Genomic DNA, 121,896 nt, shown 5'->3' with positions numbered 1-121,896 from the left:
TCAAGCTATAAAATTATCCTTAACCTAGCCCTATTATATGGTATCTTTGGTGTCCATGGATGTTTACGAGCTTGCAAATAATTGAATTGAAGTCTGGCAATTGATGGCGTTGTGACATGAACTTGCCAGGGTTAACTTGAATCCAACATTTTTATTCAGATTTCAATCTCACATAGTCTGAGCTAGTTCAGTGACTAGCAACTAGATTGCATTCAGTTCATCGTTCTAGAAAACATAGCGTGTTCTCCTGGCTAACTATTAGCTAACTATGTGTTGCACTAAGGTTTGCAACCTTTTAGAAGACACAAAGAGGACCGGATCCGGGCCAGGGGGGTTCTGCTTGGATCCCGCCACAATTTTGATCATTATTGTTAGATTTGGTGTTGATGTGTCTGTGACAGACATGTGTATTGAACATTTATGGAAATACGGAACAAATCGTCATTTAATTGCCAAATAAAGGACGATTCGCATTTTACGGGACGGGTGGCAATCCTACTAGCACTCTATATAGCAAATTACATTTGGTCTAAAAAGATGTTGTTATATATATCTATCCTATGAAATTGCATACAGTGCGCATAAACATTACCAAAAAAACACAACTACAAATGGCAACAACTCTACAGCATAATTTGCTTGCTTTTGATGAGGGCATGCTGTTTAATTATTTAAGCAGAATAGCAGGCAATTCTTACGTGGGATGTCGAAAAACGCAATGGTCCTAAGGAGCGTCTCATACAATGATGTATCACTGTTGAAGTAGTTGATTGGCCAAAGTGATGGACCATGCTCGATAAATGATTGCCTGAAGGAAAATATGTCTTCGTATTTATTTATTTGTTTGTTTTGTAATCCAACTCCACTTAAATTCGCCATTGCTCAGCTAAGTGTTGTAGTAAGCTAGCTTGGTCAAGCTATCAAGACCAATACAAAATTATACACGACAGACGGCCAGTATTTGGATAGCGTGTGCTTTGGTGTTGACATCTCATCATCGATTATCAGTGACTTTAAAATGCTGAGCTGACACAAAAAGCATTATAATAAACATTCACGTCGAGCTGAACCCAACTAATACCTTTTAAAGTGGACCAAAGCAAAAAGCACTCCATTCTTTTTGTGCACACATTATGAGTTCATCTCAAAGAGGAGGACTCAGATCTCTTCCTAGTACACCTAAGCTCTGATGGGGCCTCAGTTATCTAGTGCTTTGTGGGCTGTGTAGTTGCTCTGCGTTGATTGTATCATCAACCTCCTTATATGCATGTTATGAACTCTCTGGTATTAGGCCATCATTCATTATCATCTTAATTATAATAATGACATTATATCATGTTTAGTATTATTTTTCCTTGTTTCACAAACACACAAATAAGTATAGTATTAATGTCTGGGTGTTTTCACATATTTTCCCCTTAAACTGAACCAAACCTAGTCCTTTTAAAGTGAACCAAGCAGTGGACCAAAGCAAAAAGAACGTCACATTATGAGTTCTCTGAAAGAGGACTCGGATCTCTTTCTGGTCTACTTCAGCTCTAATGGATCTCATCCTATGCCTATTCACACTCACCTGCAGCTGGGGCTGATCGTGCCTTTCCTGGGAGCGTGGCTGGGGCTGAGGGTGCAAGGGGAAAAGTTAACCAATGACATTTCAGATTCTTACGGGAGGTGCTGATCTTGGAAACCAAAACTGAGCTGGAGTGGCACTGCTATTGATAGTTAAAATAACAGTTTTCCCAAAGGTTTGAGTGAATAGAGATCATCCTTGATCTGAGGGTCCACGGGACAAAGATCAAGGATGACATATTCTTGGGGTAGAGGCTGGTCTTCGGGGAGGTGATGGTCTTCAGGGTTGGGCTGGTCTTCAGGGTCTGGCTGGAGTTCAGGGAGGTGGTGGTCTTCGGGGTGGGGCTGGCCTTCGGGGAGGTGGTGGTCTTTAGGGTGGGGCTGGTCTTTGGGGAGGTGATGGTCTTCAGGGTGGGGCTGGCCTTCGGGGAGGTGGTGGTCTTCAGGGTGGGGCTGGTCTTTGGGGAGGTGATGGTCTTCAGGGTGGGGCTGGTCTTCGGGGAGATGATGGTCTTCAGGGTGGGGCTGGTCTTCAGGGTCTGGCTGGAGTTCAGGGAGGTGGTGGTCTTCGGGGTGGGGCTGGCCTTCGGGGAGGTGGTGGTCTTCAGGGTGGGGCTGGTCTTTGGGGAGGTGGTGGTCTTCAGGGTGGGGCTGGTCTTCGGGGAGGTGATGGTCTTCAGGGTGGGGCTGGTCTTCGGGGAGGTGACGGTCTTCAGGGTGGGGCTGGTCTTCAGGGTCTGGCTGGAGTTCAGGGAGGTGGTGGTCTTCGGGGTGGGGCTGGCCTTCGGGGAGGTGGTGGTCTTCAGGGTGGGGCTGGTCTTTGGGGAGGTGATGGTCTTCAGGGTGGGGCTGGTCTTCGGGGAGGTGATGGTCTTCAGGGTGGGGCTGGTCTTCAGGGTCTGGCTGGAGTTCAGGGAGGTGGTGGTCTTCGGGGTGGGGCTGGCCTTCGGGGAGGTGGTGGTCTTCAGGGTGGGGCTGGTCTTTGGGGAGGTGGTCGTCTTCCAGATAGGGCTGGTCTTGTGGGAGGTGGTCGTCTTCCAGGTGGGGCTGGCCTTCAAGGAGGTGATGGTCTTTGGGGAGGTGATGGTCTTCAGGGTGGGGCTGGTCTTCGGGGAGGTGATGGTCTTCAGGGTGGGGCTGGTCTTCAGGGTCTGGCTGGAGTTCAGGGAGGTGGTGGTCTTCGGGGTGGGGCTGGCCTTCGGGGAGGTGGTGGTCTTCAGGGTGGGGCTGGTCTTTGGGGAGGTGGTCGTCTTCCAGATAGGGCTGGTCTTGTGGGAGGTGGTCGTCTTCCAGGTGGGGCTGGCCTTCAAGGAGGTGATGGTCTTTGGGGTGGAGCTGGTCTTGTTGGAGCTGGGGCTGGGACTGGGGCTGGGGATCTGTTGTGGAGAACAAAGTAAGCAAAAATTTCAATTCTGTACATATGGTCAGAAGAATCTTCAGAAAACAATAATGAACTCTGCATGAAACTAATCTTACCTTTTATTTTGAGTATAAACTCATAAGCCGTCTTCATGTTAATCAGGAAGTCGCTTAGTCGTTTATCATTTGGCAGATTGGTCACCACATCTGCCACCCACTTGCCCTTGCTGTTCCTGTGGCTGGTGAACAGGATTGGCATATAGCCCCAGGCATAAAGTTTTTGAACCTGAAATTAAACAAGCACATTAGCAGTACACAATTAAACTACATTGCTACATAAATCTACTATCTATAGACCCAATCTGGCAAAAAATAGTTTTGATCACATTCGTGATAATTAAATAGTGTTTTCCATTTGATTAGAGACATACTGTGAAATTGATACACAGAACTATTCTTTCATGAGGATTTTTTAATTGCAACTGCCGGTGCTCAATTTCAGTTGAAAATAACTGATCAGATGTTGTGACAGTACTAAATATGGGTTCCACTCCACACTGGAATGGGTTATTATATTACTGCGTACACAACTGACATAATCAACTTCCTTTACAAATAATTTCCTTTTTTCATCTTACACATATTACTTTGTACAACCAACATTCACATAGTGTAATGCGCTAGGTGATGGTGGTGTAGTGAATAGAGGTCTGGGTTTCTAAACACTGTGAGGCTAGTTTCTCATCGCAAGACTCCTACCCCAGTGTGGACTTAGGACAGTTCTTGAACTGATATCTTAACTCTTTAGCAGACTGAGTGTTACCAGTTTATGTGTGGGCTATGCAGTGGTTTACTAGTTGGCCTGTGTTGTTGGCCATTTACTCTGTGAAAATCTTGAGTAACTAAGAAAAACACTGACATAGTTGATGGTTCAAGTGAAAACATTAGGAAATATCTTTGGTAGATTATGTTATATTTTAGAAACTGGTGTTGTGTACCAGGATATTGTTAAAATTGCCCACGAAGCCATTTAGAATACATGCTGCATTCATTTAGGACCTCTGCCACAGAAAAAAAAGTCCACAGCCTATAAGGCCAACTTAAATCATCAAAGTGTTAAAAATCCTGTATCTTAACCTCAACTTCTGTTAACTTCAAAAAAGCATGTATATTCCAGATATTTATTTCAAGTTTGTATTTAACAGATTCTTATTCTTATTTTTTTTCTTCTGATCTATGCATCCACAGACGGGGTCCTTGCCCCATCACACATTATCAATGAAAAGTGACAGAAATCATGTTGGGGGGGGGACTGACTTTCTTGAGGGAGAGAGATTCTATTTTCTGGACTGATGGAAATGATCCCCTTAAGACGGACAGATGGATGTGCATGTTAAGGTAAATACTGTGCGTAGTTTGAGTTTCACATTGATTACCGCTCAATTCATGAAGTATGAGCATTTTTACTTACAGCAATATTGGCGGAGGCCACCACCCGCGCTGCATTCCGCTGGTTTATGACTCCCTGCCCCCACTCACTTGTGTGCTGATCTTTCGATTTTGCAGCTTCGGGTTTCTGCAAAGGCTTTTGAAACAACCGCTGCACGATCTACTATTGGCCTCATTTGGCACCTTGCAGTGAGGGCAGGGTCTGAACTTTGGCTTTGTCATTCTGAAATGTACAACAGACAAACACACACAAAATATCAAACATTGATGCAAACACACGTATGCTCAAAAAAGACATTCATGCGCATTCAGGTGGGCAAGTCGGAGCAGTGGTTAGCATCCCCAATTGTCATCCAGGAGACCATGTCGCTTTGGAAAAAAGCATATACTACATACCTGCCACGTTTAGCTTTACCTGACAAAGATCCCTCACAACTTGGACTCAATTTGTAGTGATTATATTGTAAATCCTGATTGCTCTGCATGATATATTGAAAAAAAATCTACTTTTGACACCTGACTAAAATGGCTGTTTGTTAGCCAACTGTTTTGTAAAACTGAGTAGGTATACAGCTTAAGGATGGGTAAATAGCATGTTGAATTTTCAAACTAACATCCACCTCAATATCCTGGCAATAAGTCCCCTTAAGTTTTAGATAATAGCTTACTTTAACATCTACACCCAGCAAACAAGAGTAAACAAATGTCAAAGTTACACTCTTTGTCATTGTACAGAGTAGACAGTATGATTTGCTTGTACAGCACCTTAAAAAACTTACATTATATTCATAGGCACACCCAGCCTCGCTTTCAATATAACACACTCGCATTCTGTAATCACAGTCAGTAAATAATAATATATTCTGTAATCACCGTCAGTACCTAAATAATAATATGAAAACAATATAAAATATCTTTCAACAAGAAAAGAAGATTTGTTTACTGTAAATGGAGAAAGGTTAACAGATGCGCAATTTTCAGCTGTCAGAAATTAAAAACTAGCTTCATCTCTTTTCATATTTGGTTGTTATGATTTTTACATTTAGACATTTAGGTCATTTAGCAGACGCTTTTGTCCAAAGCGACTTACAATAAGTACATTTGTCAAAAGAAGGAAACAAAGAAACCACAACGTATCATTGGCGATAAAGTAAGAGCTAAAAATAGAACAAGTGTTAGGTCCTCATCAGAGTAAAGTAGTACTTCAAGAGCAGCAGTGCTAAGATCAGAGTGATATAGGTAAGTTTGGGGGGGGGGGGGGGGTCGAGGGAGGGTGTTAGTGGGTCATGCTATGTAGAGTCGAGGTGAAGTATGAACAGGTGAGTCTTGAGCCTTTTTCGGAAGATGGCAAATGACTCTGCTGTCCTGACATTGGTCGGGAGTTCGTTCCACCACTGAGGACCAGAACAGAGAAGAGTCTGGACTTTGCTGAGCGACATTTGTTTGATTTCAGCGATGGTGGTACCAGCCGGCCAGCTGAAGTAGAGGAGCGAAGTGCTCGCTTTGGGGCATGAGGTTTGACCAGTGTTTGAAGGTAGACAGGTGCCGTTCCATTGATGGCCCTGAAGGCCAGTGTCAGTGCCTCTGCGATTAAAATGTGATCATTCCTATTCCTCGGCTCTCACAGCTCTCAGCAGCTGTGAACGCGCACAGAGCACAAAGCTCAGAGCCGGACAATGACCACCGTCGTGATACAGTTAACTCTGACCGGGACTTTAGGTTTTGTTGAGCCGGATTATGAACACAGAGCCTGGAGATGTTGAGCCTCCTTCGTAGTAAAGCCCGAGGTCTACTCTTCATGTTACAACTGCGCCACCTTGTGGCTACACATCAACTGCCCTGAAGTCATCATAACTTCATAAGTTCTCATTTTCAAATGATTATGAATAGTATTATTTTTATTTGAAGCCGGGTCAGTCTTGACTGTGGGTGTTAGGGACCTCTGTGTCTGCTAGTGTCTACAATACAGTAATATTTTTGTCGACATTATCAAACGGAAAAACTTTTATTTTGAAGAGTACAGGGCAAGGAAGCACACTAGTCAATCAGAGGACCCGCACCGACGGAAACAAAATAATGAGTGGTAAATTCGTTTTGTAAGTAGGAACCAAAAAACAAGAAAATGAGCTGAAATTCTGATTTTCGGTTTTTGCCCAAAAACGAAAAAACGAAAAAACGTTCTGGTTTCTGCCTGTGTCAATTACTCACAGAAAACACACTAATAAAACGTACCTCCGTCGGCTACACATGTGATTCTTCTATTAAAAACAATGTAATTGCATCTTTAAGTTACAAAATATATATATATTTTAATAAGTTCATGCAACACCGCTACTTTCAAACTCTAATCTTACAACTTACATATTTAAGTGTTTGTTTTTTAATTGGTTCCTCTGTTTTATGACGTTGTATCTGAGATGAGGAAAATAAAGTAGCTAAAATCTGCCTGGCTGTAAAAGCCTTTATAACTCCTAGAAATGATTTGTGTACCTGATTGCTACATGTACTTGGTTGCTGATCTTGTGTAAAAGTACACATATACTGGTACACTGACCTGGGGTCTGGAAATTCAGTGCGACCAGCTGGGAGCCACAGAGCCACATGGGCAGCGGGTCGTAGTTGGAAGAATCCAGCCTCTGTCCTCGGGGATAAACTCTGGAAAGCTGACGGCGGTTATACTGCAGGAAGCGTTTCCCTCGGCTGCGTGTTGCAAACTTCTCTGCCTTCGTCTCTGGGAAGGACGACATGTCCCGGTATAACATGCCCTCTCTGTCCCAATCTCTGGAAGTAGCAGCAAGAAAAATAAATATAAATATGGAAACTGTTCAAAAAGTGAGGAAGAGGAGAGCAACTTGATCCTTACTGTCCTCGTTGAAGGGCACAGGTCTGCAGTAGACCACAAGCTCAGACAGCTCCACTGCTATCTTCTTCCTCCTCTCCATTTGCTTCTCCTCCTGCATCTGTTACCATGGAGATAAGCCAAGCACACTGTCAAGTTGTCCTTTTATAAATGTGTATAAAAGTAAATTGAAGTTTAAAAAATGTAGACGGCTGCTGAAGGTGAATTATTCCCATGATTGCTTTGGTCGTACTGACCCGTGCATCAGCGTTCTGTGTGGCCTCTCTGATTTTGCTGACCCAGCTGGTCACGTCCTCCAGACTGTCGGCGGCCATGTCGAGGGCCTGAGCCGGGTGAGAGGACAGCTGCTGGGAGTGGATCGTGAACACGTAGGGACGCAAATTCAACCCGTCCTTATGCAACACTGGACCGATGTGTGGAGGAAGACCATCAGAGGAAGAGGTGAAGTGACAGGGAGAGTTTGAGACTTAATAATTAGATGTTTCTACTGTGTTTATCTGCTAATAGAGCTATAAAAAAACAGGAAAACTATACAACTATGAATCAGTCATTAATAAAACATAAAAAAATAAGAAAAGTGGAGTTTGCAACCTTTTGTATCAAGGAATAAATGATTGAGTCAGAGAGGAAAATGTGAATGCCGTAAGTCTGTTGAGCATGAAATGTATCAGCAAGCACATTTAAGGTTTGGTTGGCTTATCAATAAATTGTATGTGAAACTGCAGTGACTGGCTGACAAAATTAGTTTGAATGAGTTTGTTACATTTTCTCTAGATTTTTCTAGATACTAGAAAGATGTAATACACTGATATATAATCCCTGTTTGGCAGGATGTCCAGGTAAAATTTCATAATTCAAAGAGGTTTGTCTCACTTTGTTTCACAAACTCACCGACTTGGCAGGTCGGTACATCAATGAAGCCTTTGAGGAACGTTCCCAGAGGACTGTTCTCTGTAGACTGAGATGACAGAATGATATAAAAATAAGATTGATTATGAGAGGAAAAGCAAGCTGCTTATGTGACATTCTTACAGCTCTGGCAAAGAGTCCCAACTCACCGCTTCATCCACCTCTCTGGTGGGAGAACTGGGAACCTCTTCCACATAGTTTGCAGGAAACCACAGCTGTTTCTTTCCTCCGTAGTCGCCTCGCCACCTAAAGAGGAAACATTCCGGTTCATGAGGAGCTGCTCTCCGTGTGGAGGAGACGCCCTGGTGTGACAGACGCACAGGAGATCACATGTACGCTGAGATCCACTCACCAGCCGCCCTCCTGCTTCTCCACGCTGAGGATGAGCGCTTGTTTGGGGAAACAGAGCTCATCTTCCCTCTGAGCTCGGTAGTCGTAGAAATTTCATTTCTAGGAACAAGAGACATTAGATAGGGAGGAGACATTTTAAAAACATGCTAGAATGCACCACAATGCAGGAAATTGCATCGACTTAATTACATATCAAAAGCTGGCATGGCATAGTCTCTCACACAACATTGACATGTTATGGTTTGAACAACTGATTACACCTTATACCTCATTGGTATTCTGGGTGTCCCATGCTGACGCAATCATGCTTATAACAATTAACACTGCGTATAATATCACCCAAGAAGAGCATTCTAAGTTTATTTTTTAACAGATGTATTATTTGAGTTGAGATTTAAATGAAGTAAATAAATAAATCTTTATTCCTGTATATTAAACCAAGGTAGAAGAAGAAAAGGTATAATATGTGTATTATTGCGGTGCCATAGGGAGCTGTGACAGAGTTTGCGTGCACCTAAATGATGTGCTGGTGCACCAAAATGAAAATGTTAGTCTGGAGCCCTGATGTACCTGAATGCGTCGCCTTAATCATTATCTGAAAAATTCCCACTATGAGATTTTTTTTAGGAGCCGCCACTGGACAAGGAGGATCCTGATCCGATGCCTGAACTGATTACCACGATAAACCTGTGGGGAAGTGTAAACGCAACATATTGTGCTTTAACAGGTGGAAGTGAGATGGAAAAAGAACCTGATAATTATAAAAAAAAACTGATTTATAAAAGAACATCATGATCGGGGGTTAGTTACTATTGTTTCAGTTAATATATTCCAACATGCCATTGTAGTTTATCAGTTTTAGGATTTTGTTGCATGTGTGTGTGTGTGTAGATATAAACATATCCATACAGAATGTTCACATTATAAAGTGAATCACTGTTTCAACCATAGGCGCCGATCCCGTGGGTGCTTCGGTGCTCGAGCACCCACTGACAACGTTGAGCACCCACTGGCCAATCGGGATGGCCGATGAACAAAAAAAAACAAAAAAGTGAATAAATGAAACTTGTGGTGGAACTGTATCTTTAAAATGAACTGCCTTTACTTGAATCGTATTATCCAATTAAAATCATTAGGCCTACAGCTCTGTGCTTGTACACTATGGCGTAGTCACCTAACAGGTAACCAATCGGATGATTGGATTTGGCTGCGGCTAAACAACGTAGGCTACACACACACAGCAAAAATGTGAAGGTTCGTTGCTTATCGGCGGTTAAAAATGGACAAGTTTTTAATTAGAAAACTAAGTGGAACCACGTCTACAACCACCAATGCTCCCAGCAGCAGCAGCAGCAGCAGCAGCAGCGGCGGCGGTAGCAGCAGCGACAGGGACAGCAGCAAGTGTCAGCAGGGACGAAAGTACCAGGCCAGCTGGAAAACAAAATTCCCGTGGATTACCTATGATGCATTAAATAACAAAGTGCTCTGTGAAGTGTTCTCTGCTGCCGACAAAATGCATGCCCCGCTACCATGTACAGGAGGACGTGAGATGGATTCTTATAAGGCTTTTGTGAAAGATGGCTTTTGCAGCTGGGGCAAGGCTATAGAAAGATTTCGCTGTCATGAGAAGTCAAATGTCCATCGAGCTGCTGCTAGCATCACAAGTGCTGCTAATGCCGGAGTTAATGTCGCAAATGCTCTCTCTGCCGCCAAGCAGAAGCAAATGGCTGAAGCACGAACTGCGTTGTTAAGTATTTTTTCTTCCGTCCAATATTTGGCATATCAAGGACTAGCCCTTAGGGGTCATGTGGACTCAGAGTCAAACTTGAGACAGCTGCTCAACCTGCGTGCACAAGACATCCCAGAACTACAGTCCTGGCTCACTCGTAATGAGTCTAAGTGGCTTTCTCATGACATTCTCAATGAAATGACTGAACTATTTGCGCATGATGTTCTACGAACACTTATAGAGGAGATAAAGCGTGCAGAGTTTTTCTCCATCATCTTGGATGAGACCGCAGACATCACAGTCAAGGAACAGGTGTCTGTGTGCTTCCGTGTTGTTACTGAATGTCTGGAAATAGAGGAACTTTTCATAGGATTTTACCAGACAGCTAGCACAAACGGGGATGCACTTTTCGACCTATTTAAGGATGTACTGCTGAGACTCTCCCTCCCTCTCAAAAACTGTAGAGGTCAGTGTTACGACGGCGCATCGAATATGTCAGGGATCCGAAATGGTCTGCAGGCACGCGTAAAAGAACTGGAGCCTCGAGCACTTTACGTCCACTGTATGGGACATGTGATGAACTTGGTGGTGCAGGATGTTGCCCATAACATTCCCGAGTGTCGGAACTTCATGTCACTCATTCGTGACCTCATAACGCTGATAAATGACAAAATGACTGGCTTGGTTTCAGGATTTCCAAAGCGCAGACGGGCCGTCTCTGCGCCCTCTGTGCCCGACGCACTGGACAGTAAAAGCTGCTTCGCTGCAGTCAATTTCTTCAAATTACAGCGCACTACTGGAGTTTCTTGACAACCTGTCTTCAGAAGATAAAGGTGACGCAGGCGGCAAAGCAAATGGTTTACTTCAGCACCTGCAGAAGTTCAGTACATTTTTTTCACTGAAGCTGATGTTGATGTTTTTTATGCGCGCAGAGTCAGCCAATCGCGCACTGCAACACAGCCAACTGCATTCACAGAAAGCTCTCCAACTCATTGAAATGCTCCGACAGGACATCAAGCATCTTCGTGAAAACGGATATGAAGATTTTTGGCAAAACACAACTGCAGCTGCTGATATCCTTAACGTTGAAAGCCCAGCCCTGCCAAGGCCAAGAAAAACCCCACGTCGACTGGATGACGGAGGCGCACCATCACACAGTTTCCAGTCACCAGAGGCCATGTACAGACAGCAGTTTTACCAGGTAATGGACACTGCAACTTCATCTTTGGATTGCAGGTTCAGTCAAGCTGCATTCAAACACATGTGCAGTGTTGAGGATTTTGTGACGGGAAAAGGTGACTGTGGGAGCATCACAGAGTTTCATGGAGATGATCTGGATAAAGGCAGGCTGACACTTCACCGTGACGTGTTCATTGACATAGCTAAACAGAGGGGTGTTTGCCTAAAAACATTTCGAGATGCTGTGGATTTCCTGAAAGGAGAGCATGGCGAGCCGCTGCGGACCCTGCTGCCAGAACTCACCAAACTGATCAGACTTGGACTCACTGTTCCTGTGACCTCTTGCACATCAGAGAGGTCTTTCTCAGGCCTGCGGAGACTTAAAACGTATCTACGCGCCACGATGGGACAAGGAAGACTCAATCACCTTGCGGTGTTGAACTGTCACAAAAACATTACAAGAAGCCGCAATCTGGATGCTATAGCGGATGAGTTTATCACGTGCACAGCTGCCAGGAGGAACACGTTCCTCCTTGGGAAATAGACAATAGCAGACAGTGGTGAGTAACTGACTCAAATATTTTCTTTGCTTTCCTTAACAGTAAGCTGGAGATTTCATGTGTCAAACTTGTGTTTTGCGAATCAATGTAATGAACTAAGCTTCATTGTTTCCTTGGTTGTACTGAAAAATACACACTGTGCTATTGTAAATGTGCCGAGCGTAAATTAATACTGCGTAATGAGTATTTGTTAATGTGGTCAATTTGTATGTAAATATTACATGATGAATACCAAGTTGTGTATTCTTTTTTTTTGCTTATGTGTTGCTATAGGTTACTTGTACAATTATACATGCAAGCAACATGGTGTTATGTTGTGAAAAAAAGTGTTGTGCAGTGTGCATAATACTGCTGCCTTCAGACTGTATGGTGTCGTATTTAGTTGTGGTTATGCAGTAAAAGTCAGTTTGTGACAATCATTACCTTGGTGGTATTCATTTAATTTGAGCACCAAAAATAATAAAATAAATAAATAAATAAATTGAGCACCCACGGGCAAAAACATAAATCGGCGCCTATGGTTTCAACTATAAGTTATGTGGACAATTCCGTGAAGTTTACCCTGGCACGATAGCCATTGGCTGCTTTTCGGATCGCATGTATTTGCGCCTATGCATGCACGAGACTTGAGAAGATCTCGCCAGACAGGGGCCCTGGGGTTCCTCCGGGCTGGGTCACTCCTCTTCTTCCTCGTTTAGACATGGGGTCTTTTGAACCATTCTTAGTCTGGCCCCCTCGCCTGAGACCAATTTGCCATGGGAAACCCTAGCAGGAGCAAAAAGCTCCAGACAACACAGCCCTCAGGGTCATAGGGACACACAAACCTCTCCACCACGGTAAGGTGATGGTTCCTGGAGAGGTTTTTTTTGTTTGTTTTTTAATATTTCACATGGAGTGTTTTTTTTTTCTTTTTGTATTTTAGTTGTGGAAAATCGGAGCATATATATATATATATATATATATATAGGGCCAAATTGGTTTGTTTGAGTAGTTGTGGGAAACCGGAGCACCCGGTGGAAAACCCACATGGACAAGGGAAGAATATATCATATATACATTTGGGGCCAAATTGGTTTTTGTTTTTTTTTTATTTAGTATTTCACAGGGAGTGTTTTTTTTTTCTTTTCGTATTTTAGTTGTGGGAAACCGGAGCACCCGGTGAAAAACCCACATGAATATATCATATATACATTTGGGGCCAAATTGGTTTGTTTGAGTAGTTGTGGGAAACCGGAGCACCCGGTGGAAAACCCACATGGACAAGGGAAGAATATATCATATATACATTTGGGGCCAAATTGGTTTGTTTGAGTAGTTGTGGGAAACCGGAGCACCCGGTGGAAAACCCACATGGACAAGGGAAGAATATATCATATATACATTTGGGGCCAAATTGGTTTTTGGTTGTTTTTTTTAATATTTCACAGGGAGTGTTTTTTTTTTCTTTTCGTATTTTAGTTGTGGGAAACCGGAGCACCCGGTGAAAAACCCACATGGACAAGGGAAGAATATATCATATATACATTTGGGGCTGTAGAAGAAAATGTGTTACCTTACAATTTGTTTTGTTTTAATGTTACTTTCTCTCGGGAACATCAAATGTCTTGCTGAGCTGCATTCATTGTATGTAAGCCTTGTCATGTTGATGAAAAGACCCTTTGAATGTGTCCCCCTTCCTGGACCGTCTCCGAAAAACACCTTCATCTCTCATACATTGATCAAGGCCCGATGAGTGACCCCTGTAGTGACATCGTCAAGCTCTCCCGAGAACGGTCACACCTCAACAGATGTCTCTTCCTCTGCAGAGAGACATGTGTTGATTCAATGCAAATCCACTCATGACGCCTTCCCTTTTGTTTTCTCGACTGTTCTGTATAAATCCAACTCAGCCAGCCCATTCCACAGACTGGATCTTCATAGACGCACTGTGAATTTCTTTTCTCCACTGTCAGTGATTAAACCTCATTTGAACCAGCTACAGAATTGGACCTGAAGAGTTTTCTTCAACAGGGCCAAATTGGTTTGTTTGAGTAGTTGTGGGAAACCGGAGCACCCGGTGGAAAACCCACATGGATAAGGGAAGAATATATCATATATACATTTGGGGCCAAATTGGTTTTTGGTTGTTTTTTTTTTATATTTCACAGGGAGTGTTTTTTTTTCTTTTCGTATTTTAGTTATGGGAAACCGGAGCACCCGGTGAAAACCCACACGACACCCTTATTTTAAAATATTAATATATATCTGTATTATAATTCCTACAATATAGGAATTATGATACAGCATACATTATTTTCCAAATGATACATTTTGGGCCAATTTGGTGTGTGTGTGTGTGTTTGTGTGTGTGTGTGTGTTCTTTCATCAGTGTCTATGTCTCGTGAAGAGCTTTTTAAACCATGGCTTCTTCTTCTTCTTCGGGATCTGGCTCTGAGCGTCGTCCAGCTGGGACCTCAAGGAGCTTTCTGTGTTCTTTAACTCCTCTTCTTTTTCTTGGAGAGCCTGTCTGAGGCTCTCAGTGGCCTGAAGGAGAGATAACTTCTCCTCCTGGTCACTCTTGAGCTGAGCCTCATAGGAAGCTTTGTCTTTCAGGTTCTGCTCTACTAGGGAGTCTCTTTCTTGCCACCATACCAGGCGGTCACTTGTCAACTGTTCTTCAAACTTTTTCTGAAGAGCAGCCACGAGGTTGTTGTGATCTTCGTCCTGCATCTTTAGCTGGGCCAGATGGTTGTTCTGGGATTGTTCCAGCTGTTGGAGGAGCAATTACTTTTCCTGAAAGCGGAGACTCTGAGTTTCAAGCAGATCTTTGGATTCTTTCAGATGTGCTGTGATCCTGCTGGTCTCCACTTTCTGCTGCTCCAGCTGGGCTTGATGGATCTTTGTAGCCTCCTCCTGTTGTGTTCGAAGAGAGGCTACAAACTTCAGCTGGTCGAGGTACTTGACCCGGACTTCTTTCAGCATTACAGTGAGGGATGATCTCTCCTCCTCCATCTGGAAGCGTTCGATCTCCAGATCCTGCTGCGATTTCTTTTTCTCCATCTCAGAGTGGAGACGCTCAGTCTCCAGCAGCTCTTCTGACTTTTTCAGGGCTGCTGCAATCCTGCTGGTCTCCACTTTCTGCTGCTCCATCAGGGCTTGATGGATCTTTGTAGCCTCCTCCTGTTGTGTTTGGATAGAGGCTGCGATCTTCAGCTGGGCGTGGTACTTGTCCTGTGCTTCTTTCAGCATTGCAGCGAGGGATGACTTCTCCTGCTGATCACTCTTGTGCTGCTGCTCGGCCTTTGCTATAGAAGCCACAATGAGTTTCTTCCTCTGCTCCTGCTTGTGGAGCTGAGCCTGATAGGAAGCTTCGTCTTTCAGGTTCTGCTTCACCATGGAGGCTCTCTCCTGCCACCATGCCAGGCGGTCACTCGCCAACTGTTCTTCAAACTTTTTCTGAAGGGTTGACTTCTCCTCCTGACACTGCAGCTGCAGCTCTTCTGACTTTTTCAAGGCCGCTGCGATCCTGCTGGTCTCTGCTGCCTGTACATCAATCTGGACACGTTCGGTCTTCAGTTCCTGCTCTGCTTTCTGCAGATCAGCCATGAGCTTACTAATTGCCTCTGTGTGTTCATTGATTTTGGCCATATAGAAGTCTCTGACAGAGTCCATGTCCTCTTCACTGGGGCTTTTTTGTTGACTTTGTGCCTCTTTCAGGGCCTCTGCCAACCGGCTGGTCTCTGCCTGGCATCTCTCCAGTGTCTGCCTCACCTCAAACTCTTGTTTTTGCAGATAACCAATGACGCCGACGTGGAAATGATAGTATTGACCGGCCTTTCCCAGCTCGCCTGCGAGGAACGATGTCTCCTGCTGCCGCTGGACACGTTCAGAGTTCAGCTCCTGCTCTGCTTTCTGCAGAGCATCCGTGAGATTTTTGATGTTCTCCTTCTGGTCGCAGAGGATTCCCTCAGAGAAGTCTCTGACCAGCTTTGTCCTTGTGCTTTCCTCGTCAGTGCTGGTTGTGTGTGGACTTAGAAGGGAAGCCTGGGGTTTCTCTAGGGCCTTCTTAGTCTCCTCAACCTGATGTTGGAGAGCTCCCTCCACCTTGCTCAACTCTTGTTGTAACTTCTCCACGTTGGTTTTAGCAACTGCAAGGAGCTGCCGTTCAGCACTGAGCTGCAGACTGCTGGCCTCCCTTTCACGTAGAAGGGCCTCTTTCTCTGCCTTCATCATCTGCATCTCAGCATGCTGGTCCTTGTTGATGGAGATCTGCTTCTGCAGATCTCTCTGAGCTTTTTCCAAACAAGCCTGGGGTTTCTCCAGGGCCTTCTTAGTGTCCTCAACCTGATAGTAGAGAGCTCCCTTCACCTCCCTCAACTCTTGTTGTACCTTGTCCATGTTGGTTTTAGCAACTGCAAGGAGCTGCCTTTCATCACGTAGCTGCAGACTGCTGGCCTCCTTTTCACGTAGAAGGGCCATTTTCTCTGCCTTCATCTTCTGCATCTCAGCATGCTGGTCCTTGTTGATGGAGATCTCCTTCTGCAGATCTCTCTGAGCTTTTTTCAAACATACAGATGGAGGAGGGCCCTTTTGAGCCAGAGCTGTATTCAGCTGGGCTTTCAAGTCACTTATCTCCATTTGCATCTGTTTGTTATTGTTGCATTCTTGAGTCTGATCAATGAAACGCTCCATCAGGTCTTCATCGACTTCAAGAAGAACTCTCCCTTTTATTTTGCTGGAGATGAGTCTCGCTTTGTTGCCCAAAGATTGTACGTCTGCCTCCAATACATTGTGATACCAGTTCAATGGGGTGTCACTTTCAATATCCATCAATTCCATCTCTATGTCGCGCTGAACCAAGGTGTTCTTGTTCTGGTAGTTGCTCTGTGCACTTTCAATCACCACAACTTTGTCTCTGAAGTAAATAGTAAGTTGTATAAAGAACAACATTGGGCATTTCTACTTATAGACTTCCACTTGCTTTGATCTGTGATGTCATCAGGACATCAAAGATTCCATGGTCTTTGATCTCATGGTCTGATGACATCACACATTCTGTGCTTTTAAACCTGTTCTAGGTGACATGTTCTGTGGTTGCTATTGGATACTGGTTTCATTTGTTGTTTTTTAAATTACCTTATTTGAAGTGTTGATGCACCTACAATGTTAGCCTAGCCTAGCACCCAGCTACAATATTAGCCTAGCCTTACACCCAGCTACAATGTTAGCCGAGCCTTACACCCAGCTACAATGTTAGCCTAGCCTAGCACCCAGCTACAATGTTAGCCTAGCCTAGCACCCAGCTACAATGTTAGCCTAGCGTAGCACCCAGCTACAATGTTAGCCTAGCCTCGCACTAGCAATCAAGGTTTTCAGTGATTTTAAAGGAATCAATAGAACTGATGTGTGATGTGGTCCCTTCATCCAGAGGTATGTGAAGAGTTTTCTGCAGCAACTGTAGATGGCCTGCTGCGTCGTTTAGGTATATACCTTCATAAGTATATTTGTCTAGTATATAACAACAGTAAATGCACAGCAAAATACCCATGTCTATAAGGCTGCATCTTACAGGAGTGAACCATGACTGTGAGAAAGTCCTGTCATGGTTCATTATTCAGTGACTGGAGGTTATTTTCTTTACATTTGTGCTGAGAAAACATTGGTCGAGACTGTTTCTTTGGATTCACAGTTTAGTTGATTTCAAGCTGATTAAAGCAGTTTTTAGCAGGTTAGAGTACCTGTTCTCATTTTGGAAATGAGTTTCAGCAGTTTACTTATCTCTCTTCTCTCTGGCCACCGAATAGAGCCTCAACCATCCATCCATCCATCGTCTACCACTTTATCCTGTATTCAGGGTCACGGGGGGGCTGGAGCCGATTCCAGCTGACATTGGGCGAAGGCAGGGTTCATTCACCCTGGACAGGTCGCCAGTCAATCGCAGGGCCAACTAGAGCCTCAACCAACCTTTGAAAATGTACAATATACAAGGTGTTCAGCACAACAATTATCATATCCTGCCGTTATCAATAGTTTGTCATTCTGTTGCACTGGATTACCCTTTAGTTGTGAGGTGTTCTATATTTACAGAGTGTGTCCAGAAGATAAACGAGCAGACATTACAGAACCTGCGTTTCCCTATTACTCTGGAGGAAAGGTCCAGTAACTAATAATCTACCACCAGCAGAACATTGTGTCTCTTGTTAATGGAAAGCAGCCATTCTTGTTCTTTTTTTTTGGGGGGGGGGGGGGGGGGGGTTTGACAATAATCATCCATTATGCGTTCTCCACCTGCTCAAAGTCTTGTTAATTTTTATCTTTGTGCGACCCACCACAGACTTTACAGCATCAGGTTCTATAACCCATGGAGGTGATTATGTTGATGCTGGTTTGATCATTTAACTGTTTGTACTTCCCTTATGCCATTTTTTTTAAATATTGCTTGAATTTCTGTACTTTATAGAGAGAAATATAAACATCTGGCAAGTTGTTCAGATCTGTCTGTGGCTCTGCTACATACTGTGTATGTAGGTGTCTTTAGCACCATATTTTGCCAGTGACTCACAAGGTGAAAACAATACAAAAAATGTCATAACACACAGTTTAGTATGTCATCAAAATCTATGTCATAAAAACTCATATAAAAATATAAAAACTCGAATAAAAGATTTGCAAAATATTATGCCATTTAAAAAGGTCATACATCATGTAAAATTCTACAAAGAATATATCAAAAATGTAATTGAAAAAGGTCATGGTATAATATGTGTAGTATGTCATTAGTCATAGTATGTCAAATGTCATAAAAAAAACTTCCAAACTAAATGCGCCAATGTCCACGTGGATGTATCGCTATGGCTCGCCTATGTGTCTCAGGTGAAGTTGCTGGATCCCGTATGGTTGGGACAGATCCTTTTATGAGGGTGTGTGTAACAGTGGTGTTTCACAATGTCGTCGCTCAGACCGAGACACGCAAATTGCTCTATCTCACCACAGGACACACCGAACTTCACCTCGGTGATTATTGCCCTCTCTCAGGTATCTCCTATCATCGCGCAGAGGAGTTCGGCCTGTGCAAATGACTCCCTCCATTATGACAGGAGATTAATCTGAACAGCCTGTAGAAGCGTCGTTGTACCAGACGGTGGACTGCAGAGACACCATGCAGGAGTCGCTTATTTTCCTCACCCTGGGAGTTGGCAGGCTCAGGGAGGACCAGTTTATAGGTGTAGAGACCAGAGAAAACCTGTTTTTCATAATATGGGACTTTAAAGTCATAGTATAGTGTAATAACTGTTTTTTATATAGTGTAGAAGGCTATGTCATAAAAAGTCATAGTATTACATAAATAGTCATAGTTTTACATAAAAAGTAGTGCTACTTTTTATGTAAAACTATAATGACTTTTTATGTATACTATAGGATGTCGTAAAAACTCATAGGGTAGTATGTCATATAAAAGGTCATAGTATAATATGAATAAGTAATTGTATAAGATTCAGAACCGTTAAAAAGTAAATTATGTCATAAAGTCATGGTGTAGGATGTTGGGAAAATGTCATGGTTTATAGTATGTACTATGGTTTAGTGGCTTAAAATGTCATTTTATAATATATTGTTTCATACAAATCAATAAAGTGTATTTCATAAAATATGAAAAAGTTATAGTTTGTCATTGTAAGTCATAGTATAGCATTGAATTATTTCTCTACAGACGGAGACATCTTAATTTCTAAGGCCTTTACAAACAGTCTGTCCCAGTAACTCTGGCTTTAACCCTTTCCACTGTACTTTCCTGCTTACTTGCTGCTGCTGGTTTTAAGTCACATTTCAAACAGACGGTGCAGACAAGCGTACATGAAAAAGCTTTATTAAATGAAAAATATACGGAGAGAAAACAACTCGAGTCAAATCACCTCAAACACAACGGTTGTAGGCCAAGGAGACGACCTTTGCATAGAAGTCTCCACCCAGTGCTACTGCAGGAGGGGACAGAGAGGTCCGATGTCTTTGGGGACATTTAAAGGGACGCAATGCTAATTTAGACAAACAGCGTCTTCAATCTGATGAGCATTCTCATAGGATGTTCTTCTCTATCTATTAAAACAGAATCTGCATCGGTTTCATAAAGTTGTACACAATGAGTTTGGGGCTCCAATTGAGCCACATCTGTTGGTTCGAGCCAGATGAGAAGTAAGAGTGCTTTGCTAGTTTTCTGTGCTAGCCCTTGTTTGTCGTTTTCATGCAGGTCCTCTACAGGGGGCACTGTGAGGATGGTCTCCCTCCCCCCACCTGCCGTGATTGTGCCTCTCGAGGATAGGTCGTACATTTAGAGCCCTTTGAGGATGTATTTAAAGACTTTTTTATTTTAAGACCACAGCTCATCCAGTTTGTGCTCCCCCAGGTAGAACACCCCCCCCCCCCCCCCCCCCCTTCGAAAAAAAAAAAAAGACATCATCATCTGGAGGAACAGGCTTCAGTTTAACAAATCCTTTAAACCCATATCATGAGAAGTGGTCTGAGCCAAACAAGTGGCTTCCTCTAGTGTGTTAGTAGTTTTCCCTTAAAGGGCCAATATTCCAGTTGTAGAGAAAGTTTTCTTTTACTTTATTTTTAGTAGCGTAACAAACTCTACAAAGCGCAAGATCAAAGGCACATGATACATTTTTTTGCAGTTTGCCCACTGCTCACTTTTTTCATCCACATAGTTTAATTCCATCCTGTTATATTACCCGAGTTTTCTTCTCCCTTAATATCCATTTTCTTCTTCCTAAAGACCAAAACACAGTAAGAGCCAACTTGATGAGCTTTGAACTCCGGTTCGTTTTTGTGTAAAGAAGCACCGATGGGGGCTGTCACGATTCAACTTCACTTTTATATTTTGAAGTCACAATTCAATTCGCTGGGCCTAATCAACTGAGCTGAATAAAACCTAATCATGAAGACTGATTTTTGTTTGTAATTGAGAGAATTTTCTCAAAGTATACATTTTTATATTAATTTTTGTTGAGGCAGCAGTTGGCCTGGTGTACATTTGGATAATTAGCTCATATTACATTAAGCTTCTAAAATGTTATCAGATCTACCCATCACCATTAGAACTGCAACTAACTATTATAAAATAATAACGAGAATAATGGACTAAATGATTTGTTCCATGAAATGTGAGAAAGTAGTGAAATGCCTGTTAATATATCCTAAAGCTTAAGGAGGCATCTTCAAAAAGCTTGTTCTTTCTTTCCAACAGTCCAAACTCAAAATGATCAAATGTTGATATTCTTGCATGAAAATCACTTGAACATTTAAAACCTATCAACTAGATGTTCCAGCTCTAATCATCATCGTGAAATTCAGAAAGCTGACAGTCCATCTCTTTTTGTCTGTATTATTTCCACGTAAGCAGCAGAAAAAACCCATCTGACTCTTAATGTGTTTCAGTCCATAACTGATTGTTTTCATAGCTTAGTTTTGTGATTCATTTTAGAACATTGATAAACTTCTCTTTGTGTTTTTTGTTCTGCTGCTAGTCCAGCACGGTCCTATAAAGTCTCACATGTTATTGTGAAAGAACCTTATTCCAGTTATACCGTAAATGGATTGTCTGGTGGCGGCGAGTTTCAGGCAGCGGTTGTATATCGCCATCTGGTGGACAGGAGGATTAGCTGCGCTTTGCTGTCACCTGCTGCCTCAGCTTCTCTCTCCTCTTCTTCTCTGTCAGCCTGGAAAAGCAGAAAGAAAATATGAGTGTGTCTGCTGTCATCCCAAGCCTGCGTTTGTGAACATTTGTTGATCTTCAGATGTCAAAATTCTTCTTCTTCTTCTGTCTAATTTCATACGACTCACTTTAAAACTGAACAGGCCTCTAGAAGACAGCATGACCGTTGACAGGTTAAAGAAAGTTGATTTAATTAAATTAATTATTTATTTAATCAGGCCCTGTGATAGACTGGCGACCTGTCCAGGGTGAACCCTGCCTTCGCCCAATGACAGCTGGGATCGGCTCCAGCCCCCCCGCAACCCTGAATACAGGATAAGCGGTAGACGATGGATAGATGGATTATTTAATCAGACCAATCATAATTTTCATATTTTTTTTATTTTTTTTATTACGTTCTTGAATACAGGCTTCTTGTCTGAATCTTTATGGTCAGTGTGTGTGTGTGTGTGTGTGTGTGTGTGGTGTGATGGTTACCTGCGGTTTCGAGCCTCCACCAACTCAGTTGATCCTGAGCTGCCCGGAGCTCCTCCACACTCCGCTGGTAGCCGAGGTCCCCGGAGCCCGACCTCTCCTGGAGAGAAACCTGGTTGGACAGCTCGCTGGTGCGATCACGCAGCCGCTGGATGGACATGTACAGGTTCTCATCGTCTTCCTCCTGCAGCCACAGCGAGGAACAGAGCAACACAAATGATTTTCATTTATTAACTTTCAGTAGATTGAATATATCTCTCCGTCTCTCTTCATAGACATAAAACACTGCATGAAAAGTCGGATTTTCGTCCCTGTAAACGCCCGGAAATCTCCCTAATTTTCGGGAGTTGACGACAGTTTACAGGCTGCGAACGCCGCGTTCGTCTGTGCCGAAAATTGTCGAAAACGAACCACAGCGAAGGCTCTAATTAGCATATGAATAGCAGCGAAACCGCGCCTGGCCAGAGATGGCTTGAATATCCTCACTCAGGATTGGATGAAACCACTAGTTTTAAACAAGTATAATCGCTCGTGATTGGTTGGCAGATCTGGTCATTATAAATGTAAAGCCAACCCACGTTGGCAGATCTGTCACTATTGGTCAACCTGATGAGTCATTATAAATGTAAACCCCACCCCCGTTGGCAGATGTGTTACTATTGATCACACTGGGTCTTTTAAACAAGAATAATCACTAGTGATTGGTTAGCAGATCTATCACTATATATATATACATATATATATATATACACACACACATATATGTTTATATATATATATATATATATATATATATATATATATATATATATATATATATATATATATATATATATGTATGTATATTTATACATATATATACACACACATATATATTTTTTTATTTTATATATTTATAAATATAAATATGAATGAATTTATTGAGGAAAGGAAAAATTGCCAGGAGGAAGTATTCAAAGAAAGAGCTTTATTGACAACACAACACACAACTGTACAAATTTTCCCACACAACAAACAAATGAACTGGCGACATTCTGTCCGAATTTGGTCAATTTTACAGCCGCCTGCGGTGTGTGGCCCTGTACTTAGGAGTCTTCTCTAATCGCGACTGTAGAGTCGCACAGAGCTCGGTGAGCTCCTGGCTACGAGAGGATGGAGGTCGCACAATCCATCCAGACACCCCGCCAACGACGCCGTCCTCCTCATCAGACATCATGTCTGTGGTGGCGCACTTCCAACGGTCCACCTCATCGCCAGCAAGCACACTCCGTCTCGCTTCCAGCAGCTGTAAAACAATCAATAAAGACAATCAGTACTGCGCGATGCACTGCGCATGGACACAACACATCTATTAATGCACCTGAAAAATAGGTTTAGGTAGGTTTGGTCACATTGACCAAAAACGGATCTAATAAATCTAATAAGTCTTACCCTCTTTCTCCTGGAACGACTCCGAGCTGACCTCTCCGATGCGAGATCAGGCTGTGTGTGTCTGAAGCTCCTGCGTACCGTTTCATAGTATGTCTTACAGGCAGCTGGAAAACAATTAAATGAGTGGTATGAATAAGAAAACTTAAGTCACAGTAAAATTAAAACAAGGAAGAAGAAAACAGTAAAAGTTACTTACACACAATTGCGTCACTATCAGCGTCATAGAAATCCGGACTTGCGGACAAAGCTCCGAGCAAGTAAGAGGTCACAGCTTCGTTATGAGGCGAGGTTCGTCTGTGAAAACAAAATGAACAGTTAAGATCGGTATCTACTGTTAACGCATCTTTTTCCTTATACAGCAGAATGAAAGCATATTCTTTAAATCTCACCCTTGCTCCGGTTCGTAGCGCCTACAATTCGTCTCCGAGTTGTGAAGACGGTGTACTGCTTCCTGTAAAAGACCAACAACATACACTTAACAAAGCAACTTAACGTTACACTGGTTCCTCTCTCTTGTTCTTTTACAAGGGTACTATGCTACTTTTAGCTTGGACTATTAGCTTTTAAGCTACTTGTAGCTTGGGCTTGCTTTGCTAATTTTAGCTTAGCTAGCAGTCACCGAACATATTCTTACCGCAATCTTGGGATTGTTCACCCGTCTTCTCTTCTTCGAGTTAACATTAGTCTCTTTAAGGAAGGACTTCTGTCTTTCAAGGCGTTCCACGGAGAACCTCGTCCACTGCTTACTAACAGAACAGATGGGTTCCATGTCTATAGTTCCACGGTGGTGATGGGGGTGACAGCGACGAAGCCCAGCCACTCCAGCAGTCCTGGGACATCCTCAGAGTCTCCAGCAGTCCTGGATATAAGAATTATAACATTTAAACCACATTTTCTTAAGTGAAGCCTCTCAGAGCAGCATTCCTCCTGCCAGATAACTTCTCCTCATCGTTCCCCCCGCTGAATGAGGCGCCCGGTGTCTGCATCCATCCCTTTAACGGACAACGGTGCACGGCGTTATTAATCACCGTTAGTAAATATATAACCACGGTTTAACATAAGCACTATATTATTAGTTATCGTCGGTAAAAACGGCACATTTGCCGCTTCGCCTGTGCTCGCTAACCCCTATGGTAAATTACCGTCAGTAGGCTAGCCGGCTGGCAGGACCTTCGATTCGTAACGTTAACGTACAATGCCAACAACAATAAAGTAACGTTCATTATCAATACGATTTAAAAGTCAGCTGGAAACATAAAAGTCATGTTACAGTATACTTACATGTGTACGCGGTTTGTGTCGGGCTGTCGCCAGAATCACCGCAGTCGTCCGCCATTATCCAAAACTTTTCAGAAGTCAGACGAGCCGCAATGCATTTTGGGAAGTTGAGTAGATTTAGCAAGATCCGCTGTATACTCAGAAATTCTTGCCAATGCAGTATACATCCGGGCATTTCTCGCGTACACAAATTCACATACTATTGTATGTGAACGCACTACGTACTCAAATTTACGTCACAATTAAGTACGAGTAGGACGTTAGTATGGCATTTCGAACACAGCCGAGATCTATGATCTATGAACCCATCCTTGACCCTCTAGCAGAACTACGACCAGCCATTATAAAGCAGTTTATAGTTGTTAATGTTGTGTCAAAAGGTACTGCATTTAAACATGTTATTGCGCAAGTTTCCTGGCTTCATCCCCATCCGGACAGACATTTTTATGGAAAGCCAATAGAAGTTTGGAGCTTGCAGGGAACTAGGGTTGCACGGTATACCGGTACTAATTTGGTACCGGGGTACTGAGGCATTTAAAACGGTACTATATTGCATTTGGACGGGACCGGTACTTGCAGCGCCGCCGGCAGCGCCCGCAACAGCGCGGCGAACTCGCCGCGTGACGTCACCGCGTTGTAACTACAGCTGAGAGGACGAGGAGCGAGCCGCAGCTTGGGGAGATAAAAAGAAAAAGCAAGCAAGCCGGAGGAAACGGCTAGCAAGTTAGCAAGCAGCGTGGACTGGAACAACAAACGGAGCAGGAGGAAAGCTTGGAGAGAGAAAGAGAGAGAGAGAGAGAGAAAGAGAGCGCGCGCGCGCGCGAGAGAGAGAAAGAGAGAGAGCGAGAGAGAGAGCGAGCGCGAGAGAGAGAGCGAGAGAGCGCGCGAGAGAGAGAGAGAGAGAGAGCGCGAGCGAAGCACGGAGAGAACGGCTGCTGCAACCGTCATCACGCCGCAACTTGCGGACAAACCAGCGCCGCGACGTGCGATATGGCCGTACTTTAGCTAAAAACAAATGCGCAAAGCGAGGCAGTTAACGCCGATGCACCACTGTGTAAACGGTGTTTAAAACATGCTAACGGCGGAAACACCTCCGACTTAGCCAAACACTGAGGACAGGCCCTCAGACCTGCACACTGAGCTCAGGGAACGACAGGTCATTTACTCAGGAAAAAAAGCCACATTCAGTGCTAAAAGCAAGCGCCACCGCCCTTCACTCTTAACAAAAGTAGCTCTGGAAGAAGAAAAAAAAGAGCTGGTTTATTTATATTATTATATTTTATATTATATTATTGTTTTTATATTTTAACATTTTTAAAATTGTGTGCATTAGAAAAGCTTGTCTTTGTGGTATTTTATTTTGTTTGCTGATTAATATGTTATTGTTCTAAGATTTTCTATTAAAATAAAGTCAGTAATGACATTTTTTGGATTCACTTTTTATTTGAAAAAGTATCGAAAAGTATCAAAGTACCGAAACACATGTTGGTACCGGTACCAACATGTTGGTATCGTGACAACACTACAGGGAACAGACACGTCATACCCAGCATCATTTCTGCCTGTTGAGCGCATTGCTGGGAGATGTGTGGTTAACACATCCACTGTGCATTTAAGCAAGACCAAAGAAAGGGTCACTGTAGTCATGCCACTATGCACAGTGGTTGAGCTCTAGGAGACTTTGATGTTGTTTGCATGAATGTACATTTTACCTTTGTGGCAAAGCCTGATTAAAAGTAATTGTTGAAGCAAATTGTTTTGTGTATCTTTGAATGAAGATGAAATGAAGTTATATCTTTGAATGAAGATGAAATGAAGTTAACACCTTTCAGAAAAATGTCACCTGGGGGAAAACTCCCCCTGCTACCCTGATTTGCATTTGTATAGCTCACAGCATTTTCATTTACATGTTAAAGCCTCCCCTAGGATTACGGGGAGGGGGGTCATGGGGGGACAACTGCCAAGCAAGGCCCACGTCAATTCCCGGCAATTTACGTCAGTTTTCGGTGTTTCCTGCAAATTGCCGTTTGCAGTCGTAAACCTGAACTTCCACGGCAATTTACAGGGCCGCTAACTGATGAAAATCCCACTTTTCATGCAGTGAAATACTGGTTTACCTTTGCATTGACAATCTCTATGTGGACCAGTAGTGACACCAACTCCAGCTCCTCACTGTAGCTGTTCTTCAGAGGGATACTCCTGTAGCCTGACAACACACCACACAACCAAGTCAACACCTTGAATTCACACAAATATTTCAACTGAAATATCCAGGATGTGAAACGGATTCAGCAGGAGAAACAGGTTATAAAGACAGAAGATATAGTCCAACCTTACAAATCAGTGTAAGTGAACCAATAAATCACTTGGTACACCGGTACTTTAAAACCTGGGCCCTATGGGTAAATTACTAATGGGTACAAAACGTCGGGTGTTGGTCTAGTAGGAATTTGGTCCATGTTGTCTCAGCCACAACATGAGCTGCACTGTCGGCTTATTTTTCGGGCAACTTTGACCGGCAATGTAGGTCAATTAAAAGTGCTCTGATCGTTGACCTGCCTCTCGCACCTTCATACCTAACAGGGTGAATTAAGGACCAGCGTTGGTGGTTGTTGAATAAGTTGAAAGGGGGTGCTGGTATGGCTCAGCGGTAGAGTTGGCGCCCTGCGTACCGAGGACGAGTCCTCACCGCAGCAGCCCCGGGTTCGAATCCGACGGGCGGCTCATTCTTCAGTCATCCCCATCTCTCTCTCTCTCTCTATAAAAAAAAGGGAAAAATGGCCCCAAAAAATATGAAAAAAAAAAAAAAAAGATTAACCAAGGAGGCTTTTGTGAGTTATAATTGGTTTGTGTCAAGTTCAAATTAAGTGTGTTTTACAAACTGTAAAGATACTTGTTTTGTATTTGGTGATAGCAATATAATTATTTTGTTTATGGTGGAACAAAAGTGTCTCTCTGCAGGCATCCTTTACTCACTGTCACCATCATTAAAAAGCAAAAGCAGGATGTGTGCACCTTCAGTAGAGAGCCGGGGGTTACATTCACCTGTTCGTAGCAGACGGACTGGGTACGTGGCCTGTGCCAGGAAGTTAGGATCACTGAACATGTCCTCCTCGTACACGGTGAAACACAGAAAGGAGAAGCTGGGGTTGTGGATGTCAAACACAAACTGCTTCTGCACCCACACTGGATTCAGACCGTTATCAGCTGGCAGGGTCAGGAGGAAATGGTCAGTGCACATATTACTACATGAACGTACGTCACTTGTGGCCACGTCTTACCTACGACGTCAGTCTTGCATTTGCAGCCGTCATAATCAGATCACATTTTTGTAGCTGATACTGATGTAGAACACATTGACCATGATATCTTAAAGGACATGCAAGCCACAACACCAGACACTGAGAGAACACTGTGGCGAGACAAAGGAGCAAAACAAACAGACGATGCCATCTGGAGATGACCTGAGGTTAAGCCCATCCTTTCTAAAACCCTCTATCGATTTGCAGCTATTTTGAGCCATGGAATTACCCATGTCTCAACAGGAGGGATCTATGGATCTATGGATCTATGGTGGCAATGATAAGTAAATGTTTTACAACATATGGATTTCAGTGTTTCCCCTAGAATTTTTTTCAGGCCCGGTGGTACCCACCGAAAAAACCCTAAACAGACGAGACATGTGGGATGGTGTATTGGTGCAGTTGGATTAAGTCAGGTGGCACAGCAAGCAGTCTGCAATTCTGCAATTATTATATTTGCATTCAACATTTTTGTTCAACCTGAGTGTATTCAAGGTTTTCAAGGATTAAAGGAGAGAGTGACTTATTAAGGTGCCGGTTGATGGAAATGATCCAAAATTAGGGGCCGGAAAAATATGGCTGGAAAATGAGGAGCATCACATTAATAGCTACAGATACTTTTATACGTTATAAAACATTATAACGACATATGAGTGCATATATTGTCTTATTTTATCAAGTAAAATATAAGTTATAGGTTTACTCAACAGCCTAATAGTTCATAGAAATTCAGGTAGAAATAGGTTAACTCAGAGTTCCACAGCTTATCAAAAAACAATCCTTATTTTATTAGGCTGCCTATGGCTTGATGTTGTTTTTAAGGAGCGCCGTCTCTGCATATATTTCTCAACAACACTCGACCTGCATCAGCGAATGTGCGCACGAGCGGATCTGTGCGAGCAGGCAGCGCGAGGAAAGCGGATTTTGGACGGAGACACAGCGGCATTTTTCTTATAAATGCACCGGTCCGGTTCCGGTACCGGTCCGGTTCCGCTCACACCACGAGTCTGAAGAGTGCAACAGCTTTGAAAATACAGTGTCAACTTTCCGTGTTTTCAAAGTAGAAAGCGGCATCGTGGTGGTTTAACGAGGCAGGGCGGCATCAGAACAACATCAAGCGCATAAAGTACGCGAAGAAGAACGTAGCAGGAGCGCGCGGCGAGGATTGTTGTGGCCGCGCGTCTTGCGGAGCAAGTCTACTGTGCTGCACGGAGGCGCTCCTCATGTAAATGATTATTGATTTATGAATGAATTGATAGGTGGCTTATTTTTGGCGTATTGATTTGTTTTTTTTGGCCTGGCGGCAGGTCTCGCCAGGCCTGTACAATGGTAGGGGAAACACTGGATTTCAAAATTACTCTAAAAATGTTTGTGCATCCTGTTTGATTTGATCCAAGCACAACTCGCAAGGAAGAATGAGACCTAAAAGAGGAGCGTTCCCGAAAGCTGAATATCCATTCCAAACAATATGCATGGACTTCATCGAACTAAACAAATCAGAGGGGAAGAAATACTGTCTGGTAAAGAGAGTTTCAAAATGGGTTGAAATCACACCAACAGCAACAAACAACGCTATAGTGGTCGCAAAAATCTTTGCTACCACAGGCTCCCAGCACCTGATCCAGGACCAGTGGAAGAATATGAAAAGTAGGTACAAGACTATCTAATCACACTACTAGTTCATTAGTACTACTATGATCAGTCTGACCTGTAACTGGATGGTAATGGGCTCCACATGTAAGGTGTCCTTGTAAAAAGGGTCAAAGCCGTCGTCCCTCATGACATCAGGCTGCAGGACGAAGCCACTGGCACCTCCCAGCATGAACAAGGCCTGGTTCAGCTGCATGGGCTTATCTACACACACAGTCACCTTCATATTTATTCACTTGTTTGTCTCACAGCTGACATCCTCAGTGTTAAGAGCCTGTTGCTGCAACATGTGACAGATGTTGTCCAGGATGAGTCCATCAGAGGATGCAAAGGCTGAACCTGGCTACCCTTCCCAAGTCCAAACCCACTAATGGGGCTTTTCCATAGTCACGGCACGGCGCGTTTTTTTTACATTTCCACTAGGGTTGGGCTTAGGGTTAGGGTACTTGTTTTGTAACCCCTCGGCCCTGGTTCCATGCAGGCCGAAGCTCCACTTGAACGTGACGCCAGCTGACTGCCTTACACGGATTGGCCAACGAGTGTCGTCACTGCAAGCATCATAAGTGCGACGTCCGACCAGACTGTAAAGACAACTCAACCCCGGCATTTTTAAAACTGGCTGCTCTGTGACAACACGTAACCCGTCATACTCGAGAAAAATGGAATCGCAGATGTTGTGATGGTGTTATTGTTTTCTTCCCGGTTTTGTGCGTGCGTCGCGCGTAAGTGACGTCACGGCAGTTTCGCAGCCGTGGTATGACGACCCCACCCACGTCGAGGAGATACTATGGAGGTACTAGTTGTAATGGAAAAACACCCAAAACCGGCTGTGCCGTGCCGTGACTGTGTAACGGAAAAACACCATAAGATCCAAAGGGGCACACTGGATCCAGTAAGGTAAAACATTTGAACAGTCATCAGGAGGACATTGAAAAAAGATTGTTTGATTTCCTACCCTTTTATCCATATCTTGATTATTATGATACAATATATTTTATTGATCCATTTCCCTTCATTATAGGCAAATGTGATGATTAGTGTTGATTTGTTAATCATGTGTAACCCAGATCTCTAGTTTGAGGATAATAAACTATTTACTAAAATAAGACTGGGCTTGAGTTTGTACCGAAACAGGGAAAGATTATTATTAGGATCTCAGGAAAATATCTTAAATTAATCTAAATTTTCTCAAGGTTTACTAATTAAATTTCAAGGACCACCACAACTGTGTTTTAGAGACAAAACCTTCACAGGTGTTTATTTACAAGGGATAAATAAATAAAATTGGTGTTAGCTCTTCTCTCAGGAAGTGAAATATAAAAATAAAATAAATGCACAACATGTATGTAAATGATGAATGATGAAATGTGAATTTTTTAAATGCAAAAATAAAATACAGGGTCCCTTTAATTGCTTTAAACCTGTACCATATGTACTCTCAATGTTCCCTTTAATTTACTTTAGTAATTAAATAAAATCTCTACCTTTCACAGGTTTCTGAAACACAAAACAAAAAAACAATCCCTACAAACTTAAACACATTCACATTTATCACATGTGGGCCCACACCAAAAAAGATCAACTCAAAACTCTGTTGCAGGCCTGTGATGACAATCGGGTGCGGTGAGGCCTTAAAACTGTTATGGCCGCTTCACTCGGTCAAGAGCAGAAAATAAAAGCACGTGCATTGTCATGTTGGTTCGATACTCACGGATCCAAATGAGGGTCAAAGGGGATAGCCGGGGTAAATAAAGGCAAGGCAGTCACAAATGGGGATGGCAGTCACTAGTCCAATCACACAGCAGCTCACAACGAAAATCCCGGGAAGAATAAAACAGCAGGGTCCATCCACCAGCAACCGTCTCAATCTCTCTCTCTCTTCATAGCTTCCGTCTCCTTTAATTACATGAACTCCGTTGAGCCATAATATCATCACTCTATATCATATTGATTTAACGTTAGCCCAGTTTAGCATTTAGAAATCAGCAACACGCTGAAGTTTATGCTACGCTAGTTAGCGGGTGGCTAAATGCATTACACTCCGGTCTTTTCCACTACAACATTAAGTTACAGCTCAATACATCATGGCATATACATTATATTCACCTTCAGCGAGTCACATAGAAAAGCAATAACAGGACCACGGGTAGTCAACCTCGATAACTCCTCAATGTTTCCCACTCTGAACTCCGGACGATAGCTTTCTGTTCGATAGTGTCTCTCCTGCCGCATGCTCCTACGCATCGCAATAACATGCACCAATTAGCCCCACCCCTTACACAGCGAATACATTCTGATTGGCTCTTGAGCTCGATAACAACCAAAGACAAAACAGAAATTAAATTGACACGACAGGTAACAGGTTAGGTTACGCACGTAAACACTGCTTTCATCATCTCAGATCAGTTATGTTATCAATTCAAATGAACTTAAAGACCTTCATATTTTATTTACCCTTTTGAACTGTAAATAATCTATTTTATTAAACTGTAGATTAGAGCTATACTTTTATACAGCACTAATTTTCAACATTTTAAATACCTCAAACTATATTTATCATGAACTTTTTCCTCTTTATATTATGAATTATTTAAAAAACAACTCATATTTTTTACAAAATTTTTATGCACTGTAACCTATATGAATTTTATACAGGGCTACATTTGTATTACCAACTTTGTGTAACTTTTGAAATTGTTTTGTAGATTGATGATGATCTTGAATTTATTTGTCAATGTGTGAATGATTCGTAATGCGCTGTGATTTCATAGCGCTGTCCATGGTGATGAAATGAGCCTCGGTGTCTGTGTCTGCAGCGTCACGGGGTGACATTCTGGGTGACATTCTGGGTGACCTAATTTTATATTTCCAGATTTTGGCTTTAGAGTATGTTTGTTTAATTTCAACTATGTAGCGTGAATGGCTTTCCGAAGTTACTGTTGAGAATATTTCTTGTTGCGGAGATTGTTATTGACGTTATGGTCTATTTGTTTACATCCTTGTCATCGTTCATTAAAATTGCACTTGTTAATCCCTTTCAATTCATTGTACTGTTGCTTTTTTCCCAACGATTTCTTTTCTCTGCGGTGAGGTGAAGGCCCAGCTGTAGTGCTCATGGTTCGCCACTGGTTTTTATAAATATAATGACATGATCATCTCAAATGAGGTTTCTTGTTTCCATTCATCTCATATTGACTTCCAACATGTGAAGTTTGTACATCCATTGTAGACTAAACTCTAGTTGGATTTATGATCTTTGCCAAATGTGTTATTGTTTTTTAAAAATGTGAAGTAGAATTTGAGCTGCTGGTCTCTCAGTTCCATACTACTGTACTTTAAAGCAGATTTTAGAATGGAGTTCATTCAGAAAAGTGCTTAATTTGATTTCATTGTTAATTATTGTGTACGTAAACTAAAAGACACTTAGGTAAAGGTGAAATGGACAATTTTTTATTTTTTCAAAAACCTGACTTTGTTCCATTATCCAGAGCGACAGTCATGTTTGTTCTCCAACATTAGCCGTTCGTTAGTGTTCAACCACTGTGGAGCTAAAATGTACAGGGATTATAAAATGCTGCCATGTTTATATTGACCTTTGAACTCATCACTCTCATTGAAAAAGAAAAAAATGTAAACCTTGGTGGCTTTTTAAATCTCAAAATGCCAAATACCATAGAAGCATATCACACTCTTAGATATGCTGGAATACACATTTAGCAGATAACAGCCAACAGTTTCATTTTTTAGTTTGACTACCTTAGTTTGTATGTGTTTAACTGCAGCTTCTATCAGTCACACAGGAGGTGAAGGTTCATTAAAGTGGCAGAACTCACACTGTATCATTTGTTTCAACTCTTGGGCCACTTTATTAACCATGACAACGGATGTTGCATTTATTTTTTGAGTTTTTCTCTACTTTTCAGAGGCCACTTTAGTGAACCTTCACCTCCTGTCTGACTGATAGAAGCTGCAGTTAAACACATACAAACTACATTTGAACAATCACATTCTGCATCAATCACCAAACACAGTGATGTGATGAGCATCTATTCTAGAAGTGTAATCTGTGAAGGTGTCCAGTCTCTCTCTTGATCTCCACATAAACCAATAACTAGAGACAACAACAAGTCTATCATCAGCAAATCAAGATGGCCAATCAACGCCACTCTTCTTTCTTGTTTCCTGCCTCAGGGTTCAATAATTTACGTCTGGAGGGAACGTTTTGCGACGCAGTCATCACTGTTGAAGACGTGGAATTTAAAATCCACAAGATCTTCCTCTGTCGATGCAGCCTCTACTTCGAGTCATTATCTGATATTAGGGGGGAAACTTGTGAATTTATATCCTTCAAATGAGCAGAAAGTAACAGCAAATTGATTGATTAGCGATGTGAAGTCTGAGAGAACAGCCACAACACGTAACAAGCTCATAGAGCATTTGTGATTTAAAACAAAACAAGAGGACATTAAACCCCTGATAGACGGCTACGAGAATATTTGTAACATATTTGAAAGGATCATTCAGAATTCAACCAGTGGTGTATTTTCCCTGTCTGTCTATAGTTTTTATAAATATAATGACTTGACTGGATATCATCTCAAATGAGGTTGATATCACAACCACAGAGCTCTCTTCCTACGCTGGTCTTCTCCAGAGAGGAAGGTCTACAACATCCCCGGCCTGACTCCTGACATGATGCAGCTCCTCATCGACTTTGCATACACCGGCTCCGTTTCAGTGACCGAGGACAATGTTCAGGAGCTGCTTCTAGCAGCCGATCAGTTCAATGTGATGGGAGTTGTGAAAAAGTGCTGCGACTTCCTGGAGAGCCAGCTCTGCCCAGAGAACTGCTTCGGCATATTCCAGTTCACCACCGTCTGCTTCTGCCCCAAACTGCACCGCCAGGCCTACTGCTTCATCGTCGACCACTTTGAGGAGCTCGTTTTCACTGAAGAGTTCCCGCAGCTCTCTGTGCAGCAACTCAGCGCCATCCTGAACAGAGACGACCTCAGAGTGAGAGACGAGAGGACTGTGTATGAGGCCGTCCTCCGCTGGATCGCCCACTCACTGGAGGAAAGGAGAGACCACATGGCTGTGCTCTTGTCTAAGGTAGGATGAATGTCAAAGTGAAGAAATTCAATGAAAGCGGGTAAACGGCGGGAGTAACTATGACTCTCTTAAGGTAGCCAAATGCCTCGTCATCTAATTAGTGATGCGCATGAATGGATGAACGAGATTCCCACTGTCCCTACCTACTATCTAGCGAAACCACAGCCAATGGAACGGGGGAAGACTTCCTGTCACATGATTTCTTCTCCGTGGTTTCATCCTGACTGAACAGTAGTCTGTAGGGACACCTCTAGAGTCAAGGACCAGCCTAAAGTACTGCCGTCCATGAACTTCTATTCAAACATTCTTTCCTGTTTTCTCTGTAGGTGCGGCTGGCCTCCATGGGTACAGAGTACATGAGGATCAGTGTGATGTCTAATAAGCTGGTGAATAACAACACAGAGTGCCAGCGCATGGTCAGGGAAGCCATAGAAGTCATGCAAAATCAGCCTGATGTCTACCACCATCTCGCCCGTCCTCGCCTTCCAAACGCCGTCCTGCTGACCATCGGAGGCTGGAGTGGCGGCAATCCGACTGACTGGCATCGAGGCCTACAACGTCCATACCAACGACTGAATCCACGTGACCCAGCATCTGGAGCGTCCTCGTGCCTACCATGGCACTGCGTTGGGGGCTTCGACATGTTGGAGTGTTTCAACAGCGTGTGCAGGTTCGACCTCGGCTCAAAAACCTGGCATGAGGTGTCGCCCATGTTTTTCCACCGCTGCTATGTGAGCGTCACTACACTCAACGGGTGCATCTATACCATGGGAGGGAACGACGGGCATCAACAACTCTCCACTGCAGAGCGCTATAACCCTGAGACAAACCAGTGGAGTCTCATTTCATCCATGCAGGAGGTTAGAAGTAGCGCCAGCTCCACGACGCTCCACAACAAGGTGGGTCTCATAATTCTCACATCATCTCACAATTGTGTAGTGATATTTCTGATGATTTATTACCAGTAGATGACAAGAAAAGTGTTTAATCGTTAAATCCTATTAAAGTCCTTTCCTGTTGTTCCCAGGTTTACGTTTGCGGTGGTTTCAATGGGAACGACTGCCTGCAGACGGCTGAGTGTTACAACCCAGAGACCGACCAGTGGACAACCATCGGCCTCATGACCTGCGCCCGCAGTGGGATTGGCATCATTACTTATGCAGACCGCCTCTATGCTGTAAGTCCAGGAAACACTGCTGACCCTCACATAGATTCAGAGAAACTGGTTCAATCTCCGTTTGACCTTTTCATTTCCTCTTCCTCCCAAAGGTCGGCGGCTTTGATGGCGTCAGCTGTCTCCGCAGCGCGGAGGTCTCCGACCCTCAGAGCAACACCTGGAACCAAGTATCCCACATGTTGACCCCTCGCAGCAACTTCGGCATCGAAGTCATCGATGACCGGATCTTTGTTGCCGGGGGCTACAACGGCCTCATCACCTCCACCAACGTGGAGTGCTAAAACGTGACCACTGGTGGGTGGTCCGAGGTCTCCGACATGGGGATCAGCCGCAGTGTTTTGAGCTGCTGTGTGGTGTCTGGAGTCCACAACATGGCCCAGTATCTGGTCCCACGTGATGTTCTGCCTCTTTTAGATTTGGATAGTGTTCCTGTGGAGTCTGAGGAGGCAGGACGTTCTGCCTAACACCATCCACCCGGTTTATAAATATGTTTTTAAAAATGTAAATAATAAATGATAAACTTCTTTCTGATGATAAACTGCTACTGACAGATTGTGTGAACTTTAAGTTTTATACCATGTGAAGGGGAATTTTATAAGGTAGTCAAACTAAAAAATGAAACTGTTGGCTGTTATCTGCTAAATGTGTATTCCAGTATATCTTATTCTTACTTATTGTAAGTCGCTTTGGACAAAAGCGTCTACTAAATGACCTAAATGTAAATGTAATATCTAAGAGTGTGATATGCGTCTATGGTATTTGGCATTTTGATATTTATTCCACGGATATCGCTGATCATTTTCGGTCTTGAAATGCCTTTCCACTTTCTTAACCTTTTCTTTTAATTCCAGTTCTGGAGTTGGTCTTCCGTTTTCTATTATTTGAAGTTTTTCTGTGAAAGGCCGCCTTGAAAAAGGCGATGCTATCAAGCTAGCCACAACGTCACTCTCATCTTCTGCCATTTAACTCTGTCTCTCAACCGCTCTCACCACTTTGCAGAGATTCGATGTTTGGACTTCATGAAGGCCTACGACAGGGTTCCCCAATTAGTTTTCACTGAGGGCCAAATTATGTCCAGGTTGCCATGTCGGTGGAAAAAATTGTCTGTTATTTTTTTCATTGGACCACTAAACATTGTTTTATGTGCAAATGTTATTATTGTTGCTGCTATTATTTGAAGTATTATGATTGTAATGATTAGTACTACCAGTGGTAGTTGGTTGTAGTAGCAGATAGTAGTAGTAGTCATAGCCTGTGTTGAGGGACAGATAAAAAAGAAAGAAAGAAAATAAGTCCAATATCAACGATTTATTTATTTGAATGCCCCTGGAGAATATTTTGATCAACAACAAAAAACACCAGCACTACAGCAAGTGGTGCACAAGAGGAAAACAATATTGTATAATAGTGGAGTTAATGATTTTTGTTTGCAGCGTCTTGCTGTTGTCTTGTAATTTGCAGACGGCCCCTGCGCACTTGACCAGCTGCACATAGAGATCAATGTTCTCCGTCCAGACCGGAGGACAGCTTATTTCTGTAAAAAATCTGGGTTTTGGTCCTTTTAACTTGTAGTCTATGATATTACTCGTTATTTCACCTTATGGCAGATTATTAGTTAGTCACTGGGTCCGCACGGGCCGGACACTTTGCTCTTGCGGGCCGGATTTGGCCCGCGGGCCGCTAATTGGAGATGGCTGTCATATATGAACGTAATTGTCAACACATACATACGGACATTTCTTAATTTTTCAACTTTTAAATATTTCTCAGTTTATTCACTTTAACTGTTGGATAGCATTGTTGACTTTTTCTTTGTTTTTTTCTATAGACTAGAACCATGTGGACTAGAGCGGTGCGGAGAGAGGAGACCATGGAGATGGAGGAAGTGATGTCATCATGTTGGATTGAGAATGGTGGTGTATTGTGGCTTACACAAGGAGGTGCGAAGATTCAGTCAGGTATGTATTTCGTAAGGCAATGACTTATGTCATATATGAACGTAATTGTCAACACATAAATACAGACATTTCTTAATTTTTCAACTTTTAAATATCTCTCTGTCTCTTATGTATGTTTGGTCATTTCTAGCCTGCTATATTATCAGTTTTGCTTGTGTGTGTATTTTGGAGAGACTGTTTTATTATTTAGTTTTCATCGCAAACAACAACAAATAACCATAAAATTTAAAGTAACTTAATGTCAGAAGCACAACACAAATAAACAGTCACAGCCGGAAAAAAACAAAATATATTCGAGAGGGAACAGGAGGAAGCAAAAAGCTTATTTAGTCCCGCCCCTTCCTCACAAAATCATATCATATGCAATAAAAATTAAAATATTGTCATTCAATAGCCTCAGTTTATTGTTGACTGTTGGCATCCAAGATGATGTCCGCTAATATAAAACATGTGTAGCACCTTTAACCCTGATTAATGGATACTCACATCCCTAGGTTCGGTAGGAGTTAGGTGAATGACTCAAAAAGAGGAGTGGTTTGAACAGGTGATATTTTCAGGGCTTGAAGCAGGAAAAAATCCTGTGCCTGAAATTTTTTTATGCATTGGGGAGAAGAAAATTCTGAACATTTGCAATCTAAATGAATTAATCTGGTGCACTTTGAGAGTAAACCCACATTATAGTTTGAAACAACATTCAAAACACACACAGCCAGTATCACTAAGCATAAAGTCCGCTAGCTTAATGCTAACGTATAATACCTCAGAAATTAGCATCACCAAGGGCGTAACTTTGAGTTGAACATTGGGGTGGTTGAGATTTCCACCTGTGAAGCAGGTGTGTGTATATATATATATATATATATTCTTTGGCCACCAGCCACTGCGGCAGGTTTGGGTTTACCAGCCCAGATATATAGTTTGTGCCTAAAATAAAGTTGACCGACTCAGAAAATGCATAAAAATGGGTCTTGAACGTGTACAAAATACACATTAAAGTGTGTGCAAGTGTTCTTGTTGGACTCATGGTCCTTAATTGTCTCTAACTTTAAGTATTTTGTCCCGATTACAAATGGGTTTGTAGTGTTTCCCACAGGATCTTTGGAGACTATGGTGGGGGGATTGCGATCCTCTAGGGGGGTCCGGGGGCATGCCCCCCCGGGAGAAAATTTTGAATAATTTCATTTTAATGCATCAATTTGGTGAATTCTGAGAAACAAAATATGACATATCAATTACTGACCAATTTCTTACAAACTGCTGGTACTGATACAAATGTTGACATACTAAATGGGGTTGAGGAGTTTAAGCATTCAAGAAAAGATGAGAACAAAAATGACTAAAACACAATTCGTTTATTATTATTATTATTATTATTAATAATGATAATAATAATAATAATAATAATAATAATAATAATAATAATAAAAGTGGGTGACTATTCCTCAGCCTTCCTTGGTGTTTTGGTTTTGACTGAAGCCTCGTTCACATACGTCGTCACTCGCCCATCTCTGAGAGACAACTGTCAATGAATGTGAATGTGTTCTAGCGGAATGTGTCCAGGACAGGCGATGTGATGTGGTCGATCGGAGATAAAATAATTTTAACTTTCTGCGATGCGAGTGAAGCGAGTACCAATCACAATGTAGAATAGAGATGATCGACAGTTGCCGTCAACAGAGAGTTCCACAGAGAGTTGTCGCTTGAAGTCGCCGCCGGCGGCAGTGAGTTTTTTTTGCCAGCGAGTAGAATTCAGCGAGAAAGCGAGTGACGGGCGAGTAGCGACGTATGTGAACGGGGCTATACGCGCACGCACTGTCGAACTCGCCGGCTGGGGGGGGGGGCAACCGTGAGTGGTGGCACTGGAGCCCTAGCAGTAGCTACCTCCTGTTGGGAAGATACTTTTATTCTTTTGCTTTTTTTCGCGTGCTTTCTTCATACCACCGCTGATGCGGGGAGAGACCGGGAGAGACCGGGAGAGACAGTAGAGAAGCGCAGGTCCGGCAAGGTGGGCGAAACCAAATCTCAGAGCGGGAGGGGGCACAGACAAACGTCACTATTTTTTACTGGTAAATTGAGAAAATCTACCACACTGTTGTGATTATAATGCTGAACATTCAATATCAATAATTGTGATATCATATTGGGTGGGTTGTGGTGGCTGGTTTGGATTCCCCCCCATAAATTACGCCTATGAGCATCGACAGCGATAGCAGTAAAGCTGCTAAAAGCTGTTTTAATTCTGGCTTTAGCGCTGTTAACACGTCACAGTTTTAATATTTTTCATGCGAGAAAGTCACAGTTTAATCCAGTGCAGAGTCTGTGGGAGCCGCGACCGGTGACCAGGGCAACGGCTGTCACAGCGGCGGCAGCGCCGGTCTACTGATCTGATCGCCCAGGGCCAACCTCTGTCGTCATCCCGGGGGAGAAAAACGAGCCAAGTAACTTATCCGCACGCTTTTAGAGGTTTGCCGCTGGCTGGTTAAATTCTTTTTATTAGATTAATGTTGGTCTCATTGATGAAATCTAACAACTGTGGCAGTCGCATTAGTTTGTCTGAATGAAAAGTGTGCAGGGCTGCCTTTGGGCTGATGTTATCAATCGCTCTGGCTACGTTGTCCCGGTCCGAGGTGCCTGGAAACTTAAGGCCCGCCCTACTCTGCTCTGATTGGCTAGAACTCCTTGGTTACCTTGAGTACCATTGGTAGTTGGAACTATCACTTTAAACGACTGGTTACAGTTAAAAAAAAAAAAAAAAAACACTTCACCAAAATATTGCTACAACATAAACAACTTGGTTGTTCCCTTTTTCAAAATAATAAGCGCCAGTAAAGAAAAAAAGAAAAGAAAAGAAAAGAGTCCTGGGACACTGAGCACTCCTGCTCAGCGTTCTTGTGTGTTCCTCTGAGGGGGATCCAATGTGTGTTCTGAGTGTCAATGTCAATTGAGTTTCCTTGTCTTCAGTTTCTTTTATTACTACTACCCGGGTAGGTGAGAAGTGTGTGTGTGTATATCTTATCTGCTCTCAATGTGTGAGATTCAGATGATCCGGAGTCGTTGAGGTAGGTAGGTTCTGCAGCTGGCCACACTGCTTCTCCAACTTTCTCTCTCGCTCTCAGAATCGCTGGGCTGGGCTCGCCATCTCGTTCGTCTCGTCCTCAGAAGCGTTGGGCTGGGCTCGCCATCTTGTTTGTCTCGTTCTCTCTGTTTCTCAGTTCAGACTAGCAAAGAAAAAAAAACAACCTACACAGAAAGTGCATAGGTATAAGAAACGTCATCTGTCTGATCCTGTCTCTATTTCTTATGAGATCTCATAGTTTTCTCGGTTCACCAAAATTTAGGAAATACATTAGAACACATTAAATTAATTATTTTGACTTAAAACAATTAGTGTTGACCATAAATTAAATCAATTATTCATGAATTATCATGTTAATGATATTTTTAACAGACACAGTTTATGCATCTTTTTAAACCTCTATTTATCCTTTATCATCAGTTTTTAACTATTTTAATTCACCTTTTTAATATTTAACTCTTGAACATTTTTTATACACAAAGGTGCATTTTCTTCATTAATAAATGAAATATACCACACCAGAATGGTGCTGTTACCATTTGCAGTGGCTAATAACACAAATAAACAGTTCGAATGGCATAAAAAATGATTAAACTGCATCTTCTCAATGTAAACCGCATGGAAAAATTGGCCTTAGCTTAGCGATTAGCATGGCGACTAGCATTACTAAGCATAAAACAATGGACAAAATAGCATCCCAACCTAGCAGTTAGCATGTCGCGGTTGCTAGTAGCTTTAGCATTCCAAGCTAGCGATCATTTTACAAACGATAAACTACGGTAGAAATTGCACAAAGGTAACAGAAAAACATTGGAAGGCGTCATGTGGTATATTTTAAGCAACATAGACCATCATAATCCAAGTTAATAGCACAATAAATACAATTTTTTCCGTCTGAACGGCTACCGAAATAGAAGCTAACTGTGTGCTAACTCACTGGAGTCTCATGCATTTTAATTCACAAAGGGTTTTTCTCGTCGGCTCACGGCTTATCGGGTCTGCCTGCGGACGTCTCTGCCGTTATCCGCAGCTTTCTGCTACTCTTTGCGTCGTGTTTTCTTTGTTTTAGCTACCGACTCCCTCGGTCTGGCTTATGCCTTGAGAGAAATGGCGTCTGCTCTCAGGTGCAGACTTAACGCGATACCTGACCTTGGTTCACGCCGGATACAAACACTAGCAGGGGAATACTGCCATCTACTGGGGGTTTAGTAGAACTGTCTAAATGACAAATATAGGTTTAATAACCTGATTTTTCATGCTGGTTACACATGTATTATATAATAGCCAAACCTGTTGTATATTAAGACTTACTCATTTGTATGCATTTTACTTTTGCTTTATGTACTTTCAGATGACAAGAATGAATGCGAGAAGTATGATTTTACTACAACTGCTGAATTGAGTGGCTCAGAAGAGGAGTTAAGGTACTGCCATGTTTATTTTGACCTTTGAACTCATGACTCTATTGGTCTTTGAAAAAGCCAAAATATTAAACCTTGGTGGCTTTTTAAATATCAAAATGCCATGCCTCCACAGACTCCACAGGAACACTATCCAAGTCTAAAAGAGGCAGAACATCACGTGGGACCAGAGGCAGAACATCACGTGGGACCAGATACTGGGCCATGTTGGGGAGTCCGGACACCACACAGCAGCTCAGAGCACAGCGGCCGATCCCCATGTCAGAGACCTCGGACCACTCACCAGTGGTCACGTTGTAGCACTCCACGTTGGTGGAGGTGGTGACGCCGTTGTAGCCCCCGGCAACGAAGATCCGGTCATCGATGACTTCGATGCCGAAGTTGCTGTGAGGGGTCAACATGTGGGACACTTGGTTCCAGGTGTTGCTCTGAGGGTCGTAGACCTCCGCGCTGCTGAGATGGCTGGCGCCATCAAAGCCGCCGACCTTTGGGAGGAAGAGGAAATGAAAAGGTCAAACGGAGATTGAACTAGTTTCTCTGAATCTACAAAAAACAACTGCTGATCAAATCTCTCTCTCTGTTATGTGAGGGTCAGCAGTGTTTCCTGGACTTACAGCATAGAGGCGGTCTGCATAAGTAATGATGCCAATCCCACTGCGGGCGCAGGTCATGAGGCCGATGGTCGTCCACTGGTCGGTCTCTGGGTTGTAACACTCAGCCGTCTGCAGGCACTCGTTCCCATTGAAACCACCGCAAACGTAAACCTGGGAACAACAGGAAAGGACTTTAATAGGATTTAACAATGAAATGATTTAAGAATTAACACTTTTCTTGGCTTCTACTGGTTATAAATCATCTGAAATATCACTACACAACTGTGAGATAATGTGAGAATTATGAGACCCACCTTGTTGTGGAGCGTCGTGGAGCTGGCGTCACTTCTAACCTCCTGCATGGATGAAATGAGACTCCACTGGTTTGTCTCGGGGTTATAGCGCTCTGCAGTGGAGAGTCGTTGATTCCCGTCGTACCCTCCCATGGCATAGATGCACCCGTTGAGTGCAGTGACGCCTACAAAGCAGCGGTGGAAAAACATGGGCGACACCTCATGCCAGGTTTTTGAGCTGAGGTCGAACCTGCACACGCTGTTTAAACACTCCAACATGTCGCAGCCCCCAACGCAGTAGACGCTCCCGTTGAGGAAGGCGGTGCCATGGTGGGCATGAGGACGCTCCAGATCCTGGGTCAAGCTGATCCAGTCGTTGGTGTGGACGTTGTAGGCCTCAATGCCGGCAGTCGTATTGCCGCCACTCCGGCCTCCGATGGCCAGCAGGACGGCGTTTGGAAGGCGAGGACGGGCGAGATGGTGGTAGACATCAGGCTGGTTTTGCATGACTTCTATGGCTTCCCTGACCATGCGCTGGCAGTCTGCGTTGTTATTCACCAGCTTATTAGACATCACACTGATCCTCATGTACTCTGTACCCATGGAGGCCAGCCGCACCTACAGAGAAAACAGGACAGAATGTTTGAATAGAAGTTCATGGACGGCAGTACTTTAGGCTGGTCCTTGACTCTAGAGGTGTCCCTACAGACTACTGTTCAATCAGGATGAAACCATGGAGAAGAAATCATGTGACAGGAAGTCATCCTACCTTAGATAAGAGCACAGCGATGTGGTCTCTCCTTTCCTCCAGTGAGTGGGCGATCCAGCGGCGGACGGCCTCATACACAGTCCTCTCGTCTCTCACTCTGAGGTCGTCTCTGTTCAGGATGGCGCTGAGTTGCTGCACAGAGAGCTGCAGGAACTCTTCAGAGGAAACGAGCTCCTCAAAGTGGTCGACGATGAAGCTGTAGGCCTGGCGGTGCAGTTCAGGGCAGAAGCAGACGGCGGTGAACTGGAAGATGCCGATGCAGTTCTCTGGGCAGAGCTGGCTCTCCAGGAAGTCGCAGCACTTTTTCACAACTCCCATCACATTGAACTGATCGGCTGCTAGAAGCAGCTCCCGAACGTTGTCCTCCGTCACTGAAACGGAGCCGGTGTATGCAAAGTCGATGAGGAGCTGCATCATGTCAGGAGTCAGGCCGGGGATGTTGTAGATCTTCCTCTCTGGAGTCGACCAGCGTTGGAAGAGAGCTCTGTGGGTCAGGATGAAAACACAAAGAAGAGGATGAGAAACTGACGTCAGCTGTTCCTTCTTTGCTTCACACTAATAACTAGGATAAGAATATAGTGGGGCGCTTTTCAAAACAGCAGCAGAGTGAAATATGACTGATATCAAGGCTCCTCCCAGTTTACTTTAGCTTTAAACCACAACACTGACAAACCCAACACACTGAATGACACACATGAAACCTATTGAATAAATGACATCTGGAATGGAAATAGTGAATTATATGCATTTTGTAACAGATGTGTAACTTTTCTGAATGAACTCCATTCTAAAATCTGCTTTAAAGTACAGTAGTATGGAACTGAGAGACCAGCAGCTCAAATTCTACTTCACATTTTTAAAAAACAACAAAACAATAACACATTTGGCAAACATCATGAATCCATAGGGGTGTAACGGTACATGTATTTGTATTGAACCGTTTCGGTACGGGGTGCTCGGTTCAGAACGGAGGCTTACCGAACGAGTTTCCATACGGACATATTAAGTAGAGGACCGCATGTGTGGAGGATGCTGCAGCCGCACATGCAGCTACTTTATGCTAATCAGAGGCGCCGGGCTGGACTCGCTGCCTCGGGAACGCTCGCAAAAATGTGTTGTTTGAAGGAGAGCGCCTGTCAATCATCCTCTAGTGGCAGCCCACCAAGCGTGCAATACTGGGAAGCGGCGCGTCCACTCGCGTTTAAAATCGCGCGTGGACACGTAACTTAATGACGCTAGCGTTGGCAACAAGCCAGAGTTGGAGGACCCTCCCGCGACATTAAGGTCTCCTGTTTGGGAACACTTTGGCTTCCCGGTGAGATACAAACAGGGACAAAGTGAGGTTGATAAAACCAAAGCGGTTTGCCGACATTGTTCATGTGAGGTCGGGTATATTTCTGGCAACACGTCAAACCTGTTGACGCATTTGAAACGGCACCACCCCCACGTGAACATCGCTACAACGAGGAGAAAGACGAGCGTAACGTTAATGCAAACATAGCTCCCCATCGCGTTTAAACCGCCTCTCCCTGCCCTGTTCAATTTTGCACATCAGATGGAGAAAATATATTTTTTAAAGAAACAGTCTGTTATTTTTATTTATTTTTTAAATAATTATTTTAAATACTTGTATTTATATTTTTGAGCAGCATTCTAGCTCCAGTGCATGTTCCTACTGTTAAAAGCACAAAAGTAATAAACAACTAGCACATTTATATTTTGCATTTTTTTTTTCTTTCTGTACCGAAAATGAACCGAACCGTGACCTCAAAACCGATGTACGTACCGAACCGAGATTTTTGTGTACCATTACACCCCTATAAATCCAACTTGAGTTGAGTCTACAATCGATGTACAAACTTCACATGTTGGAAGTCAATATGAGATGAATGGAAACAAGAAACCTCATTTGAGATGATCAAGTCATTATATTTATAAAATTGGCAGGAAACAAATATCAATACTATTTACAGGGGATTCGAGTCTAAATACAAAGTACAAAATAAGGAGGCTAAGCTAGAAAAGGGTATCGAGGAGGAAACACAACAAGGCTGACTTAAAGTAACAAACAAGCAAAAGGATCTAGAAACAAAGTAGCAACAGAACAAACCGTCAGCAGGAGTCGTGAACGAGATAACAAGGGAACAAGAACACTGGTTGATATGACGGGACATAACGAACTGGCACAGGACAAGGGGAGACGCTGACAACATATACACACGAGGTAATGGGAAACAGGTGAAACAATCAGGGAGAGGGCGGGACATCACAGACAGCGGAAACAGGGGCAGGAAGTGCCTGAAACGAGAGGGAACACAGTTACTTCAAAATAAAAGACGAGACGACAATGAAGACAGGATAAAAAATGGTAACTTAACCGACAGACGCGGATCATGACAGATTGCAGCAAAATCTTCGTTCTAGTTGTACTGGACCGTAGTGCTGCATTTGATACAGTAGAACACGGCATACTAGGCATTCTGGAAACATGGGTGGGGCTATCTGGCACTGTCCTAAACTGGTTTGAATCGTACTTGACAGAGACTACATTGTATCTGTTGTTAACCATATATCTGAGTGAACAAAAATGACATGTGGAGCTCCCCAGGGGTCAATCCTTGGGCCTTGTTCAATCACTACATGCTGCCAATAGATCAAATTATGCAGAAGCACAATATTACGCTGACGATACACAGACCTCTATAGCTTTATTAGCTGATAATTATGACCCATTAGACTCACTTTTTACCTGCACTTAACACATTAATGACTGGATGTGTCACACCTTGAATCTCTAACTGGAGACTAAAGACCAAGTCAGAAATCTTGGTATAGTTACATTCTGACCTTGACTTCAACAAACATCAAGAATGTTCAAATAACGACAACAGGGATTCATCCCTACGGCTTCATGTTGGACATTAACGTCTGAGCTATTTACAATGTGAATAAAATGTTAGCATTGAAGCTAAAGTTATCTATGAAGAAAAGCTCAAAGATTAACACAAGGACTAAATGCGTATTTGAGTCAGTTGAAATATTTTAACTGGAGCGGTAACTTTGTGTGTTGCTGTGTCCTGAAAGCCTTTGAGATTCTCCTGCTGTCCTCTGGACGCTGTACAACTCAAACGGGACCAAAACATTATTGGTCTCACCATTAACTAGCGTTCATAGTTTTCAAGAAATGAGGTACCATTGGAGACACAGGAAGGGGCGGGACTTTGTCTTTTCTAATGTGAGTATTGTTGCCGTAGTGACAGTGTACGTCTCTGCCAGCAGGTGGAGACTCTGCTATGAATCAGTGTGAGGGCCGAGAGGATGGAGTCCTTCCCTCTAAAACCACCCGGAATGGGGGACATGACAGCCAGACCAAAGCTCAGAGGTGAGACGAGGATCTCGAAGTGTCCAGGACTCAGATCACTCCACCATCATGATTCTCACTCAACAACATAAATATACATAATATTAACTAGATCGCTTATTGAGTTTAAAACTGAACCTTGTTATTATCTGACTGTCCTGAGGTGAAGAATCAGGTCTTGGTCCAGACCTTTGTAGTCCATGTAGGGGATGATCTGAATCTAGTGTCGACTGTTGAATCCATTTGTTTTCACTTTGGTGAACAATCACTGAGACCAGAAGCTTTAATTGCCTTCAATACTGTTAGTTGTCTGAGAAGAAGAAGCAGTAAAGTTTGATGAGTCAAATAAATATTCAGATTAAATATTAACCTGACACACACCTGGACCTGACGCTGTAACCTGCTGACACTTCAGCTGATCAGCTTCAAATATTGATATGATAGGAATGAAAGTTTAACTGGGAAATTCAGATCTTTTCTCTGTTGGTTTGTTGGACCACAAAAACACAGTGTCGATCAACAATAACTCACAACAGCTGATGGAATCTTCCACCTGAGTGGTTTGTAATTTACACACATGAAACATTTGCTGAATGAATAATGTGATGGTCTGAACTGCCAAACATCTCCCACAATGCAACTTGCCCCTCACACTACTTAGTTTGACAGCAGGATCGTTTTATGTTTATTTGCACCACTCATGACATTGCAGATAGGGGGGGGGGGGGGGGTTTCCTCCATATCGTGACCTATGTATCATGATAATATTGTATTGGGATAATATCATAGTCAAATTATTTCTTAAATTGCATTTATTGCATCAGGATGCAGCAGCACAGACCAGACTCCCCTGGACCTGGACCAAGACCTGGACCCAGCTGTGTATCCACAAAGAGTGACTGGTCTATGCCTAACATTATTAACTTTAAAGGTGACCAAGCTGCTGATGGAAGGTAAGAACTGAACCTGAACTCTCATTAGAGGATGAATCAGGTCTAGACCAGCACCTTAATCAATAACTCAGAGTCCACCAGCCCTGAATCCTGCAACCCGTTCTGTCTTCTGAGCCACGATGAGTGACAGACAGTCTCTTGTTTCACTGAAGCTCGAACAGAAAGGACCAATTAAATCCTTTTTAACTGGGATTAAACTAGAGAATATGAAATAAACAATCTGTTGGGTAACGTAGCAGGAGCAGATTTGGTTATCAACAGCTAATTATTAATGTCAATATGATTATCGATATTAATAACTATATTTAATATATTATCATGATATAATCATGAATAAACGGGGCACCACCCTGGGATCAGGGAAAAGATAACCTAAAACTGTATTCAGTCTCAATATCAAGGTTTTATACTCACATGCCAAGGATCGTGATCATTGAATATCTCATGTTGGGTTCTTTAGAGTTCATGTTCAGTTTATCCTTCTGTTCCAGCTGCTGGAGGAGAACATCGGCACTTTTGTGAAGAACGAGCTGAAGAAGATCCAGAAGGTCCTGAGTCCAGATTACCCAGAATGCTTGGAGAATGAGGACGAGGAGTTGTTGGGCGGTGAGGATGAAGAGCAGAGGAGGAACAGAGAGGCATTTCAGAAGATCACAGTGCACTTCCTGAGGAGAATGAAGCAGGAGGAACTGGCTGACTGTCTACAGATCGGTAAGAGGATTTTAACAGTTTTAACATGGTGGAAAGAAGAGAAGGATTCAACATGAAGAACTTCATATTTCTTCTAATAGGCTGCACACAACTTCAATGTTTAGGTTCTCTGGTTGTCTACAGACCCGATTACAGCCGATGTCATCATAAATATATGTACGCATGATGTCAATGTTTATGTTGTTTTGCTTTAACCATCCAGACGAGTTAGAAGCTTTAAACAGTGAATTTAAACTGTTAGTAGCATCTTGATGTCTGCTTGTTACGTGTTCGGTTGTCAGAATCGATATTCCAACAGACTCAAGTTCTACTGAGTTCAGACAGGATCACGACCGTTTAAGAGGAACAGGTGTTTCACTGCACCCAGTGACCTTGTTAACTGGTGACTTTCAGCTAGGAACTAAATAGTTGGTAGATGAAAACAAAAACGTATTTAAAACAGGCTTCTACGAGGACACCTCCATGTTTTCAATGGTGGCGTGTCAGCGTGGAGGATAACAGTATACCAGGATATTTAAATATCCAAACGGTACTATTTTCAACACCGTCATCTAGGGTTGGGCGGTATGACGGTATTATACCGTGTGACGGTATTAAAGTGTCCACCGGTAGAGATTTTGCAATACCGTTTATACCGGAGAAAGCGCAGATGTCTGCGGCATCGCTCTGAGTCACTGTAATTACACCGCCTCGACACACGGGGCAATGCGGGCATTGCAGCAGACTGCTTGCGTGGTTGCATGAGCACGACGAAGAAGAAACAGCTTTACCTGAGTAATAACAATCATGGCGGAGGCGGAGAGTGAACGTCACGAGGAAACGGAGGCAGCGCGACCCACCCAACTCTTTACGAAAAAGAGCGCTACGTCTGTTGGAACTTTTTTGGATTTAGAAAATCCGACAACGAACAAAAAGCGATACTCTGCAGAGTGTCGCGCGACTGTTGCTGCTGCAGGTGGAAACACCGGTAACCTCTTCCACCACTTAAAGATAAAACATGCGAAGCAGTATTATGAGTCTTTCGCCGATGGCACCCCGTATGACAATAAATCACATCGATGGAGGGAGATAACGGAGGCCATCACGAAGCATACTTTTTCTCATTTGTTATTTTTATTTCTTATTTAGATGGAGCTCTGTGTTTACATTTGCACACACACGCTTAAGTTAAAGCTGGAGTTCAAATGTTTACCAGACATTTGCACATTCTTTGTGGCTTATTGTTATTGTGAAAATTAAAATAAAAGAGGAAAATGATCAAATGCGACAGTATGGTTATTTTTAAGCCATTAATTGAATTTACAGGGGGGGAAACCATACCGTGATATATACCGTTACCGTGATTTGAAATTATTCATACCGTGATATAAGATTTTGCTCATACCGCCCAAATGACCTACCGTCATCAATACCGTCTCTTTCTATGATGATGTATTGTGATGTGTTGTAGTGACCAGCAGACGCCACCAGAGGTCAGTGTTTCTGTTTTGTTGCCTTAAAAATCTCATTCTGGTGAATTTTCCTTTCAAAACCAAAACGGCGAATTGAGGCGATACAAGAGGCTCTTTATTTCTAGACTGACTCACTGAGCTTAACAGCTGCAGTTCAAAGGGTTATATATCCTTCCAGTTCTGTTTGTCTTGTAAATGTCTTTTATTTTACTTCTGTTGGCTTTGTAGCACCTTTAACCCTGATTAATGGATACTCACATCCCTAGGTTCGGTAGGAGTTGGGTGAATGACTCAAAAAGAGGAGTGGTTTGAACAGGTGATATTTTAATATCAATGAGAATTGATTAGAAGCGTTGGGCTGGGCTCGCCATCTTGTTTGTCTCGTTCTCTCTGTTTCTCAGTTGAGACTAGCAAAGAAAAAAAAACAACCTACACAGAAAGTGCATAGGTATAAGAAACTTCATCTGATTCTGTCTCTATTTCTTATGAGATCTCATCGTTTTCTAGGTTCACCAACATTTAGGAAATTCATTAGAACACATTAAACTAATTATTATGACTTAAAGCAATTAGTTTTGACCATAAATGATATCAATTATTCATGAATTATCATGTTAACAATTATATTTTTAACAGACACAGTTTATGCATCTTTTAAAACCTCTATTTATCCTTTATCATCAGTTTTTAACTATTTTAATTCACCTTTTTAATATTTAACTCTTGAACATGAAATTAATCACAGTTTTTATACACAAAAGTGCATTTTTCTTCAATAAATCAATAAATGAAACATACCACACCAGAATGGTGCTGTTACCATTTGCAGTGGCTAATAACACAAATAAACAGTTCGCATGGCATAAAAAATGATTAAACTGCATCTTCTCAATGTAAACGGCATGGAAAATTAGCCTTAGCTTAGCGATTAGCATGGCGACTAGCATTACTAAGCATAAAACAATGGACAAAATAGCATCCCAACCTAGCAGTTAGCATGTCGCGGTTGCTAGTAGGTTTAGCATTTGAAGCTAGCGATCATTTTACAAACGATAAACTACGGTAGAAATTGCACAAAAGTAACAGAACAACATTGGAAGGCGTCATATGGCATATTTTAAGCAACATAGACCATCATAACCCAAGTTAATAGCACAATAAATGTATTTTTTTTCCGTCTGAACGGCTACCGAACTAGAAGCTAACTGTGTGCTAACTCACCGGAGTCTCATGCATTTTACTTAACAAAGGGTTTTCCTCGTCGGCTCACGGCTTATCGGGTCTGCCTGCGGACGTCTCTGCCGTTATCCGCAGCTTTCTGCTACTCTTTGCGTCGTGTTTTCTTTGTTTTAGCTACTGACTCCCTCGGTCTGGCTTATGCCTTGAGAGAAATGGCGTCTGCTCTCAGGTGCAGACTTAACGCGATACCTGACCTTGGTTCACGCCGGATACAAACACTAGCAGGGGAATACTGCCATCTACTGGGGGTTTAGTAGAACTGTCTAAATGACAAATATAGGTTTAGTAACCTGATTTTTCATGCTGGTTACACATGTATTATATAATAGCCAAACCTGTTGTATATTAAGACTTACTCATTTGTATGCATTTTACTTTTGCTTTATGTACTTTCAGATGACAAGAATGAATGCGAGAAGTATGATTTTACTACAATTGCTGAATTGAGTGGCTCAGAAGAGGACTTAAGGTACTGCCATGTTTATTTTGACCTTTGAACTCATGACTCTCTTGGTCTTTGAAAAAGCCAAAATATTAAACCTTGGTGGCTTTTTAAATATCAAAATGCCAAATACCATAGAAGCATATCACACTCTTAGATATTACATTGAGGTCATTTAGTAGACGCTTTTGTCCAAAGCGACTTACAATAAGTAAGATAATAAGTAAGAATAAGATATGCTGGAATACACATTTAGCAGATAACAGCCAACAGTTTCATTTTTTAGTTTGACTACCTTATAAAATTCCCCTTCACATGGTATAAAACTAAAAGTTCACACAATCTGTCAGTAGCAGTTTGATACAGAAAGAAGTTTATTTATTATTATTTACATTTTTAAAAAAACATATTAATAAACATGGTGGATGGTGTTAGTCAGAACGTCCTGCCTCCACAGGAACACTATCCAAGTCTAAAAGAGGCAGAACATCACGTGGGACCAGATACTGGGCCATGTTGGGGAGTCCGGACACAACACAGCAGCTCAGAGCACAGCGGCCGATCCCCATGTCAGAGACCTCGGACCACTCACCAGTGGTCACGTTGTAGCACTCCACGTTGGTGGAGATGGCGATGCCGTTGTAGCCCCCGGCAACGAAGATCCGGTCATCGATGACTCCGATGCCGAAGTTGCTGCGAGGGGTCAACATGTGGGACACTTGGTTCCAGGTGTTGCTCTGAGGGTCGTAGACCTCCGTGCTGCTGAGATGGCTGGCGCCATCAAAGCCGCCGACCTTTGGGAGGAAGAGGAAATGAAAAGGTCAAACGGAGATTGAACCAGTTTCTCTGAATCTCTATGTGAGGGTCAGCAGTGTTTCCTGGACTTACAGCATAGAGGCGGTCTGCATACGTAATGATGCCAATCCCACTGCGGGCGCAGGTCATGAGGCCGATGGTTGTCCACTGGTCGGTCTCTGGGTTGTAACACTCAGCCGTCTGCAGGCACTCGTTCCCATTGAAACCACCGCAAACGTAAACCTGGGAACAACATGAAAGGACTTTAATAGGATTTAACAATGAAATGATTTAAGAATTAACACTTTTCTTGGCTTCTACTGGTTATAAATCATCTGAAATATCACTACACAACTGTGAGATAATGTGAGAATTATGAGACCCACCTTGTTGTGGAGCGTCGTGGAGCTGGCGTCACATCTAACCTCCTGCATGGATGAAATGAGACTCCACTGGTTTGTCTCGGGGTTATAGCGCTCTGCAGTGGAGAGTCGTTGATTCCCGTCGTACCCTCCCATGGCATAGATGCACCCGTTGAGTGTAGTGACGCCTACAAAGCAGCGGTGGAAAAACATGGGCGACACCTCATGCCAGGTTTTTGAGCTGAGGTCGAACCTGCACACGCTGTTGAAACGCTCCAACCTCTCGAAGCCCCCAACGCAGTAGACGCTCCCGTTGAGGAAGGCGGTGCCATGGTGGGCACGAGGACGCTCCAGATCCTGGGTCAAGCTGATCCAGTCGTTGGTGTGGACGTTGTAGGCCTCAATGCCGGCAGTCATATTGCCGCCACTCCGGCCTCCGATGGCCAGCAGGACGGCGTTTGGAATGCGAGGATGGGCGAGATGGTGGTAGACATCAGGCTGGTTTTGCATGACTCCTATGGCTTCCCTGACCATGCGCTGGCAGTCTGCGTTGTTATTCACCAGCTCATTAGACATCACACTGATCCTCATGTACTCTGTACCCATGGAGGCCAGCCGCACCTACAGAGAAAACAGGACAGAATGTTTGAATAGAAGTTCATGGACGGCAGTACTTTAGGCTGGTCCTTGACTCTAGAGGTGTCCCTACAGACTACTGTTCAATCAGGATGAAACCATGGAGAAGAAATCATGTGACAGGAAGTCATCCTACCTTAGATAAGAGCACAGCGATGTGGTCTCTCCTTTCCTCCAGTGAGTGGGCGATCCAGCGGCGGACGGCCTCATACACAGTCCTCTCGTCTCTCACTCTGAGGTCGTCTCTGTTCAGGATGGCGCTGAGTTGCTGCACAGAGAGCTGCAGGAACTCTTCAGAGGAAACGAGCTCCTCAAAGTGGTCGACGATGAAGCTGTAGGCCTGGCGGTGCAGTTCAGGGCAGAAGCAGACGGCGGTGAACTGGAAGATGCCGATGCAGTTCTCTGGGCAGAGCTGGCTCTCCAGGAAGTCGCAGCACTTTTTCACAACTCCCATCACATTGAACTGATCGGCTGCTAGAAGCAGCTCCCGAACGTTGTCCTCCGTCACTGAAACGGAGCCGGTGTATGCAAAGTCGATGAGGAGCTGCATCATGTCAGGAGTCAAGCCGGGGATGTTGTAGATCTTCCTCTCTGGAGTCGACCAGCGTTGGAAGAGAGCTCTGTGGGTCAGGATGAAAACACAAAGAAGAGGATGAGAAACTGACGTCAGCTGTTCCTTCTTTGCTTCACACTAATAACTATGATAAGAATATAGTGGGGCGCTTTTCAAAACAGCAGCAGAGTGAAATATGACTGATATCAAGGCTCCTCCCAGTTTACTTTAGCTTTAAACCACAACACTGACAAACCCAACACGCTGAATGTCACACATGAAACCTATTGAATAAATGACATCTGGAATGGAAATAGTGAATTATGCATTTTGTAACAGATGTGTAACTTTTCTGAATGAACTCCATTCTAAAATCTGCTTTAAAGTACAGTAGTATGGAACTGAGAGACCAGCAGCTCAAATTCTACTTCACATTTTTAAAAAACAACAAAACAATAACACGTTTGGCAAACATCATGAATAATCCAACTTGAGTTGAGTCTACAATCGATGTACAAACTTCACATGTTGGAAGTCAATATGAGATGAATGCAAACAAGAAACCTCATTTGAGATGATCAAGTCATTATGACTATATATATATATTTATAAAATTGGCAGGAAACAAATATCAATACTATTTACAGGGGATTCGAGTCTAAATACAAAGTACAAAATAAGGAGGCTAAGCTAGAAAAGGGTATCGAGGAGGAAACACAACAAGGCTGACTTAAAGTAACAAACAAGCAAAAGGATCTAGAAACAAAGTAGCAACAGAACAAACCGTCAGCAGGAGTCGTGAACGAGATAACAAGGGAACAAGAACACTGGTTGATATGACGGGACATAACGAACTGGCACAGGACAAGGGGAGACGCTGACAACATATACACACGAGGTAATGGGAAACAGGTGAAACAATCAGGGAGAGGGCGGGACATCACAGACAGCGGAAACAGGGGCAGGAAGTGCCTGAAACGAGAGGGAACACAGTTACTTCAAAATAAAAGACGAGACGACAATGAAGACAGGACAAAAAATGGTAACTTAACCGACAGACGCGGATAATGACAGATTGCAGCAAAATCTTCGTTCTAGTTGTACTGGACCGTAGTGCTGCGTTTGATACAGTAGACCACGGCATACTAGGCATTCTGGAAACATGGGTGGGGCTATCTGGCACTGTCCTAAACTGGTTTGAATCGTACTTGACAGAGACTACATTGTATCTATTGTTAACCATATATCTGAGTGAACAAAAATGACATGTGGAGCTCCCCAGGGGTCAATCCTTGGGCCTTGTTCAATCACTACATGCTGCCAATAGATCAAATTATGCAGAAGCACAATATTACGCTGACGATACACAGACCTCTATAGCTTTATTAGCTGATAATTATGACCCATTAGACTCACTTTTTACCTGCACTTAACACATTAATGACTGGATGTGTCACACCTTGAATCTCTAACTGGAGACTAAAGACCAAGTCAGAAATCTTGGTATAGTTCTACATTCTGACCTTGACTTCAACAAACATCAAGAATGTTCAAATAACGACAACAGGGATTCATCCCTACGGCTTCATGTTGGACATTTACGTCTGAGCTATTTACAATGTGAATAAAATGTTAGCATTGAAGCTAAAGTTATCTATGAAGAAAAGCTCAAAGATTAACACAAGGACTAAATGCGTATTTGAGTCAGTTGAAATATTTTAACTGGAGCGGTAACTTTGTGTGTTGCTGTGTCCTGAAAGTCTTTGAGATTCTCCTGCTGTCCTCTGGACGCTGTACAACTGAAACGGGACCACAACATTATTGGTCTCACCGTTAACTAGCGCTCATAGTTTTCAAGAAATTAGGTACCATTGGAGACACAGGAAGGGGCGGGACTTTGTCTTTTCTAATGTGAGTATTGTTGCCGTAGTGACAGTGTACGTCTCTGCCAGCAGGTGGAGACTCTGCTATGAATCAGTGTGAGGGCCGAGAGGATGGAGTCCTTCCCTCTAAAACCACCCGGAATGGGGGACATGACAGCCAGACCAAAGCTCAGAGGTGAGACGAGGATCTCGAAGTGTCCAGGACTCAGATCACTCCACCATCATGATTCTCACTCAACAACATAAATATACATAATATTAACTAGATCGCTTTATTGAGTTTAACACTGAACCTTGTTATTATCTGACTGTCCTGAGGTGAAGAATCAGGTCTTGGTCCAGACCTTTGTAGTCCATGTAGGGGATGATCTGAATCTAGTGTCGACTGTTGAATCCATTTGTTTTCACTTTGGTGAACAATCACTGAGACCAGAAGCTTTAATTGCCTTCAATACTGTTAGTTGTCTGAGAAGAAGAAGCAGTAAAGTTTGATGAGTCAAATAAATATTCAGATTAAATATTAACCTGACACACACCTGGACCTGACGCTGTAACCTGCTGACACTTCAGCTGATCAGCTTCAAATATTGATATGATAGGAATGAAAGTTTAACTGGGAAATTCAGATCTTTTCTCTGTTGGTTTGTTTGACCACAAAAACACAGTGTCGATCAACAATAACTCACAACAGCTGATGGAATCTTCCACCTGAGTGGTTTGTAATTTACACACATGAAACATTTGCTGAATGAATGATGTGATGGTCTGAACTGCCAAACATCTCCCACAATGCAACTTGCCCCTCACACTACTTAGTTTGACAGCAGGATCGTTTTATGTTTATTTGCACCACTCATGACTTTGCAGATAGGGGGGGGGGGGGGGGGGGGGGTTTCCTCCATATCGTAACCTATGTATCATGATAATATTGTATTGGGATAATATCATAGTAAAATTATTTCTTAAATTGCATTTATTGCATCAGGATGCAGCAGCACAGACCAGAATCCCCTGGACCTGGACCAAGACCTGGACCCAGCTGTGTATCCACAAAGAGTGACTGGTCTATGCCTAACATTATTAACTTTAAAGGTGACCAAGCTGCTGATGGAAGGTAAGAACTGAACCTGAACTCTCATTAGAGGATGAATCAGGTCTAGACCAGCACCTTAATCAATAACTCAGAGTCCACCAGCCCTGAATCCTGCAACCCGTTCCGTCTTCTGAGCCACGATGAGTGACAGACAGTCTCTTGTTTCACTGAAGCTCGAACAGAAAGGACCAATTAAATCCTTTTTAACTGGGATGAAACTACAGAATATGAAATAACCAATCTGTTGGGTAACGTAGCAGGAGCAGATTTGGTTATCAACAGCTAATTATTAATGTCAATATGATTATCGATATTAATAACTATATTTAATATATTATCATGATATAATCATGAATAAACGGGGCACCACCCTGGGATCAGGGAAAAGATAACCTAAAACTGTATTCAGTCTCAATATCAAGGTTTTATACTCACATGCCAAGGATCATGATCATTGAATATCTCATGTTGGGTTCTTTAGAGTTCATGTTCAGTTTATCCTTCTGTTCCAACTGCTGGAGGAGAACATTGGCACTTTTGTGAAGAATGAGCTGAAGTAGATCCAGAAGGTCCTGAGTCCAGATTACCCAGAATGCTTGGAGAATGAGGACGAGGAGTTGTTGGGCGGTGAGGATGAAGAGCAGAGGAGGAACAGAGAGGCATTTCAGAAGATCACAGTGCACTTCCTGAGGAGAATGAAGCAGGAGGAGCTGGCTGACCGTCTGCAGATCAGTAAGAGGATTTTAACAGTTTTAACATGGTGGAAAGAAGAGAAGGATTCAACATGAAGAACTTCATATTTCTCCTAATAGGCTGCACACAACTTCAATGTTTAGGTTCTCTGGTTGTCTACAGACCCGATTACAGCCAATGTCATCATAAATATATGTACGCATGATGTCAATGTTTATGTTGTTTTGCTTCAACCATCCAGACGAGTTAGAAGCTTTAAACAGTGAATTTAAACTGTTAGTAGCATCTTGATGTCTGCTTGTTACGTGTTCGGTTGTCAGAATCGATATTCCAACAGACTCAAGTTCTACAGAGTTCAGACAGGATCACGACCGTTTAAGAGGAACAGGTGTTTCACTGCACCCAGTGACCTTGTTAACTGGTGACTTTCAGCTAGGAACTAAATAGTTGGTAGATGAAAACAAAAATGTATTAACAGGCTTCTACGAAGACACCTGCATGTTTTCAATGGTGGCGTCTCAGCGTGGAGGATTACAGTATACCAGGATATTTAAATATCCAAACGGTACTATTTTCAACACCGTCATCTAGGGTTGGGCGGTATGACGGTATTATACCGTGTGACGGTATTAAAGTGTCCACCGGTAGAGATTTTGCAATACCGTTTTGAGGCGATACAAGAGGCTCTTTATTTCTAGACTGACTCACTGAGCTTTACAGCTGCAGTTCAAAGGGTTATATATCCTTCCAGTTCTGTTTGTCTTGTAAATGTCTTTTAGTTGACTTCTGTTGGCTTCATCAGGTGCACCTGATTGATTTTGTCTCCACTAGTTTGATTTAATCATGAAAGAAGCTCATGATGTCACTACTACTGAGGACTATAGGAATACATGGCTCTAACACCTGGCTTGTTCATAGAATGTAAAAGGGTCTGTAGGATCCACTAACTGGGTTCCTTTGTTGTTTATTCAGGAACCGCTGGTGCAGTGAACCAACGTAAACTCAAGTCTAGCCTCAAGAAGAAGTTCCAGTGTTTGTTTGAGGGCATCACTAGAGCAGGAAACCCAACCCTCCTGAATCAGGTCTACACGGAGCTCCACGTCACAGAGGGAGGGACTGCAGAGGTCAATGACCAACATGAGGTCAGACAGATTGAAACGGCATCCAGGAAACCAGACAGACCAGAAACAACCATCAGACAAGAAGACATCTTTAAAGGCTCACCTGGAAGGGATGAACCAATCAGAACAGTGATGACAAAGGGAGTGGCTGGCATCGGAAAAACGGTGTTAACACAGAAGTTCACTCTGGACTGGGCTGAAGACAAAGCCAACCAGGACATACAGTTCACGTTTCCATTCACTTTCAGAGAGCTGAACCTGCTGAAAGAGAAGAAGTTCAGCTTGGAGGAACTCGTTCATCACTTCTTCACCGAAACCAAAGAAGCAGGAATCTGCAGGTTTGAAGAGTTCCAGGTTGTGTTCATCTTTGACGGACTGGACGAGTGTCGACTTCCTCTGGACTTCCTCAACAACGAGATACTGACTGATGTTACAGAGTCCACCTCGGTGGATGTGCTGCTGACAAACCTCATCAGGGGGAAACTGCTTCCCTCTGCTCGCCTCTGGATAACCACAAGACCTGCAGCAGCCAATCAGATCCCTCCTGGGTGTGTTGACATGGTGACCGAGGTCAGAGGGTTCACTGACCCACAGAAGGAGGACTACTTCAGGAAGAGGTTCAGAGATAAGAAGCAGGTTAACAGGATCATGGCCCACATCAAGACCTCACGGAGCCTCCACATCATGTGCCACATCCCAGTCTTCTGCTGGATCACTGCTACAGTTCTGGAGGACGTGTTGAAGACCAGGGAGAGAGGGGAGCTGCCCAAGACCCTGACCGACATGTACATCCACTTCCTGGTGGTTCAGTCCAAACTGAAGAACGTCAAGTATGATGGAGGAGCTGATACGGATCCACACTGGAGTCCACATAGCAGGAAGATGATTAAGTCTCTAGGAAAACTGGCTTTTGAGCAGCTGCAGAAAGGAAACCTGATCTTCTATGAACCAGACCTGAAAGAGTGTGGCATTGATATCAAAGCAGCCTCAGTGTACTCAGGAGTGTTCACACAGGTCTTCAGAGAGGAGAGAGGACTGTACCAGGACCAGGTGTTCTGCTTCGTCCATCTGAGTGTTCAGGAGTTTCTGGCTGCTCTTCATGTCCATCTGACCTTCATCAAGTCTGGTGTCAATCTAATGGCAGAAAAACAAACAGTCTCATCGTTGTTTAAAGTCTCCAGACAGAAACCTAAACCAAAACATCTGCACCAGAGAGCTGTGGACAAGGCTTTACAGAGTCCAAACGGACACCTGGACCTGTTCCTCCGCTTCCTTCTGGGTCTGTCACTAGAGACCAATCAGAAACACCTACGAGGTCTGTTGACACAGACAGGAAGTAGCTCACACACCAACGTAGTCCAGTACATCAAGAAGAAGCTTAATGAGGATCTGTCTCCAGAGAGAAGCATCAATCTGTTCCACTGTCTGAATGAACTGAATGATCGTTCTCTGGTGGAGGAGATCCAACAGTATCTGACTTCAGGACGTCTCTCCTCCAATAAACTGTCTCCTGCTCAGTGGTCAGCTCTGGTCTTCATCTTACTGTCTTCAGAAAAACATCTGGACGTGTTTGACCTGAAGGAATACTGTGCTTCAGAGGAGGCTCTTGTAAGGCTGCTGCCGGTGGTCCAAGCCTCCAGCAAAGCTCTGTAAATATAGTTTTTCATTCAGAAAACAATAAACCATCTTGGAATTACAAGGTTCTATCTGCATTCTGAACGATTTGATTGGTTTTCCCAACTGCAAAAGGTAAAGAAGTAAAAATTAGTTCTAAATAGTTACTTAACAGTAAAGGTAAGAAAGTATTTAGTGAAAAAACTACTGGAGTACTGAGTAACTTCTGAGTAAATTCTGATTATTGTGGCCCCGCACCTGGTGATCTGAGAGACTACCAGGAGGCATAGACGTTGGAAGGGCAGCTTACCCCCCCAGTTACATAAAAATCAATGCTTTCTCTAACATGAAGCGTTTGTCACCTCAGCTGAAAGAAAAGAAAAAACACAGCTCACCGCTTCATCCAGCGTCTCTCCTCTCTGTCTGTTTCACCGACACACACACACACACACACACACACACACACACACACACACACACACACAGTGATCGATAGTCATGTCGAAGACATTTATTCTAACTTTTCTCTGAGTTTTGTTGACATAAGAATGACTCGACCCACAAGAATCTGAGTGATGAGCAGCTACAAACAGAATCTCACATCAGAAACATTCAGAAATGAACTGATTCACAACTGAAAGTGAAACTTAAATAGGATCGACAGATTCACTGACGTTAGACGGTAAAAGTCGGGGGGATTTCAAAAAGTGGGCGGTATATTGTGACTCCTTGTTAAGTGTTAATATATGTGTCAAGTATTAATATATGATTACGCCCTTACTTTGAAGGGACAACGTGATGACGTCGCTACGTTCTTGTGAAGCAGCGCGCGAAACAACTGTCCCCGTTGTTCGTTGTTGTTGTTGGAACTGACTGGACAGTAGTCAGTCATGTATTCTAGAGAATAAATACGCCAAAGGCTAAAGAGAATCTATCGATCTGCTTATTCTTCACCACGCAAGAGAAGAGGAGTCACCGCTCCATCTAAGCTTAACAGGTTATGGGCCCAGGAAACGCTAGGACACAATGAAAGTATAACAAGCATCTCGGACGGATTACCGAAAGAAGAAGTTGCCGCGCAGTATAGACACGGAACTTGGACATGCTTAGGCTAACGTGAATGCTTTGTGTACCAGCTTGGAGATAAATGAGCGTTTAGATTCTCGGAAGAAGTGAAACGTGAGTAGCGTCGTATAACGTGAAAGCTAAAGAAGATAACAACCTAGCTTAGCAATGAACGTATAGCAAGCTAAGAGACTAGCAAAGAGGCTAATAGCCCCCGAGTGAAATTGGCGTGTAAGCAAAAATGGCAAGCACAACGGCAGGAATCATTGGAACAAAGCTCATATTCGATGGATCAGAAGACAAATATGAACTGTGGGAAACAAGATTCCTAGGCCACTTGCACATTCATAAGCTAAAAGGGACAATATTGAATGAGCCTGCCGGCGGCAACGCAGATCAGCTAGCCCAAGATGGCGCGAAGAATGCTGATTGTTATGCTGAACTGGTAAGACTGATAGACGATAAGAGCCTATCGCTGATCAGGCACGATGCAGCCGATGACGGCAGGAAAGCCCTGGGAATATTGAGGGAACATTATTCGGGAAAAAGCAAGCCTAGAATAATAAACTTGTACACGTCTTTGACCAAGTTAAGCATGACAGAGAACGAGAGTACTACTGACTATATGATAAGAGCGGAGAACGTCATTACTGCTTTGAGAGATGCAGGGGAGACCATGAGTGATGGACTGACCATAGCCATGGTATTAAACGGACTACCAGACTCCTTCAAGCCACTAGCCGTCCATGTAACACAGAATGAAGATAATGTTACATTCACAGACTTCAAGAGAAGGCTACGGATTTATGAAGAGTCAGAGAAAATAAACACAGTAGAATCCGCAGACAACGTGATGAAGACGAGTGTGAGGCCAAGCCGAGGCCCCGCCAAAACGCACGCCAGCAGCAGCAGAAAAAGTGAAGACACCGACGTAACATGCTACAGGTGTGGACTAAAAGGACACAAGTCAAGGGCATGCTCCATAAAAGTGTGGTGCGGTTACTGCAAGACGAACACACACCAAGAATCTATATGCAGGAAAAAGAGGACTCAAGATGGAGCCAGAAGAGTCGCAGAGGAACCGAATAGCAACCAGGATCAACTCTTCAAGGTCAACCACACCAAAAGAAAGAAACCACCGGACAATGTGAACATGAAGGACATCATGGTGGACGGGGGAGCGACATCCCACATTGTCAATGACATCGGAAAGTTCAAGAGCTTCAATGACTCATTCCGGCCCGAGTCCCATTCAGTGGAGTTGGCCGACGGAACCAAGTGCAGCGGAATAGCACAACGGAGGGGAACAGCGGTGATCTACCTACTAGACAACGCCGGACGCCAGCACAGAGCGCAACTTCGAGACGCGCTGTACATACCTTCATACCCACACGACATCTTTTCGGTTGCAAGAGCAGTAAACGGAGGAGCGACGATCACCTTTCAGAAAGAGGACAGTCGCATGGTTACCAACGATGGCAGCAGGTTTGATATCCATGAAAGTCGAAATTTGTTTTACTTGCCAACTGTTGAAATTAATGTTGATCAATGTAAACAATGTGTGTGTCATGATGTACAAACCTGGCACGAGATTTTGGGTCATTGTAACTACGAAGATGTACAGAAGTTAAAGGGTGTAGTGGAAGGCATGGAGATAGAGGGAGGTGCAGTAAGGCCAGCATTTTGTGAAGTGTGTACACAGGGAAAATTCACCCAAACAAGGAATAGGGAGCCAGACAGTAAGGCTAAGAAACCTTTGGAACTTGTGCACACTGACTTAACAGGTCCCATGCGAACACCGAGCATAGATGGACACAAATATACACAGTCTTTTACAGACGACTACTCAGGTACCATATTGGTGTATTTTCTAAGGTCCAAAAGTGATGCAGTACAGGCCACAGAATGGTTCTTGGCAGACATAGCACCTTATGGAGAAGTCGAGTGTATCCGTTCAGACAACGGCACTGAGTTTACATGTGGAGACTTCCAAACAATGTTAAGGAAGAATAAAATCAGGCACGAGACGTCTGCGCCCTATTCGCCCCACCAAAACGGCACAGCAGAGAGAGGGTGGCGAACACTGTATGATATGGCCAGATGTTTTCTGATAGAAAGTAAACTACCAGACAAGCTATGGAACTATGCTATCCAGACAGCAGCTTACGTGAGAAACAGGTGTTACAGCAGACGCACAAAGAAAACGTCATACGAGCTGTTAAATGGCAGGGTGCCAAATGTATCCAAACTGCAAAAATTTGGATCAGTGTGTTTTGCCTACAAGCAAGAAAAGGGCAAGCTAGACTCTAGGTGTGAGCAGGGTGTGTTCGTAGGCTATGACAAAAACAGCCCAGCTTACCTGGTATACTATCCTGACACAGAGAGGGTTCAGAAACACAGGTTGGTAAAATTCCCAACCAAGGCAGCCACAGAGAGAGAAACACAAACGCCTGAGTCACACATAGAATGTAGTGATAGAGAGGTACATCCCAAGGTCAATATGGAAGAAAATGTTGATGAATGTGTGAAAAATTTACCAGGTCAGGGTGTTCAAAGTGGTGCTTCAGAGGTTTTACCTGAACAGATTGTAAACAGAAGGAACCCACCGAGAAACAGGAGGAGACCATCTCACCTGCAGGAGTTTGAAACCGAGGACAAGGTTGACAAACTGCAAACAGCTGTGGACTACTGTTACAGAGCCGTATGCGACATTCCGCAAACCTACCAGGACGCCATAGCATCAACAAAGTCAAAGCAGTGGAAAAATGCAATGGATGAGGAGATGCGATCACTGGAGGAGAACAAGACTTACAGCCTCACTCAGTTGCCACCGGGTAAACAGGCAGTGGGGGGTAGGTGGGTCTATGCACTCAAGAGTGATATCGACGGATCAGACAAGTACAAGGCGAGGTTTGTAGCGAAAGGCTACAGTCAAAAAGAAGGGATTGACTATGAAGAGACATTCTCACCTACAGCAGATATGACAAGTGTGAGGGTGGTCATGCAAAAGGCAGCACAGGAGAATCTTATTTTGCACCAGATGGACGTTAAGACGGCCTATTTGCATGCACCGATTGACTGTGAAATATATATGGAGCAACCACAAGGTTTTGAGACAGAGTCTGAAACTGGTGGAAAAATGGTGTGTAAATTACAGAAGTCTTTATATGGTCTAAAACAGTCAGGGAGAAATTGGAATGTAATGTTACATACATATCTTACTGAGAATGGTTTTGAACAGAATCCTGCAGACAACTGTGTGTACACAAGAGAAAAACAGCACAAAAAGGTTATTTTGATCATATGGGTTGATGATCTAATTGTAGCCGCTAGTGATGACGATGTACTGAACAGTGTGAAGAGAATGCTCGCAGAGAGGTTCAAGATGAAGGATCTAGGGAGGTTGAACCATTTTCTGGGGATAGACTTTAACCAAACAGAGAGTCAGGTTACAATGTCACAGCAGAGATATGCAACCAAGATACTAGAGAGGTTTGAAATGCAGGATTGCAGGCCAAGAGAGACTCCATGTGAGCCAAAGCTTGAGTACTCAGAGGATGCTGACAAAATGAATGAGCCAAAGAAGTACAGGGAGGCAGTGGGAAGTTTAATATACTTGTCCACATGCACTCGACCAGATCTAAGCTTTGTGGTCAGTAAATTATCTCAGCATTTTGCTGAACCAACTGAAGAACATTGGAACACAGTAAAACATGTGTTCAGATACCTCAAAGGTACAAAAGAACAGAAGTTATGCTTCAAAGGAAGCGACACAAAGAGACTAGGTCTTAGAATATACTGTGCCTCAGACGTAACAGATAGGCATAGTATGACAGGATATTGTGCCAGTTTGAGTGAGGGAAGCTCTCTCATCTCATGGAAAAGCAGAAAACAACCAACAGTAGCACTATCTACATGCGAGGCCGAGTACATGTCTTTAGCATCAGCCTTACAGGAATGTATCTACTTAGAACAGCTACTAGAAGGCATGGACAAATACAAATATACACAAACAAAGGTGTACGAAGACAACCAGGGTACTATCGCACTAGCCAGAAACCCAGTAAGCAGGCAAAGGTGCAAGCACATAGATATTAAGTACCACTTCATCAGGGAAACTGTAAATAATGGAAGGGTAACTTTGGAATATTGCCCTACTGAGCAAATGATTGCCGATGTGTTGACAAAGCCGGCCACTAAGCTAAAGCTAAAGAAGTTTGCTCAGGATATGTTTGGCACTTAAAAGTGCAGAGTATATTTGTGTGTTAAGCCAAAGAGGGAAACCGTGTTATTGTTCTGTTTTTTAGGTAACCCAGTGAGCTAAGTGCGAGTGGGGGTGTTAAGTGTTAATATATGTGTCAAGTATTAATATATGATTACGCCCTTACTTTGAAGGGACAACGTGATGACGTCGCTACGTTCTTGTGAAGCAGCGCGCGAAACAACTGTCCCCGTTGTTCGTTGTTGTTGTTGGAACTGACTGGACAGTAGTCAGTCATGTATTCTAGAGAATAAATACGCCAAAGGCTAAAGAGAATCTATCGATCTGCTTATTCTTCACCACGCAAGAGAAGAGGAGTCACCGCTCCATCTAAGCTTAACACTCCTCCATAAATGATTGCACATACACTTGCATATTTATGCACATTTGTCTCTGAATGACAAGGATTTAGAATTAAAAAAACGTTAAAAGAGTTCTATCTATAACCGGGCGTGGAGAGTTTGTGTTCTGTCATGTGACTGCCTGGCTGCGTTTGATTGGTGAAACGGAGTCACGTGAGAGTCTTGAAAGAAGACTCGGACAGAAATAAACAGATGGCACAGTGTGACGTTAACCTCACCATGGAGCCTAATATACCACCCAGCTGCAACAATAACCTGATGAACAAACATGTTAAACATCATTTAACTTAATTATGATAATAATGTCAGTTAGAACCTGAGGTGATGAACAGTTGTTTGTAATTGTTTCATCACTAATTTCTGATTCCTCTTCAGACTCAGTGGCTGTAACCTCTCAGAGAGAAGCTGTGAAGGTCTGTCCTCAGTTCTCAGCTCCCAGTCCTCCAGTCTAAGAGACCTGGACCTGAGTAACAACGACCTGCAGGATTCAGGACTGGAGCTGCTGTCTGCTGGCCTGGAGAGTCCACACTGTCGACTGGAAACTCTCAGGTCAGATTCAACTACTTTGAGAAGTTTACCTATGAAGCTTTCAATGATGCGTTTACATGCACCAAATATTCAGTTATTTATATTCATGTATTCCTAAAAAGACACGTTTGCTACTAATCTGTTAACATGGCTGATGAAATACTGTTTCTGCTGCTAACGACTTGCCAGCAAAAGAACAAAACAAAACTTTTATCAAAACCAAACCTCTTGTTTATCTTTTCCCTGCCGTTCAATGTTTTAATAGTTTTATAAATCCACCTGGCGTTTATAAATGCTGTTGCAAACGTCAGTCTACGTTTGTGAACGTCACTCCATGAACATGTGAGCCTGAACTACAACACCAGACTGTCTCTGCTGTCAAGGTGGACCCAGTTTGAACCACTTTCTATACAGTTGAGTTTATTGAGTTTTATATGAAATGAACTAATATTGTTGTCACGGTGGCTGAAAGCAGCAGGGAGGACCCACATGCAGACTCAAAGGTATGCAGATGCAATGAAGACATATTATTCATGAAAACACCCCCTAGTGGCCAGCAGAGAGAATGCAGCTTTAAGGACCTTCAGGCTTGACTTCACTTTTCTGAACCAGAGGTTGAAGCCTGATTGGAATATCAACTCTGACAACTGAACATGAACCAACCAGACATTTTGATGCTGCTGACAGTTTTAATTCAAAGTTTAAAGCTTCTAACTCGTCTGCACGGCGGAGACAAAACACCATTTTAACACCAACATGTGCACACATATTTATGATGACAATGACTGTAAAAGGCTCTATAGCCAGTGTTGGGAGTAACGCGTTACAAAAGTAATGCATTACTGTAATGCATTACGTTTTGCTGTAACGCGGTAATGTAAGGCATTACAAAAAAACATTTTTTACTCGGTACAAATCTCAGTAACGCGCGTTACAATGCATTTTAAACCCGAAATCAATTGACTCTACATTCGCGATCGTGAGATGGGCATACGCTCCACTTTTGGAAAAGTGTGAAAGCCGGTCAGTGTGACTCTACACTATGTTAATTAAGGGCTGTTGTTAGCAGGCTCCATGAGCTGGACACCGACTCACGGAGCGGCTCCCGGTCGGTCAGAGTGCAGCCGACCCGGCACACCGAGGATCAACAGCTGAGGGGCGGCGGCGAAAAGGCGGAGGCTCCGATTCTCCCCGTCGGCTTTGAACCGCTTTTATGTCCGCGTCATAACGCTTTTGGTGCGAGTTTAAAACAGTAGGTTTGTTTCAAAACGCAAGCGTCAGACGCTGTCAGAGCGTTAATGAACAGTGTTTTAGAGCTCCCCTAAATGTCTCAGGTAGGCTTTCAGGTAATTTCGCAGCGCCTTCCGGGTCATTAAAAAAGACGTACAGCAAATCTGGAATGAAAAATGGCCCTGTTATTTCATCCCCAAATCCCATTCATGAAGACAATATCTAATATCAGTTAACGAGTCGTTTTCCGTTTATCGTTTTCCGTTTTTTAAACGAATAACGGGATACGAGTCATTTTCTGTTTTTCGTTCTTTTATTTTGAAGTGAAAAACATCACATCCTGCTGTGTAATGAGCTGCATTGAACACAAGAAGATCTATCAAGAACAAAAATGTCCTTTTATTTTGGCGAAAAGTAATGCAAAAGTAATGTAAAAGTAGTGTAATGCCTTACAATTCAAAGACAGTAATATTGTAATGTAACTAATTACTTTGAAATGACAGTAACAAGTAATAAATAATGCATTACGCTTTTGAAGTAACTTGCCCAACACTGTCTATAGCAAGGGTCACTAAGAGGTGGAGCTTGGCCCAGATCCAGACCCAGACCCCGTCCTATCAGGACCCAGACCCATAACTGATAGATCATTGAGAATTATTAAATGATGACGGAGTGTTTCCATTTTACTGCTGCAGCGTTAGCATCACTACACTGCTGCAGTATGGTTGGAGGTTAAATCACCTCACTGGTTGCTACTCACAAACACTAAATTACCCAGTAATGCAACGGGGTGAAACGTTAACTCTGAACTTAATCAAATCTGTGCAAACTGGAGTTTCTGTGAGTGACGTTTCTATGGTGACAACTGACGAGACTCACTGACAGCTGACAGATGGATCAGAGAGTGGAGGTGATAAACGTCAGTCAGGTCGGTGAGATCTAGAGTCGATAGATAAGTTCACACGGCTGCTCTCAAAGAGGAACGCTGACAGTGAGAACAGAGCTTTGAATCAAGACAGACTCTTTTCTTCCAACTGGCAGTTGAACACCTGAATGCCTCATATGTTCTGAGACTCTTAAGAAGCACATTTTCAAAGCTGTGTTTTGTATTTTAGTGTTTTTATCAGAGTACTTGTTATTCATAATTCCTCCAGTTCAATATGAAAACTATAAACATCGTTGAAATGTTATTGAATTCCAGCCTTTTTTTCTTTGCTAGCTGGTTTAAAATCAATACCAGATCTTTGTTGGCACACCAGGTCTGAAGACAGACCACATAGACTGTTTCAACTGTTGTTTCTTCTCTTTTCTAACGCTTCGATTTCTCTCTCAATCATTGCAGCTCGTCTCTTGTCTTTCTTTTAACGTCCTCCTCTGTCCATCGCTGTCCATCACTCAGCCACGCTTATCCCACCCAGTACAACATCAACACAACAAAAGACAAATATCACTTTTTCTCATTTTAAAAAGTGGACAAATGGACGTCTATGTAGTGTCCCCAGAAGTGACAGTAGTGTGTGTCTTCAGTCTGTCAGGTTGTCTGATCACAGAGGACGGCTGTTCTTCTCTGGCCTCAGCTCTGGACTCCAACCCCTCCTATCTGAGACAGCTGGACCTGAGCTACAATCATCCAGGAGACTCAGGAGTCAAGCTGCTGTCTGCTGGACTGGAGGGTCCACACTGGAGACTGGACACTCTCAGGTGAGGACAGATGGACAGACATCAGACTGGACACTCTCAGGTGAGGACAGATGGACTGACATCAGACAGGTCTCTCAGGTGAGGACAGATGGACAGACATTAGACTGGACACTCTCAGGTGAGGACCGATGGACAGACATCAGACTGGAGACTCAGGTTAGGACAGATGGACAGACATCAGACTGGACACTCTCTGGTGAGGACAGATGGACAGACATTAGACTGGACACTCTCAGGTGAGGACAGATGGACAGACATTAGACTGGACACTCTCAGGTGAGGACAGATGGACGGACATCAGACTGGACTCTCAGGTGAGGACAGATGGACAGACTTCAGACTGGACACTCTCTGGTGAGGACAGATGGACAGACATCAGACTGGACACTCTCAGGTGAGGACAGATGGACAGACTTCAGACTGGACACTCTCAGGTGAGGACAGATGGACAGACATCAGACTGGACACTCTCAGGTGAGGACAGATGGACAGACATTCGACTGGACACTCTCAGGTGAGGACAGATGGACAGACTTCAGGCTGGACACTCTCAGGTGAGGACAGATGGACAGACATTAGACTGGACACTCTGAGGTGAGGACAGACATCAGACTGGAGACTCAGGTGAGGACAGATGGATAGACATCAGACTGGACACTCAGGTGAGGACAGATGGACAGACATCAGACTGGACACTCTCAGGTGAGGACAGATGGACAGACTTTAGACTGGACACTCTCAGGTGAGGACAGATGGACAACAGCTCCAGACTGTGTCTCCGTCTCTGACTGAGGAACTGGGGTTCATGTTTAATGGTGGACCTGATTGAGGTCTTTGAATGTCTTCCTGCAGGGTGGACCATGGGGGACAGCAGAGACTGAGACCTGGTCTGAGGAAGTGTGAGTATGTTTTCAGTAACTCAGCTGCTCCAGATTTGAATGTGTTCATGACTGAAATCCGATGATCACGTTTCTATCAGGATGCAGCGTTTGTTTCTTCGTGGCTGTAAAGATGTCGTGTTGTGTTCACAGCAAACGCCACATTTTCACACTCAATTACACACAAAGTCAACGCAGAGACACAAACGGACGCCAATTCCTGCCGGACGGCAACGGAGACAAACACGCAAAATTCACGTAGTCGGGTTTATGTTTAAATATTTCAACTGAAGAGATAAATTCCTCTGTGTCTCTAAAGCGTCTCAGCATTGAGATCGTCCTCCTGTCGTCCTGACGTCCCTGAATCCTAAATGGAGGAACCAGATGTTGTCTCCTGGGTCTGTGGTCCCCCAGAGGTCTAGATAGTAGCTCACATTAGTCCAGAGACCAGACCAGACTATGTGGAGGAACCAGAGACTGTCTGTGGTCCCCCAGAGGTCTAGATAGTAGCTCACATTAGTCCAGAGACCAGACCACAGGTTGGTCTGGTGTCCATCTTTAGTAATTTAAGGCCAAACTGTGATATTTTTAGGACCAACGATGTAATTTTGTCGTGTTTTTGTTTTGTCTGTTGATCGTCAGCGTACACATATATAGAAACCTGTTCTCCAGGCAGGACCACACGGCCTCCCACAAAGAACACCCCCACTCCACATGGCTGACTGGTCGACACCCACAGCCGCCATCTTGTAACACACACACACACACACACACACACACACACACACACACACACACACACACACTTGTATAGTATTTAGTTAGATAGGCCACTTCGACTTAGTGTATGTTTCTTTGTTTATTGTTAATAAACCCCTTATGAACATACTGCTGTGTTTATTAATGTTGTATAAGAATGAATGATATCAACCTCTTCTCTGTGAAGAATTCACAAATCCTTCAACTGTTTGTACTCATATTCTAATATTTATTAATTATTGGCATTTGAATACAAACTCCTTTATATTGAGACTGAGTATTGATATGAATAATTATCTATTAATAACTGAATCTGCTCCTGCTAGTTCCCCAACACTGTGTTTTTCTCTGCGATCCAACAAAACACACACCACTACACACCGGTGTCTATTTATCAATGAAATGGGTGACGTGACCCATCACCATCAAGTTACCGCCCCCTTGTGAATTTTATTTGTAATGCACTTTATATTGAGCAAACAATCTCAAAGTGCTACATAAAAAAAGAAAAGTAAAAGTTAAAAAAAAGTTTAAAAAAAGTTAAAATTTGGAGAGAGAGCGTCTCTCCAAAGGAAACAACTAATGAAAGGCTTTTTTAAAAAGGTAGGTTTTTAGGCCTTTTTTAAAAGTGTCCAGGGTCAGTGGTGCTCTCAGGTGGTCAGGGAGAGCATTCCAAAGACAGGGAGCGGCGTGACAGAAAGCTCTGTCTCCCATGGTTCGGAGTTTGGTCCTTGGGATCTGCAGGAGGTTTGCCTGACCGGAGCGGAGGTGTCGTGAAGTGGGCTGAGGGGTGATTAGCTCCTTCAGGTAAATAGGAGCATTACCATGGAGGCACTGGTGGGTCAGTAGGGAAACCTTGTATTCAATCCTGAATGGGACAGGGAGCCAGTGGAGGGATTTGAGAATTGGTGTGATGTGGTCAAATTTTCGTGTCCTTGTAAGGATCCGGGCAGCACAGTTTTGAATGTATTGAAGTTTTTGGATGTTTTTGTTGGAGATCCCGGCAAGAAGAGCATTACAGTAGTCCAGCCTGGTGGAGACAAAGGCATGGACGAGTTTTTCTGCATCTGGGAGAGAGAGTGATGGACGGAGTTTTGCAATGTTTTTTAGGTGGTAAAAAGAGTTTTTGCAAAGCTGTTTGATGTGAAGTTCAAAGGTCAGGTGGGGGTCCATTATTACACCAAGGTTGGTGACTGATGGAGAAAGGTGGATGTCGTGGCCGGCGAAGGTGATACTGGTAATGGTGGATGACCGGGTCTGATGTGGGGTGCCAATGAGAATGGCTTCAGTTTTTGAACTGTTAAGCTGCAGAAAATTCTCCTTCATCCACGCCTTTGTCTCCCCCAGGCAGGTGGTGAGTGTGGAAGATGGCAGGGTGTCAGAGGATGCTGGGTTGATTTTGAAATAAAGTTGGGTGTCATCAGCATAGCAATGGAAAGATATTCCATGCCGGCTGATGACACGGCCAAGGGGAAGCATGTAGACAGTGAAAAGGGTGGGTCCGAGGACTGACCCTTGGGGGACACCACAGGAGACGGGGAGTGTGTCTGACTTGGCTTCTCCCAGGGAGACGTATTCAGTTCTGTTAGTGAGATAGGAGGTAAACCAGTTGAGAGTTGAGTCAGATAGTCCGATGGTGGAGTGTAGGCGATGGAGGAGAATGTGGTGGTCAACCGTATCAAAAGCTGCAGTGAGATCAAGGAGAATGAGCAGGGATGGTGAGCCAGCATCAGCTGACATCAGTAGGTCGTTAGTGACCCTGGCCAGAGCAGTTTCCGTGCTGTGGCCAGGGCGGAAACCAGACTGAAATTTTTCAAACATGTTGTTTGTTTGAAGGTGGTCGTGAAGTTGGGCAGCAACTACCTTTTCCAGCACTTTTGAAAGGAACGGGAGATTTGAGATTGGTCTGTAGTTAGCAAGCACTTCCGGGTCAAGGCTGGGTTTTTTAAGGAGTGGCTTAATGACTGCATATACTAATACCCAAAGTATATTTATTAAGCTTTCAAAACACACACCAAAAAACACCCGATTGTCTCCAACAATAACCTTTAGCTGCATTGTGTTTGTTCTCTCCATCAGATGTCTGTGAACTGGAACTGGACACAAACACAGTCAGCAGAGAACTCAAACTGGACGACACCAACAGGGAGGTGACACGTGTGTCAGACGACCAGTCATATCCAGATCATCCAGACAGATTTGTCTCACAGCCTCAGCTGCTGTGTAGAGACGGTCTGACTGGTCGCTGTTACTGGGAGGTCAAGTGGAGAGCACATGTTTATATATCAGTGAGTTACAGAGGAATCAAGAGGAGAGGAAACGATTCTGGGTTTGGATGGAATGATCAGTCCTGGAGTCTGAGTAGTTCTGATGGTCGTTACTCTGTCTGGCACAAAAGAAAACAAACACTCATCTCCTCCTCCTCCTCCTCCTCCCCTGGTGTGGTAGCAGTGTACTTGGACTGTCCTGCTGGCACTTTGACCTTCTACAGAGTCTCCTCTAACAAACTGATCCACCTCCACACCTTCAACACCACATTCACTGAACCTCTTTATCCTGGGTTTAGAGTCTGGGATGGATCAGTGTCTCTGTGTCTCTGAAACTGTTCACAACAAACACAAAGCGGTGTGATTACATTCAGAGTCAATGCAAAGATGTGAATGAAAACATTGCAGTTTGTAATCAGTCAGGTTCATTCCTCCTTGTACTTGTTGTAAATGTATTAATGTTTGTGTAAATGTACTTAAATGAATGGAGTATATCGGGATGGCTTTGTCTTTAGACTGAACCTTGTCGTGTTGAAGAACATACATTAGTGACTGGAGCAACTAGTTGCTGTCCAGTGAAAACCATCAACATGAAACACAGAGCACACACAGAGTAGAATAGAAAACATAATGTATTTAACATATTACAAATAAAACATATTAAACTGTTTCTTCATTGTTGGAGAAAATGCTCCTGCTAAATCCACTAAGGAATTATAAACTATGATGATGCTGCAGCTGTGATTTTCCATTCATCAACGCTTTATAACGCTTGCTCTTGGGTGATGTTGAGAGATACACAGACCAGCTGACGAAGACGGCTGCATGATGCATGTGAACGTGTATAAATGTTGACTTTGCTGCAGTGAACCTCTGTTGAATTGAATCCGGCGTCACCAACAGGCTTGGAAGAAGAGAAGCGTCCGCTGGCTGCATCTCGGCTCTGGGCAACTCCGACACTGCGGACCCAAATAAAGGTCGGAGGCGTTTTGCCACTATTTTATCGTCAGCTTCACCTCGGCCTAGACGCAGTGAGTAACGCATAATATTCTCCAAAATGTGGCGAGGTGAATGTGTGGCTGGAGGCCACCAGAACCTGACCCAAACAACGCCACCTGGGGAGTTTCACCCCAGGAAATATCCTATGAAATTCTGAATAAGACCTCAATACTTTCACAGACAACACAAGTTCGTATACTAAGACAAGACAGAGACGTGGTTTCCAAATAAAGCCAAATTTATTTGTTTCAATTGAATTAATTAATAACTGGAGATATCTGTAAAAAAAAAAAAGGGGATTAGTGGCACAAAAAAGATGAATCAAATTAGGAAAGTATAACAAATTTTATTAACAGGGGATTCTTTTATAAAAACACTAAAATTACTATTTTGGTGACACTTATTCTGAAATTAACAAAAAGGAGTGGACAGAAGCCAACTACAGGGAGGCAGCCTACCTAAGGATGTGTTCCAGAGGTGCAACAACTTACCCACCACGCATGCTCACGGCAAATCACTGCAAATGGTGCACACTGCAACTGTGTCCGGGTTCGCTTTAACACTACAAACGGTGAAGGGAACCACTCTATCGTGACTAGCCTCCGCTATAAGCCGACTAATGCCACTAAAAGAAATAAAGCAAAACAAACATTAACACAAGCAACAAAAACACCAGTTGGTCCAGACTAACAATAATCAACAATAAAGGCAACACTAAAAGCAAGGCAAAACAGCAGCTGACAATGACCTATAAATTCAAGAAAGGTCAGTTAATTATAATAAAACCAAACATGCATTTCAATTACAGCTGGGATCGGCTCCAGCCGAGGTGTGTGGCACTTTAAGTCCTTTTGTATAGGAAGGTCTGTTGTATCCTAAAGGAGATGTGAAAGGATCATTGGAGCTCCTTTCCTTTGGTAAAGGAAGGTCTGTTGTATCCTAAAGGAGATCTGAAAGGATCATTGGAGCTCCTTTCCTTTGGTAAAGGAAGGTCTGTTGTATCCTAAAGGAGCTCTGAAAGGATCATTGGAGCTCCTTTCCTTTGGTAAAGGAAGGTCTGTTGTATCCTAAAGGAGATCTGAAAGGATCATTGGAACTCCTTTCCTTTGGTAAAGGAAGGTCTGTTGTATCCTAAAGGAGACGTGAAAGGATCATTGGAGCTCCTTTCCTTTGCATTTAGAGAATCTGAACGGCTCTTATCATGGCGGCCACTTGTTTACTTCTGGATCACGTCTTCAGTTAGGAACCTTCCTCAGAGAAAAAGGCCAAATCCCAACGTCGCCCCTCACAGACTCACGGACTTTGATGTGCGTTCCCATTGAGTCCCTGACGGTCACATCGTGAAGTGCACGAGGACTCGCTCGTGGACATTTTGAGTCCTTTATGCCCACTTACGTAAATCAGCATTGATGCTGACTTTGCCTGAGGGAATTACCCACAGTTCATAGCGTTGCAACGTGAAACACAGGGTTACCAGGGAAAGCCTGAAACGTGAAACAAAGAGGACGCCACATGTGTGGAATATTACATTTAAGCAGAAACTTTAACATTAAAGATTTAAAATGGAACATAAAACACTTGAAATCATAGGCATGTCATCATAGCCTACACACCTGGTTTAATCATCAACCAGTTATTTTAATTTAGCTTATTGAAGTAAACACATTATTTGAGTTACGACTGGTCTGGGATGATAAGAGTCTGGAAGACGTTCAGATCAGGCTGTAAAACGTGAAATAAAACCCAACACTTTTAGATAATATATTTTGTGTCATCAAAGTAAAGTGACAATCCGAGTGCTGTCCCATTTGTATTTCTACCATTTCAAGTCCTCACAGCCTCTCACACTCAACCGTTTACCAGGTGACATCAGGTAAGTCCCTGAGGGTTCAGGACTTAGACCTTAGGGGGACATTCGGATTTGGCCAAAGACTCCCACAATGTGTTAACGTGGTTGTGTTTTTGTTAACGTGGTTGTGTTTTTGTTAATGTGGTTGTGTTTTTGTCACGGATGTACTATGATTGAAGGAGGTATGGACCCAAATGCAGTTAAAATGCTTATTTAAATGATAAGTCCAAAAACTCAGGGAGGCCACAGGGGCAAAAACACTATCAAAAAAACAAAGATCCAATCCAAAGCGGACAAAACTCAAACAATAATCCAGACAAAGACCAGGACACAGGCAGAACAGATCAGAGGGGTATTCCACCAAACTCGCTAATTAAAGCGGTGCTTACCGGGTTAAGCCTGGTTAGAACTAACGCCAACTTCCACTTGCGGCTAAACCCGTTCCATTAACGCATTTCAGCCGCGCCTTGTTGAGGCTTATTCAAGCCAGGTTAAAGTTCTCTTGTGTTACGCCGTTCACGGGATATGAAGCCAGACCAGAACCGTGAATGTCGAATCATCGAGAAAATGGCAGAAAAGACCAGAGCAAAAATTATTGATGGAACTGTATGAGGAGTACAAACCCATCATAACCAAAAAAGGGAATACTGTAGTGATAAATAAAAATCGCGAGGCTGCTTGGGCAAGAATTGCAGAGCGATTAAATACGGAAGTACCGTTAAGAGTAACATGTTCTAATATAACTCTGACTACAATTTCTCGAACGTGACGATAGTGTAGAGGTAACGCACCGGTTTTGCATGCCGCCGGCCACAGTTCAATTCCCGACTATGGAAGTTTGAGAAACTACTTTCTTTGTCCGGAGCTCTCTCTCTCTCTTTTTTTTTTAGATAGGCCTAGTAAATGCATCTACATTGACCAACTCATTTATCTCAACAATTCAATGAACACATTCAATGAACCTATTAATGAACTCACCTGAAAGGAATTTATGTGGCTGAAAATTGCAAGCAGCAATGCCTTTGTCATTGGGATTTATAACATGCTATTATATCTATCATGTTTTTGCAAGTTATATTTGGGTTCTGGGGAAATTGTATGACATATTTATCATAGTTAAGGTAAAATGTTGGTCTAATTCTCTGATCTAAAGACAATTATACAGGCAAAAAAACAAAAAAAACACACACATGAGATGTCTTTGCCGGGATGTGAACCTACGATGCCCATATCCGGGGGCAGGAGCATCACCACTCACCCAACTGGGGGCTTTAGATAATGATATGGCCAGTCGGTGTTAAACAAAATATTTATTCATATTTTTTAATTGCAAGCATGTATTTTTTTAAGCCTGATGGTTAGCCTGCCCCGGAGCAGGCTAGTTTGGTCGGATAAATTCCCATGGTTACTTAGCGGAGAGTGCCTCAAGTCACGTTGATGGAACGCAACTCTGGCTAAAGGTAGCGAGGCTTATCGAAATTAGCCCGGCTTTGCACTTAGCGAGTTTGATGGAATACCCCTCAGGTGGTGGACACACATCCGGGATAAATCAGACGACCAAGCCAAGATTGAAAGGAAACACAGACTAAATACATAAGGGTGGATTAGGTTCAACGACAGACAGGTGTGGAAACACAAGGGCACATTTTGTCTGGAGCAAGGAAGGAAGCTGCTTTGTCTGTTGTTGGTAAGTCAGAAACTAATTGTAGATTTGGGTTCAGGCATTGTGTGAGTAAAGCTAGTTGCAACATTAGTCTTGTGCTGATAGCTTGTTGTTGAAATCGTCGTGAAACTGCATATGTTAAGTGAGTAATCAACTAAGTTTGAGCCACCTCAGGTGTAGTGAATAGACTTGATTAGAGGGAGGGGTCACACACAGTGCTTAAAGGGCTGCCAGTAAGCCTCCTTCAAACCACATTTTGTCTGGAGCAAGGAAGGAAGCTGCTTTGTCTGTTGTTGGTAAGTCAGAAACTAATTGTAGATTTGGGTTCAGGCATTGTGTGAGTGAAGCTAGTTGCAACATTAGTCTTGTGCTGATAGCTTGTTGTTGAAATCGTCGTGAAACTGCATATGTTAAGTGAGTAATCAACTAAGTTTGAGCCACCTCAGGTGTAGTGAATAGACTTGATTAGAGGGAGGGGTCACACACAGTACTTACGGTAAACTGCGCACTTAAAAAGGCTGTCGCTACAGCGTCAGCTGCAGCGTCTGGCCATCTGAACGAAGACAAGGGAGTCTATCTGCGGGAGTCAATCGAGGACGTCCACCGAGGTAGGCATAACATCTTACCCCCCCTCGCAGCCATGTGTCTTATCCCAGTCAGGACATCACACTGGAGAAGATTTCACCGGAGACCCTTCACTCGAGGCTGTAACCCATCCAATCTCTGCTACCCACCATTCTCCACCGGTAAGGACCTTGAAGTACTAGGGGGGCTGTGGAACTGCCAGTCTGCAGTCAAGAAGGCGGACACCATTTCAGCCTATGCCTCCCTGCAGTCTCTCCACTTCCTGGCCCTCACAGAGACCTGGATCACCCCAGAAAACACTGCCACTCCAGCTGCCCTTTCAACTGCCTACTCGTTTTTCACACTCCCCAAGACGAACAGGGCGAGGAGGAGGAACTGGGCTCCTCATCTCACCGAGATGGTCCTACCAGATCCTTCCTCTGGACCACCTCCCCCGATCTACACTTGAATTCCACGCCGTCTCTGTCACCCTTCCTTTCAAACTCAACATCATAGTGATCTATCGCCCACCCGGTCCTCTCGGTGACTTTTTGGATGAGATGGATGCCCTCCTGAGCTGCTCCCCTGATGATGGCACACCACTCGTCTTCCTCGGTGACTTCAACATCCACTCGGGAAAGCTGCACTCATCTGAATTCATCGACTTCTTTTCCGCATTTGACCTTACAATCTCCCTCTCTCCACCAACTCACCGCGTCGGGAACCAACTTGACCTTGTCTTCACAAGATCCTGTGGCATCTCGGCACTCTCTGTTACCCCGCTCACCATGTCCGACCACCACTTTGTGACTTTCTCCCTCCCCATGGAGCCCACCACATCCCTCCCCTCTACGCCTCGAACGGTCACCAGCCGCCGCAACCTGAAATCCCTCACTCCCTCCGCTCTCTCCTCAACTGTTATCTCCTCGCTACCATCCTCAGAACAGTTCTCCTTATCTCCTCGCTACCATCCTCAGAACAGTTCTCCTTAATACCTCCTTAATACCTACTGAGGAAGCCTCCTCCATCCTGATGTCCTCACTCTCCTCTTCTTTGGACACTCTCTGTCCCCCTATCTCACGACCTGCGCGATCATCTCCCCCCCCTCCCTGGCTGTCTGAACCTCTGCGAACCAACAGATCATTGTTGCGAGCGTCAGAGAGAAAATGGAAGAAATCGGGCCAGCACGAGGACCTTACTCACTACCACCGCCTCCTCTCTGACTTCACCTCAACTGTTTCGGCAACTCTTCTGCCTCCAACCCCAGGAAACTCTTCTCCGTGTTCTCCTCCCTCCTCACCCCTCCTACCCCTCCGCCCCCTTCCTTCCTTACTGCCGATGACTTTGCTACTTACTTTACCAAGAAAGTAAATGACATCAGCTCCTCATTTACGCCTATTCCCTCCCAGAAGACATCTCCCCCAACCCTCAACTCGGATGGTCTTACCAGCTTTACCCCCCTCACCTCTGAAGATGTTCACGCACTTGTTACATCTAACCTTGCCACCACCTGCTCCCTCGACCCGATCCCCTCCTCTCTTCTCCAAGACATCTCACACGACATCTTGCCATTCCTCACCACCCTGATCAACTCCTCCCTCACCTCAGGTGTCATTCCAGCGGATTTTAAGACAGCTACCGTGAAGCCTCTCCTTAAAAAACCCACCCTAGACGCTACTGACATCCAAAGCTACAGACCTGTATCTCTTCTTTCATTCCTCTCTAAAACCTTGGAACGTGCCGCCTACAACCAACTGTCATCCTATCTCTCGCTGAACAACCTCCTAGACCCTAATCAATCAGGATTCAGGACTGCTCACTCCACTGAGACGGCCCTCCTCACAGTGACCGACTCCCTGCGAGACGCCAGAGCCTCGTCCCACTCCTCCGTTCTCGTTCTCCTCGACCTATCTGCTGCGTTCGACACAGTCAATCACCAAATCCTCCTCTCCACTCTGGCTGAACTTGGCATAACTGACTCTGCTCTCGCCTGGTTTACATCATACCTGACAAATCGCACCTTTCAGGTCACATGGAATGGCTCTATGTCCAAACCCTGTTCTCTGGACACGGGTGTCCCTCAAGGCTCAGTATTAGGACCGCTTCTGTTCTCACTATACACCAGATCACTAGGTTCTGTTATCACATCGCATGGATTCTCCTACCATTGCTACGCAGATGACACCCAGCTGTTCCTCTCTTTTCCCCCGTCCTCTGACACCCACATTGCAACTCGCATCTCGGACTGTCTGGCTGACATCTCTGTCTGGACAACTGCACATCACCTCAAGCTTAACCTGAATAAAACCGAACTCCTCTTCATCCCAGGGAAAGACTGCCCTCGCATGGACCTGTCGGTCACTGTCGAGGGCATCACAGTATTGCCGTCGTCAACTGCGAGGAACCTGGGTGTAATCCTCGATGACCAACTATCCTGCACCCCCAACATCACTGCTGTGGCCTGATCCTGCAGATTTGCCCTCTACAACATCCGCAGGATTCGGACCCTCCTCACAAAGGATGCAACGCAACTCTTGGTCCAAGCACTCGTCATCTCCCGCCTTGACTACTGCAACTCTCTCCTGGCCGGACTCCCGGCCTCTGCGATTAAACCATTGCAGCGTATCCAGAACGCTGCAGCACGTCTTATCTTCAATCTACCCAAATTCTCCCATGTGACCCCCCTCCTCCGTGACCTCCACTGGCTCCCTATTGCAGCACGCATCCAATTCAAGACGATGACACTGGCCTTCAGGGCCATCAATGGAACGGCACCCATCTACCTTCAAACACTGGTCAAACCTCATGCCCCGAAGCGAGCACTTCGCTCCTCTACTTCAGCTGGCCGGCTGGTACCACCATCGCTGAAATCAAACAAATGTCGACAAAAAAAAAAAAAAAACCCTTACCTATAGCACTCTGATCGTAGCACTGTTGCTCTTGAACTACTAGTTTACTCAGATGAGGACCTAACACTTGTTCTATTTTTGGCTCTTACTTTATCGGCAATGATTCGTTGTGGTTTCCTTGTTTCCTTCTTTTGACAAATGTACTTATTGTAAGTCGCTTTGGACAAAAGCGTCTGCTAAATGACCTAAATGTAAATGTAAATATGTCGCACTGTACAGCCCTGAATGATGCTGCTCGGTACCGCTCTGCTGCTTGTGTTCATCAGATCTACCCATCGCTCCTCTACAGAAAACCCCCAAATACACAAACACATGCATTACTGCTTAATTATATTTTTTATTTTTGTATGACTGAGTAAATGTTGCCATGATTACGATCTTTGAGTTCCCCCCAGATGGCCCGTGGAGTTAAACGCTGAGGTGTGCCGTGGGACTTAAGGTGGATCTAGGTGGCACTAGCTGGAAACAAGGTGAGACTGATTAATAATGCAACAGCGTCTGGGGTATGAAGGTATTATTGGTGCAAAAGGTTTGAGCACCTGTAAGAGTGGAATTTGTAGTTATGACCGTGATTGTGTATCAGTAAATTTGAAGTCACAGACTCTATGAGTTGTGTACTTGTACATTTTTTTCTCTCCACAAATACAACACAACACTTACACATTCACAAATTCTTAATTACAGGTGCACAAATCCTATTTTCCAAGTCACAGATTAAAAAACTGACACGCTCACATCTTTGCTCCTATTGTTATAGTATATTTGATGCAAAACATATTTGTGTACCTGTATCAGACAATGTGAAGTTGTGGACAAAATTTGAATGTGTGCAAATCTGAATGTGAACTTGTACAATAAATGTTCAATGTATGTAAAATAATTTCCCACGAAAATACTTGTGTACTTTTAAAACACAAACACAAATCGAGAAGTACAACTGCGCAAATCTTCCCCACGAGTCACAGATTCTGTTTCCTTCACCTACAAATCACAAATCCCACCTCCACTGAGATATGTGGAGCAAAACGATCTGTGCATTCAGTCTATGGTGCAAAAGGCGGGTGCTGATCTGAGAGCGACTGATCCCACAGCCAATCAGAGGAGAGGGGCTGTTCCCCCCACAGCCAATCAGAGGAGAGGAGCACACGCTAAACTAACAGCAGCAGAGACAGCGATAAAGGCAACTTTCAAGGTAGGTTGTATCTTTAACCACATTAAAAAATAAACCCCGACGCGAAGCTGAGAAATGTAGCGTCCTGTCACTTTTCCTCTGTTTTGGTAACCATCCTCCCGGCCGTGTGCATTTGTTTTCAATGAATATACATGTGTGTGTATTGTTGTAGTCTTATCTGTCATAAACTGTAAGAGAGGAGAGCTGTGACCCCGGGTCAGATCGGCTCATGTAGGTTTCGTTTTCAGAAAACAGACATGGAAGGAAGAGTCAAATTCATATAACGTATATGCTCTTTTACAAGATGATTCTTTCTAGGTTCAAAACATACATCTATAAAAAAAAGACTAGTTAATATCTATGCTTGAAAGATCTCAACGTAGTAAAGTAAATTACTCCTATTCTCCTCTGCCTTCTATGAAAATGACGGATCCTGGTGGTTAATCTCAGGTGAGTGTCATAGGTAGGCTAATGGAACTTTAAAGAAATTAGCACGCTAAGACAAAGTTGTTTTATTTTTCTAAAATGCATATTTGACAAACTATTGCTTCCGACTGTTATTACGTTACATTCAATTTAATTTTCATATTTTTCCAAATCACCAGAAACACAAACATTGAAACAGCAGTCCGCATGCTTTTGTGCTGCATAGCAAATGAGACTGGAGCTAGGACAGGAGCTGGGACTGCTGCTGCGACTGGAGCTAGGACAGGAGCTGGGACTGCAGGGATTGGAGCTGGGACTGCAGGGATTGGATCTGTGACTGCAACTGGGATTGGAGCTGGGACTTCAGTGATTGGATCTGTGACTGCAACTGGGATTGGAGCTGGGACTGCAGGGATTGGATCTGTGACTGGGATTGGAGCTGGGACTGCAGCTGGCAGACCAACAACCATGCAACATGAGATGCAGAGGTAAGTGACTGCCTCGAGGATCCAAAAGCATTCCCAGGCCAGCTGAGTCCCTCCAGCATGTCCTGGGACTTCCCCGGGGTCTCCTCCCAGTGGGGCATGTCCCTAACAACTCCACAGGGAGGAGTCCAGGATGCATTTGAAAAAGATGCCTGAGCCTCCTCAGCAGGGAGGCATTCTTTTTAAAGTTGGATATTTAGACTTCACATATTAATAACTGTCTACTCTTCATCCAAGGTGCTTCCCATCCATGTTCTCTGGTCAGAAGCGTAAAAGGAGAGGAGGAGATCCACCCTGTGTCACTGTGTGCAAGTACACCGAGATACAGTGTCACAAAACACCGACAGAACCCCCAAAGATGAGGCAATCCTACTCCAAGCAGGTCTTGGTAGAAGGACTGTCAATATAGCTGACAATGCCCTCCACACAGAGGTGAGTTTTAAAGACATTTTTAAAAATCAATTTGAAATAAGTAGAGGTTGATGTGTAATGACATTAACAGTGATATTTGTTGTACTGCATTGAAATAGCTTTCATTGTGCCACACAGTTTTGTGGTTTTGAACATACTAAATTAGATTATTGTCAGCTGCTCTGAGCTGGAGCAGACCAGACACCTGCCTAATATTGGCAGGTGGTCATAATGTTCCCCCTTTGGTCCTCCTTTGCTATCAAATACACAACTCCTATCAAATACACAACAAACTGGGATGCACATTTTATTCTAACACTGTTCTAACACCAGCCTTAACCTCCCCAGCAATTTGAGCAACAGTAGCTTGTCTGGTAGATCACACCACAGGGACCAGCCTTCACTCCCCACGTGTATCAGTGACTCTTAGCTGCCTATGACCCTGTCATCACTTCAGCATAGTTCCTTCCTTGATAGATACTGACCACTGCAGACTGGGGATACCAAGAGCTGTACTTTTTCAGATTCTCTGACCCAGTCATCTAGTCATCACATCACACATTTGGCCCTTGTCATACTAACTCAAATTCTCAGACTTGCCCATTTTTCCTGCTACTAACACATCAACTTTGAACATTTTTTGTCACGAATATACCACACCCAATACCAGGTGCCACTTTACATTCACTTTACTTGACAGTCACCACAATATTATGCCTGATCGGCGTATATCTTCAGCAAACTGTACAACTCTCTACAAATATGTTATCAATTACCACTAACCTTAACCCATTTCTGGAAACATGATAAGTTAGTCCGTCAGAGACATTCAAGATCATACAGTGCACACTATGACAGTTTCTAACTTTTTACAGATAAGCAGTACACTACTTCTAAATGATCCCAAAATGAGGAGTCTGTGTGGTGGCTGGCTCCTCCAAAAAGCTTCAGGTAAGATTACTTTGCCTTTGTTGTATACTATACAGTACCTTTAAGTATAATATGGTTATAACTTTTTTCACAATGACATGTACATTCAAATGCTTCACCGAAAGTATACACGTGTTGAAGTGCTACAGGTTTGTTTGTGTTAAATATTCAGAATATGTGGTGGTGTTTTACATTGAATACTAAAAGTATCTTTTGATGGAAGATTGAGCACTTCTTCTAACAAAATGTTATCTTTCCAAAAGGCGGCAGTGGACAACGCCGTATAACCCCACTGCCACAGGGGTCAGAGGGCTATACAGCAAAAATGTTGAAAACATCTTCAAACGGTGGGAAGATTGTCATCTACATCATCCCACTACAAGAGAGAATGGACACCACTCCTCTGCCCTATGACACAGAGGAGTTTCAACACATGCCCAAACATGCATGCATGTCATGTGGACAGTCAGTTCCCCTGCCGCTGCTACAATACCACATTGATTCCTGTGGTGATGTAAGTTATCTTATGGCTATGTAAAAAAAGGAACTCTTTATTAACGATGTTGCAATTGGCTAAAATTATTTTACTGTAACCTCGTATTCAACTGAAAAATGTATGTTAAAAAGTATCACTGATGGTGTTTTTAAATTTCTCTTGAAGAAACATGAATCTGATGTGAAAATTGTTTCTGATGAAGAGGAGTCTGAGATTATTTCTCTGGTAAGCTGTCACTGAACTCTCAGTTTCATAATGCTGCATTTCATAACAATGGCACAAAAGTATTACTTATGGTTATGTGCATATTATGGCTGCATGATGATTTAAAAAGGGATACTTAGCAGTTATTATGGACAGTATTGCAATGGCATGATTGTGATTATAATAAACGAGTAGTGTCATTATTAGGGACAGCAAAAGGATAACATTGTACTTAGAACTATTCCTCTGTCAACTTGCCTTCCAAATGAGATTCTTCATCTATTGCTGTGGTTTTTCTGTTGGTGAAAAAAGTAGGCCTATACAGGTTTTCATTTTCAACAACAAATAACAAGATGGCTAACTGCATTCACAACAGATGTTGTTACTGCTTTGTCAGTCATCTGAAAATACTGCAGTACGTTTTAATGATAGACTGGACCCTACGTTGATTCAGGTGTCTGAATATCAGCACCGCCACTAACATTTAACTTGCTCATTACTACTGAAAACATTTAATAATAATAATAATAATAATAATAATAGTAATAATAATAATAATTAAAACTGCGAGCAGTGATAACGGGCCCTCGCATGGCACGTAACTCGGTTAGTGCTACGACCGCCTGACGTGTCGGACCGCCTGGCCTGGCCACCGCCACGGGGCGGGTCGTCCCCAGCAACCGCCACGTTGCCAGTCGTCCACGGTCGTCCCCGGCCACCGCCACAACGCGGGTCGTCCCCGGCCACCGCCACGGCTGGCGCCTGTCGTCCCCGGCCACCGCCACGGCGCGTTTCGTCCCCGGCCACCGCCACGGCGTGGGTCGTCCCCAGCCACCGCCACGGCGCTGGTCGTCGCCTGAATCGTTGCATCCATCACTGTGTCAGATGAGTGAAGTCGTCACGTTCGACTGGGGCGCAAAGTTCCACGACACTGGGACCTTATACAGTGTAAAAACATGACATTTCATGTCGCCAATAGGTGGCGCTCTGATTGTGAGTCAATATTGCAGTGCAGACGTGTTCAGGGTGGGACTCTCATCAAACGTGAGAAGTTTGAAAAAGATCGGACAATGGACACTGAAGTTATAACAGTTTACATTTTTGTGGTCGAAGCATGAAATTCGTCAATTTTCAGGACACCGTCCTGGCCATGCCATTTGACCTATGTAAGACCTTTTGATGACTTTTCATCGTGGAGGACTCTAGAACAGGCTCGCAAAGTTTGGTAGGAATCGGATCAATGCTTTAGGAGCAGGTCGTTGAAATACACTGCATGAAAAAGGCGAAAAATTCGGTTAAATTTGACATAAAATGCAAAATAGCAGACTTCCTGTACATTTTTCGGGCATGGGTCCCTGGGGTTTTTTTGTACATCTCTACATGTTCTATGTACCTACAAAGTTTCATGCATGTACGTCAAAGTTAAAGGTGTTCAATCTCTTAAAAGGAGCGGTAAAAGTGTAAAAACATGATATTTCCAGGTACCATCAGGTGGCGCTCTGACCTCAGGTCAATATTGCAGTGCAGATACGTTCAGGGTGGGACTCTTATCAAACTTGAGAAGTTTGAACCAGATCAGACAATGGACACTGAAGTTATAGCAGTTTAGAGTTTTGTGAAGCATGACATTCGTCCGCACTCGTGGCGCCGTCCTGGCCACGCCCTTTGACTTATGTAAGACCTTTTGATGATTTTTAATCATTGCGGCATCTAGAACAGTCTCACAAAGTTTGGTAGGAATCAGATCAACGGTCTAGGAGGAGTTCGTTGAAATACTGCATACAAAAGGCGAAAGATCGGTTAAAATTTCACATTAAATTCAAAATGGCTGGCTTCCTGTACATTTTAGGCTATGGGTCCAAGAGGCTTTTTTGTACATCTCTACATGTTTTACGTACCTACAAAGTTTCATGCGGGTACGTCAAAGCTAAAGGTGATCTTTCTCTTCAGAGGAGCGGTAAAAGTGTAAAAAAATGATAGTTCCAGGTACCATCAGGTGGCGCTCTGAACTCATGTCAATATTGCAGTGCACACGTGTTCAGGGTGGGACTCTCATCAAACGTGAGAAGTTTGAACCAGATTGGATGATGGACACTGAAGTTATAACAGTTTAGAGTATTGTGGCGAAGCATGAAATTCGTCCATGTTCATGGCGCTGCCCTGGCCACGCCCTTTGACTTTTGTAAGACCTTTCGATGATTTTGCATCGTTGAGGCCTGTAGAACAGTCTCTGTCAGTTTGGCAGCAATCGGATGAACGCTGTAAGAGGAGTTCGTCAAAATACAATCCCTACAATAGGTAAAATGGGAAAAATGGCCTAAAATGGCTGATTAACTGTAGCGCCCCCGAGTGGTCAATCTTGATAAAACTTTCAGGATATGTTCCAGGGAGAGATTTCAACACATCCTGCAAGTTTCGAGCAGATTGGACATTGTATGCTGAAGTTACAATGACTTCCTTTACACTGGCAAAACGCAACGCCCTGGCCACGCCCTTTGACTAATGTAAGACCTTTTGATAGCTTTTCATCATTGAAGACTTGAGTACATGGTGACCAAGTTTGAGGTGAATCTGATAATGCTGCTAGGAAGAGTGCGCTGAAGTACAAAACGTAACACTTTCTATTGCCAGTAGGTGGCGCTCTGAATATGAGTCAATATTGCAGTGCAGATGTGTTCAGGGTGGTACTCTTGACAAATATGTGAAGTTTTGATCATATCAGACAATGTACATTGAAGTTATAACAGTTTAGATTTTTGTGGTCAAAGCATGAAATTCGTCCATGTTCATGGCGCTGCCCTGGCCACGCCCTTTGACTTTTGTAAGACCTTTCGATGATTTTGCATCGTTGAGGCCTCTAGAACAGTCTCAGCAAGTTTGGCATGAATCGGATCAACGGTGTAGGAGGAGTTCGTTAAAATACAAACCCTACAATAAGCTAAAATGGCCTAAATTTGCTGATATACTGTAGCGCCCCCGAGTGGTCAATTTTAATAAAACTTTCAGGATATGTTCCAGGGAGATATTTCAACATATCCTGCAAGTTTCGTGATGATTGGGTTAGAGATTATGGAGTTATGTTTATTGATTTCTAGAGCCCCGCCCCTCCGATGTTCATTGGCTTATAACTTCTAAACGCAACGATATTTTTCAAAGGTTTTGATGTCACTTAATCAACTTGGTCTAATGATGATCCACAGCAATTTTGGTGAGAATCGGTTTTACGGTTTAGGAAAAATGAGCAAAAACGTGTTTTTCACAAAATTCAAAATGGCGGAAAATTTCGGTAGGCGGACTTTGGTGCCATAATGTAATTTTTTGTAGAGCACACGGATCTGCATGTCTGTGCAAAATTTCTAGTCAATTGGAGTTACGGTGTGAGCTGGCCATCCTTCTTTGCGTTAGGTGGCGCTAGCGAGCCAGTTTTTTGTGGCCAACTATGAAACCTTTAAAATATCAAAATTTTCACCGTTTTCTATTAGCAGGCCAATTTTTTTCAACTTCTGAAGATGTTTAGGCCCCCAAATAGGCCTCTGGAAAATAAAATAATAAAAAACAATACAGTTTCAATAGGGCTTCGCTGCCCGACGTTGTCGGCGCTCGGGCCCTAATAATAATTAAAACTGCGAGCAGTGATAACGGGCCCTCGCGTGGCACGTAACTCGGTTAGTGCTACGACCGCCTGACGTGTCGGACCGCCTGGCCTGGCCACCGCCACGGGGCGGGTCGTCCCCGGCCACCGCCACGTTGCCAGTCGTCCCCGGTCGTACCCGGCCACCGCCACGGCACGTGTCGTCACCGGCCACCGCCACGGCTGGCGCCTGTCGTCCCCGGCCATCGCCACGGCGCGGGTCGTCCCCGGCCCCCGCCACGGCGCGCGTCGTCCCCGGCCATTGCCACGCAGCCGGTCGTCCCTTGCCTGAATCGTCGCGTCGATCACCGTATCAGATGATTGAAGTTGTCCTGCTAGACTGGGGTGCAAAGTTCCACGACACTGGGACCTTATACGGGTGTAAAAACATGACATTTTGTGTGGCCACTAGGTGGCGCTCTGATTGTGAGTCAATATTGCAGTGCAGACGTGTTCAGGGTGGGACTCTCATCAAATGTGAGAAGTTTGAACATGATTGGACAATGTACATTGAAGTTATAACAGTTTAGATTTTTGTGGTCGAAGCATGAAATTCGTCCATGTTCAGGATGCCATCCTGGCCAAACCCTTTGACTTATGTAAGACCTTTCGATGATTTTGCATCGTTGAGGCCTCTAGAACAGTCTCAGCGAGTTTGGCAGGAATGGGATCAACGGTGTAGGAGGAGTTCGTTAAAATACAAAGCCTTCAATTGGCTAAAATGGCCTAAAATGGCACAAAATGGCTGATTTACTGTAGCGCCCCCGAGTGGTCAATTTGAATAAAACTTTCAGGATATGTTCGAGGGAGTTATGTCAACATATCCTGCAAGTTTCGTGACGATTGGGTTTAATATTGTGGAGTTATGTGTATTGATTTCTAGAGCCCCGCCCCTCTGATGTTCATTGGCTAATAACTTCTAAACGCAACAACGTTTTTCAATGTTTTTCATGGAACTTGCCCAACTTGGTCTAATTATGACGCACAGCAAATTTGGTGAGAATCGGATCTACGGTTTAGGAGAAATTAGCAAAAACGTGTTTTTCACAAAATTCAAAATGGCGGAAAAAATCGGTAGGCGGACTTTAGTACCCCCATAGGGTTTTTTGTAGAGCACACTTGCCTGCATATGTGTACCAAATTTCATGTCAATCGGTGATACAGTTTGAGTAGGGTTGCCTAAAAGGCGTGCGCATCACGTTAGGTGGCGCTAGAGAGACACTTTTTTGTGGCCAACTATGAAACCTTTAAAATATCAAATTTTTCTCCACTCCCCATGTGCACGCCAAATTTTTTCAACTTCTGAATATGATAAGGCCCCCAAAAAGGCCGTCGAACTTGCGATATAATAAAAAGAATAATTAAAACTGCGAGCAGTGATAACGGGCCCTCGCATGGCACGTAACTCGGTTAGTGCTACGGCCGCCTGACGTGTCGGACCGCCTGGCCTTGCCACCGCCACGGGGCGGGTCGTCCCCGGCCACCGCCACGTGGCCAATCGTCCCCCGTCGTACCCGGCCACCGCCACGGGGCGGGTCGTCCCTGGCCACCGCCACGGCTGGCGCCTGTCGTCCCCGGCCACCGCCACGGCGCGGGTCGTCCCTTGCCTGAAACGTCGCGTCGATCACCGTATCAGACCATTGAAGTTGTCCTGCTAGACTGGGGTGCAAAGTTCCACGACACTGGGACCTTATACGGGTGTAAAAACATGACATTTTATGTCGCCACTAGGTGGCGCTCTGTTTGTGAGTCAATATTGCAGTTGGGATGTGTTCAGGGTGGGACTCTCATCAAATGTGAGAAGTTTGAACATGATCGGACGATGTACATTGAAGTTATAACAGTTTAGAGTGTTGTGAAGCATGAAATTCGTCCGTGTTCGTGGGGTCGTGCTGGTCACGCCCTTTGACTTATGTAAGACCTTTTAATGATTTTTAATCATCGAGGCCTCTAGAACAGGCTCATAAAGTTTGGTAGGAATCGGATCAGCGGTCTAGGAGGAGTTCGTTAAAATATACTGCATGAAAGAGGCGAAAAATCGCTTAAAATTTCACATTAAATGCAAAATGGCTGACTTAATGTTGGGTTTAGGGCATGGGTCCAAGAGGCTTTTTTGTACATCTCTACATGTTCTATGTACCTACAAAGTTTCATGCAGGTACGTCAAAGTTAAAGGTGTTCAATATCCGAAAAGGAGCCGTAAAAGTGTAAAAACATGATATTTCCAGGTACCATCAGGTGGCGCTCTGACCTAAGGTCAAAATCACAGTGCATACATGTTCAGGGTGAGACTCTTATCAAACATGTCAAGTTTTGAGCAGATTGGACATTGTATCCTGAAGTTACAACAACTTCCTGTACACTGGCCATAACGCAAGCCCTGGCCACGCCCTTTGACTTATGTAAGACCTTTCAATGATTTTTCATCATTGACGTCTTGAGTACATGAGGACCAAGTTTGAGGTTAATCCGAAAAAGCTGCTAGGAAGAGTTCGCTGAAGTATAAAATGTAACACTTTCTATTGCCAGTAGGTGGCGCTCTGAATATCAGTCAATATTACAGTGCAGATGTGTTCAGAGTTGGACTCTTGACAAATATGTGAAGTTTTGATCATATCAGACAATGTACATTGAAGTTAGAACAGTTTAGATTTTTGTGGTCGAAGCATGAAATTCGTCCATGTTCAGGACGCCGTCCTGGCCACGCCCTTTGACTTTTGGAAGACCTTTCGATGATTTTGCATCGTTGAGGCCTCTAGAACAGTCTCAGCGATTTTGGCAGGAATCGGATCAACGCTGTAGGAGGAGTTCGTTAAAATACAAAGCCTGCAATAAGCTAAAATGGCCAAAAATGGCCCAAAATGGCTGATTTACTGTAGCGCCCCCGAGTGGTCAATTTTAATAAAACTTTCAGGATATGTTCCAGGGAGTTATCTCAACATATCCTGCAAGTTTCGTGACGATTGGGTTAAATATTGTGGAGTTATATCTATTGATTGCTAGAGCCCCGCCCCTCTGATGTTCATTGGCTAATAACTTGTGAACGCAACAACATTTTAAAAAGCTTTTGATGGCATTTGCCCAACGTGGTCTAATGATGACGCACAGCAAATTTGGTGCGAATCGGATCTACGGTTTAGGAGAATTGAGCAAAAACGTGTTTTTCACAAAATTCAAAATGGCGGAAAATTTCGGTAGGCGGACTTTTGTACTCCAAGAGGCTTTTTTGTAGAGCACACTTGCCTGCACATGTACACCAAATTCTGTGTCAATTGGAGTTACGGTGTGCGGGGGCCAGGGCTAAGATGCGTTAGGTGGCGCTAGAGAGCCACTTTTTTGTGGCCAATTATGTGACCTCCAAAATGTCGCAATTTTCGCGAGTCCCCATGTGCATGAAAATTTTTTTCAACTTCTGAATATGTTAAGGCCTCCAAAATGGCAAGCAAAGTTGCGGAAAAATAATAATAAGAAACAAAGCAGTTTCAATAGGGCTTCGCTGCCCGACGTTGTCGGCGCTCGGGCCCTAATAATAATTAAAACTGCGAGCAGTGATAACGGGCCCTCGCATGGCACGTAACTCGGTTAGTGCTACGGCCGCCTGACGTGTCGGACCGCTTGGCCTGGCCACCGCCACGGGGCGGGTCGTCCCCGGCCACCGCCATGGCTGGCGCCTGTCGTCCCCGGCCACCGCCACGGCTCGGGTCGTCCCCGGCCACCGCCACGGCTGGCGCCTGTCGTCCCCGGCCACAGCCACGGCGCGGGTCGTCCCCGGCCACCACCACGTTGCCGGTCGTCCCTTGCCTGAGTCCTCTCTTTTGCCTTAATCGTCGTGTTGATCATTGTATCAGATGATTGAAGTCATCACGCTTGACTGGGGTGCAAAGTTCCACGACACTCTGACCTTATACGGGTGTAAAAACATGATATTTCATGTCGCCAATAGGTGGCGCTCTGATTGTGAGTCAAAATTGCAGTGCAGACGTGTTCAGGGTGGGATTCTCATCAAATGTGAGAAGTTTGAACATGATCGGACAATGGACACTGAAGTTATAACAGTTTAGAGTATTGTGGCAAAGCATGAAATTCGTCCATGTTCAGGGTGCCGTAATTGCGCTCCCGTAGGATTTATGTAAGACCTTTTGATCATTTTTAATCGTCGAGGCCTCTAGAACAGGCTCAAAAAGTTTGGTAGGAATCGGATCAACGGTGTAGGAGGAGTCAGTTAAAATACAAACCTTACAATTGAAAAATGGCTGATTTACTGTAGCGCCCCCGAGTGGTCAATTTTAATAAAACTTTCAGGATATGTTCCAGGGACATATGTCAACATAATCTGCAAGTTTAATGATGATTAGGTTAAATATTGTGGAGTTATGTGTATTGATTTTTAGAGCCCCGCCCCTCTGACGTTCATTGGCTAATAACTTCTGAATGCAACGACATTATACAAAGCTTTTGATAGCACTTGACCAGCTTGGTCTAATGATGATGCACAGCAAATTTGGTGAGAATCTGATCTACGGTTTAGGAGGAATTAGCAAAAAGGCGTTTTTCACAAAATTCAAAATGGCGGAAAATTTCGGTAGGCGGACTTTGGTGCCATAATTTAATTTTTTGTAGAGCTCACGGATCTGCATATCTGTGCAAAATTTCAAGTTAATTGGAGTTACGGTGTGAGCTGGCCATCCTTCTTTGCGTTAGGTGGCGCTAGCGAGCCACTTTTCTGTGGCCAACTATGAAACCTTTAAAATATCAAAATTTTCGCCGTTTTCTATTAGCACACCAAATTTGGTAAGCTAATTATTTTGCTAAGGCCCCCAAAATGGCACGCAAAGTGGCAGAAAAATAAGAATAATAATAATTAAAACTGCGAGCAGTGATAACGGGCCCTCGCATGGCACGTAACTCGGTTAGTGCTACGGCCGCCTGACGTGTCGGACCGCCTGGCCTGGCCACCGCCACAGGGCGGGTCGTCCCAGGCCACCGCCACGTCGCCAGTCGTCCCCGGTCGTCCCCGGCCACCGCCACGGCGCGGGTCGTCCCCGGCCACCGCCACGGCTGGTGCCTGTCGTCCCCGGCCATCGCTACGGCGCGGGTCGTCCCCGGCCTCCGCCACGGCGCGCGTCGTCCCCGGCCATTGCCACGCAGCCGGTCGTCCCTTGCCTGAATCGTCGCGTCGATCACCGTATCAGACGATTGAAGTTGTCCTGCTAGACTGGGGTGCAAAGTTGCACGACACTGGGACCTTATACGGGTGTAAAAACATGACATTTTTTTGTCTCTGATTGTGAGTCAATATTGCAGTGCAGACGTGTTCAGGGTGGGACTCTCATCAAACGTGAGAAGTTTGAACATGATCGGACAATGGACACTGAAGTTATAACAGTTTAGAGTATTGTGGCGAAGCATGAAATTCGTCCATGTTCAGGGCGCCGTAATTGCGCTCCCATAGGATTTATGTAAGACCTTTTGATGGTTTTTAATCGTCGAGACCTCTAGAACAGGCTCACAAAGTTTGGTAGGAATCGGATAAACAGTGTGGGAGGAGTTTGTTAAAATACAAACCTTTCAATTGAAAAATGGCTGATTTACTGTAGCGCCCCCGAGTGGTCAATTTTAATAAAACTTTCAGGATATGTTCCAGGGAGATATGTCAACATATCCTGCAAGTTTCGTGATGATTGGGTTAAATATTGTGGAGTTATGTCCTTATATGAGTGTAAAAACATGACATTTCATGTTGCCAATAGGTGGCGCTCTAATTGTGAGTCAATATTGCAGTGCAGACGTGTTCAAGGGGGGACTCTCATCAAACATGAGAAGTTTGAACCAGATCGGACGATGGACACTGAAGTTATAACAGTTTAGAGTATTGTGGCGAAGCATGAAATTCGTCCATGTTCAGGGCGCCGTAATTGCACTCCCGTAGGACTTTTGTAAGACCTTTCGATGATTTTTAATCGTCGAGACCTCTAGAACAGGCTCACAAAGTTTGGTAGGAATCGTATCAACGGTGTAGGAGGAGTTTGTTAAAATAAAAACCTTTCAACTGAAAAAAGGCTGATTTACTGTAGCGCCCCCGAGTGGTCAATCTTTATAAAACTTTCAGGATATGTTCCACGGACATATGTCAATATATCCTGCAAGTTTCGTGATGATTGGGTTAAATGTTGTGGAGTTATGACTATTGATTGCTAGAGCCCCGCCCCTCTGATGTTCATTGGCTAATAACTTCTGAACGCAACGATATTTTTCAAAGTTTTTATTATCACTTGACCAGCTTGGTCAGGTAATGATGCACATAAATTTTGGTGAGAATCGGATTTACGGTTCAGGAGAAATTAGCAAAAACGTGTTTTTCACAAAATTCAAAATGGCGGAAAATTTCGGTAGGCGGACTTTGGTGCTCCAAGAGGATTTTTTGTAGAGCACACTTGCCTGCACATGTGTACCAAATTTTGTGTCAATTGGAGTTACGGTGTGCTGGGGCTGGCCTAACACACGTTAGGTGGCGCTAGAGAGCCACCTTTTTGTGGCCAACTATGAAACCTTTAAAATATAAAATTTTTCGCCAGTCCCCATGTGCACACCAATTCTTATAAGCTAATTTTGATGCTAAGGCCCCCAAAAAGGCCGTCGAACTTGCGAAATAAAAAGAATAAAAAACATTACAATTTCAATAGGGCTTCGCTGCCCGACGTTGTCGGCGCTCGGGCCCTAATTAAAACTGCGAGCAGTGATAACGGGCCCTCGCATGGCACGTAACTCGGTTAGTGCTACGACCGCCTGACGTGTCGGACCACCTGGCCTTGCCACCGCCACGGGGCGGGTCGTCCCCGGCCACCGCCACGTTGCCAGTCGTCCCCGGGCGTCCCCGGCCACCGCCACGGCGCGGGTCGTCACCAGCCACCGCCACAGCTGGCGCCTGTCGTCCCCGGCCACCGCCACGGCGCGGGTCGTCCCCGGCCACCGCCGCGTCGCTGGTCGTTGCTTGCCTGAATCGTCCTGTGCATTACTGTGTCAGATGATTGAAGTCATCACGCTCGACTGGGGTGCAAGGTTACACGACACTGGGACCTTATACGGGTGTAAAAACATGATATTTTATGTCGCCACTAGGTGGCGCTCTGATTGTGAGTCAATATTGCAGTGCAGACGTGTTCAGGGTGGGACTCTCGTCAAACGTGAGAAGTTTGAACCCGATCGGACGATGGACACCGAAGTTATAACAGTTTAGAGTATTGTGGCGAAGCATGAATTTCGTCCATGTTCAGGACGCCGTCCCGGCCACGCCCTTTGACTTATGTAAGACCTTTTGATGATTTTTAATCATCGCGGCCTCTAGAACAGGCTCAGAAAGTTTGGTAGGAATCAGATCAACGGTGTAGGAGGAGTTCGTTAAAATACAAAGCTTACAATTAAAAAATGGCTGATTTACTGTAGCGCCCCTGAGTGGTCAATTTTAATAAAACTTTCAGGATATGTTCCAGGGACATATGTCAACATATCCTGCAAGTTTCGTGATGATTGGGTTAAATATTGTGGAATTATGTCCTTATATGTGTGTAAAAACATGATATTTCATGTTGCCAATAGGTGGCGCTGTAATTGTGGATCAATATTGCAGTGCAGACGTGTTCAGGGTGGGACTCTCATCAAACATGAGAATTTTGAACCGGATCGGACAATGGACACTGAAGTTATAACAGTTTAGAGTATTGTGGCGAAGCATGAAATTCGTCCATGTTCAGGGCGCCGTAATTACGCTCCTGTAGGACTTTTGTAAGACCTTTCGATGATTTTGCATCCTTGAGGCCTCTAGAACAGTCTCAGCGAGTTTGGCATGAATCAGATCAACGGTGTATGAGGAGTTCGTTAAAATACAAAGCCTACAATTGGCTAAAATGGCCAAAAATGGCTGATTTACTGTAGCGCCCCCAAGGGGTCAATTTTAATCAAACTTTCAGGATATGTTCCAGGGACATATGTCAACATATTCTCCACGTTTCATGATGATTGGGTTAAAGATTATGGAGTTATGTGTATTGATTTCTAGAGCCCCGCCCCTCTAATGTTCATTGGCTTATAACTTCTGAACGCAACAATATTTTTCAAAGCTTTTGATAGCACTTGGTCAGCTTGGTCTACTGATGATCCAGAGCAATTTTGGTGAGAATCGGATCTACGGTTTAGGAAAAATGCGCAAAAACGTGTTTTTCACAAAATTCAAAATGGCGGAAAATTTCGGTAGGCGGACTTTGGTGTCATAATGTAAGTTTTTGTAGAGCACACGGTTTTGCATGTCTCTGCAAAATTTCAAGTTAATTGGAGTTACGGTGTGAGCTGGCCATCCTTCTTTGCGTTAGGGGGCGCTAGCGAGCCACTTTTTTGTGGCCAACTATTAAACCTTTAAAATCATTGAATTTTCGCCGTTTTCTATTAGTATGCAATTTTTTTTCAACTTCTGAATATGTTAAGGCCCCCAAAAAGGCAGTTATGTGGGAAAAATAATAATAAACGACAGCATTTCAATAGGGCTTCGCAGCCCGACGTTGTCGGCGCTCGGGCCCTAATAAAAAACATTCGCATTTCAATAGGGCTTCGCTGCCCGACGTTGTCGGCGCTCGGGCCCTAATAATAATCCTTACAGTTTCAATAGGGCTTCGCTGCCCGACGTTGTCGGCGCTCGGGCCCTAATGAGAGAAGTTTGAACCAGATCGGACAATGGACATTGAAGTTATAACAGTTTAGAGTGTTATGAAGCATGAAATTCGTCCGCGTTCGTGGGGACGTCCTGGTCATGCCCTTTGACTTATGTAAGACCTTTTGATGATTTTTAATCATTGAGGCCTCTAGAACAGGCTCATAAAGTTTGGTAGGAATCGGATCAGCGGTCTAGGAGGAGTTCGTTAAAATATACTGCATGAAAGAGGCGAAAAATCGCTTAAAATTTCACATTTAATGCAAAATGGTTGACTTCCTGTTGGGTTTAGGACATGGGTCCAATAGGCTTTTTTGTACATCTCTACATGTTCTATGTACATACAAAGTTTCATGCAGGTACGTCTAAGTTAAAGGTGTTCAATATCCTAAAAGGAGCCGTAAAAGTGTAAAAACATGATATTTCCAGGTACCATCAGGTGGCGCTCTGACCTAAGGTCAATATTACAGTGCATACGTGTTCAGGGCGAGACTCTTATCAAACATGTCAAGTTTTGAGCAGATTGGACATTGTATCCTGAAGTTACAACAACTTCCTGTACACTGGCAAAAACGTCACGCACTGGCCAAGCCCTTTGACTTATGTAAGACCTTTCGATGATTTTGCATCGTTGAGGCCTTTAGAACAGTGTCAGCGAGTTTGGCAGCAATCGGATGAACGCTGTAAGAGGAGTTCGTTAAAATACAATCCGTACAATTGGTAAAATGGGAAAAATGGCCTAAAATGGCTGATTAATTGTAGCGCCCCCGAGTGGTCAATTGTGATAAAACTTTCAGGATATGTTCCAGGGAGAGATGTCAACATATCCTGCAAGTTTCGAGCAGATTGGCCATTGTATGATGAAGTTACAATGACTTCCTGTACACTGGCAAAAACGTCACGCACTGGCCACGCCCTTTGACCTATGAAAGACCTTTTGATGACTCTTCATCATTAAAGACTTGAGTACATGATGACCAAGTTTGAGATGAATCTGATAAAGCTGCTAGGAAGAGCTCGCTGAAGTATAAAATTTAAAACTTTCTATCGCCAGTAGGTGGCGCTCTGAATATGAGTCAATATTGCAGTGCTCATGTGTTCAGGGTGGTACTCTTGACAAACATGTGAAGTTTTGATCATATCAGACAATGTACATTGAAGTTATAACAGTTTAGATTTTTGTGGTCGAAGCATGAAATTTGTCCATGTTCAGGACGCCGTCCCGGCCACGCCCTTTGACTTTTGTAAGACCTTTCGATGATTTTGCATCGTTGAGGCCTCTAGAACAGGCTCAGCGAGTTTGGCATGAATGGGATCAACGCTGTATGAGGAGTTCGTTAAAATACAAAACCTACAATTGGCTAAAATGGCCTTAAATGGCCCAAAATGGCTGATTTACTGTAGCGCCCCCGAGTGGTCAATTTTAATAAAACTTTCAGGATATGTTCCAGGGAGATATGTCAACATATCCTGCGAGTTTTGTTATGATTGGGGTAAAGGTTATGAAGTTATGTGTATTGATTTCTAGAGCCCCGCCCCTCTGATGTTCATTGGATAATATCTTCTGAATGCAGAGGTATTTTACAAAGCCCTTAATTTCCATTCATCAGCTCGATCTATTGATGACACACAGCAATTTTGGTGAGAATAGAATTTACGGTCTAGGAGAAATGAGCAAAAACGTGTTTTTCACAAAATTCAAAATGGCGGAAAATTTCGGTAGGCGGACTTTAGTACTCCAAGAGGCTTTTTTGTAGAGCACACTTGCCTGCACATGTGTACCAAATTTTGTGTCAATTGGAGTTACTGTGTGCGGGGGCCAGGGCTACGACGCGTTAGGTGGCGCTAGCGAGCCAGTTGTTTGTGGCCAATTACGAAACCTCAAAAATCTCAAATTTTTCGCCAGTCCCCATATGCACAGAAATTTTTTTCAACTTCTGAATATGAGAAGGCCTCCAAAATGGCACACGAAGTGGTGTAAAAAGAAAAATAATAATCCGTAAGGTTTCAATAGGGCTTCGCAGCCCGACGTTGTCGGCGCTCGGGCCCTAATTAAAACTGCGAGCAGTGATAACGGGCCCTCGCGTGGCACGTAACTCGGTTAGTGCTACGACCGCCTGACGTGTCGGACCGCCTGGCCTGGCCACCGCCACGGGGCGGGTCGTCCCCGGCCACCGCCACGTTGCCAGTCGTCCCCGGTCGTACCCGGCCACCGCCACGGCACGTGTCGTCACCGGCCACCGCCACGGCTGGCGCCTGTCGTCCCCGGCCATCGCCACGGCGCGGGTCGTCCCCGGCCCCCGCCACGGCGCGCGTCGTCCCCGGCCATTGCCACGCAGCCGGTCGTCCCTTGCCTGAATCGTCGCGTCGATCACCGTATCAGATGATTGAAGTTGTCCTGCTAGACTGGGGTGCAAAGTTCCACGACACTGGGACCTTATACGGGTGTAAAAACATGACATTTTGTGTGGCCACTAGGTGGCGCTCTGATTGTGAGTCAATATTGCAGTGCAGACGTGTTCAGGGTGGGACTCTCATCAAATGTGAGAAGTTTGAACATGATTGGACAATGTACATTGAAGTTATAACAGTTTAGATTTTTGTGGTCGAAGCATGAAATTCGTCCATGTTCAGGATGCCATCCTGGCCAAACCCTTTGACTTATGTAAGACCTTTCGATGATTTTGCATCGTTGAGGCCTCTAGAACAGTCTCAGCGAGTTTGGCAGGAATGGGATCAACGGTGTAGGAGGAGTTCGTTAAAATACAAAGCCTTCAATTGGCTAAAATGGCCTAAAATGGCACAAAATGGCTGATTTACTGTAGCGCCCCCGAGTGGTCAATTTGAATAAAACTTTCAGGATATGTTCGAGGGAGTTATGTCAACATATCCTGCAAGTTTCGTGACGATTGGGTTTAATATTGTGGAGTTATGTGTATTGATTTCTAGAGCCCCGCCCCTCTGATGTTCATTGGCTAATAACTTCTGAACGCAACAACGTTTTTCAATGTTTTTCATGGAACTTGCCCAACTTGGTCTAATTATGACGCACAGCAAATTTGGTGAGAATCGGATCTACGGTTTAGGAGAAATTAGCAAAAACGTGTTTTTCACAAAATTCAAAATGGCGGAAAAAATCGGTAGGCGGACTTTAGTACCCCCATAGGGTTTTTTGTAGAGCACACTTGCCTGCATATGTGTACCAAATTTCATGTCAATCGGTGATACAGTTTGAGTAGGGTTGCCTAAAAGGCGTGCGCATCACGTTAGGTGGCGCTAGAGAGACACTTTTTTGTGGCCAACTATGAAACCTTTAAAATATCAAATTTTTCTCCACTCCCCATGTGCACGCCAAATTTTTTCAACTTCTGAATATGATAAGGCCCCCAAAAAGGCCGTCGAACTTGCGATATAATAAAAAGAATAATTAAAACTGCGAGCAGTGATAACGGGCCCTCGCGTGGCACGTAACTCGGTTAGTGCTACGACCGCCTGACGTGTCGGACCGCCTGGCCTGGCCACCGCCACGGGGCGGGTCGTCCCCGGCCACCGCCACGTTGCCAGTCGTCCCCGGTCGTACCCGGCCACCGCCACGGCGCGTGTCGTCACCGGCCACCGCCACGGCTGGCGCCTGTCGTCCCCGGCCATCGCCACGGCGCGGGTCGTCCCCGGCCCCCGCCACGGCGCGCGTCGTCCCCGGCCATTGCCACGCAGCCGGTCGTCCCTTGCCTGAATCGTCGCGTCGATCACCGTATCAGATGATTGAAGTTGTCCTGCTAGACTGGGGTGCAAAGTTCCACGACACTGGGACCTTATACGGGTGTAAAAACATGACATTTTGTGTGGCCACTAGGTGGCGCTCTGATTGTGAGTCAATATTGCAGTGCAGACGTGTTCAGGGTGGGACTCTCATCAAATGTGAGAAGTTTGAACATGATTGGACAATGTACATTGAAGTTATAACAGTTTAGATTTTTGTGGTCGAAGCATGAAATTCGTCCATGTTCAGGATGCCATCCTGGCCAAACCCTTTGACTTATGTAAGACCTTTCGATGATTTTGCATCGTTGAGGCCTCTAGAACAGTCTCAGCGAGTTTGGCAGGAATGGGATCAACGGTGTAGGAGGAGTTCGTTAAAATACAAAGCCTTCAATTGGCTAAAATGGCCTAAAATGGCACAAAATGGCTGATTTACTGTAGCGCCCCCGAGTGGTCAATTTGAATAAAACTTTCAGGATATGTTCGAGGGAGTTATGTCAACATATCCTGCAAGTTTCGTGACGATTGGGTTTAATATTGTGGAGTTATGTGTATTGATTTCTAGAGCCCCGCCCCTCTGATGTTCATTGGCTAATAACTTCTGAACGCAACAACGTTTTTCAATGTTTTTCATGGAACTTGCCCAACTTGGTCTAATTATGACGCACAGCAAATTTGGTGAGAATCGGATCTACGGTTTAGGAGAAATTAGCAAAAACGTGTTTTTCACAAAATTCAAAATGGCGGAAAAAATCGGTAGGCGGACTTTAGTACCCCCATAGGGTTTTTTGTAGAGCACACTTGCCTGCATATGTGTACCAAATTTCATGTCAATCGGTGATACAGTTTGAGTAGGGTTGCCTAAAAGGCGTGCGCATCACGTTAGGTGGCGCTAGAGAGACACTTTTTTGTGGCCAACTATGAAACCTTTAAAATATCAAATTTTTCTCCACTCCCCATGTGCACGCCAAATTTTTTCAACTTCTGAATATGATAAGGCCCCCAAAAAGGCCGTCGAACTTGCGATATAATAAAAAGAATAATTAAAACTGCGAGCAGTGATAACGGGCCCTCGCATGGCACGTAACTCGGTTAGTGCTACGGCCGCCTGACGTGTCGGACCGCTTGGCCTGGCCACCGCCACGGGGCGGGTCGTCCCCGGCCACCGCCATGGCTGGCGCCTGTCGTCCCCGGCCACCGCCACGGTGCGGGTCGTCCCCGGCCACCACCACGTTGCCAGTCGTCCCTTGCCTGAATCCTCTCTTTTGCCTTAATCGTCGTGTTGATCATTGTATCAGATGATTGAAGTCATCACGCTCGACTGGGGTGCAAAGTTCCACGACACTCGGACCTTATACGGGTGTAAAAACATAATATTTCATGTCACCAATAGGTGGCGCTGTGATTGTGAGTCAAAATTGCAGTGCAGACGTGTTCAGGGTGGGACTCTCATCAAATGTGAGAAGTTTGAACATGATCGGACAATGGACACTGAAGTTATAACAGTTTAGAGTATTGTGGCAAAGCATGAAATTCTTCCATGTTCAGGGCGCCGTAATTGCGCTCCCGTATGACTTATGTAAAACCTTTCGATGATTTTGCATCGTTGAGGCCTCTTGAACAGTCTCAGCGAGTTTGGCATGAATCAGATCAACGGTGTATGAGGAGTTCGTTAAAATACAAAGCCTACAATTGGCTAAAATGGCTGATTTACTGTAGCGCCCCCGAGTGGTCAATTTTAATAAAACTTTCAGGATATGTTCCAGGGAGTTATGTCAACATATCCTGCAAGTTTCGTGACGATTAGGTTAAAAATTGTGGAGTTATGTCTATTGATTTCTAGAGCCCCGCCCCTCTAATGTTCATTGGCTTATAACTTCTGAACGCAACAATATTTGTCAAAGCTTTTTATATCACTTGAACAGCTTGGTCTATTGATGATCCACAGCAATTTTGGTGAGAATCGGATCTACAGTTTAGGAATAATGCGCAAAAACGTGTTTTTCACAAAATTCAAAATGGCGGAAAATTTCGGTAGGCGGACTTTGGTGCCATAATGTAATTTTTTGTAGAGCACACGGATCTGCATGTCTGTGCAAAATTTCAAGTCAATTGGAGTTACGGTATGATCTGGCCATCCTTCTTTGCGTTAGGGGGCGCTAGCGAGCCAGCTTTTTGTGGCCAACTATGAAACCTTTAAAATCATTGAATTTTCGCCGTTTTCTATTAGTATGCAATTTTTTTTCAACTTCTGAATATGATAAGGCCCCCAAAAAGGCAGTTATGCGGGAAAAATAATAATAATAATTAAAACTGCGAGCAGTGATAACGGGCCCTCGCATGGCACGTAACTCGGTTAGTGCTACGGCCGCCTGACGTGTCGGACCGCCTGGCCTGGCCACCGCCACGGGGCGGGTCGTCCCCGGCCACCGCCACGTTGCCAGTCGTCCCCGGTCGTCCCCGGCCACCGCCACGGCGCGGGTCGTCCCCGGCCACCGCCACGGCTGGCGCCTGTCGTCCCCGGCCATCGCCACGGCGCGGGTCGTCCCCGGCCCCCGCCACGGCGCGCGTCATCCCCGGCCATTGCCATGCAGCCGGTCGTCCCTTGCCTGAATCGTCGCGTCAGTCATCGTATCAGACGATTGAAGTTGTCTTGCTCGACTGGGGTGCAAAGTTCTACGACACTGGGACCTTATACAGTGTAAAAACATGACATTTCATGTCGCCAATAGGTGGCGCTCTGATTGTGAGCCAATATTGCAGTGCAGACGCGTTCAGGCTGGGACTCTTATCAAATGAGAGAAGTTTGAACCAGATCGGACAATGGACATTGAAGTTATAACAGTTTAGAGTGTTATGAAGCATGAAATTCGTCCGCGTTCGTGGGGACGTTCTGGTCACGCCCTTTGACTTATGTAAGACCTTTTGATGATTCTTAATCATTGAGGCCTCTAGAACAGGCTCATAAAGTTTGGTAGGAATCGGATCAGCGGTCTAGGAGGAGTTCGTTAAAATATACTGCATGAAAGAGGCGAAAAATCGCTTAAAATTTCACATTTAATGCAAAATGGTTGACTTCCTGTTGGGTTTAGGACATGGGTCCAATAGGCTTTTTTGTACATCTCTACATGTTCTATGTACATACAAAGGTTCATGCAGGTACGTCTAAGTTAAAGGTGTTCAATATCCTAAAAGGAGCCGTAAAAGTGTAAAAACATGATATTTCCAGGTACCATCAGGTGGCGCTCTGACCTAAGGTCAATATTACAATGCATCCGTGTTCAGGGCGAGACTCTTATCAAACTTGTCAAGTTTTGAGCAGATTGGACATTGTATCCTGAAGTTACAACAACTTCCTGTACACTGGCAAAAACGTCACGCACTGGCCAAGCCCTTTGACTTATGTAAGACCTTTCGATGATTTTGCATCGTTGAGGCCTTTAGAACAGTCTAAGCGAGTTTGGCAGTAATCGGATTAACGCTGTAAGAGGAGTTCGTTAAAATACAATCCGTACAATTGGTAAAATGGGAAAAATGGCCTAAAATGGCTGATTAATTGTAGCGCCCCCGAGTGGTCAATTGTGATAAAACTTTCAGGATATGTTCCAGGGAGAGATGTCAACATATCCTGCAAGTTTCGAGCAGATTGGCCATTGTATGATGAAGTTACAATGACTTCCTGTACACTGGCAAAAACGTCACGCACTGGCCACGCCCTTTGACCTATGCAAGACCTTTTGATGACTCTTCATCATTAAAGACTTGAGTACAAGATGACCAAGTTTGAGATGAATCTGATAAAGCTGCTAGGAAGAGCTCGCTGAAGTATAAAATTTAAAACTTTCTATCGCCAGTAGGTGGCGCTCTGAATATGAGTCAATATTGCAGTGCAGATGTGTTCAGGGTGGTACTCTTGACAAACATGTGAAGTTTTGATCATATCAGACAATGTACATTGAAGTTATAACAGTTTAGATTTTTGTGGTCGAAGCATGAAATTTGTCCATGTTCAGGACGCCGTCCCGGCCACGCCCTTTGACTTTTGTAAGACCTTTCGATGATTTTGCATCGTTGAGGCCTCTAGAACAGGCTCAGCGAGTTTGGCATGAATCGGATCAACGCTGTAAGAGGAGTTCGTTAAAATACAAAACCTACAATTGGCTAAAATGGCCTTAAATGGCCCAAAATGGCTGATTTACTGTAGCGCCCCCGAGTGGTCAATTTTAATAAAACTTTCAGGATATGTTCCAGGGAGATATGTCAACATATCCTGCGAGTTTCGTTATGATTGGGGTAAAGGTTATGAAGTTATGTGTATTGATTTCTAGAGCCCCGCCCCTCTGATGTTCATTGGATAATATCTTCTGAATGCAGAGGTATTTTACAAAGCCCTTAATTTCCATTCATCAGCTCGGTCTATTGATGATACACAGCAATTTTGGTGAGAATAGAATTTACGGTTTAGGAGAAATGATCAAAAACGTGTTTTTCACAAAATTCAAAATGGCGGAAAATTTCGGTAGGCGGACTTTAGTACTCCAAGAGGCTTTTTTGTAGAGCACACTTGCCTGCACATGTATACCAAATTTTGTGTCAATTGGAGTTACGGTGTGCGGGGGCCAGGGCTACGACGCGTTAGGTGGCGCTAGCGAGCCAGTTGTTTGTGGCCAATCACGAAACCTCAAAAATCTCAAATTTTTCGCCAGTCCCCATATTCACAGAAATTTTTTTCAACTTCTGAATATGAGAAGGCCTCCAAAATGGCACACGAAGTGGTGTAAAAAGAAAAATAATAATCCGTAAGGTTTCAATAGGGCTTCGCAGCCCGACGTTGTCGGCGCTCGGGCCCTAATTAAAACTGCGAGCAGTGATAACGGGCCCTCGCGTGGCACGTAACTCGGTTAGTGCTACGGCCGCCTGACGTGTCGGACCGCCTGGCCTGGCCACCGCCACGGGGCGGGTCGTCCCTGGCCACCGCCACGGCGCCAGTCGTCCCCGGTCGTTCCCGGCCACCGCCACGGCGCGGGTCGTCCCCGGCCACCGCCACGGCTGGCGTCTGTCGTCCCCGGCCACCGCCACGGCGCGGGTCGTCCCCGGCCACCGCCACGGCGCGGGTCGTCCCCGGCCACCGCCACGCCGCGGGTTGTCCCCGGCCATTGCCACGCCACTGGTCGTCCCTTGCCTGAATCGTCCCGTCCATCAGTGTGTCAGATGAGTGAAGTTTTCATGCTCGACTGGGGTGCAAAGTTCCACGACACTGGGACCTTATACGGGTGTAAAAACATGACATTTCATGTCGCCAATAGGTGGCGCTCTGATTGTAAGTCAATATTGGAGTGCAGACGCGTCCAGGCTGAGACTCTTATCAAATGAGAGAAGTTTGAACCAGATCGGACAATGGACACTGAAGTTATAACAGTTTAGAGTGTTGTGAAGCATGAAATTCGTCCGTGTTCGTGGGGTCGTGCTGGTCACGCCGTTTGACTTATGTAAGACCTTTTAATGATTTTTAATCATTAAGGCCTCGAGAACAGGCTCATAAAGTTTGGTAGGAATTGGATCAGCGGTCTAGGAGGAGTTCGTTAAAATATACTGCATGAAAGAGGCGAAAAATCGCTTCAAATTTCACATGAAATGCAAAATGGCTGACTTCCTGTTGGGTTTAGGGCGTGGGTCCAAGAGGCTTTTTTGTACAACTCTACATGTTCTATGTACCTACAAAGTTTCATGCAGGTACGTCAAAGTCAAAGGTGTTCAATATCCGAAAATGAGCCATAAAAGTGTAAAAACATGATATTTCCAGGTACCATCAGGTGGCGCTCTGACCTAAGGTCAATATTACAGTGCATACGTGTTCAGGGTGAGACTCTAATCAAACATGTCAAGTTTTGAGCAGATTGGACATTGTATCCTGAAGTTACAACAACTTCCTGTACACTGGCCAAAACGCAAGCCCTGGCCACGCCCTTTGACTTATGTAAGACCTTTCAATGATTTTGCATCGTTGAGGCCTGTAGAACAGTCTCAGCGAGTTTGGCAGCAATCGGATGAACGCTGTAAGAGGAGTTCGTTAAAATACAATCCGTACAAATGGGAAAATGGGAAAAATTGCCTAAAATGGCTGATTAATTGTAGCGCCCCCGAGTGGTCAATTTTGATAAAACTTTCAGGATATGTTCCAGGGAGAGATGTCAACATATCCTGCAAGTTTCGAGCAGATTGGACATTGTATGATGAAGTTACAATGACTTCCTGTACACTGGCAAAAACGTCACGCACTGGCCACGCCCTTTGACTTATGCAAGACCTTTTGATGACTCTTCATCATTAAAGACTTGAGTACATGATGACCAAGTTTGAGATGAATCTGATAAAGCTGCTAGGAAGAGCTCGCTGAAGTATAAAACGTAACACTTTCTTTTGCCAGTAGGTGGCGCTCTAAATATGAGTCAATATTGCAGTGCAGATGTGTTTAGGGTTGTACTCTTGACAAATATGTGAAGTTTTGATCATATCAGACAATGTACATTGAAGTTATAACAGTTTAGATTTTTGTGGTCAAAGCATGAAATTCGTCCATGTTCAGGACGCCGTCCTGGCCACGCCCTTTGACTTTTGGAAGACCTTTCAATGATTTTGCATCGTTGAGGCCTCTAGAACAGTCTCAGCGAGTTTGGCATGAATCGGATCAACGGTGTAGGAGGAGTTCGTTAGAAGACAAACCCTACAATTAGCTAAAATGGCCTAAAATGGCCCAAAATGGCTGATTTACTGTAGCGCCCCCGAGTGGTCAATTTTTATAAAACTTTTAGGATATGTTCCAGGGAGTTATGTCAACATATCCTGCAAGTTTCGTGACGATTTGGTTAAATATTGTGAAGTTATGTCTATTGATTTCTAGAGCCCCGCCCCTCTTATGTTCATTGGCTAATAACTTCTAAACGCAACAACGTTTTTCAATGTTTTTCACGGCCCTTTCCCAACTTGGTCTAATGATGAGGCACAGCAAATTTGGTGAGAATCGGATCAACGGTTTAGGAGACATTAGCAAAAACGGGTTTTTCACAAAATTCAAAATGGCGGAAAATTTCGGTAGGCGGACTTTAGTAGTCCCAATTGCAATTTTGTAGAGCACACTTGCCTGCACATGTGTACCAAGTTTTGTGTCAATCGGAGTTACTGTGTGAGGGGTGTGGCCTACAAGCTGTAGGTGGCGCTAGCGAGCAACTTTTTTTGTGGCCAACTATGAAATCTAAAATTTTTCACCAGTCTACATGCGCACACCAATTTTTTTCAACTTCTGAATATGTTAAGGCCCCCAAAAACGCATCTGTTAAATAAAATAATAATTAAAACTGCGAGCAGTGATAACGGGCCCTCGCATGGCACGTAACTCGGTTAGTGCTACGGCCGCCTGACGTGTCGGACCGCCTGGCCTTGCCACCGCCACGGGGCGGGTCGTCCCCGGCCACCGCCACGTGGCCAATCGTCCCCCGTCGTACCCGGCCACCGCCACGGGGCGGGTCGTCCCTGGCCACCGCCACGGCTGGCGCCTGTCGTCCCCGGCCACCGCCACGGCGCGGGTCGTCCCTTGCCTGAAACGTCGCGTCGATCACCGTATCAGACCATTGAAGTTGTCCTGCTAGACTGGGGTGCAAAGTTCCACGACACTGGGACCTTATACGGGTGTAAAAACATGACATTTTATGTCGCCACTAGGTGGCGCTCTGTTTGTGAGTCAATATTGCAGTTGGGATGTGTTCAGGGTGGGACTCTCATCAAATGTGAGAAGTTTGAACATGATCGGACGATGTACATTGAAGTTATAACAGTTTAGAGTGTTGTGAAGCATGAAATTCGTCCGTGTTCGTGGGGTCGTGCTGGTCACGCCCTTTGACTTATGTAAGACCTTTTAATGATTTTTAATCATCGAGGCCTCTAGAACAGGCTCATAAAGTTTGGTAGGAATCGGATCAGCGGTCTAGGAGGAGTTCGTTAAAATATACTGCATGAAAGAGGCGAAAAATCGCTTAAAATTTCACATTAAATGCAAAATGGCTGACTTAATGTTGGGTTTAGGGCATGGGTCCAAGAGGCTTTTTTGTACATCTCTACATGTTCTATGTACCTACAAAGTTTCATGCAGGTACGTCAAAGTTAAAGGTGTTCAATATCCGAAAAGGAGCCGTAAAAGTGTAAAAACATGATATTTCCAGGTACCATCAGGTGGCGCTCTGACCTAAGGTCAAAATCACAGTGCATACATGTTCAGGGTGAGACTCTTATCAAACATGTCAAGTTTTGAGCAGATTGGACATTGTATCCTGAAGTTACAACAACTTCCTGTACACTGGCCATAACGCAAGCCCTGGCCACGCCCTTTGACTTATGTAAGACCTTTCAATGATTTTTCATCATTGACGTCTTGAGTACATGAGGACCAAGTTTGAGGTTAATCCGAAAAAGCTGCTAGGAAGAGTTCGCTGAAGTATAAAATGTAACACTTTCTATTGCCAGTAGGTGGCGCTCTGAATATCAGTCAATATTACAGTGCAGATGTGTTCAGAGTTGGACTCTTGACAAATATGTGAAGTTTTGATCATATCAGACAATGTACATTGAAGTTAGAACAGTTTAGATTTTTGTGGTCGAAGCATGAAATTCGTCCATGTTCAGGACGCCGTCCTGGCCACGCCCTTTGACTTTTGGAAGACCTTTCGATGATTTTGCATCGTTGAGGCCTCTAGAACAGTCTCAGCGATTTTGGCAGGAATCGGATCAACGCTGTAGGAGGAGTTCGTTAAAATACAAAGCCTGCAATAAGCTAAAATGGCCAAAAATGGCCCAAAATGGCTGATTTACTGTAGCGCCCCCGAGTGGTCAATTTTAATAAAACTTTCAGGATATGTTCCAGGGAGTTATCTCAACATATCCTGCAAGTTTCGTGACGATTGGGTTAAATATTGTGGAGTTATATCTATTGATTGCTAGAGCCCCGCCCCTCTGATGTTCATTGGCTAATAACTTGTGAACGCAACAACATTTTAAAAAGCTTTTGATGGCATTTGCCCAACGTGGTCTAATGATGACGCACAGCAAATTTGGTGCGAATCGGATCTACGGTTTAGGAGAATTGAGCAAAAACGTGTTTTTCACAAAATTCAAAATGGCGGAAAATTTCGGTAGGCGGACTTTTGTACTCCAAGAGGCTTTTTTGTAGAGCACACTTGCCTGCACATGTACACCAAATTCTGTGTCAATTGGAGTTACGGTGTGCGGGGGCCAGGGCTAAGATGCGTTAGGTGGCGCTAGAGAGCCACTTTTTTGTGGCCAATTATGTGACCTCCAAAATGTCGCAATTTTCGCGAGTCCCCATGTGCATGAAAATTTTTTTCAACTTCTGAATATGTTAAGGCCTCCAAAATGGCAAGCAAAGTTGCGGAAAAATAATAATAAGAAACAAAGCAGTTTCAATAGGGCTTCGCTGCCCGACGTTGTCGGCGCTCGGGCCCTAATAATAATTAAAACTGCGAGCAGTGATAACGGGCCCTCGCATGGCACGTAACTCGGTTAGTGCTACGGCCGCCTGACGTGTCGGACCGCTTGGCCTGGCCACCGCCACGGGGCGGGTCGTCCCCGGCCACCGCCATGGCTGGCGCCTGTCGTCCCCGGCCACCGCCACGGCTCGGGTCGTCCCCGGCCACCGCCACGGCTGGCGCCTGTCGTCCCCGGCCACAGCCACGGCGCGGGTCGTCCCCGGCCACCACCACGTTGCCGGTCGTCCCTTGCCTGAGTCCTCTCTTTTGCCTTAATCGTCGTGTTGATCATTGTATCAGATGATTGAAGTCATCACGCTTGACTGGGGTGCAAAGTTCCACGACACTCTGACCTTATACGGGTGTAAAAACATGATATTTCATGTCGCCAATAGGTGGCGCTCTGATTGTGAGTCAAAATTGCAGTGCAGACGTGTTCAGGGTGGGATTCTCATCAAATGTGAGAAGTTTGAACATGATCGGACAATGGACACTGAAGTTATAACAGTTTAGAGTATTGTGGCAAAGCATGAAATTCGTCCATGTTCAGGGTGCCGTAATTGCGCTCCCGTAGGATTTATGTAAGACCTTTTGATCATTTTTAATCGTCGAGGCCTCTAGAACAGGCTCAAAAAGTTTGGTAGGAATCGGATCAACGGTGTAGGAGGAGTCAGTTAAAATACAAACCTTACAATTGAAAAATGGCTGATTTACTGTAGCGCCCCCGAGTGGTCAATTTTAATAAAACTTTCAGGATATGTTCCAGGGACATATGTCAACATAATCTGCAAGTTTAATGATGATTAGGTTAAATATTGTGGAGTTATGTGTATTGATTTTTAGAGCCCCGCCCCTCTGACGTTCATTGGCTAATAACTTCTGAATGCAACGACATTATACAAAGCTTTTGATAGCACTTGACCAGCTTGGTCTAATGATGATGCACAGCAAATTTGGTGAGAATCTGATCTACGGTTTAGGAGGAATTAGCAAAAAGGCGTTTTTCACAAAATTCAAAATGGCGGAAAATTTCGGTAGGCGGACTTTGGTGCCATAATTTAATTTTTTGTAGAGCTCACGGATCTGCATATCTGTGCAAAATTTCAAGTTAATTGGAGTTACGGTGTGAGCTGGCCATCCTTCTTTGCGTTAGGTGGCGCTAGCGAGCCACTTTTCTGTGGCCAACTATGAAACCTTTAAAATATCAAAATTTTCGCCGTTTTCTATTAGCACACCAAATTTGGTAAGCTAATTATTTTGCTAAGGCCCCCAAAATGGCACGCAAAGTGGCAGAAAAATAAGAATAATAATAATTAAAACTGCGAGCAGTGATAACGGGCCCTCGCATGGCACGTAACTCGGTTAGTGCTACGGCCGCCTGACGTGTCGGACCGCCTGGCCTGGCCACCGCCACAGGGCGGGTCGTCCCAGGCCACCGCCACGTCGCCAGTCGTCCCCGGTCGTCCCCGGCCACCGCCACGGCGCGGGTCGTCCCCGGCCACCGCCACGGCTGGTGCCTGTCGTCCCCGGCCATCGCTACGGCGCGGGTCGTCCCCGGCCTCCGCCACGGCGCGCGTCGTCCCCGGCCATTGCCACGCAGCCGGTCGTCCCTTGCCTGAATCGTCGCGTCGATCACCGTATCAGACGATTGAAGTTGTCCTGCTAGACTGGGGTGCAAAGTTGCACGACACTGGGACCTTATACGGGTGTAAAAACATGACATTTTTTTGTCTCTGATTGTGAGTCAATATTGCAGTGCAGACGTGTTCAGGGTGGGACTCTCATCAAACGTGAGAAGTTTGAACATGATCGGACAATGGACACTGAAGTTATAACAGTTTAGAGTATTGTGGCGAAGCATGAAATTCGTCCATGTTCAGGGCGCCGTAATTGCGCTCCCATAGGATTTATGTAAGACCTTTTGATGGTTTTTAATCGTCGAGACCTCTAGAACAGGCTCACAAAGTTTGGTAGGAATCGGATAAACAGTGTGGGAGGAGTTTGTTAAAATACAAACCTTTCAATTGAAAAATGGCTGATTTACTGTAGCGCCCCCGAGTGGTCAATTTTAATAAAACTTTCAGGATATGTTCCAGGGAGATATGTCAACATATCCTGCAAGTTTCGTGATGATTGGGTTAAATATTGTGGAGTTATGTCCTTATATGAGTGTAAAAACATGACATTTCATGTTGCCAATAGGTGGCGCTCTAATTGTGAGTCAATATTGCAGTGCAGACGTGTTCAAGGGGGGACTCTCATCAAACATGAGAAGTTTGAACCAGATCGGACGATGGACACTGAAGTTATAACAGTTTAGAGTATTGTGGCGAAGCATGAAATTCGTCCATGTTCAGGGCGCCGTAATTGCACTCCCGTAGGACTTTTGTAAGACCTTTCGATGATTTTTAATCGTCGAGACCTCTAGAACAGGCTCACAAAGTTTGGTAGGAATCGTATCAACGGTGTAGGAGGAGTTTGTTAAAATAAAAACCTTTCAACTGAAAAAAGGCTGATTTACTGTAGCGCCCCCGAGTGGTCAATCTTTATAAAACTTTCAGGATATGTTCCACGGACATATGTCAATATATCCTGCAAGTTTCGTGATGATTGGGTTAAATGTTGTGGAGTTATGACTATTGATTGCTAGAGCCCCGCCCCTCTGATGTTCATTGGCTAATAACTTCTGAACGCAACGATATTTTTCAAAGTTTTTATTATCACTTGACCAGCTTGGTCAGGTAATGATGCACATAAATTTTGGTGAGAATCGGATTTACGGTTCAGGAGAAATTAGCAAAAACGTGTTTTTCACAAAATTCAAAATGGCGGAAAATTTCGGTAGGCGGACTTTGGTGCTCCAAGAGGATTTTTTGTAGAGCACACTTGCCTGCACATGTGTACCAAATTTTGTGTCAATTGGAGTTACGGTGTGCTGGGGCTGGCCTAACACACGTTAGGTGGCGCTAGAGAGCCACCTTTTTGTGGCCAACTATGAAACCTTTAAAATATAAAATTTTTCGCCAGTCCCCATGTGCACACCAATTCTTATAAGCTAATTTTGATGCTAAGGCCCCCAAAAAGGCCGTCGAACTTGCGAAATAAAAAGAATAAAAAACATTACAATTTCAATAGGGCTTCGCTGCCCGACGTTGTCGGCGCTCGGGCCCTAATTAAAACTGCGAGCAGTGATAACGGGCCCTCGCATGGCACGTAACTCGGTTAGTGCTACGACCGCCTGACGTGTCGGACCACCTGGCCTTGCCACCGCCACGGGGCGGGTCGTCCCCGGCCACCGCCACGTTGCCAGTCGTCCCCGGGCGTCCCCGGCCACCGCCACGGCGCGGGTCGTCACCAGCCACCGCCACAGCTGGCGCCTGTCGTCCCCGGCCACCGCCACGGCGCGGGTCGTCCCCGGCCACCGCCGCGTCGCTGGTCGTTGCTTGCCTGAATCGTCCTGTGCATTACTGTGTCAGATGATTGAAGTCATCACGCTCGACTGGGGTGCAAGGTTACACGACACTGGGACCTTATACGGGTGTAAAAACATGATATTTTATGTCGCCACTAGGTGGCGCTCTGATTGTGAGTCAATATTGCAGTGCAGACGTGTTCAGGGTGGGACTCTCGTCAAACGTGAGAAGTTTGAACCCGATCGGACGATGGACACCGAAGTTATAACAGTTTAGAGTATTGTGGCGAAGCATGAATTTCGTCCATGTTCAGGACGCCGTCCCGGCCACGCCCTTTGACTTATGTAAGACCTTTTGATGATTTTTAATCATCGCGGCCTCTAGAACAGGCTCAGAAAGTTTGGTAGGAATCAGATCAACGGTGTAGGAGGAGTTCGTTAAAATACAAAGCTTACAATTAAAAAATGGCTGATTTACTGTAGCGCCCCTGAGTGGTCAATTTTAATAAAACTTTCAGGATATGTTCCAGGGACATATGTCAACATATCCTGCAAGTTTCGTGATGATTGGGTTAAATATTGTGGAATTATGTCCTTATATGTGTGTAAAAACATGATATTTCATGTTGCCAATAGGTGGCGCTGTAATTGTGGATCAATATTGCAGTGCAGACGTGTTCAGGGTGGGACTCTCATCAAACATGAGAATTTTGAACCGGATCGGACAATGGACACTGAAGTTATAACAGTTTAGAGTATTGTGGCGAAGCATGAAATTCGTCCATGTTCAGGGCGCCGTAATTACGCTCCTGTAGGACTTTTGTAAGACCTTTCGATGATTTTGCATCCTTGAGGCCTCTAGAACAGTCTCAGCGAGTTTGGCATGAATCAGATCAACGGTGTATGAGGAGTTCGTTAAAATACAAAGCCTACAATTGGCTAAAATGGCCAAAAATGGCTGATTTACTGTAGCGCCCCCAAGGGGTCAATTTTAATCAAACTTTCAGGATATGTTCCAGGGACATATGTCAACATATTCTCCACGTTTCATGATGATTGGGTTAAAGATTATGGAGTTATGTGTATTGATTTCTAGAGCCCCGCCCCTCTAATGTTCATTGGCTTATAACTTCTGAACGCAACAATATTTTTCAAAGCTTTTGATAGCACTTGGTCAGCTTGGTCTACTGATGATCCAGAGCAATTTTGGTGAGAATCGGATCTACGGTTTAGGAAAAATGCGCAAAAACGTGTTTTTCACAAAATTCAAAATGGCGGAAAATTTCGGTAGGCGGACTTTGGTGTCATAATGTAAGTTTTTGTAGAGCACACGGTTTTGCATGTCTCTGCAAAATTTCAAGTTAATTGGAGTTACGGTGTGAGCTGGCCATCCTTCTTTGCGTTAGGGGGCGCTAGCGAGCCACTTTTTTGTGGCCAACTATTAAACCTTTAAAATCATTGAATTTTCGCCGTTTTCTATTAGTATGCAATTTTTTTTCAACTTCTGAATATGTTAAGGCCCCCAAAAAGGCAGTTATGTGGGAAAAATAATAATAAACGACAGCATTTCAATAGGGCTTCGCAGCCCGACGTTGTCGGCGCTCGGGCCCTAATAAAAAACATTCGCATTTCAATAGGGCTTCGCTGCCCGACGTTGTCGGCGCTCGGGCCCTAATAATAATCCTTACAGTTTCAATAGGGCTTCGCTGCCCGACGTTGTCGGCGCTCGGGCCCTAATGAGAGAAGTTTGAACCAGATCGGACAATGGACATTGAAGTTATAACAGTTTAGAGTGTTATGAAGCATGAAATTCGTCCGCGTTCGTGGGGACGTCCTGGTCATGCCCTTTGACTTATGTAAGACCTTTTGATGATTTTTAATCATTGAGGCCTCTAGAACAGGCTCATAAAGTTTGGTAGGAATCGGATCAGCGGTCTAGGAGGAGTTCGTTAAAATATACTGCATGAAAGAGGCGAAAAATCGCTTAAAATTTCACATTTAATGCAAAATGGTTGACTTCCTGTTGGGTTTAGGACATGGGTCCAATAGGCTTTTTTGTACATCTCTACATGTTCTATGTACATACAAAGTTTCATGCAGGTACGTCTAAGTTAAAGGTGTTCAATATCCTAAAAGGAGCCGTAAAAGTGTAAAAACATGATATTTCCAGGTACCATCAGGTGGCGCTCTGACCTAAGGTCAATATTACAGTGCATACGTGTTCAGGGCGAGACTCTTATCAAACATGTCAAGTTTTGAGCAGATTGGACATTGTATCCTGAAGTTACAACAACTTCCTGTACACTGGCAAAAACGTCACGCACTGGCCAAGCCCTTTGACTTATGTAAGACCTTTCGATGATTTTGCATCGTTGAGGCCTTTAGAACAGTGTCAGCGAGTTTGGCAGCAATCGGATGAACGCTGTAAGAGGAGTTCGTTAAAATACAATCCGTACAATTGGTAAAATGGGAAAAATGGCCTAAAATGGCTGATTAATTGTAGCGCCCCCGAGTGGTCAATTGTGATAAAACTTTCAGGATATGTTCCAGGGAGAGATGTCAACATATCCTGCAAGTTTCGAGCAGATTGGCCATTGTATGATGAAGTTACAATGACTTCCTGTACACTGGCAAAAACGTCACGCACTGGCCACGCCCTTTGACCTATGAAAGACCTTTTGATGACTCTTCATCATTAAAGACTTGAGTACATGATGACCAAGTTTGAGATGAATCTGATAAAGCTGCTAGGAAGAGCTCGCTGAAGTATAAAATTTAAAACTTTCTATCGCCAGTAGGTGGCGCTCTGAATATGAGTCAATATTGCAGTGCTCATGTGTTCAGGGTGGTACTCTTGACAAACATGTGAAGTTTTGATCATATCAGACAATGTACATTGAAGTTATAACAGTTTAGATTTTTGTGGTCGAAGCATGAAATTTGTCCATGTTCAGGACGCCGTCCCGGCCACGCCCTTTGACTTTTGTAAGACCTTTCGATGATTTTGCATCGTTGAGGCCTCTAGAACAGGCTCAGCGAGTTTGGCATGAATGGGATCAACGCTGTATGAGGAGTTCGTTAAAATACAAAACCTACAATTGGCTAAAATGGCCTTAAATGGCCCAAAATGGCTGATTTACTGTAGCGCCCCCGAGTGGTCAATTTTAATAAAACTTTCAGGATATGTTCCAGGGAGATATGTCAACATATCCTGCGAGTTTTGTTATGATTGGGGTAAAGGTTATGAAGTTATGTGTATTGATTTCTAGAGCCCCGCCCCTCTGATGTTCATTGGATAATATCTTCTGAATGCAGAGGTATTTTACAAAGCCCTTAATTTCCATTCATCAGCTCGATCTATTGATGACACACAGCAATTTTGGTGAGAATAGAATTTACGGTCTAGGAGAAATGAGCAAAAACGTGTTTTTCACAAAATTCAAAATGGCGGAAAATTTCGGTAGGCGGACTTTAGTACTCCAAGAGGCTTTTTTGTAGAGCACACTTGCCTGCACATGTGTACCAAATTTTGTGTCAATTGGAGTTACTGTGTGCGGGGGCCAGGGCTACGACGCGTTAGGTGGCGCTAGCGAGCCAGTTGTTTGTGGCCAATTACGAAACCTCAAAAATCTCAAATTTTTCGCCAGTCCCCATATGCACAGAAATTTTTTTCAACTTCTGAATATGAGAAGGCCTCCAAAATGGCACACGAAGTGGTGTAAAAAGAAAAATAATAATCCGTAAGGTTTCAATAGGGCTTCGCAGCCCGACGTTGTCGGCGCTCGGGCCCTAATAAACAATCGAATTTCAATAGGGCTTCGCTGCCCGACGTTGTCGGCGCTCGGGCCCTAATAATTAAAACTGCGAGCAGTGATAACGGGCCCTCGCGTGGCACGTAACTCGGTTAGTGCTACGACCGCCTGACGTGTCGGACCGCCTGGCCTGGCCACCGCCACGGGGCGGGTCGTCCCCGGCCACCGCCACGTTGCCAGTCGTCCCCGGTCGTACCCGGCCACCGCCACGGCACGTGTCGTCACCGGCCACCGCCACGGCTGGCGCCTGTCGTCCCCGGCCATCGCCACGGCGCGGGTCGTCCCCGGCCCCCGCCACGGCGCGCGTCGTCCCCGGCCATTGCCACGCAGCTGGTCGTCCCTTGCCTGAATCGTCGCGTCGATCACCGTATCAGATGATTGAAGTTGTCCTGCTAGACTGGGGTGCAAAGTTCCACGACACTGGGACCTTATACGGGTGTAAAAACATGACATTTTGTGTGGCCACTAGGTGGCGCTCTGATTGTGAGTCAATATTGCAGTGCAGACGTGTTCAGGGTGGGACTCTCATCAAATGTGAGAAGTTTGAACATGATTGGACAATGTACATTGAAGTTATAACAGTTTAGATTTTTGTGGTCGAAGCATGAAATTCGTCCATGTTCAGGATGCCATCCTGGCCAAACCCTTTGACTTATGTAAGACCTTTCGATGATTTTGCATCGTTGAGGCCTCTAGAACAGTCTCAGCGAGTTTGGCAGGAATGGGATCAACGGTGTAGGAGGAGTTCGTTAAAATACAAAGCCTTCAATTGGCTAAAATGGCCTAAAATGGCACAAAATGGCTGATTTACTGTAGCGCCCCCGAGTGGTCAATTTGAATAAAACTTTCAGGATATGTTCGAGGGAGTTATGTCAACATATCCTGCAAGTTTCGTGACGATTGGGTTTAATATTGTGGAGTTATGTGTATTGATTTCTAGAGCCCCGCCCCTCTGATGTTCATTGGCTAATAACTTCTGAACGCAACAACGTTTTTCAATGTTTTTCATGGAACTTGCCCAACTTGGTCTAATTATGACGCACAGCAAATTTGGTGAGAATCGGATCTACGGTTTAGGAGAAATTAGCAAAAACGTGTTTTTCACAAAATTCAAAATGGCGGAAAAAATCGGTAGGCGGACTTTAGTACCCCCATAGGGTTTTTTGTAGAGCACACTTGCCTGCATATGTGTACCAAATTTCATGTCAATCGGTGATACAGTTTGAGTAGGGTTGCCTAAAAGGCGTGCGCATCACGTTAGGTGGCGCTAGAGAGACACTTTTTTGTGGCCAACTATGAAACCTTTAAAATATCAAATTTTTCTCCACTCCCCATGTGCACGCCAAATTTTTTCAACTTCTGAATATGATAAGGCCCCCAAAAAGGCCGTCGAACTTGCGATATAATAAAAAGAATAATAATCCGTTCAATTTCAATAGGGCTTCGCAGCCCGACGTTGTCGGCGCTCGGGCCCTAATAATCCGTTCAATTTCAATAGGGCTTCGCAGCCCGACGTTGTCGGCGCTCGGGCCCTAATAATCCGTTCAATTTCAATAGGGCTTCGCAGCCCGACGTTGTCGGCGCTCGGGCCCTAATAATCCGTTCAATTTCAATAGGGCTTCGCAGCCCGACGTTGTCGGCGCTCGGGCCCTAATAATAATAAAAATAATTGAATTTGTTAGCATAATTGATAATGGTCTTGATATCAGTACAGTCTATCAATTCATACCCCCACTTGTGTGGTGTTCTTGTTTTTTCTTTTTTTTGTTTTGACTCCAGCTCCATATCTGCCTGCTTGTTGAATTCTGTTTCCACCTTGTCTCAAAAGAGACTGCAAACCACACACACTTGCTTAGGTAATGATATGTGACATAGGTAATGGTATGTGAATATTGAGCTGCCTACACAACAATAAAACCTTTGTGGATTTAGAATCAGATAGAATAAAATTGTGATGGTGAGTGCAGTAAGTGCTGCAGCAACTCCTGCTGGACAATTGTCATGTTCATTTTAATTTATGTGTTGTATTATAACTGTTTGGCTCCTAGGAAACCTGTCCGGTTTGTGGTGAGCAGGTCCCCACATCAGTCATTGAGTACCACGCCAGCACTTGTGGAGAAAGGTAATACTGGTGAATGGTAAACATAAAAAATGTACAGGTCACATAGAGTCGGTTGATATATTTCTTGAGTGTAATTACACTTTGAATAATGGTGATAACCAAAAGTTACATAACAACTTTCACAGTGCATGGTTGGACAGCTGATGGCAACTGCTAAACACTGTGTAAAACCATTCTAAATGAGTGTGCATTCTTGTGTTTCCTTCTTTCTTTGTATTAAGCTGTCCTGTGATCATGGATAATGTTGGCATAGCTTCTGGGAGCTGCAGTCGTGCCTCTACCTCATTTGATGCAACATTCAGCGCCTCAGCTGCCCTGCCCACAGAGGACCTTCCATTATCCACACCTGTTAACAACAAAGATTTAGGTTTGCATTTATTTATTTGTTTGTTTGTTTGTTAGAATTATGTTATACAGCAAGTAATTAGGGTGTGTATTTTTAAAGAATGTGTGACAGACATGTGTGGACTAAATGGGCTCACAGACATAGTGTTGTTAGATACATATTCTGACTATCTGGTTCCAACAAATGGCAAACATTGTAGATTGACGATGACATTACACTCCTACTGGCGGAGGACAATGCAAATGACAAAAAGTAAGACATTATAGTGACTGAAAACAGAAGCGTCCTAACTTCGGCTTAGTTTAATAAAAAATGATGTTATGCA

The 121,896-nt window shown here is 44.2% G+C and overlaps 5 protein-coding genes and 1 pseudogene across 6 annotated transcripts; 2 read left to right on the top strand and 4 right to left on the bottom strand.

Moving 5' to 3' along the window:
- Positions 1–1,569: 1,569 nt before the first annotated feature.
- Positions 1,570–8,653, bottom strand: LOC311029409 (1-phosphatidylinositol 4,5-bisphosphate phosphodiesterase gamma-1-like; the record flags this gene model as incomplete). The annotated part of the gene is made up of 9 exons (XM_084034543.1): positions 8,499–8,653; positions 8,296–8,392; positions 8,129–8,195; positions 7,474–7,640; positions 7,241–7,337; positions 6,885–7,156; positions 3,046–3,214; positions 2,798–2,945; positions 1,570–1,618 (listed from the first exon to the last, which is right to left on the bottom strand). The coding sequence occupies exons 4-9, from the start codon at positions 7,549–7,551 to the stop codon at positions 1,570–1,572; spliced, it is 813 nt and encodes a 270-aa protein (XP_083890669.1). The 5' UTR covers positions 7,552–7,640; positions 8,129–8,195; positions 8,296–8,392; positions 8,499–8,653.
- Positions 8,654–19,831: 11,178 nt separating this feature from the next.
- On the bottom strand, positions 19,832–28,156 carry LOC311029530 (1-phosphatidylinositol 4,5-bisphosphate phosphodiesterase gamma-1-like). The gene is made up of 5 exons (XM_084034713.1): positions 28,121–28,156; positions 27,885–28,046; positions 26,957–27,045; positions 22,134–22,314; positions 19,832–21,660 (listed from the first exon to the last, which is right to left on the bottom strand). The coding sequence occupies exons 2-5, from the start codon at positions 27,943–27,945 to the stop codon at positions 21,656–21,658; spliced, it is 336 nt and encodes a 111-aa protein (XP_083890839.1). The 5' UTR covers positions 27,946–28,046; positions 28,121–28,156; the 3' UTR covers positions 19,832–21,655.
- A 5,783-nt stretch (positions 28,157–33,939) lies between these two features.
- LOC311029408 (kelch-like protein 10) lies at positions 33,940–36,358 on the top strand (annotated as a pseudogene). The gene is made up of 5 exons: positions 33,940–34,094; positions 34,417–34,900; positions 35,227–35,799; positions 35,928–36,077; positions 36,170–36,358. The product of its transcript is annotated as a kelch-like protein 10 (transcript).
- Positions 36,355–44,872, bottom strand: LOC311029407 (uncharacterized protein; the record flags this gene model as incomplete). Its single annotated transcript, XM_084034542.1, has 6 exons — positions 44,188–44,872; positions 43,440–44,036; positions 43,147–43,296; positions 42,693–43,017; positions 42,261–42,329; positions 36,355–36,506 (listed from the first exon to the last, which is right to left on the bottom strand). The coding sequence occupies exons 1-6, from the start codon at positions 44,602–44,604 to the stop codon at positions 36,355–36,357; spliced, it is 1,710 nt and encodes a 569-aa protein (XP_083890668.1). The 5' UTR covers positions 44,605–44,872.
- Positions 44,873–54,075: 9,203 nt separating this feature from the next.
- LOC311029406 (kelch-like protein 10) lies at positions 54,076–56,279 on the bottom strand (the record flags this gene model as incomplete). The annotated part of the gene is made up of 2 exons (XM_084034541.1): positions 54,076–54,757; positions 56,272–56,279. 2 exons carry the CDS (start codon positions 56,277–56,279, stop codon positions 54,265–54,267), a joined length of 501 nt encoding a protein of 166 aa, XP_083890667.1. The 3' UTR covers positions 54,076–54,264.
- A 2,000-nt stretch (positions 56,280–58,279) lies between these two features.
- LOC311029521 (protein NLRC3-like) lies at positions 58,280–74,599 on the top strand. The gene is made up of 6 exons (XM_084034690.1): positions 58,280–58,398; positions 59,332–61,129; positions 67,158–67,331; positions 70,068–70,241; positions 71,094–71,140; positions 73,958–74,599. Exons 1-6 carry the CDS (start codon positions 58,362–58,364, stop codon positions 74,476–74,478), a joined length of 2,751 nt encoding a protein of 916 aa, XP_083890816.1. The 5' UTR covers positions 58,280–58,361; the 3' UTR covers positions 74,479–74,599.
- Positions 74,600–121,896: the final 47,297 nt, after the last annotated feature.

The sequence above is a fragment of the Eutrigla gurnardus genome (assembly GCF_963514095.1).
Source record: "Eutrigla gurnardus genome assembly, chromosome: 19".
In the NCBI taxonomy this organism is placed as follows: Eukaryota; Metazoa; Chordata; class Actinopteri; order Perciformes; family Triglidae; genus Eutrigla; species Eutrigla gurnardus.
Note: the sequence above shows the minus strand (reverse complement) of the source record. Positions and strands in the feature narration are given on the sequence as shown.

Bases quoted from the DNA above. Each gene is read 5' to 3' on its own strand.
- LOC311029530 (XM_084034713.1), bottom strand. From the start codon at position 27,945: ATGTTCAGTGATCCTAACTTCCTGGCACAGGCCACGTACCCAGTCCGT. The intron at 27,046-27,884 runs GTGAATGTAACC...GTGTGTTGTCAG, and splicing joins AGTCCGTCTGCTACGAACAG to GCTACAGGAGTATCCCTCTG. The intron at 22,315-26,956 runs GTAAACCAGTAT...CTGTGGCTGCAG, and splicing joins TAGAGATTGTCAATGCAAAG to GAGGAAGACGATGAGAACCT.
- LOC311029521 (XM_084034690.1), top strand. From the start codon at position 58,362: ATGAAGCAGGAGGAGCTGGCTGACCGTCTGCAGATCA. The intron at 61,130-67,157 runs GTAAATATAGTT...ATTCCTCTTCAG, and splicing joins CAAGCCTCCAGCAAAGCTCT to ACTCAGTGGCTGTAACCTCT. The intron at 67,332-70,067 runs GTCAGATTCAAC...GTGTGTCTTCAG, and splicing joins TGTCGACTGGAAACTCTCAG to TCTGTCAGGTTGTCTGATCA.